This window comes from Aulonocara sp. 'chitande type north' Nkhata Bay, linkage group LG11 (assembly GCF_057382095.1).
Source record: "Aulonocara sp. 'chitande type north' Nkhata Bay isolate Kocher_YH1m ecotype deep benthic linkage group LG11, A_spYH_male_GT1.1, whole genome shotgun sequence".
Lineage (NCBI taxonomy): Eukaryota > Metazoa > Chordata > Actinopteri > Cichliformes > Cichlidae > Aulonocara > Aulonocara sp. 'chitande type north' Nkhata Bay.
The window spans coordinates 24,025,029-24,165,917 of record NC_141354.1 but is presented as its reverse complement, the minus strand read 5'-3'; the positions used below and the strand labels follow the sequence as shown (position 1 = coordinate 24,165,917).

Sequence of the window (140,889 nt, the reverse complement as noted above, 5' to 3'; positions counted from 1 at the left end):
AAGGCAGGACAGAGGAAGTTGGGCAGTAGGGCGGGGGGGAGCATGAAAGCAAGGACAGAATGACAATAAAAATAGAAATAGTGACAATAACTTAAGAAATATAGTGGAATTCAAAGTATTACACTTATGACAGAAAAGGTCAGCCGAAAAAAAAAAGAAATGAAAATGTTTGGAAGGACGAAGAAGAGATCATCAGAAAAGTGAATCCCTAAACGGTCGCTTTTCACCTTTGAATGGAAACGATCAGAATGGAGGAGTGAGGAGAAATGGCTGAGGCACAAGTGCAGAGCTTGTTAAAGAATAAAGAAGCAATAAATATTTGATGTTGACCAGTAAAAGGCACACAGGGAGAAAGATGACAAAGTGGATGTAGCCAGAGCAAAAAATGATAGCTGTGCACAAAGCGGAAATGAACAAAATTCTTGAAATAGTTTTCATTCAAAAATTCATGAGGCATTGATGGTGTGCCTGAAAGAGTTTGTAAATAGCTAAACCCGGTGAGTGCTACCAATCTACATAGTTTTTTATTTTTTTTTTAAAGAAGGAAAGATTTATTTTTGTTTTTTCCACATCATTAAATTGTAGTTGGTGCTGTGACCATAGAGAAACATCATGCCATTACATGTTCTGGGTTAATCTAAAAAAGGATTTTTTTTTTATTTTTGACACTGTTTGATAAAGCTTAGATACATTTACTCTATACGAAATCTGTTCGGTTTATTTATATTCTTATATGCCTTCATTGCAGCTGGCTATACTGGATTGATATGCTGATGTGTAACTGTAAATGTCACGTTTACTGTGGGCACTCCTAGGTACAGTGCTTGTAAAAACACGCATGTTTGTATTGTATTTCCTGTCTGATTATATGTACTCAACATGACCACACAATATTTGCATATTGTGTGTATTGAACTCTTTCATTTTGTAAATGCATACAATAAGCTTCAGTATATTTCGACTGGATAAACTCTGTTGTTACTCCAGTCAAAAGCGTCTTGCGCTGTTTGAGACACAATATAAAACAAATGTTATATTGTTTTTTTGTTTTTTTTCTTTGGTTGAATTTTCACTAGAGTACAGAATATGCCTGTTTAAAAAAAAAAAAGTCATTTCTGTGTATGTAGACGTTGGTGAATGTACTGATGCAATACAGCACAAGGACAGGGGTGATTTTCAAGTTACTGGAATTACTCTAGTATACCTTTTGTCAATTTTTCTTTTTGCCTCTCTTTGGCTTCCTTACATCTGACACATCCATGACTTAAAAGCTGGAGGCTGCCTTTTTTTATAGAATACAAGTAACTTCATTCTCACCTCTGTCTCAATCCTGAAACACGAATATTATATTTGTCGGGTTCTCGCGCCTGAATAATTTACCCAGTGTGAGAAGCTGAACAAATATTACTAGTTTTGTATCCCCTAATATTGAGCTATAACAAGAAAAAACAACAAAAAAAAACTTGTAGATGAACTGTGAAACAGATACCGTGTACATTTCGTCTGTCCTGCATGGAGCACTTTAATGTTCCTGGTCTTAGTCTGTTTATTCGTGATGATGTCACCTTATAAGACTGCTTTGAAACCTGTATTCCTACAACATCGAGTACTATTCCAGATGCATACACCTGTAAATACAGTCCAAAAACGCCATCAACTGTCCAAACGTTTGAAGTTAACGTTTCATGCTTAGTCAGTGTAACACAACACTGAGTCTCACATGCTGGTAAGATTTATGTAAGGGTGTCATTGAGACTGAGTACACTTGACAAATTCAGTGTTTTTTTTTTTATCTCGACCTTTCATTCATTTCTGGCTTATAAAATCTGTGGCTCTGCTAATTATCCACAGATGTGTCACTGGCAATCTTTCTGTAATGGAGTTTAGGCAACGTTAGGACTGTGGTGTGTACCTTGTAATGTAATCAGAGGTGTAACTTAGTCTGTGCAGCTGAATGATACTTGAATTGGAGTATTAGCTGTTATTTCTGATTATGTTTCTGATTTGTATTTGGCATGTCTGCCATTTCGTCATCTGTTGACCATTGTTATGGTTGCCATGACTTGACAGATTAGAAACTGGGTGACTCGATATACCTACTGAATTGTGTATCCCTGCTTCAACCTTGTTTATAATGACTTTTAATTACAGAAATGACACAAAGAACTGGGGACAGAGCGCAAAGAAAAGAGATTGTGTATGCATGACAGAAAACAGCACAGCTTTTAGGCTACTCAGAGTGATCTGGTTAAGAGCACATCATTAAAGCACCGTCAAATGCATTTTAATGGTGTCAAATAATAATTCTAAAGAAGCTGTACATATACACTTTTTGCCAAAATAATAAAAAAAATCTTTGGTTTTATTAGAGGCTTTGCCTGGCTTTGTGTTATATGGCTCCTGTGTTACGATCCAGTTAGGACAAGGGCACGTGTCCAAAGGAGTAAATCTAATATTTGTAAATCAAATTTAGAATCTGTTCTCATTACAAGTCCATTAAAGTAAAACACCACAGGGACAGACTCCAGCCTGCTCACAATCTGATGTAGGCTAGCCTAATTGTTTCGCAGTCACTGCCAATATCCTGTTTGGTGACCCCTGAAGTACAGAGCCACAACAAAATGCCAGTGTTTGAGTTTCAGGTAGAGACACAAGCTTTCATTATGACTAATGTAACAGTCTTCAGAGAAAAAAATGAAAAAATATAATGCTTGGTAATGAGCAGTGTGATATAAAGCAATGTTGCTTCCCAGCAAGAAGGTGCCTGGTTTAAAGCCAGGCTGGGGCCTTTTTTCTGTGGAGTTTGCATGTTAGAGTAACCGGTGAATCTAAACCGAGAATGAGTGGTTATCTGTCTCTATGTGTTAGCTCTGCAATAGACTGGCAGCCTGTCCAGCCCAGCTGTGATCCTGAATTGGATAAGAGGATGGATGAATTTGTTTTTTTCTTTAGTTTAATGTTCCCAGAAAAAGTGACATGTGACACATTGTATTAGGGATTTGTCAGTATGAAGTAGTGTATATGCAAAGGCACTAATAACAGGATGGTGGAGGGAAGATGTAGGCCATTATTTTGTAAATTTAGGTCTTAGATGTGAGATTGGCTGCCACTTTATTAGGTACATTTTACTAGTTATCATTTTGGACCCTGTTTTGTCTTCAGAACTCCATTAATTTATTGTGACATGGATCTAACAAGGTGCTTGACACAATCCTGAGAGATTTGGTCCTTATTGACATAATATCACAGAGTTCCTGAAGAACCCAAAGATGCTCTGTTGGATTGAGGTCTGGTGACTGTTCAGGCAATTTGAGTGCAGTGAACTAATTTCTATTTTCAAGAAACCAGTTTGAGGAAATGCACTGTGATGCTAACCTGCTGGAAGCATCCACCAGCAGACGGGTACATCGTGCTCATAAAGGGTGAGCAACAATACTCAGATTGTGACATGTAAATTACACTGTTTGTGCCAAATTCTGACGTTCCCATCAAAATGTTGCAACAGAAATCAAGACCAGGAAATCTTTTGTTACTCATTTTTTTGTGAGTCTGTGCAAATTGTAGCCTTGGCTTCCTGTTTCTGACAGCAGTGCACCTAGTGTGAACTTCTGCTGCTATAGTCCATCTGCTTCAAGGTTCAACATGTTGTGCATTCAGAGTTGTTCTGATCATGGTGGTCCAGGAAAATCAGAGTAGATCAGCAGTTTCTGAAATACTGACCAGCCCATCTGCCATGAATGAATTGAGCTTCTGCCACAGATTATCTGATTAGATATTTGCAGCAGTGAGTCGCTGAACAGGTGTACCTAACAAGATGGGTAGTGATTGTACAGTTGTGCTTTATATAAATGAAATTTGAACATGTCCATAATTCCTTGTGTTAGTTCCGCTGTCGACTAATTTTATATATGACGTGTCTACCATTGTCTGTGCTGTTGCATGTCAATAGACGTGACTCAGGTGGCTGAATCACTACTTCAACCTTGTCTATACTGACATTAACTACAAGACTGGAAAACGATTAGTGAAGAGAACTTAGAGACAACGTACTGTCCAGAAGTCCTCCTTTAAACTGGAATTACACCAATTTGCACATGAAAGCAACCCTGTATAACCCTGCCACGTGTATTATATTTGAAGTTTAGAGACTTTTACATCATCACTGCAATCCTTATCCTGAAAAACATAAACTGCGCAAAAATAACAGATGTAGCAAAAAGTATATATATTAAAACTCATATATGTAAATTGCTAGTTTTAATTTGTTTTTTGTTAACACTCAACAGTCAACACTGAATTTTCTGGCAATTATTTAATTGTTCAGGCTTTACAGGGTTAAAACCAGTCATATGTAAATTACATTACTCACCTGGTTACAGTGCACTGTACTACTGGTAAACTGATTGCTGCTGTTCATGGGGTTACTTTAACATGCATCGCACACCTAAACAGTACTGCAGGACAAGCATACCCTAACGCTGCAGTGCCCATACCAAGCAGGACAATGAGCTCTGGCACACCGCAAAAAGTGCAACAGCTCAGGGGACTTGACAAAGAGTTCAAGGGGTTGACCCAGCCTCCAAACTCCCCAGATCCCAGTCCAATCGAACATCCGTGGAATGCGCCATTACAAATCCCATTCCACGGAGGCTCCACTGTGCAACCCACAGGACTCACAATCATCTACTGCCATTCACCACAGAACTCTCCCAGAGGTCCCATGCCCCAGCAGGTCAGAGCTATTTCGCCAGCTTGAGGAGAGCTGTGTAATGTAATTCAGGAGGTTTTAATGTTGTGGTTGATTGGTGTATATGTCACAAGGAGCGCTATGTATCCTGTAACGCCTTCAGAAAATTGATGACATGTCCAAAAATAATAGTAACATTGCTTGTGCTTGAAAAACAACAAATTTATAAGAGTCATGCTCTGTTATAAACAGGAGATATGGAATATGCAGTTGTAGAGTAGCACAATTTTGATCATTACTTTGACTCTTTTAAAATTATAACCACAATCACCACACAGGAAAAGCAGTTTATTTGTGAACCTATTTATGAATGCTCAACAGCATGAATCTGGATTCATTAACAATCAAAGGAAAACCAAACATTTCTTGCTTATCTTAAGAAAGAATATTTATTAATACACAATCAGAAATACTTTACAGAGCTGCGGCTTCTTTTGGTAAAGAACTGCATCAGTGTCTTTAAGCCACAGTCTGCAGAATATGGAAGTGGCTCTTCAGGAGCATTTCAGTACAGCACCATCACCCTTCAGCAATCTTTGATCCATCTCCATGGTGGCAACTACGGCTTTGTGTCTAACTGTTGTGCCCTGTCCTCTCTGTAGCCTTTGAGGAGCTGGTTGATAAGAGTCAGTTCATTTTCCTTTTTTGCAGGATAAAGGGGTGGGAAAGGGTTGCCTTTGTACTCCAGAACAGCCATCTTAGCTCTGTCCAGGTTCTGTCTGTTGGGGATGCGTGCCAGCCGTGTGTAGCTGTTTGAGTGGTTCTCAAACCGTGGAGCCAGGACCTTGAAGAGCTTTGGGACCAGATCCTTCTCCTGAAGAGAAGAAGCATACTTAAAATAAGCTCCACATCAACTGTTTTATATTCAGAGCTACACGGTTATTATCTTTACAAAGTGAAGAAGAGCTGCAGACACATACCGTCAGCCAAAAACTGGCCATTTTCATCGCCTTCTCATCAGTGTCTCCCTTTTTGGCATAGTCTACCAGCTAGAGGGAAAAAAGAAAAGATAAAAGAAAACATCGAAAGTCAGACGCATGTCAAAGAAAATGAATTAAAGACCTCTTTCAAAAAATATAAGGCTTTCAAACCTTGTTAAGAAGTTTGAACCATGTTTTTTTAATATGCTAGAAGACAAGTCATGAACAAATAAAACAAATTTAAAAAAACAAAACAAAAACAGCTACTATTGCAGCATGCTAATTAAAATGAAAATCACAAATTCAGGCAGTCAGGATTTCACACATATACCGAATATTAGGGCAGGGCTCATGTTATCTGCATGTCCTCGTTTTGTTTCAGTTAAGTGTGAGAATCTGCTGCTTTTTCTGTCATTTACAGTTGCGTGAGTTTCGTCATCTCATCCGTGTCTTACACTGATCCACGTGAAAACAGAGCAAAGAAGTGATGATTAATTTGACTTGACAACTTGTAATGTTGCCCTGAGAGAGGGGAAAAAACAAACCTTTCTTACAAGTGTTAATCTATTTAATTGTTATATTTGTATTAACATGTTTTGTTGATTCACTTTAATAGCTGAAACTTGCTAATTCTCAGTGTGGTACAGGCTCTGTATATTTTGTCAGGATCCTCTAAAACACTCAGTTTTACGTAGCGAGCAATTTTGTGAGTGCGGAGCCAAGGCGTGTGGCGAAGACCAATTTACATATTCACAGATGTCTGCATACTGAATAAGGCAAAGTTTTAGAGTTAGAACAATTTTAATGCAATAAAGGGTTATTTTTTTATATGAAAAACAACTTCTAAACAGGGATGAGCAAAACTATTTCAACTTCCTTCTAATAACACTCAGTAGGAGTCTACACAGTGCAGACATGCACACATATTAATATGCATAACCAGTTCCTATCAACTGAATAATGAAAAACTTTTAAGCAGCAAACTGCTCAGTGACATACTATATGCACAAATTTCCCACACAGGGGTTCTCCACCGCAATATGATGAAACTTGAGTGTGCTTCACACACACCTAAACCCAATTTAAACTACACACCAGGACTCAATATTCCAGTCAATATTCCACAGCACCAGTGATCCGCTACCTGCTCTTGCTGTGGAAGTATTTTTTATACTCTTTTTGTTATTCTGGGGGGTGGGTGGGGTATTCTCACAAATCATATCAAGACATTTGGAGCCAGAAAGAAGTGGAAAGGTAAAAGCTACAATCAGTTTTGGCAAAATGGCCAAGAAAGCTGCAGAAATTGCAGTCAAAACATAACATAGCAGTAAATATTTTAAGTAGCCAAGAAGTACTGTTTTGATAGTAGGTACAATAGTACAGAAATTACTTTTTTGCTTACAAAAAAGGTCACTTATTTAATATATAAATTACTTATAAAACTCCTTTAATATTGTCTATATACAGCCTATACGGCTCAGATCTCAGTCAGACGGTGCAGGCTTATGAATGAATGAATGTGTATTTTCACAATCTGCAGTGGAAACAATGAGCTGTGAAAACCAGCAAGCGTTCAATTCATTGATTGGTTGGAAGAACGTGTCTGTTTCAGCTGACCGGAGAGTGACCCGAGTGTTGCACTGGCCAATATGAACTGATTGATTAAAACGTTGTTTATATTAATTGTTATGTTAGTAACATTAGTGAGCTGCTGTGGGTGTAACAATCCTCTTAAGATGCGAGTCCACGTGTTTCTACCTAATAACTGTACTGGCCTTATTAGAAAGGCATCCCCGCAGATTAAACAATAATGTTATTAATAATTACTCATATTGAATTTGGCTAGTTAGAACTACTCAGATACTGTTAGATTTCACCGTTTCTAAGCATACTGGTTCCTCACATGGTCACCTTTTCGGCGTAGAAGCGGACTTCATCTGCTCGGGCCAGCGTGGTTTCTATCCTCTCGTGTCGGACCAGTCCTGTCAAAATGTTGCGCAGCATGTCGATCCTGGACCGCGGGCCCAAACCCATCCTCCGGGCCATCCGGCCGTGGGAGATCAACATTTGCAACGTGAGGCGCATTTTGTCGGATAGCTTCGCCTACGAGAGCCCGCGTCAGACAAAATAAAACTCAAAAAGCAAAGAAACGTTTAGAATATAATCTACCTAAACCACTGTTTATACACAAAATAGAGCAGGTTACCTAAATGTTAGAAATATTCCGGAGGTCACATATATCAACGATATATGTGCAAGAGTTGACATTGGTGGTACGTCGGCTAATACGTCCGACTGGGTTGCGAAATTGCGAGAAGATAGTTCCGCTTAACACCGCCGCTACCTCACCTACAACTGGGGTCCTTTTTAAAAAACACCTTCTCTATATGTTTTTGTTTGCTTGGTTAAAAAGCATTGTTATACTGTTGTTGCGTGTGTGCATGTAAACTGTGTAAACTGATGAATGTTACGAAACTATTCATATCTAGATAACTTTTAGGCATTGTTGTGCCTCCCACGACTCAAAAGGTTATGACCCAGTCTCAAAATTTCGACTTATTCCTGTTTCAAAATTGCTGAACTTTTTTCAGATGCCACCCCAAAAAGGTTGTTTCAGCGGTAAAAAGTTTTTTTTAAATGATAAACTATCAGAGCATTATTAACCCAAGAGTTTGCAGGCTGATTTTAAAAGGGTTAGCTGGACTGAACTAGACCCATTCACCACTGAGTCAAGACAGAAGTACAGATACACCTGAAAGGGCTGTATCTGAGTGTTGTGTGGTATAGATGTATAATAGAAGGTTTTGACAATGACAACTACTTAATAATAGTAGTTTGCTTTAAAGAGGAACAAATATTGTTCTTTGTATAGAAGAATTATTTTGAAATGTACAGGTTTTTGTATCACATATTTTCCTGTTTGAAAGGCATAAGAACCAATAAATGATGTGACTGATTGACACGAGAAGGAGTTACTGACCAGTCTATGCTTTCAACAATGCTAATATGAAAGCTTTGACATAGTAATGAATAAACCTCCCAAAACATGACTCGTGGATTTAATAGGACCGATGGGAATTTGGAAAATTTCTGTCACAAAAATACAGATTGAATCCATGCATCCATTTTCTTTTGCTTATCCTTTTAAGGGTCAGGGAGCAAAGTTTGCTGGTATGCATAACCAGCAGCATACATTAAATAGGTGATAGTGGTTTATGTTAAAGAAATGGTCCTGGTCTCTGTGCATTACTTTGATATAAATGACAGGGTTTTTTTTGTCAGTACATCCATAACCCCCAAAGGCACAACACTCTGAGAGCAAGGTAAGCAACCGATATTTGAATGAGTTTCAAATCTATCTAGCTATGAAACTATATGTATGAAACTTTTACAGCCATACCTTCTATATAGGATGCAAGCACAGCAAAATGTACTTTGTAATCACTAACCTTGACTTGGCTGTAGCCTGTTGCACTCCAGATGGCCATGTTCACAACAGCAGTTGCAGAATGTTTCCTAACATATATATATATATATATAACTAATGGCATTTATTGCAATTGTCATCTTGCGGGGGGTTTACAGGGTTCCATCGGTAAATGACTGCTGGTCAGCAAACCTGGGAAACCCACAGATAATTGGAACTATGGCACGAAACCGCTTCCAAGACATCATGCAACACCTACGCTTTGATGACAAGTCCACCCGCAGTGATCGAGCAAAGACTGATAAGTTCGCTGCAATTTCCAGTGTGTGGGGATCATTTGTCACCAACTGCATCACGTGCTACAACCCTGGTCTACATATCACCGTTGATGAACAGCTTTTCCCATCAAAGACTCGGTGCTGTTTCCTGCAGTATATTGCAAGTAAACCGGACAAGTTTGGGATCAAGTTTTGGGTGGCCTGCGACCTAAAATCCAAGTACATTTGCAATGTCTTCCCATATCTTGGCAAGGACCCCAATCGTCCCACTGAGGAGAGACTTTCTGAAAATGTAGTAATGAGGCTGATGGAACCATTCCTAGACAAGGGCAGAAATGTTACCACGGACAATTTCTTCACATCGCTTTCACTTGCGCAAAAACTTCTTGGACGGAAAACCACCATCCTCGGCACAGTCAACAGGATTCGCAGGGAAATTCCTCAATCCACTAGACAGACAGATCACAATGAATTCACCACTCAGGTATGTTGCAGGTCTTTTGTGGTTCTATGTTTATGTGTTTCATTGTGTGTAAAAGGGCTATGGAAATAACAATTTATCTTATTTCTTAGGTGTTTTCAACCTCTGCTGCCACGCTGACGGCGTATGCGGCCAAACGGAAGAAGACAGTCTATATTCTTAGCAGCATGCACAGCGTGGTTCAGACTGATAACACTACCAAAAGGAAGCCAAACACTGTCACCCTTTACAACAAAACAAAGTGTGGCGTGGATGTGATGGACCAGATGGTTCGGGAGTACACTGTCCGCAAAGGAACACGGCGCTGGCCAGTCGCCGTGTTTTATAACATGATTGACATGGCAGCACTGAATGCACATGTGCTGTATCAAGCATGCACCGGGACGAAGGAAAGACGGGTGGACTTCCTGGTGGAGCTTGCAAGGGAGTTGGCTCGCTCTCATGTAGCTGCGAAGAAGGCAAGAAAAGATCAGTTGCTTCGGACACAACCCTCCACACCGAGCCCTGGAAAAAGGGCCACGTGTCAGGTCAAACACAGATGCAAAAAAAATCAGGCCACTGTGCGATGTGTTCACTGCTACAGGTACACATGTGGTAAATGCAGACGACAGATACCGTGGCAGTGCCAGGATTGTGAGTGATTGCTGAAAATGTTGAAATGTACTCACTCACTTTTTATCATTATTTGTAAATATGTGTACAAATGGTTGATTTTTTGTACTGTTTTCATCAATAAATGTCAGCAACAAAGGACATACAAAGGACATGTGTTGATTTCTCCCTAAGATGGCAAACTGAAACACTCCACTCCCCCACCCCCTCAATCACTCACCCCCACTCCCCTCCCTCCAGAATTCCTAGGTAACGACCTAATATACATATGAATGACTAGCCAATTTAGCTTCCACTTCCAGCATTTGACTGCTCTCCGGCTTTTAAAGGTAGAACGGTAGAAGCCTGGAAATCCCAGTGTTATGTAATTGCAAGGCAGAGCAATATTCAGTTAATTAACTTTCTTCTTGACTAAAGATGATTATCAAAATTATTGCTTAGAATTAAATATTATAAATGAGCTATTTATTTGACAGCATAAATGTAAATATTAAAATGAAAAAAGATATTAATAAGATGTGAAAATAAAGAACTGCATCCTGCTTTATGTGGAATTCCCAAAGTTACTCTGGTATAGGTTAAAATACATTAAAGTATCCCTACTTTTAAAAAAATGTAACAGCTGGAATTAGTCATGATAAATATTAATGACTTTTTTTTAGTAGCTTTTACGTTGACACAGAAAAAAATGTAAGAATTCTAATAAACAGTCTGAGGATTAGACATACATTTAGCATTTAGTATGCGGGACTCTTTAAAATCTAACAATAATTGAAATGTAGATAATTGCAGGACTGCAGGATTGTTAATTGTCACACAGCAGTTGGAAATCAGCAGCAAACCTCTGTATTACTGATACATTGATTATTCAAATCTAAATTTCTGAATTTCTGAATGGGTCTGATTAATTTGAGTCATCCATTATGCTGCAATCATTTTTGCTATAAGAATAGTTACATGTTGTCCTATTTGATTTCTCACTGCTGCATATTTCTTTTATGGTTGAGTTCTGAACTCGGCCTTGGTGTTATGTGAACAATCCATATGTTGCAGCCATACGGGGTTAGATTTAGAAGCCTTACAAGTCTGGAATGGACCACCTGCGTCTGGTTTTCACCTCACTATCAATTTGTGTGTTTTAGTTGACTGGCTATCACAGGATAAAGACTGAAGTGAAGTAAAAGGATACAATTTCAGCCATGAAATCTCTGGTTTTCATTTTGCTAATTGAAGTTGCTTGCAAGTGCAGACAGTGTCTTGTGCACTGTGCATGTTTCTATAGTGCAACAAATGAATTATTATTTCTGTGTCAACAGATGATGATGATGGGTATGAGTGTGAGCCCTACTCCCAGCCCCAATCAAGCGTCTTCTGTGGTTGCTCCTTGGTCAATGAGAACTGATGCAACTGATGGGAAAAATGAACAGAAAATCAAAATCTCTTTTTATCAGCTTCTTTGTCTGTCTTTTGCATGGAGTTGTGTATGGGAGATCATCATACTGGAGCCACTGAGGGTAATGAGGAGTTTGTTAGTGTTTTCCATATAATCCAACAAGCCTTCTGTGACAGTTTGGCACTTGTGAATGACATCAGGCTGCTCAAGCTCAGCTGCCATAGTCAACCAGTATGTGCAGCCTGTGGCTCTGCCCGCTGGCTGTGCCTCTTCTGGGACCACTTGCAAAGTCTCTATTATCCCCAATGTTCTTTTGTATTTGCTGCAGCTGCTGACAGGCTGCGGTGTGCAGAAATTCCCTTCCTGTCTGAAGATTACTGTCACATTACATACCCCAATGTAGTTGACTACACCGTATTCTGTAAAGGATACCTGGATGAAGGCAGGCTCCTGCCAGATATGTTTCTACTTTTCTGACAACATACGTTCAAACTGGACCAACCACTTTTTTTTATTTCTTTAAAGTGCTGAGGGCTGAGCATTGCATTGCAAAAGTTCAGAGTTCAAGTATCAATATTCACTGCATGTAAGTCCAAGTTTTTCTCTCAAGGTCACTCTGGAGGTGCTGATTTCTGCAAAGTTGTGCTGCAAGATGTATATTGGGGATATAGAAAAGCTGAGAAAAGCTATCCTACACCAAGGCATCATGTTAGTGCTTCCAAACACCCCATCCTGACTGATGCTGTTCAGTTTCTATGTCTGTGTTATGATTGAGTGGTGTTACGTTCCCCTGAGGGGTCTAGGCGGTGAGGGGGGAGTAACAAAAAGTGTCCAGGTCAGAAAAAGGAGTCAAGGAGGCAAAAGGGTTAAATCAAAGAGTTTTATTAAAGTAGCTCAACTAAAAGAGACGGACAAGCCGCTATCACCATTTAAGAAAACAAACAAAACTCAGGCGTGGTCAATAAAGTAAAACGTAAGCCAAAAAGAAAGAGAGCAGCTCACTAGCTGCAAACCACAATAACACAGCTCACTAGCTGTAACCACTCACAAACACACTCAGCTCACTAGCTGTAACCACACTCATGGCACTCAGGCCCAGAACTCACCTTTCCCTGGGCTTAAATACTTTTAATTACTGATGTGAGTCAGCTGTGTAACAGGGAAAGGTGGCACCTCAGGCAGAAGAGGTGGTGGGACACGCCCACACAGGCACCTTCAGGAGGAGGCCCTGCTAGGGCCGTAACACCCCCTCCCATAAATGCAAACCCATGGTTTGTCAAATTACCATAACCAAAAATGAGTCCATAACCGTTTCATGACGAATTTTGCAGGCTTTCCACCTACCAAACCCCATAACAACGGTTAGGCATTTCCTGCGGAAACTGCCAATCCCATCTCAGTGGGTTCACAACATTGCCAGAGAGTGGCCCCAGACCCTCGAAACAGTGTCCCATGGGATAGCCAGGGCTTCGAACCATCACGTGTGGAGAACCCAGCAGGCAGCTAGCAGGCTTCACTGAAACACAGACATGACTGTTAGCAAGGGGTGCAGGTCTGAATGGTGGTTTTAAACATGAACCGGAGAAAGGGTCAACCAGCGGCAGCTCAGGGTTAGTTGGCCTCGTACACTGATTACGGGGTGCTACTGAGCAACTGTGCTCCAGGTTTAGCCTTTTAGTAGGCCTGGCAGGCTTGTCAGTTTGAGAGCCACGACTGACTTTACTCAAAACAGGCCCCTTTCGTGTTGAGTGGGCTTTCTGTTTGAGTGCCAGTCTGACACAATTGGCAACCACATGGCCAGGCTTGTGACAGAAAAAACACAGTTTGGGCCTAGGTCTTAACACCATAACTGCATTTTCCATCTTAGCTGGCCCACTTTTACCTGTCCAGGCTGCGCTATAGTGCAGAGGGATATCCTGTCCTACCGCACTTGCTTTATGAGTCAGCTTAAACTCGTCTGCCAGGGTGGCAGCTTGCTGTAGAGATGTAACCCTCTGTTCACTTAAATAAAGGGCCACTCAGGCCCAGAGCTCACCTTTCCCTTGGCTTAAATACTTTTAATTACTGATGTGAGTCAGATGTGTAACAGGGAAAGGTGGCACCTCAGGCAGAAGAGGTGGTGGGACACGCCCACACAGGCACCTTCAGGAGGAGGCCCTGCTAGGGCCGTAACAAGTGGCTGCACAACACAAAGGCCATGCATTAACTGTGTATAAATTGGACTGGTTCTTATATAGCACTTTTCTACTCTATTTGAGCACAACTTGCCTCATTCACCTATTCACACAAGCATGCATCAGAGAGATATTTAGTGGGGATTGAACCCCCAACCTTCCGGTTAGTAGGTGACCTGCTCTGCTGCCTATATTTTTCAGCATTTATATCTCACATATAATTCTCCCTTTTCAAATAAAATCAAATCACAGCACTTGCTCTATCACAACTTTATATGCATGTCCTATGTTTTATGAATAAAACAAAGCACATCATTTCTTTCTTGGGGCAGAGGCAAACCTTTCATATCTGAATTTAGTTTCCAGATTACAAGGCTGACGTGTAACTGGAGACGTGGTATGTACCTTTACAGTGTGACCAGAAAAACAAACCAAACTCCCATTTCCGTCAGCTAACAGTTAAATTAATCAAATTTATACCAAAATAAAATTTGCGTAATTTAATTTGGTCTTAAGAGTTGCTTTATAGAATATTGCACAGGATTAATGTCAGAACATTACACATAAATGAAATGATTTGTTTTGCTGTGACTGTTTTAACGATGCATTAGGGAAAGAGTTTCTAACAAGTTGTTTGGTTTATATTAACAATTTGTATACATATATTACAGATATGAAACATAAGTCAGTACAGATAATAGAGAAGCAAAAACTGTCTACATCACACATTGCATTATGACTTTCCTTGTTTGCTAAAAATTAAGCCATCTCTATGCAAATAGCGAGGCCAGTTTCAAAGACAGAGATTGGTTCCTCAATGACCAATAGGAACTCCCCAGCTCCCTCCCTGTGTATATAAATCAGAGCTCCAGGTGAAGTTCTCTCATCTGTAGGATCACTCAGCAACCATGAGGTCTCTGGTCTTTGTTCTGCTCATTGGAGCTGCTTGTGAGTGTTTGTGAGAAGTTTTAAGGCTTCTTCTCTGCTAACAGTTGGTTGGCTTTCTTCCCAGATCGCACCATTAATCATCATAGCTTTATTATCTCAAAGTGGAAAATTAATTATGTTTCTGTATGCACTCAAATAGGTTTGATTTATGCATTTGACTGGAAATCAAACAGCATAGATGTTTCACTCCTGATGTAAAAGTGTAGGAGTAAACAGTTTGTTTACACTTGTGTTTTCAGTTGCCCTGGATGACGACAAGATCGTCGGAGGGTTTGAGTGCACACCTTACTCTGAGCCCCATCAGGTGTCTCTGAACTCTGGCTACCACTTCTGTGGTGGCTCCCTGATCAATCAGAACTGGATTGTGTCTGCTGCTCACTGCTACAAATCGTAAGTATATTTCTATAAGATCTATAAGATTACAGGTCTGATTTTCAGACCAAAGTTGTGCAAAATAAATTTTTATTGGAAGTTTTATACTAATTTCCTGTTTTTCAAATGTTTTCAGTCGTATCCAGGTGCGTCTGGGAGAGCACGACATTTCGGTCAATGAGGGAACTGAGCAGTTCATCGACTCCTCCCGTGTCATCCGCCATCCACAGTATGATTCCTGGAATATTGACAATGACATCATGCTGATCCAGCTGAGCCAGCCTGCCTCCCTCAACAGTTATGTGCAGCCTGTGGCTCTGCCCACGAGCTGTGCTCCTGCTGGCACCATGTGCACAGTCTCTGGATGGGGCAACACCATGAGCTCTAGTGAGTAACTTCTGCACGTTAGCAGTTTAAAGTTAAAAATGTTTCATGACATTTGGTTCCATCAGCATGAATCGTTGTTCATCCATACTCTGTTTCAAACATTGCAGCTGCTGATCGGGACAGGCTGCAGTGCCTGAACATCCCCATCCTGTCCTACAGTGACTGTAATAACTCCTACCCTGGCATGATCACTGACTCCATGTTCTGCGCTGGATACCTGGAGGGAGGCAAGGACTCTTGCCAGGTATGTAATAAGTCAAACCTGCAACTGTCCCCTTCTCGAATAGTAAAGCTTTCTTAAAATGCCACAAGAGTGGACGTATCCCACAATGACAACAACACATTTAATTTATATTTAATTAGATTTAAATAATTATTTCTTGACATCCATCTTTGTTTTCTTTACTTTTATTTTCAGGGTGACTCTGGTGGTCCTGTTGTGTGCAACGGTGAGCTGCAGGGTATTGTGTCCTGGGGCTATGGATGTGCTGAGAGGGACCACCCCGGTGTCTATACCAAGGTAAAACTATATGCTTTCTTTAATTTAAACAGTTATGTCATATTCAATTCACATTGTGTGGCTTCAGTTAAACTTCATCATCCTGTCTACATTAACAAATCTCAATCTGTCTCCATTCACAGGTCTGCATCTTCAACGACTGGATTCAGCAAACCATGGCCAGCTATTAAGTCTGATCCTTCGATCACCACTCTGCTTGGCTGCATTTTTTTTAACCAGTTTAACTCTGCTCTTCTGTAGAGTTCTGAATAACATGCAGTCAACTAAATCAATAAAATCACACAAACTGAGTACTGTTTTTTCATTTGTTTTACAATATATACATTTGATCAATAAAGAACTAACATAGACATGATAGCCAACAGCTATTTAAGATGTAGCAGACAGTCATTCACAGTATTGTACATATAAATGTAAGGCACACACAGAACGTTATACACCTTGACCTTCATTAGTTTTACCTGATTATCTGCAAATTGTTTGACAAAAAAAAAAGAAGATAAATCAGTGCCAGAGATGCCAGCAGGATCAACAAACTAATCCGCAAGGCTGGAAGCATCATTGGTCAGAATTTGGAGGTCTTTGAGTCAGTGAGGGACAGGCGGACACTGAACAAACTGGCCTCCATCATGGAAAACCCATTCCACTCACTCCATTTCACACTTCTGAGGTGGCAGATCTCCTTCTCCATCAGACTGATTCAACCTCACTGCCATAAAGAACACTTTGGGAAATTATTCCTACCGTTCTCTGTAAAGCTGTATAACAACTCTTTACTCTGTGACAGGTGAACACACCTGCCAGGCATAAGATCCCAAACATATTTTGTATGTTTTGTTGTATTTTAATCTGATTACTTCTAAGTAATCAGAATAAAATTAATCTGATTACTTAGAAGCTTTTTAATTTATTAGTCTCGATGAATCGCATTTAATTGCTCAAGAAAATTTGCCCCAGAGTCTGAAGACAATGAAGAGAGGTGGAGGCTCTTTGCCTTTGCTGGCTCCTTTGTGCTGGCATCTTTACACTGTTCCTGCAGCAGGACCTCAAGGCTGGTCCAAACCTCTTCTCGCTCTCCCCTTGCAAGACACTTTAAATCCTTAAAGCCTGGGTCAAGCACAGTAGCTATCTTGAGCCACTGATGGTTGAGTGTAGTTACACGTTGGGATAGGTCCTTTGTGAAGGCAGTCTTAAATTTCACCAAGTAGTTTGAGTCATCATCAGAGGCCTCCATGGTGTGATGCAGATGGCAGAAAGCAGTTAAAACTACTAAACCTAAGACATATGTCTCACCTCCAAGAAGCTCAGTCACAAACCTGTAGTAGACAGTTCAAGAAAGTAATTATTCATCTACACAGTAACTGTCAACTATAGAGCTTTTTGAAGAAACACTAACAAAGTTAAAAAATAGCTTTATTTGGCTGCAAGGACAGTCACCAGCTTTTGGAGTTTTACCAGCTCTGATGGAGTTAAAATGACTAACTTGTGCTTTTTTTTGTCTAAAGCAGCGAGACAGCCTCTTGATTCTTTAGTAGACAAGAAACCATATCCAGCGTTGAATTCCATCATGTGGAAACATCCTGTATGAGTGGCTCTTTGTGTTGCCCCAGTCTTGTTTGCTGCTGGTGCAGTTCCTCCATATTAGCAGGGCTGTCTGTAATGCATCTAATTTTGCTTGCTTTTCAAGCTGTTGAATTTTACTTGAAATAGTCGTTCAGCACAGCAGTTGAAAAGTTGGATCACCTGACACTAACTGTAGCACATTGTCTAACCCCCTATCTTCTACCACCAATAGTGGTCTACAGTCCAGAGCAATCCATTTTGCAAGAGTAAGTTTGTCTGATGTTGACTTACTAATTTTGCCCTGAAGTCAGTCTTGATGCATTCTCAATCATCCAGGAAAGTAAATTGCCATCTTACAATGCTGTGATTGCAGCCATTCCCCAACTCTCTGTGAATGGTACTCATGGCCATTGATCAGTGGGTTTTGGTCAGTGGTTGTTGACCAATGGTCATGAGAATTTGCATAATTATGATGAAGGAACTGACCTCCCAGCTCATTGTTCCCTCAGTGGGCTGGTTTCAGTCATTATGCAAATGTACTGTTTATAAGATTGGGGAAACCTGCAGTCAGCTGAGACGGAAGAAGTCACTCGGATGAGTGACGAAACGTTTCTCCCACAAAACGCTACGTCCAGATGAAAAGAATCAACTTTTGGAGATCAGAAGTCAGTCATTTCATCAAGTTTGGGCTGCCGACACCTTTTTTGGTACTCGGACTGAGACTCATAGTGCTAACAGCTCCAACAGTTTCGGTCCTTGCTGTTTTGTATTTAGATGGTACCCTAAGGTTGAAGTGCTTCGGTGGTATGCAAACTCCTTTTTACACAGTTTGCACAAACCCACGCTTTTATCAAGGCTTCTGTCAGGTAGTCCTTTCAAAATGAACTTTGCCTTTGATCAGTCCTAGCAACAGGCTTTCTTCTGATTGTTGCTCTGATGTGAGCATCAGTTTAATCTATACCAGGAAATTGTGCATTAACAAAAGTTCCCCTTTGCTTGGAATGCAAAAGCTGTGTCCAAATTCAGAGGCTGCATCCTCCTGAGGCCGATTACGTCACACAGCGACATGACAAAGGCTGCCCAAATTCGAAGACTCCTCCAAATGCGGCTGACAAATGCGTCCTTTATTTCCCCAGATTTGAAGGATGGATTGGGTGTATCCTTCGTGGCTCAGCCTATCCCAGAATTCATAGCGCGGCACAGCTAATTCCAATTTTCAACAATGGCAGCAGCAACTTAGATTTAATACTACTCTTATTACTCTTATAAACTTTTAAGATATTATCAGGCGAGGATGTAGCTGTGTAAACTTCAAATATCTGTGGGATTTATCAAGATATCACACATTTGCAAAAGTGCTCCAACGTTTTCAGAGACGTCTGTTACCCACCAACTTGAGGCAATCAGGGAAAGAGACACAGGTGGGGAAAACAAGCAGCAGGGTCAACAGAATCAATTTAGGCGCACGAGGGACGCAAAACTGAACACAACACACACAGGACAAGAAACTATCAAAATAAAACAGGAACCTAAGACTGAGACTGAGACTGACACTGAGACACATCGACGTAACAGGCAAAAGACAAAACTGACAAAACACAAGAGATATCACATAAATGTAAACACAGGAGGGCCAGAAAAACTCTAGAACAACAAAAAAATATGATGAATACAAAATCAGAATGAAAACCGCCACAGGACAACCACTTCCTCCACTCCTAAATGGCCTGTATTTGTATAGCGCTTTACTTAGTCCCGATAGACCCCAAAGCACTTTACACTACATTCAGTCATCCACACACACAGGTGATGGCAAGCTACATTGTAGCCACAGCTGCCCTGGGACGCACTGACAGAGGGGAGGCTGCTGGACACTGGCGCCACCGGGGCCTCTGACCACCACCAGGCAATGGGTGAAGTGTCTTGCCCAGCGACCGAGACTGTCGGAGCCGGGGCTCGAACCAGCAACCTTCTGATAACAAGACGAACTGCCAACTCTTGAGCCACGATCGCCCCCTTCACAGATTTACTGTAAGAAATCCTACTTTAGGTAAGAAGGTTTTTAATTTGCTGCTCACAGCACTTCAATGTCCAGTGTGAATTTAGTTTTCAAGTGCTGTGAAACACACAGATGTGAGATAGTGCGTTCCAGATATCTAAATATAGAGATTATATTTACCTTTGTCGAAGTCTGACCAGAGACACACTAATTTCAAACAATAGGGGCTGACTTATTAGTCTATTGTTTTATGAAAATATACATTTAAATTTGTATTTTATGAGAGCTTATGCATGAAAATGGTTGCATATACAAAGGAATCCTTTGAAAGAGTTCTGTTGGAGATATTAAAACCACTAGGATTTGTTATTATATCATGCTCCACTGTCAGTGCATAAAAGTCTGGGCATAGGGAAAAAGTGACCCTTAAGTGCTTATTGAAGTGAAACAGTTCAGGTCTGCGAGGCTACAGAAACAACCACAAAAAACTATTTAAGAAATAAAATAATCCTATTTTCAAACATTCCTATGAAATTTTCCTCATTTGCTAAAAAGAAAGCCATCCCTTTTCACTATTCTGCTCATTACTGTCATCAAATATTGGCAGGATTGAAATTAACTTTTCCCAGTATTACAAAAAAAATTGTAATAAGTTACTAGCAATTAAAATATAGATTAATACAATGATACAAAAGAGTAATCTATTTATGTGCATGATTTATATCAAGATATTTCTAAAAAAATAAGCCATCTCTATTCAAACAAATCACCAACCCCAACGAGCCACACAAGAGATTGGCTCTTTGCTGACCAATAGGAGTGCTCAGAGAGCTGGGCAGCTCTCCTGTGGATATAAATGAGAGCTCCAGGTGAAGTCCTCTCATCTCCAGAATCACTCAGCAACCATGAGGTCTCTGATCTTTGTTCTGCTCATTGGAGCTGCTTGTGAGTGTGAAGTTTTATCTGAGCAGATTGTCTTCCTCTCTGACTGGCAGATGTTTTTCTTATTAGACTAAAACTTCATCCAACATAACTTTAGCTGCTCATGGCTGCAGCTTCACAATGATTCTAATCAAATACAATGTACTTTGGGCTGGAAATCAAACAGCATAGATGTTTCACTCCTGATGTAAAAGTGTAGGAGTAAACAGTTTGTTTACACTTGTGTTTTCAGTTGCCCTGGATGACGACAAGATCGTCGGAGGGTTTGAGTGCACACCTTACTCTGAACCCCATCAGGTGTCTCTGAACTCTGGCTATCACTTCTGTGGTGGCTCCCTGATCAATCAGAACTGGGTTGTGTCTGCTGCTCACTGCTACGAGTCGTAAGTATATTTCAGTAAGATTTTAAATCTTATTTAAGTGAGTGATCCACAATTAATATTTGTTGGTAGTTTCTGAGTGTTTGAATCTATTCTTTCTGTTTTTCAAATGTTTTCAGTCGTATCCAGGTGCGTCTGGGAGAGCACGACATTTCGGTCAATGAGGGAACTGAGCAGTTCATCGACTCCTCCCGTGTCATCCGCCATCCACAGTATGATTCCTGGAATATTGACAATGACATCATGCTGATCCAGCTGAGCCAGCCTGCCTCCCTCAACAGTTATGTGCAGCCTGTGGCTCTGCCCAGGAGCTGTGCTCCTGCTGGCACCATGTGCACAGTCTCTGGATGGGGCAACACCATGAGCTCTAGTGAGTAACTTCTGCACGTTAGCAGTTTAAAGTTAAAAATGTTTCATGACATTTGGTTCCATCAGCATGAATCGTTGTTCATCCATACTCTGTTTCAAACATTGCAGCTGCTGATCGGGACAGGCTGCAGTGCCTGAACATCCCCATCCTGTCCTACAGTGACTGTAATAACTCCTACCCTGGCATGATCACTGACTCCATGTTCTGCGCTGGATACCTGGAGGGAGGCAAGGACTCTTGCCAGGTATGTAATAAGTCAAACCTGCAACTGTCCCCTTCTCGAATAGTAAAGCTTTCTTAAAATGCCACAAGAGTGGACGTATCCCACAATGACAACAACACATTTAATTTATATTTAATTAGATTTAAATAATTATTTCTTGACATCCATCTTTGTTTTCTTTACTTTTATTTTCAGGGTGACTCTGGTGGTCCTGTTGTGTGCAACGGTGAGCTGCAGGGTATTGTGTCCTGGGGCTATGGATGTGCTGAGAGGGACCACCCCGGTGTCTATACCAAGGTAAAGCTAAATAATTTCTTGAATGTAAACAGCTATCTTAAACTAAGTTCTCATTGTAGAACGTTCATCATCCCATCATCCTCTTTTCAATAACAAACCTTGATCTGTTTCCATTCACAGGTCTGCATCTTCAATGACTGGATTCAGCAAACCATGGCCAGCTATTAAGTCTGATCCTTCAACTTCTTTCCGACTCTGCTGCAATTCTTCTATCATTTTAACTCCATTGTTGTTGTCGAGTTCTAAACAACTTGCAGTCAGAAGCCACCTAAATCAATAAAGTTATTCACCTTGACTTCCATTTTTTGCCTTCTTTTTTCCTACAAAACTGTTTTTTGATATTTAAAATAGTAAAACAAACATTTTACAATCATATCCTGGAATTTAGGAAGTAGGAGAAAGGCAGTTACTTTGTACATAAATCATCTGAACTGCTGAAATCTTCTCTCTACTTCAATTTGCCACTGCTGCTGCTGTTTAGAAAGGGATTGATACATGCCCAATAATCTGGGACTGGTAATAACAAATTACATATTTATATATTGTTTGCTATACAACAGTCTATGTATCCTTAGAATTTTGAGCTAATTTTGATCAGTGACTGTCTCTGAGTTTTTTTATTTGGTAAGTTCATGTAATCTGCTTCAAACCTTTTCTGTGGACATAAGTACGACTGAATCTGAGGCCATCTGGATATAGGGTGGGCTCCTTTTAAGGGTCTTTTTACTCCTTTCTAACATGCAATGGCAATTGATTGGCAGAGCCTGTTACCACTGTCGCAAGACATCATCATCAGTCACTCTTATGGTGTAACTTTACACGTGGCCAGAGTTCAGAATTAAGACAGAAACCAGCTGTAGTGCATGTACATTCTAGCGAGCACTGCACAGTAATTTATAACAATAGCATCTTATTTAAAACAGTAAACCTACTATTAAACATATTCCTAATACCTAAACAGCACCTTTTCAAAGCTAGGTTAAGAAACTTTATGCAAAAGTATCCCTGCATTCATTCAATTGTTATTTTTATCATTGTGTATATTTCCAGTTTTTATCTGTTGTACAGTGTCCTTGGGTGCTTTGAAAGGCGCTATTTAAATAAAATGTATTATTATTATTATTATTATTATTATTATTATTATTATCTGCTGAAGTAATTATCCATGTGAGGGATAAATCAATATAATCCCTAACCCTATGGTGTCAGAATGTGTGATTTCTGGCTTTTAAAAAATGTTTCCACTGTACTTTTTTTTTGGACATCACACAGTACACGACATGATTATAAGTCAAAAAGAAATATATATAGTCATACTGCCTCTGTTTTCTAGATAACTTTGATGGATTTCTTTTCAGGATATATTTTCATCTTTATAATGATAACGAATTATTTTAGTAAGAACCTTTTAAAAAAACGAAATTAAACTTGCAAACAGTCTGTCAGCTTCATAAAAGAACCTCAGTTCAGTTTTTTCATGGGGCAAAAAACACATTCCCAGAAAAGTCACAAAGACAAAATGTATAATGAAAGCTGTCATGGCGTTTTTATCTTTGAAAGAAAAAAACAACAAAAGCCAACAAAAAATCAAAACAAAACAAAACAAAAGTAATTAAAGTAATCTAAAACCAAACAGGCCTAATATAAAAAAAAATAAGTCCCTAAAGTCTGGATGTTAACATAAGATGTTCTATAAATCTAACAAGAAAAAACAGCACACAATTAAAAATAATATGATGTTCTTTCTTTAAAATTTAAAAATATATATAAATATAAACCTACTGTACAGCAAGTCACTACTTCTGTATCAATTTCTTTATCAGCTCACCTGGAGTTGCCGATTGTCTGGATATTTTTCACACTGTGGTATTTCATTATTTACTTTAAAGTGAGGTATTTCACACCCACAAAGAATAATTTATACATATAATATTAACTATCAACTTATTTTTTGCTCATGGCAGCCTCAATGTCCATTTGTGACTTTAGTTTCTAGGTCATAGGTGCTGAGAAGTACACAGCTGTGAGATACCGTGTTCCATTCATCCATTTCTCCTGCTTATCCAGCCACAAATATCTAAATATAGAGGTTATATTTACCTCTATAACCTGACCAAACACATGCACACAAATTTCTGAGAACACAAGATAACTTTTTATTTCATGTTTTTTTTAAAACCAAAATCTAAGTGTATAAGTGTGTTTTGGTACATTGGAAAGCCACATGAGTACAATATACATATTATTAGGATTTTTTCTATTTAAGTGCATGATTTATATCAAGATTTTAAAAAGAAAGCTATTCCTATGTTAATCTGGTCTCCAGCCCAACGACCCACCAAAGAGATTGGCTCCTCGCTAACCAATAGGATTGCCCAGAGAGCTGGGCAGCTCTCTCTGTGGATATAAATGAGAGCTCCAGGTGAAGTCCTCTCATCTAAAGGATCACTCAGCAATCATGAGGTCTCTGGTCTTCGTTCTGCTCATTGGAGCTGCTTGTGAGTGTGAAGTTTTAAGGCTTTTCTCAGATCACACCTTTATTCACCATAGCTTTATTATCTCAAATTTCATATGTTTCTGTGTCCAATCAAATAGGTTTGATTTATGCATTTGACTGGAAATCAAACAGCATAGATGTTTCACTCCTGATGTAAAAGTGTAGGAGTAAACAGTTTGTTTACACTTGTGTTTTCAGTTGCCCTGGATGACGACAAGATCGTCGGAGGGTTTGAGTGCACACCTTACTCTGAGCCCCATCAGGTGTCTCTGAACTCTGGCTACCACTTCTGTGGTGGCTCCCTGATCAATCAGAACTGGATTGTGTCTGCTGCTCACTGCTACAAATCGTAAGTATATTTCAGTAAGATTTTAAATCTTATTTAAGGGAGTGATCCACAATTAATATTTGTTGGTAGTTTCTGAGTGTTTGAATCTATTCTCCTGTTTTTCAAATGTTTTCAGTCGTATCCAGGTGCGTCTGGGAGAGCACGACATTTCGGTCAATGAGGGAACTGAGCAGTTCATCGACTCCTCCCGTGTCATCCGCCATCCACAGTATGATTCCTGGAATATTGACAATGACATCATGCTGATCCAGCTGAGCCAGCCTGCCTCCCTCAACAGTTATGTGCAGCCTGTGGCTCTGCCCACGAGCTGTGCTCCTGCTGGCACCATGTGCACAGTCTCTGGATGGGGCAACACCATGAGCTCTAGTGAGTAACTTCTGCACGTTAGCAGTTTAAAGTTAAAAATGTTTCATGACATTTGGTTCCATCAGCATGAATCGTTGTTCATCCATACTCTGTTTCAAACATTGCAGCTGCTGATCAGGACAGGCTGCAGTGCCTGAACATCCCCATCCTGTCCTACAGTGACTGTAATAACTCCTACCCTGGCATGATCACTGACTCCATGTTCTGCGCTGGATACCTGGAGGGAGGCAAGGACTCTTGCCAGGTATGTAATAAGTCAAACCTGCAACTGTCCCCTTCTCGAATAGTAAAGCTTTCTTAAAATGCCACAAGAGTGGACGTATCCCACAATGACAACAACACATTTAATTTATATTTAATTAGATTTAAATAATTATTTCTTGACATCCATCTTTGTTTTCTTTACTTTTATTTTCAGGGTGACTCTGGTGGTCCTGTTGTGTGCAACGGTGAGCTGCAGGGTATTGTGTCCTGGGGCTACGGATGTGCTGAGAGGGACCACCCCGGTGTCTATACCAAGGTAAAGCTAAATAAGTTCTTGAATGTAAATAGTTATCTTAAACTAAGTTCTCATTGTAGAACGTTCATCATCCCATCATCCTCTTTTTAATAACAAACCTTGATCTGTTTCCATTCACAGGTCTGCATCTTCAATGACTGGATTCAGCAAACCATGGCCAGCTATTAAGTCTGATCCTTCAACTTCTTTCCGACTCTGCTGCAATTCTTCTATCATTTTAACTCCATTGTTGTTGTCGAGTTCTAAACAACTTGCAGTCAGAAGCCACCTAAATCAATAAAGTTATTCACCTTGACTTCCATTTTTTTTTACCTTCTGTTTTCCTACAAAACTGTTTTTTTGATATTTAAAATAGTAAAACAAACATTTTACAATCATATCCTGGAATTTAGGAAGTAGGAGAAAGGCAGTTACTTTGTACATAAATCATCTGAACTGCTGTTACCACTGTCGCAAGACATCATCATCAGTCACTCTTACTGTGTAACTTTACACGTGGCCAGAGTTCAGAATTAAGACAGAAACCAGCTGTAGTGCATGTACATTCTAGCGAGCACTGCACAGTAATTTATAACAATAACATCTTATTTACAACAGTAAACCTACTATTAAACCTATTCCTAATACCTAAACAGCACCTTTTCAAAGCTAGGTTAAGAAACTTTATGCAAAAGTATCCCTGCATTAATTCAATTATTATCTGCTGAAGTAATTATCCATGTGAGGGATAAATCAATATAATCCCTAACCCTATGGTGTCAGAATGTGTGATTTCTGGCTTTTAAAAAATGTTTCCACTGTACTTTATTTGGACATCACACAGTACACGACATGATTATAAGTCAAAAAGAAATATATATAGTCATTCTGCCTGTTTTCTAGATAACTTTGATGTATTTTTTTTTCAGGATATATTTTCATCTTTAAAATGATAACAAATTATTTTAGTAAGAACCTTTTAAAAAAAACGAAATTATGTTTGCAAACATAATTTTTGACCCCTATGAAAAGGCCATCGAGGGAACAGTTCACCCTGCCCGGGATAGGGTTACCGGGGCCCCGCCATGGGGCCAGCCCCGGGGAGGGTGTCTGAGGGCGAGCGTCTGGTGGCCGGGCCCTAGTCCATGGGGCCTGGCCGGGCACAGCTCGAAAGAGGGACATGGGCCCATCTTCCTGCTGGCTCACCACCCGCAGGAGGCACTGTAGGGGTTGGGTACAATGTGAGTCGGGCGGCGGCCAGGAGCGGAGGCCCTGGCGGACCGATCCCCGGCTACCAAGACTGGCAATTGGGACATGGGATGTGACCTCTCTGGTGGGGAAGAAGCCTGACCTAGTGCGTGAGGTTGAGAGGTACCCGCTCGATATAGTCGGGCTCACCTCAACGCATGGCCTGGGCTCTGGAACCAGTCTCCTGGAGAGGGGCTGGACTCTGTCTCAGTCTGGAGTTGCCCCTGGTGAGAGGCGTTGGGCTGGGGTGGATATGTTGTTATCCCCTTGGCTTGCTGCTAGTATATTGGGGTTTCTCCCAGTGGACGAGAGGGTTTGTTCCCTTTGCCTTCGGGTCAGGGAATGGGTCCAGACTGTGGTCTGTGCTTGTGTGCCGAGCGGCAGTTCAGAGTACCCAGCTTTCTTGTAGTCCCTGAGTGGGGCCTCCTGGGGACTCTTTTGTCCTACTGGGAGACTTCAGTGCTCATGTGGGTAATGACAGCAAGACCTGGAAGGGCGTGATTGGGAGGAACGGCCTCCCGGATCTGATCCCGAGCAGTGTCTTATTATTGGACTTCTGTGCAAACCACAGTTTGGCCATAACGAACACCTTGTTCGAACATAAGAGTGTCCATAAGTACCAACTTCCCCCTTAGTGTGTTTGTTGGGCAGCTTAGATAATGTCACTTCAGAAAAGAATATCGCCCATATGGTTTTCACTGCCCTATGCATAGCCAAGAAAACAGTCCTCATGAACTGGAAAAATAAAAATAATCTTAATTCTAACCAATATAGAAATTATCTATTAGATTACATTAGTCTTGATACAGCCTCTGCAGAGGAGCTTATACAACCATCCAATCACAGTTAACTTTATTAAGGAAAGCCCCTCCTCTCAGAGCGCGACAGGCAGTGGAGCGCTCTGGAAGGTCAAGCCAAAAGGGGCACGAACAGACACACTGAAGGCGCTCGTTCAAGTTGCTGCGCCATGGATGGAGCAGAAGATAAAAATTTGTGTGCGTCTGCGACTTACACAGTTAGCACACGTTCGAAGAGATACAAAAAGCAGAGACTGGATGATCTAGATTGCACTAAGCCAACGACGTCAGCAGTTAGACATGAAGGTGAGTATAATGCTAGCTAGCTAGCTACAGAGCCATTTGGCTGCTAGCTACAGTGGCTAACTAACATCACATAACATGTGAATAGCTCTATTGGTTATTCCAAACGATTGATATCACTTAGTTGTATATTTTTAGTTTTGTTTATGTGCATCATTAAATTTATATTAAACACCCTGGTAAGGCAGTACACATAAGAATTATTTGCCTTGTTTTAGAAATGTCTGAACCACCACATGTGTATATAACATAATTTTTACAAAGTGGCTTTTTATAAATTCAAGTTGTAACCGTTTTTAATCAATATTTTATTTGAGTTTCCCAAGTTTAGATTATAAATTATTTTAGTATTGTAATTTAATAATTGTTTGTTCTTTAGATTCTTCTTCTAATCCTGCCCCTACTGCAACTGCCCTTCTTAACAAGGAGCGAGAGAAACTGACTTTTCTTAAGGAGGAACTGGAGCGCGACACCCTGATGGACCACTGGGATGCTTATTTAAGGACATACAAAAAATATTTCCAGTTTGAACCAGTCTGGCATGAATTTTTTGTGGAGTGGGTGACTGTTTGGTGTTTTAAAAAACACATTTAATGTTACATGTGTTACTCTTACAATACATTGCCATTTTTGACAGTAGTTAAATGTTATTTCAAGCACTGATTGTAATTTAGGTCTAAGTGTTATAAATGGTGACATTATACATTTAAGACTCACTTTTGGCAATTATAAATGTTTATTAGTGATTAATAAATGTTGACATGTTTTAAACTTTACGACAAAGCTATCTTTTGTCATTTATAAATGTTTATTAGTGATTAATAAATGGTGTTATGCTTTACACTTTACAATAAGGCTCCCATTTGGCATTTATAAATGTTTATTAGTCCTTAATAAATGTTGACATGTTTTAAACTTTACAACAAAACTCTCTTTTGTCATTTATGTTTAGTAGTCATTAATAAATGGTGTTATGCTTTACACTTTACAATAAGGCTCCCATTTGGCATTTATAAATGTTTATTAGTCATAAATAAATGGTGTCATGCTTTACACTTTACAATAAGGCTCCCATTTGGCATTTATAAATATTTATTATTCATTGATAAATGGTTTTATGCTTTACACTTTACAACAAAGCTCCGATTGATAGTTGTGGATATTTATAATGCATTTCTGAAGTACAATTTTATATGATAAAAAATATGTTTACAAATGCTGATTGTGCTTACAGGATAGTAACTTAGTCTGAAATGTTTAATATAGCAACTCTAGATGAAATATATAGGTGAACACATTTGGCTCACTATTTGGCAAGAAACCGGTCAGTTTTTTTCCTCTTTCTCACCCTTAACTAATGCATAATAAACCATTAATAATGGTTTATAAAGCATTTACAAATTAATTAATAATATAGCTATAAACTATTTATTAGCATCTATAAGGGGAGCCTTATTGTAAAGTGGTACCATTTTTTGCTCATGGCAGCCTCAATGTCCATTTGTGACTTTAGTTTCTAGGTCATAGGTGCTGAGAAGTACACAGCTGTGAGATACCGTCCTCTATTCATCCATTTCTCCTGCTTATCCAGTCACAAATATCTAAATATAGAGGTTATATTTACCTCTATAACCTGACCAAACACATGCACACTAATTTCTGAGAACATGAGCTAACTTTTTATTTCATGTCTATGTTTTTTTTAAACCAAAATCTAAGTGTATAAGTGTGTTTTGGTACATTGGAAAGCCACACGAGTACAATATACACATTATTAGGATTTTCTCAGATAAAACTGAAATGCTAGAATGCTCTCCAGTTATTAGTTATTAAAATTACCAGTTATTATTGTCATAATATATTGACTGGATTGAAACAATTGATATCAAACAGTAATATATTACTCCAAGTAAATGAACAATTATATGTTAAACTATATCAAATTAAAGTTTTCCTGATATTATAAAACAAAACAATACAATAGTTTACCAGGGGCAGGGATAGCTCAGTAGGTAGAGTGGTGGCCTCATGATCGTGAGGTTAGGGTTCGAATCCACTGAATCGCTACCCTGACGTACACCTGAGCAAGGTACTGTCCCTACACACTGCTCCCTGGGTGCCCAATGGCTGCCCGCTGCCTCACTGATGAATGGGTTAAATGCGAAGAGTAATTTCCCCACGGGGATCAATAAAGTATACGTTATTGTTATTATTATTAATTAAAATATAGACTGATATAGTTATACTAAAGAATAATGTATTTATGTACATAATTTATAGCAAGATTTTAAAAAGAAAGCCATTCCAATGTAAATCTGGTCTCCAACCCAACGACCCACCAAAGAGATTGGCTCCTCACTGACCAATAGCATTGCTCAGAGAGCTGGGCAGCTCTCTCTGTGGATATAAATGAGAGCTCCAGGTGAAGTCCTCTCATCTAAAGGATCACTCAGCAATCATGAGGTCTCTGGTCTTTGTTCTGCTCATTGGAGCTGCTTGTGAGTGTGAAGTTTTAAGGCTTTTCTCAGATCACACCTTTATTCACCATAGCTTTATTATCTCAAATTTCATATGTTTCTGTGGCCAATCAAATAGGTTTGATTTATGCATTTGACTGGAAATCAAACAGCATAGATGTTTCACTCCTGAAACATCTATGCTGTGTAGGAGTAAACAGTTTGTTTACACTTGTGTTTTCAGTTGCCCTGGATGACGACAAGATCGTCGGAGGGTTTGAGTGCACACCTTACTCTGAGCCCCATCAGGTGTCTCTCAACATTGGCTACCACACCTGTGGTGGCTCCCTGGTCAATCAGAATTGGATTGTGTCTGCTGCTCACTGCTACAAATCGTAAGTATACTTCAGTAAGATTTCAAATCTTATTTAAGTGAGTGATCCACAATTAATATTTGTTGGTAGTTTCTGAGTGTTTAAATCTATTCTTTCTGTTTTTCAAATGTTTTCAGTCGTATCCAGGTGCGTCTGGGAGAGCACGACATTTCGGTCAATGAGGGAACTGAGCAGTTCATCGACTCCTCCCGTGTCATCCGCCATCCAGATTATAATTCCAGGACCATTGACAATGACATCATGCTGATCCAGCTGAGCCAGCCTGCCTCCCTCAACAGTTATGTGCAGCCTGTGGCTCTGCCCAGGAGCTGTGCTCCTGCTGGCACCATGTGCACAGTCTCTGGATGGGGCAACACCATGAGCTCTAGTGAGTAACTTCTGCACGTTAGCAGTTTAAAGTTAAAAATGTTTCATGACATTTGGTTCCATCAGCATGAATCGTTGTTCATCCATACGCTGTTTCAAACATTGCAGCTGCTGATCAGGACAGGCTGCAGTGCCTGAACATCCCCATCCTGTCCTACAGTGACTGTAATAACTCCTACCCTGGCATGATCACTGACTCCATGTTCTGCGCTGGATACCTGGAGGGAGGCAAGGACTCTTGCCAGGTATGTAATAAGTCAAACCTGCAACTGTCCCCTTCTCGAATAGTAAAGCTTTCTTAAAATGCCACAAGAGTGGATGTATCCCACAATGACAACAACACATTTAATTTATGTTTAATTTGATTGAAATAATAATTTCTTGACATCCATCTTTGTTTTCTTTACTTTTATTTTCAGGGTGACTCTGGTGGTCCTGTTGTGTGCAAGGGTGAGCTGCAGGGTATTGTGTCCTGGGGCTATGGATGTGCTGAGAGGGACCACCCCGGTGTTTATACCAAGGTAAAGCTAAATAAGTTCTTGATTGTCAACAGCTATGTGAAAAAAAGTTCTCATTGTGGAACTTTCATCATTCCACCATCCTCTTTTTATTGGAGATTATGTACTGGAATTTCAGGAGCAGGATTCCTCCAAATATGCTCCTTCCAGCTGTCATTTATATAGCTTCCCCCAGTTCTGCAAGCTGATCATTCTCGTTTACGTGCCCCACCGTCCCTCCCTCCTTGTTTTCCATTCTTTAACTTCTTTACTTTTATTTAGTGCATGGGAATCTGCTAGGCCCGGGAGCCATCGCCAGTCCACTTCGAGGCCTTCCCCAAACCGCAGCTCAATTCATGTCAAAGCATTCACTTTTACCCACTAAAACACTCTCAAACCTAAAATGAGGACTTGGGCCCAGCTAGTGAAATAACAAACATTGATCTGTTTCCTTTCACAGGTCTGCATCTTCAATGACTGGATCGAGCAAACCATGGCGAGCTATTAAGTCTGATCCTTCAATCATCACCTTACTCCACTGAATTTAGTTTTTTACCAGTTTAACTCTACTCTGTTGTAGAGTTCTGGTGCAGTCAGTTTTCATGTAAATCAATAAAAACATACAGACTGAGTTTTGTTTGTTTTGCCATTTCTTTGCCATTTATATATTTGGCAACAAATATTTTAAAAAGGACTTTATGATCATCATCATATTTACAGTGTAGCAGGCAGTTCTTTACAGTACTGACCTTTAGAGAGTCAGTTTAGAGAGATACTAATGTTTACTATTGAGTTTCCTTTGATGCATTTTAGTTGTTTATTTAGTTAGTTTGATATTTAAAAGAAATTGGTCAAATTTGAATCCAAATTATTATTATTACATTATAATTACAACACCAAATCCACACTGGCATGTTGTGTAGTTTTGGACCCAAATTCATTTGAGGTAGACAGAAAAACAAAAAGCCGACCTTTTATTTGGTGATTTAAAAAGTCTAAAAGGACAGATACTGTTAGAGGCATAGAACAGAAATCCAATAGCTTGCAGAAAAATTTAGAGGAAGAATAAATGGAAGAAAGGACCATGTAGTATAGGGAATGAGGCACAGTAGAAAACAATGACAAGACAAGCAGACAAACAGGAAGTCATAACACCCCCCCCCCCCCAAGGCAATACAAACAAAAAAACAATACACAAGACACTTACAGATACAAAAAACTGAGGAAGCAAGAATAATTCATTTCATTTCTTTCACACATGGTTCAACAGTGTTTCGAATCATTAACGTTACGACAAAAACCAAAATGAAAACGGTAACAGTAACTCAACTTGAAGCAGATAGGCTACAGCAGCAGGACAAAAAATACTAGGTGTCACACCGGGCAGCTATTATCAGGAACCCGAGGCTACAGTGCACTCTGGCTCACCATAACTGAACACAAGACTGTAAAAATGTTGCCTGTTCTGATGAGTCGATTTCTGCAGCAAAATTGAGATTTTGAAGTCAAAATTTGGCACAAACTACATGAAAGCATGGATCCATGCTGTCTTGTATTAGAGGTTTAACCTGGTGGTGGTGTAATGGTGTGGCACACTTTGAGCCCTTTAGTGCATTTGTTACCATTAAAATCAATCTAGTCTTAGCAAGATGTAACTAATGAAGTGGCTCGAATTTTAAACTTAGGAGTCCAGAGTCAAAAACATAACCAGTCAAATGGACCATGACAGTTGAAAGGTTTCTCCCTCTTCTTCGTAAACACACAGACGCATCTAAATGCTGATTTCACACTTTTTTCACACTTTTTTTTCACATTTTTAAAATTTGTTCTAAAACCCTCTCAGTATTTTAGTAAATATGCCAAGAACTTCATCTGCAATATAGAGTCAGATTCTCATACATCATTAAAGGATGGATGTTTGCTTTGGTTGTTGCACATTAATGATTCCATTTCATTTTCCTGCATTTGAATTGTGAATAAGTTAATTATAAATGAATATGCAAAATGATTTTTAAAAAGGACTTTGAATTTTACATTATGCCATTAATTTACTAATCAGTCTTCGTCTCATATTCCATTTAATCTTCTCATGTCTGTCACACCACAATCCTGGAAAGAGCACTAATTTCTGTGAAGAGCGCATTAGAAATATTCCTGTACAACTGTCCACTGGTTTTGGAGTGATGGTTTGTCTGATCTGACACAATCATCAACTCAGGACAAGTGAATGATGGCTGTCTATTCTCTGCTTCTGCTGACCTTTCATAGACAAATTCTGTGTGTGTGTGTGGATGAATTGTGTCAAACAAGCCAGTTTAAAAAGTAGAGTTAACTACAGTGCTTGTTTTTTTAACCTTCAGGTCCTTTTCTTTTGATGCTTTTAGACCATCAATAAAAACCCTTTAATAGCAGCACACGTTGCCTCAGTTCTTTAAAAATTACAAATAATTTAAAAAAAAAGAAAACACTATATAGCTCTAAAATTTAGAGCTATATAGAGCAAATGCTCTAAAAGGAGTCGGGAACAACTCTGAACGTTCTGCTTTTGACCGAAACGATCTGTCAGGGGTCTGTGACCCAGAATTTATTGAGTTTATTTTGTATTTTTGATTTCTTATGTTATATATATATATATATATATATATATATATATATTGGAAATATGTTAAGTTGTTGTGTTATTAGTTAGGATTTATCCATCCATTCCCGCTTATCCTTTTTCAGGGTCGTGGAGGGTGCTGGAGCCTATCCCAGCTGTCATAGGGGGAGAGGCAGGGTACACCCTGGACAGGTCGCCAGTCTGTCGCAGGGCCAACACTCGCACTCACATTCACACCTATGGGCAATTTGGATTATCCAATTAACCTATCCCCACAAGACGCATGTCTTTGGACGGTGGGAGGAAGCCGGAGTACCCGGAGAGAACCCACGCAAACACGGGGAGAACATGCAAACTCCACACAGAAAGACCCTGGCCTGATGGTGGAATTGAACTCTTGAACCTTCGTGCTGTGCAGCTACAGTGCTAACCACCGTGCCACCGTGCTGTCCTTAGGATTAGTTAGGACGTAGTTGAGTTTTATTCTACTTTTTAATCTATGTTTCTTGATTTAAACGTTTTTTCCTGTCGTCTATGCAGTTTGTCTTGACGTCAGTGTTTTTCTTTCAGTTATGCCGGTGTGTTGGTGTCTCCCAGTGTTCCATGTTCTAATTGTCAAGCTTGTGTTGTCATGTCTACATCTCTCTTTGTTTCCTGTTTTTTGTTTTGTTTTTTGGTGGTGTTTCGATGTTCAAGTTGTTTCATTTTAATTTCACCTGTGGTGCCATGTTCATTTGTGTCAACTGTGCTTCCCCAGGTATTTCCACTTCCATAGCTGGACTGGCCATCGGGCATACCGGGCATTTTGTTTTTATGGACCGATCGTTTTATTTTTTTATTTTTTTTTATTTTTGGAAGGGTATAAATAATGAAAGGTGTTGGATTGGCCAATTGGTCATGATCGACTCTGGGCTGGACCAATTACAGCCGAGGAGGTCGGATGCACCCTCCCCCTTGTTTAGCACTCTTATAGACGAACTAAAGAAAATGGAGAACAAAAAAAGGAAAGGAGGTGCAGAAAAAATTAGAGCCAAAAAGAAACAAGCCCTTCAGGCAGACGCTGCCAAATGTGTAAAAAATAACTGAATTGTTTGGCGGTAGCTATGGCATAGCTTCCACAGATTTAGCAACATCAGCAAGTGGTGGAGGCCAGCAGGTGGATAAGGGAAAGCGGAGGCAAGAGGAGGAGAGACCCGAGGCGGCCGCCGGTCATAGTGGCAGAAGAACTGAACTTCAGGTAAGAAGTTATGACCTGCTGTCTGTCTGTGTCAGATATAAACCAAGTTTAGTTGTAGTTTGTTTTCGTTGTGCTGACTTTTTACAGTCGCTTAGAATAACTGGTACTGCGTACTAGCTAGCATGACGGAGTTTATATACTGCTGGGCGGGTGCTATGAAGTTACTGATAGTAAATTTTATTTTATGCTTAAGGTTAGTTTCTCAAACTCCTCAAAATATTAACAAATTGTGCCAATCCTTACATGTTGCACCAGGCTGATTTATCATCAAAAGTGGAGAAGTCTGTGACAGAGGAGACAGAAGAGCAGCAGAGAGAGATGGAGATGGAGAGATGACTTTATGTCATCCATGAGGGATGCATTTGACATATGTTTCACATATTATAGCCCAACAAGTTACTTATAGCAATTTCAATACGAGCAATCAGTTTTTGGTAAATACCAGAAATCAGTTTTTGGCAGACAATCACTTTTTGGCACAACACCGGCTATTGCAGTTAATAATACAACAGCTTCTTGCCATTTTTTGTGTTTCTTTTTATCGCTGTGTAACTGAGTTCAATTGAAAGCCTGCATGCGCTAGTACCTCTTGCCACAAGTTCCCAGAATCCTTTGCGGTTTTACCCCTGAATGACGTCACATTTTTGGTGGGCCGGTCTCTAGTCAAAATGCCCGGGCCGATTTTTTGTCCCAGTCCAGCCCTGTCCACTTCCCTCATTTTCGCTCTGTGTTTTTAAGTCCTCTGTCTTCCTCTGTTCTTTGTCGGGTCGTTTGTTTGTCTTATTGTCAGGTCATGTCATGTCAGGTCACGTCACAGAGTTTTTGCTCGTACTCATGCTCATGTTTAAATTTTTTCACTTTTATGTTTTGCATGTTCCTGTTCAGGTTCATGTTCTTGTCTCTTGCTGTTGTTTTATAGCTGGTTTAGTTCTTTCCTAGTTTAAGTTTTAGTTTAGTTTCGCCCTTGTTTCGCTTTGCCTTGTTTCTTTTGTTTTTGGACATCAGTCTTCTGTGTCTGCTTTTCGGTCCGTAAACACACCGGCGTACCCCGCCATGACAGGATCTAGTGATGTACTGATGTACTCATGGCTTTTCTGCACCTTATATCTATGATCATTAATTGCTTTTTTTCTTTCTTCTTTTTTTTAATATAGTATATAACAATTATGTAAATAAGTTTGTTTTTTATGCTGTTTAGGCAACAAATATTTGGGAGAAAAAAATGCATCCCCAAAATAAGCGGCCAGGAGGTAAAGCTTGTCCAAGCATCTGCACACTTTAACATTAACTATGACTTTTTTCAAAGGTCCATGTTTTGAAAAGACACTTTGGAAAAATGCCTTATATCTTCAACTACAGGTCTTCATGAAATCTCCTTGTGTGTTTCTGCCACCAGATCTTCTGTTGAAGTAAACACTTCTTATAAAACTTTCGATCTTACGTGCTGCACAATAATTTTCAATATTTAGTATTTACTGTTATATTCACATAGGGGGTGGGGGAGTACAACTTCTGACAAAACCGCATCAAAAGCATGCATAAATAAGTTGAATATAAAAACTGTTTCCATTGTTGAATGAAGCAACTTTATGTGTTGAGTTTTGCATCAGTCACTCATGATTGTAAAAGGGTAGCCACACTTTGACACAATAATTACATTTTTTTAATATGAGACATTACAGAAATGTCTTATAGTAAGACATTTGCCAAAGTGGCAGAAACATTACAAATAAATACAAACATATTGATGCAGAATAGCTGAATTTATTTATTGTGCCCTCAGATTGGTTTTTCCTTGTGACTCTGTCTTAGCCTGTTGCTTTTCTTTCTGACACTACCCACAACCACCTCCGTTCTCTGTCTCCTTCAATTTCAATCTCTCTGTTTTCCCTTCTCTCGTGAAGTTCTAGAGATGACAGTCTAGCTGTATCGAGAAATAGTGTCATTGATCCAGGAAACCAGAGAGCAGACTTTGGTGTAGACACCTGGAAGGTTGGGCTCAGCACAGCCCACGCCCCAAGAGATGATTCCCTGCAGCTCCCCATTACACACCAGAGGGCCACCAGAGTCCCCCTGAGCAGGGGAGAGGAAGCGTATGAAGAGAGCAGGGTTTGTTCATCATCTCATCTCATTAAGGTTTACTAATGAGTATACTATTCAATGGTATACTATTCAAGTAACTGGGTAAAAATACCTGACAAGCATCCTTGCCCCCTTCCAGGTATCCAGCACACATCATGCTCTCAGTAATCCTTCCAGGGTAGGAGTTCTCACAGTCGTTGTCAGACAGAATTGGGACTTCTACACAATGTAGCTCATATGAAAATTCTGCAGTTGAGAGAAAGGAGAGGGGATTGTTATCTTTACTAAAGTATTCAGAGCATCTGTGTGCATCACAACCACATCATGCTTGCATGCCAACAATAACTGGCTTCTGAAACTGGTGTAAAATAAGTGCTCTGCATTCATTTTTTATTGTTTAGAGTCATCACATTAAGCCAAAAACAAGCTTTCTACAGAAAAGATTTCTTAATTATTGAAGGCTTTAGTTCAAATGTCTTCATATCTATGAAACGTTTTAACTATATTTTTTAAATTTACCAAGGTTTGTGAGAAAATTCTTAATATGTTGCCAAAAGCAAGTCAATTTTTCAAAACCTTTTTTGTCAAAATCAGGTGGGCCTTACCTTGACCAGGGAATGTCTGCCCCCATCCAGATGCTGTGCACATATCCCCAGGTGTGGGGCAGGCTTTGGGTAAAGCAATAGGCTTGACGTACTCGTCCACAGTAACAGGGTATTTCAGTTTCATCAGCATGATGTCATAGTCTAGGGTAAAGTAATCAAAACTCTCATGTGTGTAGATGTCGTCAATTGGCATATACTGCTCTGTGCCCTCAGTATACCAGATTGTATGTTCACCCACAATGGCAACATGGGTAGAGGGTCTGAAAAGCAAGCAACAATTAAATTATTACAGTTCTCTTAGACACTGTTAAGGTTCAAAATATTGGGGATGGAGACAAGAGAAAAAACCACAATAACAACACTGGTCCGGCCGGGTTGAGTCAAACGATGATTTAATGATCACACACGTGGGAGATGGACACTGATGCAGACAGCCTCAAAATCTCAAAATGGTGGAGCATTGCTCAAACTTTTATAGCCTCTGGTGCCTCCACCTTATCATAAAAAGCCTAAACATTCACATGCTCTCTCTCACACAGCGCCTGAGCTACGACCTTGGCTCCCTGTTTATCTGCTCCTGCTGAAATGGGGCAGAAAACTCCAGCACACTCTGTTCTCTTCTACTCAGACAAATTAGACAATAACCTTCTGCGAACAGTATTTCTTATAACTCAGCAATATAATGCATCATAAAACAATATCATTCATTCACAACAAGTCAGCAATTTAATGTAATGCAAATCAGTTTAACTAATGCAATAGTTATCAGCTTCTTCTAATTCAGGAGAATAATGCAAACTAAAACTACATAATAATTCACAATCTTTAATTAGGGGTATAACATGGCATAAAATAATATCATAATTTTACAACACACATAGCAAGAATTTTAAGATACAAGAAGTCGGTACAAACATTTTCCAGCAGTGGGCAGCAGAAATGACCCACTGGTTGTTAATGAGAGCACCGCCGCAAAAGTGGTAGCCCTCATTGAGGGATACTTGCCAGGGTTGAGAATGAGCTGGACACTCGTAACCCCCCACAATCTTGTCATCCAAAGGGACTGCAGCTGTAATATAAAGGAAATACAACAAAGTTCTACTCATCAAAGTTAAAAATCTGTGTTACTCTAAAATCTTTGAGCATGATGCAAATAGTCTTTACCTGCAGTGCCCAGGATCATGAAAACAATCAGACCAATCATCTTTTAGCTTGCTCAAGAGCAGACTGGATGCGACTGACCTGTTATTCACTGTATTTATACATCAGCTTCTCTGTGACCTTCCATCCACCCCTCGCCCTGGACACCTTCATTTTTCCATCCACCTACAAACCTGCCCACTAAAGTCAACAACATATCCCTTTTAAAAAAAACACAACTTTGTCTTATTTTTGACAGTCTTATTTGCATACCTTCTATTTATGTTGGTGACAGGTGCAGAAATGATTCCCCCCCCCCCTTTTTTTAAGCAACTATCAACTACTGTGTTTGTACATACTGCCATAATTCAGGAAAAACAAACAAACAAAACAAACAATGTAGGACTGCTTTTATTTTCTTGCTCCTGAGAGCACAGATGGTTTCTTTCTCACTTCATTTGGCTTTTATACAAACATGACCAAAAGCAGACCCAAACATTGACACGTTTGAGCATTTTCTATATTTTTTAAACAGAACTATCATTCATAAAATGTTTTGACAGCAATCATGTCTGTAATAAAAGCCATTTCTCCAGCACAACTTTATATGTATTGTATTTTCTGCACAAAATAATGTTTAGAATTTTTTTTTCTTGAAGAAAGGACAAATCTTTCATATCTGACTTTAGTATCCAGGTAACAGATGTCGACATGTACGTACGGACTAGTTTTAGCAATTAGGGGGTTAATTCATTGAAATTTATACGATAATTAAAATGCCAGCATATAATTTTTGATTTGGGGTTCCGGAGTCTTACGATTTGCTTTATAAAATATTGCACATCATTACTGTCAGTAAGAATTTACAGGAAAGCTTCCATACGAGAGTTCAGGCTGTGAATGAAATACAGACTTTCAAGCTCAAGAAGTCTAAAGGACATTGCACACACACACACACACGCACGCACACACACACACGCACGCATGCACACATCAAGGCCATTCACTCAATCACGCACACACACATACCCACCTGCAAATGACACACAAAGACCCCCACCCCCCTTCCCAAATGAAGCCAAGCAGATGCCCCACGGAATCAGCAGCAAAACTGGGATGCAGCCAGATGGGGATCCACCAGTGGACCCCCATCCCAGGCTGTAGCTTGCCAACAATGAGTGACCTATGTGAGAAGCTTAAACGGGTGTTAAATGTGGGGAGATAAGCGATTTGGATGACGGGGTCAACATAACCAGGCAAGAGAGGAGGAGCAGGAATAGTTGGAGCACACAGACTATTGCAATATGAGTCAGAGTGTGCCTAGGTGTCTTCTGGGCATTTGCCAGACACCATGAGACTGCTGACTCTGCTGAAGGTTGGATTTGCTGGTAAAAATACAGAGATACACACATACATACAATGTACATATCTCTGTTGTAATGACACAGATTTGAAATGAAATTCACTTCAACTGTTGTGCAACAGTGGCAGTTACTCGTAAAGATGGCAGGAGTGTGAACATCACCATACATGGCCTCACTGAACAGACTACCACATCAGTGATGGTGTGCTCATCAGCAAGCAGCACGTGCTCTCTGTTGCCCACTGTTGGTACAAGTAAGTACTCAGTGTTGGAAACATGAGTTTGTGCATTACTTTCTTTATTAAAAAAATAGATAAACTAAATAACTACATTAAAAAGATCATGTTGGTGTATGACAAATTTTTGGATCTTAGATAATCTGTTTTAAGGATTTTGTTTTTCTTGTTTAATCTGCCTGTACAGAGAAGCTGAAGAATGACATCATCATCTGGCTCCCTCAGTGAGTGAAAGAAAGGATCGGCCCTGTCTGCGATTTACTTTTACACGACACAGTTTAATATTTCCATTCACTGATGAAATACTTCAGACAAACAGCTGAGGCTTATTTTATATTTCTGTGTGTGCAGGTACGACTATCAGACTCTAGATTACGACATCACACTGGCCAAAATCTACCAGCCCTCAGAGGTGATTGAGGCTGTTATACTGATCCCATCGCCCACGTGCTGGACAAAAAAAACTAATAAATGAAACTTCTTAGTATACACACATTTTTTGATTGGTCTGTTTGTATTTAATGGAAAAAAGAACATCAAATAAAACTTGAAGACCAAAAATGCATCAGTTACAGGTTACTGTATTTATAATCAGTTACAGATGTAAATAAAGCGCCTTCACATTATTCTGACCGCCTTTTAATGTATCACTTTATGTCTGGATCAATTCAGCATTTATCATTTCCTGTACAGTTTTGATGGTAATCCTTCTACGTCAGATATAGTAACACTTACATATAATTTTTAATATAGCTCACGTCTGAACTGCCGGAAGTCACACAAACTGTGCATGTTTCTCATGCATCTTTCCGAGTTACTCTGTTCACTAGAGAATGACCTAAACAGCAATAACCTGTACATAATAACGCTCTCTCTCATTCTTAGACTGAAATTTTCCTCTGTGATGCATCTTTGCTTTTGCCCTTCCAGAGAAAGGGTCTTTCTGTGACTCTGTCTTGGAGGTACTTGATACAGCTTGCTTAGCAATATCCTGCAGCACCTTAACACTCACACATACTCAAAGACCCTTATTTGGAGTGACGGGGAGAGAGAAATAAATGTTCAACAAGTCTGGTTAAAGTACACATGCAGCATGTCTTCTGCATGTAGGTCAAATATCATATCTGAAGAAATTGTGAAACACTTTTATGTAAAACTGAATGACTGTAATGTTATTTATCTGCTGTTTTCAAAGGGTTACAACTGCTTTATCAATATAGAGGCCCTTCTCTACTCTTATAACATTTACAAGAACAAACTTATGTTATAGATTAAAGAAAGAGGTAGGGTTTTTCTATTATTTAATAAAAATCACATTGTCAATTATTAAGCCTCTCCTTAATTTCTGTTTCAGAGTGTCAGTAAATACTTTAACTCCAAAGAAGATCTAATGTGACACTATATTTAGGAATTAGTACTGAACCTACCGTGTTGCTAATGGCAGTGCAATTATCAAACAGTAGGAGGCCACAGTGGGCAATTTTTCTGTTAGTCCCAAACACTCCACTCATTTTCAGCAGTGCAGCATGCACATGGTAGTTTGCAGCATTAAATATTATTTTTTACATTCAACAAAGGCTGATTTCTTGGATGAAATTAAGTCTATTGACTCTACATGTTGTTTGTCACTCAGGATGACATTGTTCTCTTCATCTCTCCCTGAGCGTACTTGTCTTTTCTGAGCCCTGGTCTGCTCATCTCCTTTTCCTTATGTCTTCTCTCCATTACAGGGATGTCGGGTCCGAGCCAGGGTACTCCACCTATACACAATCAAACAGAGATTTCACGTGAAATGCACAATATTCACAAGAAGTCTAGCGGGTTAAGGTGACTTACGTTATTCATGTAAGTGTATAGAATCTCATCTCCAACTTCTGATAAAATACTAAAACAATAGTACCTAAACCTAATAAATAAGAGCACCTAAGGGGAATTCAAAACAAATCAATTTCACAGTTTTGACCTGAGAAAAATGATCTCGGTGCTACCATTATTATGCTAATGTACTGCAATGCGTCAAATATGAAACTATTTTTAACAGTATGAGTTCAATTTTCTAATTTCCTGTCATGACAAGGTGAACATGTCTGAGATGTAGAATAAAAATCATAAAGAAAAGCAAGTAAAGCTTATTAAGCAAACAAATATATCCCATTCAAGACCTGAAGAGGCCTATTTTTCTCTGCAGTGCAGCTGTGTGTCTTTAATGTGTTTTTCATTTTTTTTAGAGAAACACCCGTAAAAAACATGTGGTTCAAAGCGTTGAATGATTTCAGTATGTTTCTAACTGTTTTCCAGTCTTGTGCATCAGGTGAAATTTCTTTAGTTCGTTTTAAGATGGAAGGTCCTCTGCATGTTTGCTCACATTACTGTATGTAAATGGCCTGTATTTATATAGCGATTTTCTAGTCCCTAAGGACCCCAAAGCACTTTACACATCCAGTCACACACACATTCACACATGATGGCAAGCTACATTGTAGCCACACCCACCCAGACGGTATCTGAAAGAAATTTAAGAAGCACGCATACAGCATAACAACATATGTAATTCACACTTCTGTATTAACTTGTTGCACATTATACTTTTTAAAACATGTTTAAGGAAGCATTATTCTTATTTCACCAATCATGCAGCAAGTATTCAGACAAGTCAAATTAGCAATACCACGCTGCACTGACAATGTTATTGAAATAGTCAGTTATAAGTATTATCAGCTCCTCACGTATGGTAAATGGCCTGTATTTATATAGCGCTTTTCTAGTCCCTAAGGACCCCAAAGCGCTTTACATATCCAGTCATCCACCCATTCACACACTGGTGATGGCAAGCTACATTGTAGCCACAGCCACCCTGGGGCGCACTGACAGAAGCGAGGCTGCCGCCACCGGGCCCTCTGACCACCACCAGTAGGCAACGGGTGAAGGGTCTTGCCCAAGGACACAACGACCGAGAATGTCCAAGCCGTGGATTGAACCGGCAACCTTCCGATTACAAGGCGAACTCCAAACTCTTGAGCCAAACTCTCATCGCCCAGCAAAAGAAGACGAAAGAAGGTTGTAACAACTATGACTTACTGTCGTCAGCTCTCTGAGAGGAGGAAGGAAAGTTTGCTTCTCTCAGGTGTTCCACGCTGTTTTACAAACACATAAACATACCAGTAAATTAACTGCTTCACATGAACCATCCTGTCATTATGACTACTAACTGCACTACATGCATAAAATTGAATAAAAAAAAAAAAACTTGTTTATTGCTGTGAAATTTAAGTGGAGACAGGAGTCAATCACCTGTGAGAGAAAGGGCGTGGTCTCAGCTCACCAGCGTATTCCTCTTCACTGCCGCGTAAACCCTCCGTTCGACAACTAAATAAAGACAGAAAAATATATTTTATCACCTGAGTTGTTTTTTTAAAATTTGATAAATCATTGTGTAAATAATGTATTTTCCATTAACCTAAGCTAGTGATCCTAGATAGAACAACCATCAAGAATAACCTAACAAGCAAAAACAGAAACATTTGGACTTTTAAAAATTACCTCTCGGCTTTAATGCGTAGTTACAAAGCATAGAAACATTTTAATTATTTTAATAGTCTCAATATCTGTATAGATTCAGTAACTTGGCTTGCAGGTCGCCTAACCATTTTTAATCATTTTATGATTCCTCTAATTAAATATTGTTTGCCAAATAACAATTAAATCTTCCTTTCCAAAACAAAATGAGAAAATAACATTAAAACCGGTGTAGTTTGTAAAATTAGTTCATCAAAGCCATCAGTTGTCACAGAAGCAGCTTTTTACTTCTCTGAAAGAAGACTACCAGGTGACTATAAATAAAGCTAGAATGTCATGGATCTTAATTGAGTAGCAGGAAAATGCTCTTTCTAGCATACAAGCAGAGAACCTTGATGTAATACTACTGCGATCTCACCTGCAAGGTTATTAAAGTAAACTAAAATCAAACTAAGAACTAAAACAAGGTGTGAAAAAACATTGTAAAACATTGTAACATTGAAAAAAAGAAAAGAAAATTAAGGTAGAAATATAAAGGTAATATCTTTAGTTTTAGTATCTCTTAGGTTGGTAAAAATGTTATTAAAACTTGCTGGTGAGGCAATTTGCAATAAAGGATTGGACATGGTTTGTAAGACTACTACTTTCCACTACTTAAAAAAAGGTTTTTATTGTAATACGTATAATGATTTTCCTAAATCTTGATTTAGGATCATGATTTAGGATCATAATTTAATAATTATGAGACTAAAGACATAAAGAGACTAAAAAAAACCTAAATTAAAACTTTTAAATTAAAACATTTTTTTGTTTTCAAACAATAAAAACTCAACTAAAACTTGACGATCCACTCTGGACAGAGATAGAAACTAACCTGAACTAAAAAAGAAATGGAATGAAAATAAAAACTAATTACAAAATACAAAACTATAACAACTCTGCTCACCTGTTTGTCTGTTTTCTGTACCTTTCCATTTCACTGCTACTTTGAGGCTGCAGGAGAGAACAAACACAGTGACTGTACGGGCGTCGGCTATTGCGCATATGCACACGGCAGTTGGTAAATCTTTTCATTACTTTTTAAAAAGTTTAGTCTCTTGGAGAACTGGACAAATGCAACATCTCACATTTTCAAGCTGCCATAACCAAGAAGAATATGCAACTAACCTGAATGCCAGCAAGAACTTACCGAATAAGAGTTGGAGTGTTTGGGCAGTGTCTTAATTTCAGACGTCTGAGACTGGACGGAGGGAGAGGGACAGCGTGGCATTGTATTATTTTTAGGGGGTAAAGGTGGAGCGCTAATGTGAGAGCTGGGATACTGGAAGTCCAAACTGGAAAACTGGAAAATAAATAAATAAAAATGATAATAAAAAAAATATCACTCAATAGAGAGAACTTCTTTTAAAATCGCAGAAATGCGAATGAGGATGCATGGTGCACACAAGGTGCCTGGATTTTACTGTATAACAACTATTTAAACACAGAACTACAAATGTCTATTTGTATAGTCAAAAAGATGTGCAGGTGGTTTTATGAATCTATACTTGGGCGATGTTGCTTTCAAGTGACTATATATAGCATCCTATAACTAGTATTGACATTAAGCAGAAGGTACATTGCAGTCTAATGAGTTTGCATGTGCTTATTTTATTAACCAAAGATTAATGACTAATTTAATTTTGTCCAAACGATGACGTCGAATGAAAACTACATGACAAAGTTGACCTGCTAGAGGCTATACATGCAAACAATTATTTTCTCTTAACCCGATGGCGGGCCATACTATGGCTGTTGATGGCAGACCAAAAACTCAATTTGCTAGCACAGCACAGCTAAAATTAAACAACATGGAACACGGAAATGTATTTACACACCTTCCTCAGGGCAGCTATTTCCTTTACCATTTCTTCAATATCCACATGATCCTCTTCGTCGTCGTCATCATCGCCCTCCTCCACCAGCACCTGATCGCTGACTGGCACGTACGGCTCCAGGAGGATGGACTCTGTTCCTCTGATGTCGCAGCGGCAGTATGGGCAGGTTTGGCCAGCTGACTTCTGCTAGATGAATATCAACAACCCATCATCGGAAGAGGAAAAGAGAACGTTCACGTGAATGTGAAGAAACACCCATTCTCTTCAGCAGATTAATATCTTTTAAATTGTACAGTATGTAGTGGAATATGTTGAACATGTCTTCAAAGACAAAGGCCTCTGGCTGTTTAAAAGATAAAGGTAGTGGAAAATACCACGTTCAACAGACCCTGTAGATTGTGGTTTTCCACCTCAACATAAAAGGGAATCGTTGTAACATTCTGCTTTTGCTTCCGCTACTATAGCACAGAGCCTTTGTGTTTTTCCAGGTTTTGATGTGACCTCGATTTGTTAATATGATTACACAGACTGCTCGCCATACTATGTTATCTATTTTTGTACGCTGGTATGTCTCTAGTTTTAACAGGGATTAATGTTTATAGGGAACCTCACTACAAAATAGTTCTTTTCATTACATTAGTTCAAACATACGTTAAATCTAACTGCCCGGAAGTCTTTTGTTGTGTCAGATGATCGTCATTAAAATCCCTACTTACAAATTTTTCACAAAAGAAACAAGACATAGATTTCACTATAGCTGTGTTTATGACTAACAGAAACACCTTTAACCTCTCATGAACAGTATGCCAAGATAATGGTTTATGCATCTTGCACACAGTTGTACAGAAGGAGCAATGCATACTCAGCAGGAGTTTTTTTTCTAGATGTTGATCAGCAGCTAAATTATTGGGCCGTACTCCAGATATGACAGAATGAATGAGTTAGCAACATGCAACAGGACAGAAATGAGAGGATATGTAGGACATTTCCTTGAAACAGTGATGCTGTTTGCCATCTTGGAGATGACATAATCGATATGATGAGACCAAGATAAAGAGACGTCTGACTTAAAAACTTCATGTTTACGTTTCCAAACAACAAATCAATCGAGATCCTATCAATAAAAAAATTCAGGGCCACTGTAAAAGCATCCCTACTACAGAAATATGATGCATGTAGTCTATAAATGTTCTATTTCAAACTCTTACTGAATTTAACATACACGTTCTGATATTTGGTATGCTGCTGCAATGCTGATTTTGTTTTTGGGTTATGTTCCTTACACCTTACATGTCTATGTAAAGTAAACTTACAGTTAAAAAGAAAGTTTGCTTAACCTTAATCTCATAAAACTTACAACTTTTCCGTTGTGGTGTGGCATCCATGAAGCTCTTTGAACTTTCTTTTCAAGTTAGTCTCTTTTTCTCTCTCTCCCTTTCTCCCTCTCTCTGCCTTTCTCCTTCTCACATTACATGCGCACACTTTTTCTCATAGTGAATGTCACCGATGCAGCTTAAGGAGGATGTGAGGCTAAGCTCACACAGGAAGTCCTGAGCCAAATGTCAGGACATGTTGCTCTGCACCTTCAAAAAAACAAACAAAACACCTACTGAATAGGTGGAGGGCTTCTAGCTGGGATTGTCTGAGTAAAAGAACTAGCCAGAACCATGAAGCTATACTTTGACAGCTCCAGCTTTAATTCTGATTGGACGTCTTCTTTGTCACTCTGTAACTCGAAAGAGGAAGCAGGAAGTTGGGGAAGCCCCCCTGGAAGAGAACAAACGAAGTGCACACAGGACATGCTGTACACATGATGACTGAATTTTCTTTGGCTGAGAAATTTCTGTCATCTAAAGAGGTCAAATGTAAAGTGTATTGAAACATCAATATCACATGATATTCTGTACATTGTCCTCAGATTTTCACGTTTATATTATAGTGAATAGGCTATGAGCTACTTTGTATTATCTCTATTATATACAAATAAATAATGGTGACATTATGAGAGGATGATTCTTGAGTGTCATGCCTTGGCTATCAAGCTATAAAATCTAATAGGTCATCTAAAAATAGCTCAACAGAGCACATATTACAGGTGCTTTATAAGCATTGGTGCACTCGATATTGCCTGAGCTCGACTATAATTTTTCATGTAAACAAAAAAAAAAAGGAAAAAAAAGAAAAGTGGAAGAGGAAAATCACAGCCATGTAGAAGTGTGATAATTCCATATTATTTTTTGAAGATAATATGTGAATACTGGGGGAAAAAATAAATCAAGGTAGTTTTTCAGAGTTAAAATAACTTCTTGCCAATCCTACATTTTAATAAAGTGTTTGCATGAGAAATCTTTTTTTGCACCAACCCCAAACCACATTCAAATAACCCGCATTGTTACAGTACAGCAGGACTGCAACCAACGACCAACCCGTGGCCTAAAAAACTATATCTAGTTCAGCCAGCCCAGACTGTTTCACCCCAATGAACACACAACAACGGTTACAGTAACTGTCTGTCTCCCTTCAACGTCTCTGTATGAGCGGGATATATTTGAACATGCGTCTGTGAATTTGAATGGATTTAAATAGGTTACAGATTTGAAAACTTTGAGTCCGTGGATGAAGATTCATACCTGCCAGCCTGTGAGGCAGGTTTGGCACAGGAGATGGCCACAGGGCTGAATCCGGGTGTCTTTATCCCTCTCTGTGCATATCTTACATAGCTGGTAGGTGCTGCCGATCTCACAGTAAAGCTCATACTGTTCCTGTTTGGTGGTTGTATTTAGTCAGAGAGACAAGACAACATCTCAGGATATTATCTGTTTTGTCTTGGCAAAGGTTCAAGATGCTGCAGTTAAATAGATAATGATGTATAAATTGCAGCCACTCACTTCTGTAACTTTAACTTTTCCTCTGCTGGCTGGTTCACACAAGCTTTTCAAGTCAGGGTTCACATCCCGGCCATCTGGGTACAAGTAGCTGCAGGCACAGAAAAGCACAGAGCTTAGAGAAAAAACACATAAACAAAAGAAGCAATTCAGAGAAATGTACATGTTTGTCCTAACCAGCCCTGATTGAAGCCTTGAATCAGAGCTTGGTAGAGAGGTATGTCCTCCGGGATAGTCTGGATGATGGCACCATCAAATGTCACGTGGCCAATAGCCCACTCTCCCATTTTTGTACAGCTCAGACGAAAGATATAGCTGCAAGGAAAAGGAAAACATGTAGCTCACACAGAAAATGGAAAAATAACCACATTAAGAGACATTGAGGTTTTCCAGAAATATCAGCAGAAGATTTTACACAATTTTCAAATGGGGCTAATCAAATTAAATTCCTCTCATTCTCAGCTATAATAACAATAAAAAATTTGCACTGCATGATACTTTTGGCCATGGCTAATGTTTGTTTGCAGAAACATTTCTTGAATAAACCCCCAGAAAACTAAAGGTATAATATTGGAGCAATAAATGAAAAGATTCTCTTATTTATATATATATTTAGAATCTTGAGACCTTTTTCATATTTTCATACTTTTTGAATATTTTCTGAGTGATGCATGAATCCTCACCTCCCAGGTCTGTGCAGGTAGTGTTCCAGACGAGCTATAACCTGGTCATAGGTGAGGAAGGCCATGTAGCCTGGATGAGTCACGGCCAGCTGGTTCCAGTTCATTAAAAGAGTCCTCCACGGCTAAAAGAGATGAGGGAAGAGGATTTGATCTTGGATACTGCATGCCTTAATCTTTTGCACGCCCTTGTTAGTGACACTGTCCGGTCATCTCCTCTAAAAGGGCAACTGATCTGTTTAGTGTTTGGATTTGTTCTCTTTGAACAAACATGAGCTTTAGCGGTGCTGTACAGTTTTCTTATTTCATCTATCGTGCGAAGCTACAGTAACTAGCTACTGGTAACAAACCATTCTCCGACAAGCAAAAATGCAAATAGACATATTTCCTACACCATCTGGTTCTTAATGTAACAAAACTTTCACCTTACCTGAAACAGTCGCGTGAAAACATCAAACTCAAACACAGAGATGTGATCGTTGCAAGTTAAGTCAATGGTTGACTTCAGAGCCATAGATTCCATCCCTTCCTCAAATGGATGTACATTTCTCAGCTGTTCTTTAAAGGTATTCCACTGCACTATACACCTGTCAGAACACATGCTTAATCTTTGGTAGATGTAAACATACACATAAGACGATGTCAAGAAATGTTTCAATACTAACTTGTCGCCAAATGACTCCCTCCAAAAGTCCTCAGCTGCAGATAACGCCACCCTGTATTTGTCACCCTGAAAACATCCTCCTGGATAAAAGGCCTTCAGCTCCCACAGCATGTGACTGAACAACAAAGTCAGCTTGGTCAAATTCCTCCTGAGAATGAAAGACGTCACAGACTTTAAGCTCTGGCTGCAGAAACTTTTATAGAAACATTTATAGTTTTGCTCCACAGTGTCTGAGTAATCATGCAATACAATCTTTTTCTAGGCAGAAACCCTTGTGTTTGTGAATCTCAAGTATACACAGTGTTCCTATTTAAAATGAGTTTTCCTAAAGCTTTATGTAATTGCATTAAGTACAAATAGATATCTGAACTTTTAGCACTGGTGCACAAATATAGGCACTGTTATATACTACCTTTCTGTTTCAGTTGCAAGAAATACAGACACTTTCCATAGATACAAACACACAAACAGAATCAAACACACTCAACAGGTAGTCCACCTTGCAAACAGGATGCTGCCTGCTGCATGCTTGTCTGTAAATACCACAAAATGTTCCATTGGCCAGTGTGTCACTTTAGGCCAGTCTCAATAGTCTTCTCAGGCACTTCAAAGGCTTTCTATAAATATAATTGATATTTTTGATAGTTTTATTTTGATGCTACACATATTTATAACTTTTAGTTTAGTTAACAAAAAACTTTCTCTTTTTGCTAGAAGCAACTTGGTGCAACTCTCAAATGGGAGTATATTAAAAAAAAATAACAACAACAACAACAACAACAGCAATAACACCTCCCCACCACATACACACACATACACATGTTACATTCAAGCATGCCATAATGTGTAGTGTTAACAAGTAAGGGTCTGTCCTCCTCCATGTGTTTTATGCAGCACAACATGTATAAAAATGTGTTAAAAAGCTAGTGCATGTACTACTACTGAACTTTGAAAACACAGAAGCTACGGACATTTAGATATGCTTTCACTTTTTACATGTGGGCATTACTTTACAATAAATACAATGAACAAGTAGAGGAGGGCTTTAATTTATGTTTCCATATTTATTGTCTATATTGACTAAAAAACACTACTGTCTGTTTCAGCTCTCTGTGCACTAATCCCAATCAATAATTCGAGTATTTAAACTTACTAAGGAAACTAAATTTCGTAACACAAAGTATTTCCTCTTTTCTAACACTTTTATGATGCAACTCTGGAGGCAATCATAACTGTTGAAATATTTAAAATTCTTTAGAAATCTGCTATTGTGGAAAGTGGTTATAGACTTTCCACCTCAATGAGAAAAAGAAAACCCTCTATGGTGTTAAATAGAGTACTCAAGAGTAATAGTAGAGGAGGAGGCGGGAGGAAATGTGTAAGCCACATCTCTCACTCTGGCTGGGCCTTTGTACTTAAAAATATCATTCAAAAGACAGAAACACTGCACTGAATAGAACCATAAACACATCAGCTAACATTAGGGGAAGTGCTTGAATTCCTTTTATTATGAGATATAATAATTTGCATTATAGTAATTTGGTGTCATTTGTAGCTGAACATTGTTGGCATGTTCCTCACCAGCTTGTGCGTGACCTCAAACAGTTTGATGTGAAGTTCCTTGTTACTGTTGCTTTCTTTCTTTTTTTTGCATCACGCAGCAAAACAGAATTACTTCAAGTAATCTCTGGGTCAGTAACCACCTTTGAACTCTGCCAGCACCAAACAAGATGTTCCATGGTGCAAGATTTCAGATTTAATTGACAGGTATGTAAGTGAAAGAGAGCCGCTTGCATCGAACACTATGGGAATATTTCTCCAATTTGAAACAATTCTGCATGTTAATATTTAGAATCATAATCATATAGCTATTATCAGTGTTTCTTGTTTTTTCAAAGAATACAGATTCGTGTTTAAAACCATTTGCAACACCCAAACTATGTGGTAACCACTACTTGTTTTATAATATAAATTCTGCCACAATTCAGAGCAAGACTATTATAAATCTACTCCACTTCAGAAATTTGATAGTTGTGTGTAGTTCTACAAAACACTATGTGAGGCCCCTTCCTCAGTCAAAATGACAGTGCACAAATATTTAAAAAAAATAGATAAATAACTGACAGACTTAAATGCATCATAAGTAAGTAGCTAGAGCTCTTTAGATATAACGTGGCTTGAGGGCGATCGTGGTTCAAGAGTTGGGAGTTCGCCTTGTAATTGGAAGGTTGCCGGTTTGAGTCTCGGTCCTTGGGCGAGACAGTCAGTGCGCCCCAGGGTGGCTGTGGCTACAATGTAGCTTGCCATCACCAGTGTGTGAATGGATGGATGACTGGTTGTGTAAAGCACTTTGGGGAACTAGTAAAGCGTTATATAAATACAGACCATTTACCATACGTGAGGAGCTGATAATACTTATAATTGACTATTTCAATAACATTGTCGGTATTGCTAATTTGACTTGTCTGAATACTTACTGCATGATTGGTGAAATAAGAATAATGCTTCCTTAAACATGTTTAAAAAAGTATAATGTGCAACAAGTTAATACAGAAGTGTGAACTACCTATGTTGTTATGCTAATGCTGCAGCTGTATGCGTGCTTCTTAAATTTCTTTCAGATACCCTCAAAGTTGTCAGTGTTTCGCTTTTGATAATCTTCCAACCGCTAAAGCTTCCACTGTTGGTTTCTGTCGTCTCAAATAATAATTAGATCTCACTTCTGTTTTTAATTTTTAACAGGCAGAACTTTCATGTAAAGAACTGCTATTTCAGCTTCCAACAGTCAAATACTTTAAAAGCAGACTGAAAATTTGCTTATTTGTATGAGCTGTAGCAGTACAATCCAAAAAAAACGATGAGAATATAAAAGAGATTTGTTCTGATGTCTAAACCACAATATGTATAACAATTTGTGAACTTGCCACATGACTGACCATGCAGGATTTGTGGTATGAGGGCCATCTGTTGTACATGCTTGAGATTCTTGAAGATGACGACATAAAACTGTAAATATGGGTTATGTGATTTTCATATTCTACGGGAAAATCATCTTTGAAAACAGCTGCTGGCTGTGAAATTTTAGCAGAACTGAGCGTACATTGTGCAGCATGCAGTGGACTCTATAGAGTTACAGCCAGCTCCCCAAATGAACCAGCAGAAGGGATAAGAATGATATTTAAACTGTAATTTTGATGTTGATATAATTATTTGTTTATTAACTTTGTCTTTTAACATGCTAAATAAAGATTTTTTCAATGTATAATATAACCGAGCTACTTCAGTTAGTAGATCACTGTCACCTCAAGCAGTTTTGTGGTTTGAACTGACTATGGTCAGGTGGAACCTTTCTGTGTCTATTTTTACTGTGCGCCCCAGTTACTTTTCACCGGTTAAAGGTTTACATGCAAGCTTAACTAATGGTGCTAAGTTGGTTGCAGGAGTGGGGGCTGCTCTCTATATTAACCCTGTGATGGAGTAGTGACCCGTCCAGGACAAAACTCCACTTATTTCGCAGTTGCTGCACAAATTTTGAGCGCTGCTTTTCAACAGCAAACCGGCCAGCGCCTTGGAATAAAGCTAAAACATTAAAATGTAATATCAAAGCACATGAAGGTTAATGCAACTACATCCAGTCAGAACAAAAAAAAAATCATCATCAATCATCATCACCAGCTAGTTGATAAAAGATTGGACTATATTTTAGTTGGTGCTCACCGAGAACACTGCAAATCAGCTTTTCTTTATTCAGCATTCACGCTAGCTAATAAATTTGGCAGGGCGCTAAACTTGTGACAACAGAATAGTTATTTGCTCACTCAGTTCTGAACTAACACCGGTTGCAGGTTGGTATATTCGTAGGCAAATGCGGGCAAAAAATCGTGCTCAAGGTTAGACAGTCTCTTTCTCACACTGCTCAAATTCAAAGGATGTTGTTGTTGTTTTTTCTAGTTTCCCCATATTAGCATCACAAAAGTGCAAGGTTGGCTCTTTTCCACCTTAATTATTAGTATTCCAAACAGGTGCAGGAAAATGCAGCCAACACTCCACATATAAGTAAGTCTATTAAGCTGTTCCAGAATATCCACTTGAATGAAACAGCAGACAGAAAGTTATAGTACAAACAGAAAATATAAGTACAGAGAGTAAAGTCTTATTTTATTTTGCCTCAGCTTCTATAGGTGGTTTAAAATAGTTTTTTCTTCAGTGCATTTAATTTGTTTAAGGATGAGCTTAAACCTCTATCACTGCTTTCAAGTAAGACTTTTAAATCAGGCAATTATAATGGGCTATATTTAATTTGAACTTTTTTTCCTTTAGTAATGCACAAGTGGTATAAAACCCTTGGTCACAGGATACTGGAAGAAGAAATGGGGGAAGGTTTTGCTTTTTTCTTTTATAGTCTATTTAATATTCCTGCAGAAGTTGAGTTTAGAGAGACAAAACTCTTATGGTTTCTGTTACTTAAATTCATTCCCACAAAATTGACTAGCCACAGCACCTACATTAGATACTCTACACAAGATTTGACACTAGATCAAATGACGTAAATTGAGAGTCTTCGTATTTTACAGTTCCTTTGGTATATCAGAAAAAAAAATTGGCTTGAGAACATGATCTGGTTGAGAGTGAAGGAATCGTAGTGTAATCTGGCAATAATAATATCAGATGGATGTTCACTCATTTTGCTTTTTATAATTTTCTGTCCAGCTTCTTTTATTAGCATCTGGTTAAAAACACATTGTATTTGCTTCGATTAGGAAAGCTCGGGTATTTGCGTTACTTGGATCGGCATGGCCGATTTCATTTGTGGCACCAAAAGAAATGGAAAGTCTGGAAAATTCGAATCTAAGATCTTACAGTGACTTGCAAGACAATTGGTATGAAGCGGAGATGTCAAACTCATGGTCAGTGGCCACATACAGACTGTTTTAATCTCATTTTGGTCAACTGTTGCACAATACCAGATTAAATAAGACCTCAGACCTCTTTTAGTCTTAAAGAAATAGAGGTACATTTTAACAGTATTTAAACTTCAAGCTTAAAAGTCGTTTATGACTCCATTATATTTCATACAGGAATATGCCACATAAAATGTCTTGTTTCCCTAATCTGACAGAAGTTCTAAAACCTTCTTAGATAATTAAATAATTTCATTTTTCAACAATTTTACGCAAAGAAAAGTTAACCCAATTCATCTCCGTCAGCTGAATGGCTTTCATCATCACTTTTGGCATTAAGTATCTGCCTACAGTAAAGCTTGATATTCCAGGTCTGACAGCCATGGATTACTGCAAAACACTACAAAGCAGTGATTAGAAGTGGTAAATTAAAATAACACAAGTCCATAATGATGACAAGCACGTATATTTACATAGCAATAAATTATCCAACAGAACTTTCTATTGTCCCTGCCACACGAACAGACTGGTTCCTGCAAGAAACTATGAAAAATTGCAAACAAAGTGGACAAATTCATGGGTGAGAAGCATTTTGATAATTAAAAACATCACATAGGTACATATAAAGGTATGACTGGCATCATAAATGACCACTACCTGAAGATTATTTAAATAATAAAACAAATATCCGAGCTGTATTGTGAAAAATAAGTGCTGTTGGTCAGTTTTTCCATATTCAGTCAGGCTGCCATCGTTACAGTTAGTAATGCATAGGCACGGCTCCTTAGCTTAACCATCCCTATAATCGAGGCGTCGTGGTAGGCCGTGCTTTTGAGAAGTCTGACAATGCTTCACACCTCGTTCGGACAAAGGCCAACATTTCAGACAATCACCTTTATGACATGTTCAGTTCTTAACAACTTGATACACAACGCTTCCAAAATTCGGTCAGAAACTGATTTCCTACTTCCGTACATATGCTGCTGTTAAGGAAATTTGACCTGTGAGACTTCTGGAAAGTTTAGTGAGGATTTTCTTAATTACTCTCTGAAAATCTAAAAACATATTTTTGGGGCCAAAGAAACAGAAATTTGGCAGATTAACCTGTTAATCTGTCGCCCCCCCCCCAAAAAAAAAACAAAAAAAAAAACGAAAGAAAATTTATTATTATTTGCGATGACTTCACATGTCTTGTCACTTGTCTGAACAAGGCCAAAATACTGAAAAAAAAGTGCACGCTTTCACATATAAGAGACTGGAGCTAGGATGAGTTTGCATTTTTGGTTAAACTGATGAAAAACATAAATGTAATCTAAACAAATGCTAATTTTACAAATGTCACAATGTTCTGTTATAGTAAAAATGTAATAATGAGTATGTTACACAGAGTTTTCTTTTTCTTAAAAAAAAAAGTTGTTCTTTGTTTTCTAAACAATTTCTTGGTCTTGAAACATTTTGGTGTTTCAAGACCAAACTTTCCCTCTTCCCCTGCATGTGTATGTAGATGCCAGCCAGGGGCCCTCTCACCTGTAAGTTGAAGTCTCTTCATATATCTTCCTCCGTCCTTCTTTAAACAGCAGTAGAGCCCGCTCTGTCTTATCAAAGAGGTTTTTGATATGGATCCTCAGGTACTCTGCCTCGTCTCCGTGTGGCACCTGTCCACCTGCCTGCCTGAAGCCTTGGAAAGGCTCCCAGACCTGGATGAGCAGCACTGAGGTCTCTGACAGCAGCTGTGGTAGGTATGGCGGACTATTTCTCAGTCCAAGCCGAGGGGTACTGCACAGCTGTTGGAGTTTATCCAGTCTTCTGAGGGTCTTGCCCACGAGCCGAAGATCACCACGAGTGGGGGGCCCGGAGCTCAAATTCGGGCTCCTGGACGCGCCCAAATCTGCTGCCGCCATTGTTCTGCTAATGTGAGGTTTCAGGTGAAGTCAACCAAAAACTCAGTCTGTGAGTCTGTGAGTGTGTGTGTGTGTGTGTGTGTGTGTGTGTGTGGAGGGAGGGGGGGTGTCAATAAATATCTACAGTTCTTCTGTGTCAAGAGATGTGTAATCGCAATTTTTGAATGTGTGAATATTCATAAGCAATGAAGCTAGTGGTTGGTTCAAGTTTTTGAGCGTTCACTCTGATATTTGTCTTTAGAACGATATTTGCATGCCATCATGTTAATCTCAGAAGCATGCATCTTGTCCTCCTTAAACTGCATCCATTGTTGAGCCATAACAATCCAGTAGTATTACATTATCCAGCAACAGACAATAGGAGCAGTTACAATTACGTTTCATTTAAAAAGGAAAAGAAAAGTGTGCTCTTCCAGCCAATACAGCCACTTCTACTGATTTTTCGCTCACTCCTGTGTTCGTCTTTCAGAAATACGAAAATACAAGTGCTACAAAACAAATTCTACATTGTACGTTTAACTTAATACGGGCCTTACAACACTCGAGGCCAAGAAAAGCACTAAAAATAAAACACAAAGAGGCACTGAGGCTAACACCAAGCCCTCAAAACATTTGAAACTTCTGCCATCACGCTCCCTTCTCCTCTCTCTCTCTCTCTCTCCACCCCTACACATTTATAGCAGATTTTAAGCACTGTACTCTTGCTTACCAACATCTCAGCAGCAATGCAGTCCTAGAGCTAGTGCATCTACTGTCAGCGCAGCGGAAACATGTTTTCTGTCATGGCCTGAAACATTACTGTTTCTCCTTTGTCTTGCTTGATGTCACTCTGCCCCTCGTCTTGATTGTCTTGCTGCAACCAGGAAACCAAATAGGTTTGTTTCTTTGGTCTATTGCTCAGGCAGACAAGCGGAGGGAGAGAGAGAGAGAGAAACAGAGGGAGGGAGAGAGGTGGGTGGCAGGGAGGGAGGAAGACAGAGAGGTGTGGACTCAAAACTAAACTTTTACTAAGAATGAAAGCAGAGTGCAGCTAAACTAGTCACTATCCAGACAGGTATAGTAACTAATGAGCTGGACGCCTGTGAAATGAATACAAAGGTCAAAGAACCGTAATCTTCACCTCACTGTTTTGTCTGTATAACGTTTAAATTAAATTTAAAAATTTAATTAATTTAAATGAATTTAAATTTAAATTTTTATTTTTTATTTTTTATTTTTTTTAAAAACTGTATGATATTTTCTTGAACAATGTATATGTAAACTTCATAATCTTAACACCTCATCTGCTGTGCTTTTCAAAACATTTTGAAGACTTCTGGGCACTGAGTTTAGAAATTTCTTGAGTTTTGGTCTCAGAATTTAGTCCAATTCTGTTTTCTTTAAAAAAAATTAGTCCTATTGTTGCCTGATATAGGTTTTCAGCTGCTGAAGAGTTTGTGGTCACACTTGATGTATTTTTTTATTTAACCATTGAGCAAACATTCTCAAGGTGAAAGATCTGGACTGCAGTCCAATTCAGCACTCGGACTCTTCTCCGATGAAGCCATGCTGTTGTAATAGCTGCAGTATGTGGTTTTGCATTGTCCTGCTCAAAAATACAAGGCCTTCCTTGAAACAGACATCATCTTTAGGGGAGCATATGTTCCTCTAAAACCTTTATATGACTTTTAGGATTCACAGTTCCTTAAAAATCATGCAAGCTGCCCATACTGTGTACACTTACACTGCATCCCTATACCATCAAAGAAGATGCTGGAAGGTCTCCCTCTTCTTTAGCCTGGAGGCCACGGCGTCTGTGATTAACAACAAGAATATAAAATTTGGACTCATATGACCATGGATCAAATTCCGACTTTTAAAATGAGTCTTGGCCCGCAGGACACAACGGCGTTTCTGGAGTATGTTTAACTATAGCTTCCATTTCATTTGATAGAGCTTTAGTTGCTCTCTGAATCTTTTGATGATGTTATGCATGTTATGTTATGTTATGTAGATCATGAGAGTTGCAAAGTATTTGCAATTTGATGTTGGAAACACATCAAACTGGATGTTGGGAAACACTGTTTTTAAATATTCCATTATCTTTTTATGCATTACTTCACCGATTTGACAGCATCTCCCAATCTTTAATTCTGAAAGACTCTCCCTCTCTAAGACGTCTCTAGCTAGTCATGTAACAGATCACTTTGCTTAATTACTTTCTAGATTAATTGCTGGATGTTCTCCCTTTTTGACATTTCCCACTTTTTCAGCTGTTTGTTGCCCTGTGGCAGAATTCTTTTGACCTGTAGAGACATCAAATTTGAAATGAACACATTTAGTGGATGAAGGTGTCCAGTTTCCCAGTTTGAACATTTGTTCTATTGTGCATAAAATATTGTCTTCTAGTTTTCATTACGTTCAAATTTAAAGAATGTCACAACTTTTCTGGAATTTGTGTTGTACTTGGGGACCAAGACAGAACACATTTTTAAGGTAATTATATATAGCTATGGGAGCCAATGAAGTGTCTTCAATCCTGAGGCAATGTTATCACATTTTCATGTATCTGTGAGGATTCTGGCTACTGCATTTTTAAAGTTTGTCTTTTTTTTAATCATCTTATATCAGCACAACTCAAAACACCTCCCCGGTATTTAGTAAAACTCAACATATACATTGTTCAAGAAAATATCATACAGTTTTTAAAAAGCAAAATTTGCTGTTTTTGTCAGTTTCTGTGGTCAGGTATTTCTTTCATACTTTGCTATCCACCTAACCACTTCATAGCAAAGAGCACTGATCTGCTAATGGCTTTTCAGGAGGCTGATAGCACAAATAATAACCATGTCAAATATACGATGTTCACAAAATGCTAAAGTTAAAAGAAAACAAACTAAACATTAGTCTGGAAAACCTCCAAATTTTTCATTTGGATTCATCACTTCTTAAAATCTGTTGCTACTAATTTTTAGTCCAGTTCATGTGCAGCCTTTTCTCCATTTTCCCCTTCATTAAGAATAAGATCTCGACAGGCACCTTTCCACCGAGAGCATTTCTGATGAGGCTTCAGTGAACAGTACTGAAAGGCCAGATGCATCTTTTAGGCTCTGTGTCAGATCCTTGTTGGATTTGTTCCTTTTTCTTAAGGACACGACTTTCATCTACTGTATATTTTTTTTTTCTAGGCCTGACACTTCAATCAATACATAAAAGGTGAAAATAGTCAGGTATGAAGACTGAACTGAAAATGAGTGAAAAGGCAGCCCAAGAAAAACTTTAAAAGACCAACTACAGATCAAGTCCTTCTAAAAATAATTACAACAAAGTCTGGTTCCTTGGAAGGGAAAAAAATGAAGCAAGGAGAGGTGGCTTGAGATTTTGGCACAGTATGTAAACTGTACTGGGACTCAATCCAGAATGGACAGGAGCAGATACAAATCCCCAGGTGTGAAATGTAAATGAAAAGATTTTCATTTTACATTTACTGACATATTTTCATTCTTGCTCTTTTTTGATACCGAGTCAGTATCTTGTTTAAATTACATTTCAAACAGGTATTACATATACAGTAGATACATCTAATCATGCATCGTCTAAATGAAGCCTGGCTTGAAGTATCCACAAGGGGGAGACACTAACTCAGCCTATCAGACTAAGCACATCCAGTTTTCAGCTGCCAGTGCAGTCTTTTCATTTTATTTTTATTTTTACTTTACTTACATTACTTTTCACTTAAATTCCAGTTGACTCTGCGTTAAGTGAAGAACATACATATCACATTTCAAAAATGCTTTGGTCTTTTGACTCACTAAAAGTCACATTTTCTGTAGCTGTAAATGCTGCAGTAGGTTAGTGCTCCTCCATCTGCTAGTAATAACAGCTATCAAACCCACTAATCAGGGGAACACATCAGAAGTTTGTTTAGGCCCAAATTATTTATTTATGTTTTTGCAAGATTCAATTCATGTCTGCATTTTTTTTTAAAGATTCAAGATGCACCTGTGCTCTCAGAGCACAAGAGGGCCCCATTTCAGTGTTTTGCAGCTTGTGTCCATATTTTACTTTCTATCATCTATGATTATTACTTCACCTGAAGCCTGAATTAAGTCCCTAAAATGTTAAATGAGTGTGAGAAGATGTTCTGTTGACATATATTTGCATCTTCTTAAATGTCACCAAACTTCAGTAACTTCACCAAACTTTCATCCTGCTGTAATCGATATGAAGTGCGTGTTCAGGATCAGGCCGGGTGTAAAAGAAGTAAGCATGTAATTTTCATAAAGGCTGACACTTAAATCCAGACCATAATGCTTGAATAACCCAACAGCTGCAGATCTTGTTTGTATAGTGTCAGGGCTTTTTAGGGACTTTAGACACTATACTTAACTTTCCGTTGCCCACTCCACACTTCAGTGGAAAGAGGAAAGTCCCAAATTGACCAAGGTAATCTGAACATGGCAGAGGGTGGGGTGGGATAAGATTAAAGATAAGAAGATGAGATGTGATTTTTGCATGTGTTTGCATTTTCAGGATTGCATGCAGAATTTGATATCAGGAAAGGTGGGTACCTGTAAGCGTAGCAGTAACATGAATTAACTGATGAGTCAATCTTCCTTTATCCCTAATCCCTTTGGAGATTGCTTGAATTCAGCTCTGATCTGCAGCCTGGTGATATCACCAACTCAAGGCAAGGGATAAACTAATCAAATATTTGAGACAAATGCTGACAATGTCACATTAAGCCTTATTTGAACTAAGGCAGCATTGTGGTGAAGGTGTTAGCACTCAACTCCACCATCTGGCTGGGACCCCGTGCTTGCACAGTTTCTCCCAGACATGCAGTTAGTGGGGTTGGGTTAACTGGTAATTTTTAAATTGCCCCCTAGGTGTGAGTGTGAATGGTTGTCTATATCTCTGTGTTTGCTCTGCGACAGGCTGTTGAGCTGTCCAGGATGTATGCAACCTCTCATCATTAGAGGATCCTTGAAAATTTCAAAAGGGAAGTTTACCTTTCAAAATCTTTTGTCTTTTGTCACCTCTTCCTCATGAAATGTGTTTGCTTGCTATATGGCAGAAACAGCTTAAATTACTCTAAATACAAGGTAGAAGCCATGGTCCAAGCATGTGGCTATGCTTGCACAGTGAACATATTTACAGTAACAGAAAGGAAAACACTAAATGCATTGTTGGAGTAGCTTGTTTCAGTAACCTGCTGGTTTCAGTAACTTTCTGGTAGCTGCACTACTTCTTTGCATAATGAGTTGACTATTCCTTTGCTAGTCTTTGCTTACTGAAAACACAGAGAACTCTGGGGCATGACCTTGATATAGATCATGACATTGAACTATAAAGGTATGGCCAGCGCGTTTGTCAGGCAGGGCATCACCACAGATAGCATACAAAACGATGTCACACATTAATTTGTGGTCTGCTTTATAACTGTCACAATGTTGTTTTATTAGATGTCACAAAATTTAGAAGAGTCAAAAAGCTTGCAAGCTTGATTTTCAAACTATATAGATGCCTGGCACAGACATAGAGACCTACTTATTAGTGCTAACAAGAGGATGGATGGATAGATGGATGGATAGGACTACCCAAATTACTAGTCAGATAATTGCATTAAAAACGCTCCAAAAGCTATAGTAGGACCACAATTATGGACTTTAATTAAAATAAATTGTGCTGTTAAACTGGTTACTTTAATACTGGAGTCCATGTGGACGGACTTTCTTTAGGAGTCAGCCTGAAGTGGTCATTTGAGGAACTGCAGTTCCAATATTGCTTAATTTTCTTTAGCCCTGAAAGGTCTCATTTGGCCACCACCACATGGCTGTGCAGAGCATGCGCAGAAGAGCCCATAACTCACAGCATCAAGTAATCAATGATAGGCCTTCCAAATACACAGGTAAGTAACAAAATCTTAGGGAAGTTCATGCTTCTTTTAGAAGTTACTGCACGACTGGATGAACCTGCGTGAGCCTTCACCTGTTCTGTTCTCTGAGAGGTTGGTGTCTGACTGATTGCTATGGTTTAAGGCTCCTTGGGGCAGTATTTGTTGTGATTTGAGGATATATAGCTGAACCTGAATTGAATTATAAAAAAAAAAACAAAAAAGACAGAAAGCAAAGCAATATTCATGTAGTTCCCAGTTAATAGTGTGGCTATTCGTTTATTTACTCATGACCAGTCACTAGCAAAATAAAATATTTTGCTCTAAACTCGGCTGAGACAGCCTTAAAAAATTATTATGTTTGAATCTAGCATCAAGTCATCTTTTCCTTGACTTCGTCTTTGTAACAGAAAGGGTTGTTTTTTCATGTTTTGATAGTAGTTAGTAGTAATAGTTTCTGCAAGGTAATTTAATGAATACTTTGATTACCTTGCTAAACTGAAAGTTGCTCACAAATCAAAATTTGTATTGAATCCAAATTTAATGTTGAAACATTAAATGTGAAACAATGTTGAACTATTTTAAAAGAAAAAAGTTGTCACCTATTGATCATGTGCTGGACAGTCGATCGACAGTCGACTAGTGCCTCCGTGTTTGTTCTGTACATTGCTATTGCACAGAGTCTCTGAACAAGCAACGAGCCATGAACTTCTTGCGAAATTCGGTGTTAAATGTTTTTAACTTGCATGCAAAACAGACAGATGTCAGAAGTCGGAAATGCAAGAATGCTATGAATTCGTCGCTGTTTTCCTGCCTTTCTTAGTATAAAGTTAAGTGGTAGAATCGTTTTGTTTCGGTTTAAAGGGAAAGCACCGTGTCGCTCTGACACTTCATTAAAAGCAGATGAAAGTCGCGCAGCTGCACTCTACCTTGTCATAGGTGCACTAGGACACACATAAGTACCTTATCTCTTAGCGTTTCTTCACATGTAGACTATTTTATTTTAAATTTTTGTGTTTTTCCCCCCACAGGTCATTGAATTCGAACGCTTATCTAAACCCCACTAGTGACTCAAAAGGAAACAGGGTGATGGTCTGATCGCTGTCCAGTTGATTTCATGGATATGGGAATTGCGCACGGTCGGTTCACTTTGCTTTGACTGATTCCAATAAACTTCTTCAGATCTCGAAGAATCTCTCCCAGTTGATGCCAAGGATCATGACCATGAACGGTACCCACAAGTCGGTTGCCCCAGTGCCGCTGGATTTGCGCACCAATGTCCGAGTGCGTGGGAACGCCGGGGGGACTCCAGCCTGTGGCTCCAGGGACGCTCGGGTAACAGGCGGTTCACCTGCACCTCCGGCGTTCACAGGGGCGGACAGTTTAGATGAAAACTGCCCCACGGTCAGAGGCGTATCGGTCTCACCAACCAGTACTTCTCGCAAGCGTCCAGCGGATAGATCTGCCTCACAGCTTCCTTTTAGGAAACGCCCGATTCCTGTCGAACCGGAGACCAAGAGACTGTCACCGTCTAAAGCAGAAAGAGAAGACCGATTTTCTCCTCCGGAAGATAAGACTTTAGCCGATCCCGTGGAAAGAGTCGGCATAGCACCAGTGACTCCCAGGCAGCTGGAAGGACAGATTCCAAATGGATACCCCATATGCTTTTTCCCTTACGGTAAGCCCTGCTGGCCAACATTAAGTCTAATACTGCAGTATGTTGTGCAACAGCTTTATTATTTTGTTTTGTTTTTAAATATTGTAAGTGTTTAAACCCCAAAGTAAGAATTGGACCATGAGATGTCTGTAAAATTACCATCTGAAGTTTTGATTTCACTGTTCTCCAAAGAAAAACGCATTGAATATTTGTTTGGTTTAACCAATAATACGTGAAATAGCAGCCTGTGGGTAAAATGATCAGACTAGCTGACAAAATGTAGGTTTGGAGGACAGAGCAAGGCACTACATGTTGGGGCATATCATTTTTGTGGTATTACAGGGCATTACCTGCTAATGCTGTTTTGATTTTTAAAACTGTGGCAACAGACAGCTCCTCCTCCCCTTTCTTTAGTGGTTTTCTCTGCCAGTGTGACATTGTGGCAGAAAAGACAGTGAAGTCCGAGACCATAGAGAAGCTACTGCTGCTGAAAATGCCCACTAAGCTATTTTACACCTACTGTACCCCTCATTAGTGTGTTCACTGCATGAATCAAAGTAGCTCATAATTTATAATTGAATACAGCACACTCATATTTACAGTATATGACTTGTAACTTATCCACTTCCTTATTACAGAAATCACTTGCTTGCCAGGAGCTTTTCTAATTATTCATTTATATCTTCATCATTTCTCTTTTCTTTCTCTCTCCCTGCAAACTTCTTTTTATTTCTCTTTCTCATTGTTTCTATTTCTCATTCTGTGTCATCCCTGCTTAGGTCATTACCCAGTGTTCTGCCTGCCTCATCTCTCAGAGCCAAATAATGTTGTGGCCCACCAAACTGAAAACGTCCTGGCTGGTATCGCTCAAGCAACAAGACAAGATGAAGATGGAGATACGTATGTTGATTCTTTTCTTTTTCATTCTGATATTTGGGTGTCACTTTATGATATACAATCAATCCATCCATCCAGGTAACTGGTGTATATAGTAAACTTAAAAGATGATTCATCCACCTTGTGCATGATTGTGTCATTTGTCATTTTGAAAGTCATAACTTGGCACATTTTATGGATTTGAAAATTCAGCACAATCATTTCACTTCAAGAAATTTTCATTAGAGGGACTTCTAAGAGGATAATGGTTTGAAAATTGAGGTCTACTGTACAGTATGAGTCTGAGATTCAAGTCAATCCCAACTTCTCAGAAGTGGTGACTCATCAATTGCCAGATATGAAAGTTGCACTCAGCTTAAACTTTGTCAGAAAAAAGTTTATTGTTACAAAAAAATGTAAAGTTTAAATCTGACTCATATTGTCATTTTTAAACCGTATAACATGGCCAGTGACAGTAAATAGAAGGACATATGCAACAAGTTCAGACTCATCCTCAACACCATGAACATTAAAATCACAAACTGTATGTAAAAGATGGCCATGGTATAATGATTGCAACTTTAGCTTCATGATGGTGGGAGCAAAAAGTTTCTATAGATATAAAAAGGACATGGAGAGTTAACTTTACAGTGCCACTTAGCTAGCTTGGTTAGGAAAGCGTGTGGGTATATCACATACATATGGGAGTCAATATGAGTTGATTTAACTTAAAATAGCTAAGTCAACTAACATGCATGTACATGTTGGCTTCATTTTTCAGCTCCTGACCACGCCTCTTTATTCAAACATGCAAATGATAGCAAGTGATTATATTTAAGCTATAGGTTTCACACATATCCCATTATCTCAATGTGTTTTCCAGTGTATAGGTGTATGAGTACGCATCCTAATCCAGTTTCACAACAGACGTTTTGAGTTTCACTGTAGGAAAACCATATGCAGTTAATGATGCTTTTGTTTGATTCAACTTTCCCAGTCACCCTTCGTAATGCGACGATACCCCTGAAACTAAAGCAGCTGCATGGAATTGTGCAGTCATATTATTCCTACTGTATTATATATCAAAGTGTTTTTATTAGAAAGCTTTCTAACATTAATCATGTATCACAACTTCTTACCAAAAATCGAAAGGCCCTTGTGATGAAAACGTGCAGTCTGATCATTACTATTGCTTTCACTTTTTTAAGTCTAAACTAAGTTCTCAAGGAAAACTGTTCACTTCAATAAGATGTCAGTGCAATTGATTTACGAGGAACAACCCAAACAACATTAATGTCAATGTCCTGCTGTCGAAGACAAAACTTCTGCTGTTGCACAATCTGGACGTGAGATATCAGTAGCGTTCTTTGTTTATTTGATCTCCATGACTCACCTGACTGTGCATACTGAGTAGGTACAGTCAGTCAGTGTGCCCTCCCATTATTGACTGCATTTTCACTGCTGATAAGGACTTATTGAGATTTAACATACCTAACATATTAACCTGGAAGCTACAGGTATACTATAGATCTAGGCTGAGAGTGATTTGTTGGTATTCACATGTTGAACAATCCAGAGTCAGCTGACTGGTCCCTCGAGGCGTGAGGTGGTGGTAGTGAGAATACACAGGGCACCAGAGGAGTTTTCGAGACCACATGAATGCAAATATTAAACTTTAACGCATGGTTACTTTACTTTGTCAAAATCTACCACCCACACACTAATAAACTACAGAAATTCATACAAAGACACAAAGAATCATGTGACCGAAAGCAAAGCATGTCCAAGAATTTATTGGCACTTTGATCATGCAGTTTCAAAAAGTATCATCATCATTTGCATTCACTCAAAAAAAACCAAACCTCATGATGACCAATATTTAGCCGAGCCACAAGTTAAGTCCCGTGGTATCTTACAGCTGCTTATTATCTCATATTTGCTTTGTAACTGCAATGACATATCCATCTTTAACAGATGGTTCCACGGAAGTAGATGAATGCATGTCTCAGATCAAAAAAAGCTTTAAAAACAACAGTTTTTATTTTATATTCTATTAAAGTAAGTTTTTTTTTTAAAACCACCTTTGACATCTTAGCTGTGCTCTGATTTTATTTTTTTTATCTCCACTTGTGCACCTCACAGTTGTACACTAAACTTGCTGTGTAGGCATAATGCAAATCAAAAGTCTGTCTCATTAGCAGAAACTCGATGCAAGACAGATTAAGTGCAGAAACCTTACACAACACCTAGTCCCTTTGCTTTCGCAGGCATCGGTTACCTTCTTGCTGCTTTGTGGTTGTTTAAAATTTTGTGTGAATTCTTCAGAAAGAAACATTTACAGCACCCTCTCGTTTTTCACACTGTATGCATATGAGTGTGAGTGTGTGTTTGTGTGTGTGTGTATGTATGTGCGTGTATACATAATGTGTTTGATGGTGAGCATGCGCCTGCTTTTACGTCAATGGGATTTGTTCTCAGCGCCTCTGAGCCCCTTAGTTTCGGGAAAACCAGTGAGTGCTCAGTTTTAAAAAGCTGTTGTGGTTTTTCTCAGGTGTCTCTGTCTCTCTCTTTTCTTCTCTGTGTTTTTTAAATGAATGGGCTCAAAAAACCCAAACATCCGCTCTTGACTTCCTCATTTACCGCTTTCTTTCTATCAGGTTCATCTCTCTCTCTCTCTCTCTCTCTCTCTCTCTCTCTCTCTCTCACTCCTCTTTTCTGTTCTGTTACACTGTCATTTCAATGGAAGATGTGCAAAACTGTTGATTTACTTACAGCTCCTACATGTATGCTTCCAGTCAGTCAGTTACATAGTTACATACCATGACATACATAGTTTAGCAATGCTCTTATTCAAACTGCATTTATTCAGCTTTATCAGCTTGCATCCATTCAGTGCATAGGTTTAAACTGACACATTTAAGTTTGATTAGATGAAAACTAAAAAATTATTAGGTTTGTCCTCTGGGAGCATGGATATTTGAGTTGTGTTTAGATGTAAGTTTATCAGTTGAAAAACTCTAAACTGGAATTTCTGTTTTCTTTCTCTTTTTGTGTAATGGTGAGATGGTCTTGAGAACACTAACTTGCACTTAATCTTGAAAGTCCACAAAAATGATAAGACTGAATCACTTATCACTTGCATGTGAAGGATCACTTTTGTTAATGTAACCAGTCCATCCATCCAAGGCCTTTTCTGGTTGAGGACATATAGAAACATATAAAAACTTTGAAAGACCTTCAGAAAATCTGGAGAACTATTATTGAAGACCACTGGCTCTGGTGGCTCAAGACTTTTGGATAGTCCTGTAAAGCCGTTTTACATTAGTTGGTACTGATGGTGCCTCCACAGATATGAAAGTTCAAGATCTTATAGAATTATGAGTGCTTTTGATTGAACTCTAACAGCTAGTATTTCTCCTCTTTAACTTGCATCCATCCACGATTAAAGGATTTAAAATGTGAGTCAGGCCAGAACTGCTTTTTCTTTGCATAGTAAAGTTTTTAACTTGCTCTAGTGGATGCAATGACAAACAGTATATTTATATAATAAACTACTTGCTCATCAAAGTTCCCACGTAAATATATTTGCACCATCATAGACTGAAAGTAGTATAATTGTTAATGACGAGCACAGTAGGATGTGAAGTAAGTCGTCATTTCTTGTTAACTGGACTGTGGTGTGACTCTGCTTCTCTTTTGTTTACTACACGTTCAAACTGACACATCATCTCATTGCTCAGCTGGTCCACAGACCACAGGAAATGTTAGGCTTCAGTCTGATCATTCAGTCTGGCTGCACTCTCACCCTCCATACCAAACAGGATACCACATGCCTTCTCTCTCTCTCTCTCTCTCTCTCTCTCTCTCTCACACATACACACAGTTACCATCTGTGTTAAGCTTGGGACTCCTGTGTGCGTCAGGGCTGCTGGGCCTGGGGTTATCTGGGGCTGTGGTCTGCCCCACTTCCAGGAACAAGAAACAGTGCAGTTTCATCTTAAGAGAAAAGAGACACATAGATGATGATATAAAAGGGCTGAGCAAGATAAACAGAATGATAATAGGCATACATGGAGGCAAAGGATCTGAATATTAAGTTTGTTAAGGGTTATTGATGAATGATCCAAAGATAAATCTATTTTTCACACTTTTCTCAGGGCTCAGAATCACAAAACTCTGCTAAAGTCATATATGAATTGCCTGTCACTATGTTTGAGACCAGGTATACTGTGCCATGAATGATTATCTCCTTTACTGTAGTGTTTATTGTGGAGACACTGCAGGTGCTTTTTAAAGCTAGTTATGGGTAGCCAATAACATGTACAGTAAATATAACCAAACCTTTGTTGATGCAGATTTCTTCACTCTGCTGAGCTTAGTTACAGGAACAGGGATCTGCTGAGGGAAGAACCGCCCTGCACACTTGACATACAAAATTGTTTATTGCAGTCACACTTGAAAACTACTCTTGCACAGAGAACATTTGTTTTGCCTTGCTTAAGCGTGGCTTTTAGAATTAAGCATGCATATACATATGCACAGATGGTTTATCTACTTTTTGCATTTATTTTGCATTCTTTTAGTACACACACACACACACACACACACACACACACACACACACACACACACACACACACACACACATATTTCCTGCAACTGCCAAGTGAATGTTGGTTACAGAACACACTTTGAAGGAATATTTATGATCATTAAATGCCAGGACACAGATAAAAAAAATAATACTGGGGAAATCTTAATATGTAGTATGTAATGTTGAAAATTGTAATCAGTTTAAGCTATTTCTTTTCAAGCGCGACTCTTCTTTAACTTAACTTTGTGTCACTGGGACACATCTCACTTAACTGAGAGTGTTGCAAAGTGTTGCAAGTGCTTTTGTCATTATATGAACTTATGTTTTTGACCTCATATTGCCTTCAAAGGTACTTTTAACTTATTCTAAAGAACTGTCTCTGTTTCCTGTTGCATAATTGCACTGTATGTCTGATTATGACTTATCTGTTGAAGCTGACTGAGCAAAACTAAAGAAAGCCCCTGTCAGAAACCATACGGCTTAATAACTAGATTTCAGTGCACATAGACCAAGATAGAGGAAAAAGAATGCTGTCTTTGTTAGTGACAACAGGAAGTGACATAAAACTTGTCTGGGTCTTACTGGAAGCTGCTTCTTCTGATAGAGCAAAAAAAGAAAAATGTGAAAACTGATAAACTGTTTTCTACAACATGCCTCTGCACCACCAATCAGTTTCCTGCCCTTCCCTGCCCCAAACCCCGCCCTGTGTTTGTTCATTTGCTTCATGTATAGATCACAGACAGTGGTTTCTTGATAAGGTTGTGTGATAAAGGAACTGTGAGTCAGTGCTGTACATCTACTGAACTTGTCAGTGCAACTTTCAGTGTTATAACTTATATCAAGTGATCAAGCAGAATTGGCTGATTTTTGATCAAAAAACAAACTTTAGTCCTCCACATGTTAAGTTTAAAGGCCACAAAATAATCGCCCCCTTCTTTGGTTATCGCAGGTTAGCTTAGTTTAGCATACATGCTAACGACAGGGAGAAAACAATTAAAAAGTACAATTATGAAGATGCTATGTCTCAGTCATTTAATCTATATATAAATGTGATGTACATGTTAAAATAAAACAAACAAAAAGTTTGTTGCCACAGTAAAGTTGCCGGGCAACCATCTAAGACGTTTTTCCAGGCACTGACTTAGTCTGGCTCATCGCTTTAGCAAAACCACAGCTGTTGTTTTTCGTTTTTACATGCTACGTGTTAATTAAGGTGTTTTTACACTTGCACGGAAGTTATGAACTTTTACCTGAGGACGATGCATGGAGAATTCAGTTGTCATTTATAAGTGGATTGGACTTTAAAACTGCCAGCTTCCTGTCTAAAGTTCATGTGATATATACTTGTGACAGTCTGACAATAGCACAAGTAATAGTCTGGTGACCTGGTTCTCCTACTTCTTCAATAGGCCATGTGTGAACAAAGCTTCATTGTGCTTTAGTGTGTAAGTGCTACTAGGTGGCTTCTAATAAAGACTCAGCCAGGCTCGCTATTGTTCCATTTCCACTTGTTGTTTTAAGTTGTTTATGATGGGGATGCATTAATTTTAAAGGTTAATTCTGTATATGATGTAAAGAACTGCCATTACTCATGCAAGCACATAATCACACAGTAGTTTTGCAGTTTAATCTTGTTAACCTATCCAAAAGGTATTGTTTTATATACTAGAGGACATACAATGTTATAAACAAAGCAAGCATTCATGAACGTGGCTGAGCATTTTTGCTTTGGAGTCAATACTGAGAGCCCAGGTTTCACAGTAAGAAAATGAAATAAAAGAAAACAGTTCTGTCAGCTTGCAGAGCGAGACTAACTTGTCAGGCTTGGTAATTTGGAACAAGTCTTTGCTCATGTGTGTGTCTGTGTATGTCTATGCTCCATCTCTGGAAATGCTTCTGGAGTTGACTATAACTCATTACTTTACACATGTTGCATTATGCCCAACAGTATGTTTCCTAACAAGTAAATAGCTTTGGTTTGACGAGAACTTTATCGTCTGCAACAACTTGTTATACGCTATCCAATACACTTCCTGCAATTTAAAAAAAATTAAATGATTTTCTTCTCCTGACTAATATTGTGGGTTGTGCGCATGTGCTGCCTTCTTTTATTTAGCACAATAATTAGTGAGTGAGTGAGTGAGACTCACAGATGCAGAGAGAGAGTGGTTGCAGGTTTCTGACAAGAGGTCAGGAATGAGGCACACACTAATTTCCATATATGTACATATATTGATTCATATTGGGGAAATAGTGAAGAGTTACATGTACCACTTTTTCAGCCATGAAGGGGTTTTGGGATTGGGATTGGGATTTGGTTGAAAAGAGATTAGCTTTTAAAGGTTTGATCAATGATAATCAGGTTGAAAATGAGAAATAGGTTATGTTAAATCCAATTTGAAAATGCAACACTTGTTGACTGTGTCATTTTTTTGTGTGCATGTGTCCTTCACAGAGCTCTCCACATAGCCGTGGTCCAGGGAGCATTGGACATAGTCTACAAACTCATCCAGCTCTTGGTGTTGGGTCATAAAGACGTTGATATCTACAACAATCTCCGCCAGGTAAAACAGATGCATTGATAAAGCTACTGACAAATATACACATGCACACAGTTCTGACCATTAAATGCCAGGAGACAGAGCTTTTATAGTCATAGGGATTTGCAAAGAAATTTAAATAGTTTAAAGCGAAGAATCTTTGCTGATTATGGAGCTGTTGGCATGTGTGGACATGTGCACGCTTGCAGAAAAAGCTTAGCATGTAAAACAGCCTCAGCATGCACAATATATTTCCCCGTCTCACCCTTCTGATAACACTTACATGGAAAAGAAAGAAAGAGGAAGTGAATTGGTTTCCTCCTTGCCTTGCAGTGCATTATCACACACTTACGGTCATGGCAGCTGAGGGTTGTGCAGTGGAATTCACCCTTCCCGGTTTCTCCACCTGTACTTGCCACAAGCCAAAGCCATGCACATTCTGGGAAGGACTATGTGTGATTTCCAGTGTTCTGTATTTTGCACATGGTTTTCTAGTGGTCACTTTCTGTATATGTAGCAAGGGATTTTTCAGTGTTTACATGTAGGATTTACCATGTTGTGAAATTCAGAAAGAAGAAAGCCAATATGATTAATTGGCACAAAAATGACTCACACTAACTCCCAGAAACATTACACTACCTAGTGTGTTTACCTTAAGTAAAAAAATGTTCATATGCAAAATTACACAGTAAAATTTTCAAAAGCGCCTTTTAAACTTGTATTTTGCACATGTTTTAATTTGTGCAGGGTAATTTTGGATTTTTAATGTGAAAAACTGACAAATAGATCCAATGCAGTTTCACTAGGGTGACTTTTCCCAAAAAAAATGATGGAGCAGTGCAACTCCCTACTTACTCTATCAACATGTTTTATTGGGATTGTGTATATGGAGTTGCTTTTAAGTGTTTCCCAATCCAGGGCTGTCCCAGGCACTGGTGCCAAGCCAACAGTTCAACATTCTTTTCTCCTTTGTTGTCTCCTGATTTCTGCTGGCTTTCTCTTTTCCATTCCTCAATAGAAAAGCAACCAAGCTTTTTCAGAGCTTCAGTTCTCAAGTCTGGAGTTTGTTCTCAAGTGTGGGGTTTCACACCACATTGAACGCCACAGGCAAGCTTACCAGAAATAATGCTTGTGCTATCATCAGTTGTTGTCTCTCCTCATCGCTGAGGCTTGACAGCATAGGTTTTATGATATCCTGTGTTTGCCCTATGTATGAAAATGCATGCACGCAATACACACACTCACACACACATACATGCACATACACACTCACATTTGAAGTCATACACAGTTATAACCAAAAAGGGAGATTTACAGGCATAGGTCCCGCCACAGTCATTTGCCTACCAGATTGTGTGGTTTTGACTGAAAACCAGGCACAATGAATAAACTTATCAACATGAAGGTAGGGAACTTTTTAAATTTTAAAAACACTGAGTTCACTTCGTAGTCCAGAAGACACAGGCCATTTTCTAATACAAAAAAAAAACCAGGCACAATTAAAATACAACTTATCCAATGATGACAAATCCTGAGTTTCTGTGGTTTTGCATATGGAACATTTTGACAGAGTGTTACTATCAGTATTGTAACTGAAGAGCAGTGCAAGTGTCACGGCATGATTTGCCTTCCACTCCCAGAACTACAACAATAGTATAGAGACAGCTGTTTGATACTCCCACATGCTATCAGCTACACAAACACATACTACAATGGTAAACTTTTGCTTCTCTTACGACAGCGGATAATGTAGCGTGATGCTGACACTGTGGGGTTTGGGGACTAAATCCTTTGGGGCCACCCACACTAAAACGTGCACTGACTGCCATGTGGATTAGAACAGAGACTACCATGTGGACGTGTTACCGTTACAGTGCAGTATGCGGTTGGCAGTTTAACAATTGAATAATTGTTTTCTTTTTGTTTATGGTACGTTGGTGGTATGCCATTTTATTTTTCAGTGTGAGCGTGTGTGCATGTGTGTGCACAAACAAGGCATCCGTGTGCGTTTGTGTGTACTTTAGTGTCCTCGTTCCGAGAAGTCACATGACCCCTCCCTCCCCCCCGCCTTGCTTTGGGCTGTTTCTCAACATACCTTGCAGTGAGGTTCAGAGGGTAGTTTACAGGGACTTTCCCTTCATGCGCGTGCCTCTCTCTCTCTGTCTCACTTGTGTTGTTTCTCTATCTCCCTCAGTCTCTCGCTCTCTTTTTTTATATCTCTCACTGCATATATCTTTGGTTATAGAATTTGGTTTCTAACCATAGTTGATGAACTGACTGATCCTATCAGTGTAACTGTCAACAACACTGACGTAAGCATGTGATGTTTATTTGTGCAATACGCCTGGCTTTACCCTCTTGTGCTCACAGCAGAAGACAAGTCTTTGGCGCTTTGTGCTGCCTTCCCCTTGTTTGGAACTGCCTGGGGTTGTTTTTCATGCCTCCAAACCTCTACTGCTGTCATCTTTTTACCTCATCCATGATGATCCACTCATCTTTCGGGAATGTAAGCCTATGAGGACAGACCCAAGGGAAAGAGAAGGGATTTTCCCTTGTTCTCCTGTCTTTCCCTTGGACTCCCCTCTGCCACTTCCGTTTTTTTCCCCTTGTTCTCCACCCCTTCATTCCCTTCCTACCTTTCCTCTTATCTTGGCTGAAATTTAGTTTAGTCACTGTGAAATCTATTACAGGAAACCAAAGCCAGAGCCTGCCAGCTCTAAGGGGGTCTATATTAAAGGCCATAAAAGGCCTTAGTGGTAAAGTAATATCGAAAGGGATTTAAGACATGTCCTTAATGGCGTTTGGGAAAAGTTAATAGTATGGTAGCATTTCATAATATTGTTCTATAGTAAATGTTTATAGCAGAACGTTCAAATACTGGAAATCTTTCAGGGAACATGATTGTGTATATGACTGTGTACTTATGCATGTTTGTGAGTCATAGGATTCAGGGAAGTTGCATTGACACATTGGAGGAATTCCACAAAGATGTTCTCCCACTGCTACCCTACCTACTTTAATAGTCTTTACTGGAACGAACTCTCTGTGCACAGACACACACACACGTTAGTAGTAACACAGCAAAAGTGAAACTTGGAGAAGCAGTCCGTTCCTACTTGCTGCATTTATTGTGTAACTAGAATAGCAGCTAAAAAAGTCCAGGTTTAAATACTTCCCTTTTATGACTGAACTATGAACTAAGGATTGCTTAATGAACCCCAGGTTGCCTGCGCCCTCCCAAGCCTTAATTGACATAATATAAACAGGATGATACATGGTGACCTCACCCACAGGAACATCCTAGATTGCTAAAGGGATTTTTGTCAGTGCTTACAATATTCATCCAGGCAAACACCTGGTGAACAGTGACTTTTGCTTTTCCCGGCATTGTCGACTGCGGTTCAGAACAGGTTCTTCCTCATTTTCAGTTAATCACAAAGTCTGATGCTTCTACTCTTGTTGACAGTGTTTGTTCTGTAAGATATATTAATTTAAGTGCTGAAAACTTTGCACTTAGTGAGTGTATTTGTGTAAATCTAGGAATACACATGCATAGGTGAAGCCAGCTCATGGTCATTGTGTGTTTCTTCTAGGTGTTGATGTGTTCTTGCTTCTTTTTTTTTGTTGTTGTTTTTTTGTCTCATTGACCTTTAACCTGTTGAACAGGTTATAGGTAAACAGAGGCCTTTACAAGAAAACACCGCGTTCTTAACTTCACTGAGAAGAATAGTTATCCTAAATTAGCCAAAGTAAACACTGTGCTTTTTTATGTCAAGTATGTATTTCCCTTGTTTGTGGGCTTTGTGAAAAAACCAAAAGCTTGAGAAACACTGCACTGCATCTTTATGGTTATCAGCTGTGATATATCTGGCTTGTTTAAACTATAATTTTTGTTGTTATTCCCCCTCAGACTCCCCTTCATCTGGCAGTGATAACTAAGCAGGCAAACATGGTGGAAGCTTTGTTGAAAGCAGGGGCTGACCCTGCAGCCTTGGACCGTAATGGGCAAACAGCGCTCCACCTCTGCTGTGAATATGACCAGCGGGATTGCCTGTCTGTAGTGCTTTCTATGCCATCATCTGCCACCTGCCTTGAGATCCGAAATTTTGATGGTGAGTTACTAAAGATACTTCTTGGCATGTATTACACTAAAAGGGTTGCTTACACCTCTTTAGCTCTCACTAAGTGTGATAAAGCCTGTAATTATTTGCAAGCATCTTTTTATCTCAGATTATTATAATTTTTGATTTAGTTTAACTGATTCATAAAATATCAAATTAAACATGGTTGGCTAGCAATCAAATTATACTTCCTGATATATTTTCTGTTTATTTTTGTTGTTTTTGTCACATGCCCCCTGTATTTGTGACCCAGTTTACGTTTACATCTATCAGTTGAAACATGTGCACAACCAGGTGAAGTGAATTAAAAACCGCTGACACAGTTTCCAGACTGAAAGCGCTATGAAAAGAAAAATGCATTACTACATTACTACAGTGAATACACCTATTCTTATAATCTCCTTAACTGCCTTAACAGTCTGTTGGTGGGTATGAAAAATGTAAAGCCACCCTCAGGTATGGGTTGGGTTGGTTGTTTTGGGTGTGTGGGTGGGAAGAGGACATTTCCTTCCTTTGTGGTCTGGTGTCAGTGTAGTGTCGCATTGCCAAATCTCCAAGCAGCTTTGAAGACATTTATTTGTACCTCTGTAACTGATATCTGTTTTTTCAATGCGTATAAAATCTGAACATGAATATAAAATGCAGGCTTTTCCTTTTTTTATTATTCTTAGGTTTGAGCCCTCTCCATCTGGCTGTTCTGCAGGGCCGTAAGGATTTGGCAAGAATGTTACTGGATGCTGGAGCTGACATCAATGCCATGGTCAGTCCCTGTTGTACCGACTCAGCACTGTGGGTTTCACAGCATCACAGCTTTTTTGCATTTCCGCTCTGCATTCTCTGACTTTTCCCATGGTGCTTTTTTTTTTCTCTCTAATCAGGACATCAAAAGTGGCCAGAGTCCTCTCATGCATGCTGTGGAGAGCAATAACGCAGACATGGTCTACTTCCTCATTGAGGTAATGAATTTGTGTGGGTAGAAGAGGGGAGAGAAGGGTTGTGACTCAGCAGAGTTAAATAATTCTGCTTTTCTCTTTCCACCTCATTATCAGTGCATAATTTTGTATTCTTTTTTCTTCTTAGGGTCCTTTTTAAAGTATTGCAATATAATTGTAGTTTTTCTTTATTTTTAGAGTTTAGCAGCTATGCTGTATATGTGAATCTTTTCTCCTTTCTTCATCACAGACTGCACTCAACCTCTTTGGGACATTATCTCTTGTTTCATTTTCTAAGTTACCGACATCTACTCTGGCTTCCTTTATGAATCATTTTCTGGTGATTTTCTATTTTGCAGAATAGATGTGATGTCAACAGCCAGTCATATAGTGGGAACACGGCCCTACACAGCGCATGTGGCCGAGGTCAGGTGGAGACAGTGCGGCTGCTGCTGAAGAGTGGAGCTGACAGTAGCCTCAAGAACTACCACAATGACACCCCAGTGATGGTGGCCAAGAACAAAAAAGTGAGTGAGGCGATGACAAAGAGGAAAAACAATAAATATAATGGACATTGCTGTAATTCCATTGATACAGTGTTGTTCCTTTTATTCTGTTTTATGGTTGTATGTTCCTGCTTCTTGTGCTGGAAAACAATAAACCTCCTAAAGGTTACTGATCTAACAGTAAATCAGTTCCTTATATTTGTACAAATTTTCAGTCTCTCTCTATGATTTTACTATGGGAATTCACAGCTATGTGTTACATAATTTATGTCAGAACAGATACAAACAGTTGCAAAACCTACTTGGCCTAGCTCTTATTAGTGGGAAGAAAGAGTTGAAGCCAAAATGGGAAGTAAATGTGTGTATCGTTCCCTCTAGAGGCCAAACCTGAATAGTGCACCATTTCCCTCTAGTTATTTTAGTATATCACTATGAGACTTATTTTAAGTCACGTACAAAGTTTTTAATGAACAATAAATTGTTTTACAGATAGCAGATGTGTTACGAGGAAGAGGCTCCAGGCAAATAAGAGTCCAAGATCAGCACTGTATGTCAGTCTCACCAGTTGAGAGCAACCTAACAGAAAACGGTGAGGAGCATTCAAGCGTCTTTTTGTCTCACACACAGAAACAACAAAAGTTGCAGTATTTAATTTATACTCTGTGCTTCTCCTTTAGGGTCTCCATCTCCCAGCCATAGTCGTGGGTGCTCACCTTCAACTACGCCACACATTGTTCATCAGAATGCTTCCCACTCTCCAGAGACTTCCATTTTACGATCTCAGACTTATTTTCCAGTAAGACTTGCATCTATGTCCACACAGTCGAGCATCAAGGAAGCAATCAGGCAACATCATGCTGGAGAGGGCTTCACCCAATGGGATGGCGGGGCAGGAATGGACTGCACCTGAAATCAGGCCAAACCTCCCATTTTTCTTCCCTGGACAATCATAGTTTGTGTCCTTTCTCAGGCTTTCATGCCTTGACAGACTTGCCTGCAACCTCCCTGCTTAGCTTGCTGCTTCTAAGGAGACTCCGGTCCTGTACTGACTCTTTGAAAACTGGGGAGTGAAACACTGCTGGAAAACTATGCATCAGTAGAAATATTCCACTGCATGCATTCAAGACTGAACATAAAAAAACATTTTTTAAAACTATGTACAGACATGAGTAAATGACTGCTACGGACCAAAGCTCAGTGAACTCAGAGTCCCATCGTAAAAGTATTTCTAGGCACTTTGTCTTAATTTCTGATTAGCAGATTAGAGGGGATGATGGTATGCAACAAATGTACCTGGCCTTACTTGAACTGTGGATATTGCATTAAGAGTGTCTTCATCATTATGCCACCAAGACTTCTTAAGTTTGCAGTATCCTTGTAAGACTTATATATTGCACAGTCAAATACCTGGTTTCCTTTCTTTTGATAATCTGTGCACAGGCATTGTACCTCTTATGTCTGTTAGTGTGCGTGTTGATGTGTTTTTTTAATGTTAAAAAAATGTAGATATTTTTATAAATAAAAACAATAAAACATAAAAATATAATAAATCAATATAATAAAAAAATGTGATGTCTTGCTTTAGCTTTATTATTCACCTTAAACCTTTTTGTGATCAAGTATTTATGTAACAAGAAGAAAAGATTAAAAAGGGGTATGATGACAGGCACACAGGTGACAGAACAGGATGTGAGACAAAACAGTTTCCATCCCCTCTTCACTTTCCTTTTTTAACCAAGCTGCTCTACGCCCACCCACAAACCCCTAACACAATAAGCAAGGGTAGCACGAGGGAAATGAAACACCTCACTGCTGCCAAAGCATCATCTGAACATTACAGATAAATCACCAATGTTTAAACACAAAGCAAAATAGATGATTATACAAATCTCTTCAAAATAACTCAAGATAGCCAAGAACACAAAAAACAAATTGCCAACAGCATCTATAATAACACAGATTTTCTCTGTCAGCTTTGACAAAAACATAACACCTTTTTTGTTTGGACATAATATAACTGTGGTGCGGAAAGCTCCACCTGTGCAATATCCCAGTAATAATAGAGCCATTCCCATACTAACAGCATTTGTGAAACTCATGAGACCAGCTAACAACGGGTGCCTGTTATCTATAGTTGGCTCCAAAGAGGATGCGATATTGATTAATAGTAAAAATTATATTCTCTGTTTTAACAACCACAATAAGAATTCACACTGGTATTTGTTATATGAGATGTACGACTTGTGCATAAATTTAAGGCTATCAGATACTGGTTTGGATTTCTGGATGACATGAATATATTTGACCATATTAACGGGAAAAACTCATATTCTTCTTTACTTGGCTGCTCCCTTTAAAGGTTTCCACAGTGGCCACCTCCAGCTCTCATGTCTTTTTGTCAGAGCCCGTGTTTGCAAGGTGTTACTGTCATCAGGCACACCTTCCCTGTCACTCTTGCTGCTATCCTTTTTTTACACAAATCACCCCTGACACTCATTTCCACCCACTCTAACCTGCCAGACCTCTCTTCTTCACCTCTCTGGTGCACTGTCATTACTTCACAGGGCTGACTGCATGTATTTAAGCTCACCCACCTTCACTACCGCAATAAGCAACATTCATATGAGATCATAATAATAAAAGTATTAAGGTTAATGTCAGCGTCATTATATTTACATATTGCCAGTATTTTGGGCTTCAGAGTCGGTGCCTCAGTGATGGCCTGAGCTGAGTAGCTAAAACTTTTGAGGCGTTTGAAAACAGGCCCGTGATTGGCCAATTGGCAGTTCCATTGGTTCAAACAGCCAACCCCAAAACGAGCGCGGCCATGTTGAATTGTCAGTTCTCTCAAAGAAGAGACAAAAGGTTAAAAAAAAACTTCTGTGCCTTTGTCAAAAGTAGTGCCTACCAAGCTTAAACGAAAAGCCGATATACAGTTGAATCACGACACAGGCGGTAAGTTTGTAAGGGAAAGGTAGCATCTTTCTCTGACTGGTAGAGTTAAGCGTCACCGTTAGCGTATACTGCCTAGGCTAGAATCAGCGTGCTCGGATGGTTGAATGAAAGTGCTGAAGGGTGAGATGTAAACGGATGCAGATGCGGTTTCTTTGTAAACGACAGATATTTTGAAACAGTTTCTCACAAACCGGAAAAAAAAGACGCAATCTTAGCTTGTTAGCTCGATGGCAAAGCCCACGTAGCTGTACGTGAAGTTTTAACGGCGCGTACACTCGTGTAAGTTAAAGTATTCTAGCTAACTTTGTTATCGATAGCGGTAACTTTATGGATAAACTAAACACATGTCGGTCACTGTTGGCTTTACTTTGTTGTTTAACATGGCTAACAATTGCACTGGCTAGCTAAGTGACCATAACACTGGCTGCTAAAATTCAAAACTGCTTGCAGCTGTTATTAAGTTTACACTGGTTGTTAGCCTCGGCATCAAAACAAAGGCAAAGTTGTCCGAATTAAAATGTTAACTCCACGTTTTTCAACCTCCTCATTTTACTTATATTTCCATAAATACTTGATAGACTTTCTTGCCATCTACCACCAGTCTTGTGGTGGCAGCATTATTTGTCACAATATAACAAAGGTGAGCTTTGCCTTTGGTACACATCTGAAATGTATTTCGTTGATCTGGTCAGGTGCCTTTGAGTAATACCACTTTGAAGCGCTTGTTATTTTTGTGCTCTTCTCTTTTGACTAGCCTGTTAATGCTTAAAAAAACAACAACAACCGCCATTGTTTATTTCTTGCAGGAAACCTGGACTACTTTTCTTGTGTATTGTTCATCATTTCCTTTAACATTTTGTAGGCTTCCATCTTGGCGTTTTGCTACAGGAGAATTGAAAACCGAAAAAATGACCCCCAAAATTTAATGTAGCCTGCCAGTGCTTTAAAAAAATTGCAGGGATTGTAATTTTTTTCAGACCACTATTAAGAACAATCCAGTATTAAACCCCAGCAGTACGAGTTATATACTTGAACATGAGAGCAGTTAGATATGTGATCAAGTTGTCCATATTTTAATACTACCCATTTTCAGTCAATGTAACAGTCAAACTCATACTCACAAGTGCACACTAAAAACACACACAAGTTTATTCTTTGGTCATATTAGTCACGCTATTTATATTGATTTCTCCTTTTTGGAGAGTTGTATTGTAAATAGGCAGAATTTACACACAAACTTCTTTTTATGAAGAGGTCTGAATGTTAGATTGTGAACACATGGTTTAAAAAGGATAGATAAGAGAAAAGGGTTTTATTTTTCTCACGTTTTAGTTTTGCAATACATGTGCACATTAAAGTAGAGCAGTGAAAAGGAACTGAGCTGAAATATTACAATACTGCGAGGAAAATCCAGTTAAGGTGTTGGACACATGGCGACAGCAAGAACCGCAAACCCAGCACCAATGGCTGGATTGAACAAACCAGCAAATGGGCAGCTCAGGGGACAGACCAAGACAGGTGGACAACAGTCTGAACTCCTGTCAAATGTCCAACATCCCAGTGCCCATAAAAGGACCAGCATACCTCAGAGCAGTGGAGGCATCAAGTAAGATACTTGCTTTAGTAATGTTTCTCTTCTACTTTGAAAACAGAAAAGTGTCGTTTTTTCCTCACGTAATCATTTTTTGCAGCTTGACAGCTTGTGCTTTAGAGAAAACCTGCATGAGAACCCCATGGGAAAGTTCAGGACTTCTCACCAAATCTTCTAAACAGTCAAAGCCTTTTTTAAATCCCTGCTATCAGCTCTAATTACCATTACACCTGTCCTGACATGACTTAATAATTTAAGGTTTAACAGTAAGATGTTTTTGCTGTTGTCAGCACTTAGTACTTTGTTTGGAAGTTCATGAATTACAGAATTGTTAATTTTGTGAAGATCATGTACTTCACATTTGGTTTGTGTGCATATGTGACAATTTTAGAACATCATCAGCATTCACACCAGGGCTAGCTTGGGTGTTAAAAGCAAGATCCAAAATAAATTAACCAAAAGAAGTAGATTTGCATTTAACACTTATTTAGATGTTTGCCCACTTACCAAACAGGGACATGCATACAGGTCGAGGGCAAGTATCTGCCTACCCAAAGGAATATAATTTGAAATTGTTTTTAGTTCTTCTTAACCAGTGGGCATCAAAAATAACCCTGGTTTCCAGAGTGCAGTTTTAAAGGCGTCAGCATGCTCTCTGTGCTCTTCAATATTATGGCCAGCAGCAGAACTGCTTTAGAATACAATAGGTTATTGTCATTGTACATGTAAATTTTAAAAAACAAACTAGACTAGTAATACACATATGGACAAGTGAAAGTTATTCTTTATATCTGGCTAATTTCTGCCATCTAGTTGAAACAATGAGTACTTCTAATAATTGGTTAGTCCATTGTGTGGGTCTTAGAAGTTATAATATTAGCCTTGCATACATTAGTTTTAGTATTGCTGTGCTGCTTTGAAGTTGCTTTCACCAATGCTCGCCATAGAAATTACTACATTAAGCTGTTGTGTATTTTTAGTATATTAGGTCTTCATCTTTCCAAGTTGAGCCAAATCACACTGCTTAAAGCCCTTTTCCCTCTCTGAAGATTATGAAATAAAGAACTAAATGTTGCAGTGCTTATTTTAACATTTTGTTTTCTTTTTTCACTTGATATGGTCTGGGTCTTCCCTACAAAAATTGTACTCCTGATTACGACTAGGTTTGGTGATGACTGGAAGAAATGCCTGGAGCTTCCTCCAAAAGATACCAGGGTGAAAACTTCGGTAGGTGACTGCCATTAGACGCAAGTATAGTTATACATGCTTACTTAGACTCAGTCCATGCTGCCATCTAGTGCTGTAATCCTCAACCTCTGGATCGTTTTAAACAGTAAACTAAAATGATTGAGTTGTGTTCTCCAGGATGTGACATCCACCAAGGGAAATGAATTTGAAGACTACTGCTTAAAGCGAGAACTGCTTATGGGAATCTTTGAAATGGGATGGGAGAAACCTTCCCCTGTCCAGGTAAATAAAGTAGCCAGAACTCTGGTTCCTGTTTCTGGTGTTAATTTAGATGTATAAATAGTTGCACCCTTTAACAGAATCCCATTACCCCCACTTTGCCTTGATACAGCCCCATGCCTCAGCCATATGCTTTGCAGGGAAGTTGTCCACAAATGGAAAAAACAGCAGGAGAAACACTAATATGCATCTACCAAACAGAAGAGAAGCATTTTTGATTAATTTACTCTGGAACAAGTTTTAATTTCAGTGAGTAGGAGGCTAAATGAGTCCAATCTCTAGTCCTCCTGATTACATATAAGTATGAAGTGTTAAACATTGGTGCCACTTTGCGCGTTTTTGACTGTTAGAAGAAACAGTAGGGGTGATCCTTTAGTCCTGTCTATTTACATTGCTTCATGCCTAATGAACCATGCCCATTTTTCTGAATCGACTTGTTTGTCTGCCAACAGGAGGAGAGCATCCCTATTGCCTTATCAGGACGAGATATTTTGGCAAGGGCTAAAAATGGAACGGGAAAAAGTGGTGCCTACCTCATTCCTCTCCTGGAGAGGATAGACCTTAAGAAGGATCATATCCAGGGTGAGTTTCTTCTAGGTCTGGGCTGATGGCTTACAGTCAGTGTTGAGACAACCAACTACAGTTTAAGATGATGCCTGGTGGCTAGACAACAGTGGAAGAAAGTAGCGACAGACTGTACATGATTAGTGGCTTCACAGCGTATGAGTAGTGCATGAAAGTACCGTGCAGAATCAGTGGTCTGCAGCACTGCAGACTACTGAAAACTAAGTGAAGTGCAATAAAATAAACTGAGACATGAGCATGAATATATGACAGCCATGACTGAAAAGTAGAGATAATTTCATGAACTGTAGGGATGTTGTGCTCAAGCTGCACACATGCACACTTTGATTAGTGGTTCTTTTGTTGCTCTAAAACTAATGGAAAATATTGATAATATACTGATTATGATCGCTGCACTGCACTACTCCATCAATAGTTTTTCTGCTGCTGGAAACCTTAATTTTTTCTGCATTAATATCAGCCCTTATTGTATCCGTTTCCTTCCAGCCATGGTAATGGTGCCAACAAGAGAGCTGGCCCTGCAGATGAGCCAGATCAGCATTCAACTCAGCAAGCACCTGGGAGGAGTCAAGATCATGGCTACAACGGGTGGGACAAACTTGAGGGATGACATCATGCGTCTTGATGAGACTGGTATTTAACATTTTAAGACAATTTTAAAAAAGTTATTTTTATGGCTGCAACTGAATCTTTTTTTTTTTTAAAATATTGTTAAAGATATTTACTATTTTTCCCCCAACATATAGTTAAATTTAAATTGCTTATCTGACTAATTAACTAAGTAGCAAATATGTTCATATTTGAGGTTCAAATTGTTCCTTTATCTTGACTCTTGTTTGTTGGCTCTTAAGTCTCCAATGAATGGGGCCAGGAAGAGAGAAAGTTTGTAAGCTGGACTTAAAGGGCAGAGAACACAATGGCCATATAGCGCTTTACACTGAACCCATTGACACACACATTCAAACACTGGTGATGGCAAGCTACATTGTAGCCACAGCCACCCTGGGGCGCACTGACAGAGGCGAGGCTGCTGAACACTGGCGGGTGAAGTGTAGTGTGAAGTGTCTTGCCCAAGGACACAATGACCGAAACTGTCCAAGCCGGGACTCAAACTGGCAACCTTCCGATTACAAGGCAAACTCCCAACTCTTGAGCCATGATGGCTCCCAGTAACCATGGCAGTAATACTTTTCTTGGTTAAAAAAAATTTTTTTTCATGCTTGCTTCTCCTGCAGTGCATGTAGTGATTGCCACACCAGGGAGGATACTGGACCTAATTAAGAAGGGTGTGGCAAAAGTGGACAAGACTCAAATGATGGTGATGGATGAAGTACGATTTGCTCTCTTTTTTTCTATATTGTTTATTGTTGACTTTTTTTTTTTTTTAAGTTTGTGGACATACTATTCCTTTTGATGTTTTACCTCCCCCTCCCTTTATTCAGGCAGATAAGTTGCTCTCCCAGGACTTTGTGGTTCTGATCGAAAATATCATCAGTTTCATGCCAAAGGATCGTCAGGTTTTGCTTTACTCTGCCACTTTTCCCATCAGTGTGCAAAAATTCATGGTAAGATGTCAAACATTAAATCTTCTGCATGAGTAAGAATTCACTTTGTTTGTACTCTCGTTTAACAGTTTAAGTTGTTGTAAACTGTTTTGTGTAGAGTAAGCACATGCAGAAGCCTTATGAAATCAACCTGATGGAGGAACTCACACTGAAGGGCATCACTCAGTACTATGCCTATGTGACTGAAAGACAGAAGGTACACTGTCTTAACACACTCTTCTCCAGGGTAAGTAATCAAAATTTCGATTAGTTTTGACTACGGGTGCAACAATATACAAAAATCACGGTTCAGTTCGGTACTTTGGTGTCACGGTTTGATATTTTTTTTCAATACAAAAAAAATGTTCATGTCTTTTTTTTAATCTGTAATGTATTAAAATTATGAATATTTCTTTTAACTCAAAAGTACAGTTTTCAAATTAGATGTTGCTGAAACAACAAAATAATAAAAGAAATCTATCTTATCAAGAAATCACTCATCTGTGGGAAAAAAAAGTTTATTACAGAGAAATGTCTCGTTCCAAAATCAAAACTATAATATACCCTTCTTGTGGGGTATATTCTTACCCCCAGCCCAGCATTAACTATGTTCTTAGCATTGTCAGTAGTTACAGGTATTATAGCATTTGGTCGCACTAACTTACAATCTTTCACAGCTTCTGACAGATCTTTGGCTAAGTCGTCAGTGGTGTGACTTTCGATGATGTGTGTCTGCAAAACACTGCTTTTCATCTGCCATTCCAGATCAATGTAATGTGCAATGACGGTTAAGTAGCTCTGTGTAGCTCTTGAAGTCCAGCCGTCTGAGGTCAGAGCAACACTGGGTGCTGCTGACACTGCCGTCTCTAATTTGGCTTTTGTCTCCTTGCACAAAGCAGGAACTGCAGTATCGGTGAAATAGGTTCGTGAAGGAATATTGTATCGGGGCTCAAGTACTCTCAGCATTTGCTGAAACCCGGTGTTTTTCTACAACAGAAAAGGGTCGCATGTCGACAGCATAAAAAATAGCAATTGTCCTGTCTAGTTCTTTTGCCCTCTTAGAATCATGTACTAACGGCTGTCTAAATGACTCGGGTAAAGTTTGTAGCATGTGTGCTTGTTGTTGTTTTTATCTGCTTCCACTTATCTTTGCACTAGGGTTCTGTCTCGCTAGCTTGAGTGAATGCATGTAGGCGGCGTTCTGTGGATCTGCACTCGACAATGCATCCTAGGCGGAGTAGTCGAACGCAGATCCACTGAGCTCTCAACACAGACAGCATCATCAGAAGAAAAGTTGATAAAATAAATTAAAAAAATTTGTATTGTTCAATACATATGTGTACCGAACCAAAAGCACTGTATCGAATGGTTCAATACAGATACATGTATTGTTGCACCCCTAGTTTTGACCAACCAGTTGTGCTATCCAGTCTTTAAGTCTGACGTCATTAACCATTTCTGGGTCCAAAGTCAAACAAACACTGGGGCGTCACTAAGAGTTACAAACTGTCTAAATTTCCTCTTTCATCTTTAATAAAATGATCAGTGTGGCTGCTCTAATAGGTGTAACAATTAAGTTTAACATCCAGGCATCCATAAAAACAGAATTTATGAAATGTAAGAGTTAGAAGTTGGCAGGGAGTTAGCTCACTAGTTTCCATCTAAACATGACATACCGTGTTCTGCATTAGGGATTTCTGAAAAAAACAAAACGTTTTTTCACTTCTGAGATAAATGAAGACAGGAAACTAAACAGCAGCAGTGACGTTTGCAGGGTTATTGAAGTTGGGCTAGCTGATATATAATGATGTGCTACATGGTGGCTAGCTACGCAGCTATGGTTGGCATAATATAAACACAGTAAGCTGATGAACGCTAACTTTTTCCCTACTCGATAAAAGTTAATGCAAGGGTTCCCCATGGTTGGGGACAAATTCAGTTCCATAGCAGGATCCTTTAAATGGACCAAACTTCAGTCAGGAGAACAACTGAGACAATCCAGCCACAATACGAGGTTGGTCATTAATTTACCGCATGGGCTCGGCTGTAGTTACATCGTAAGGTTTTAAAAATTGAGCTTTAAAATGAATAGTTGTAATAAAAACCGAGAGGGGCCGACAGTGATCACTGCTTTTTTTTTTTTCTTTTCTTTTTTTTTAGTGCTTGTTCAGATTAAATAGAACAAGATACAAAGTATTAAAACATGTAAAAAAAAAAAAAAATCACAACAGCCTCAATAAATGAAGAGCAGTTTGGACCCAGAAGCACAATTAATGCATCATCACTTAAAGACTGGATTGCTGCACCATTAAGAAGAGAAACTCTGCCCCCTTGGGGTGATAGTGGTTTTTTTTGTGTTGTATGACATGTGTTGTAGTCGAAGATATTAGTAGGAAAATATGCAAAAATAAATTGAAAATCTAAGAAGACAGGTTTGGGCATCCCTTGTCAGAATACTGTGACCGTCCAGGTGAGATGAAATTACAAATGAGGCATTTCATAAAAAATGAAAAGACACATTTTCATGTCTTTTATGAAAGTATTCATGAAATCAGTCTTTCACTGCCATCCAAAATATTGCTAGCTTGCCCAGTAACCAACATATTCATCATTCATATTCATGTTTTACACCTGGAGGCTGACTGAAAAGTCGGCAGTGGCATACAATGATTTAGCCTGTGGACCATTATGAGGTATAGAGTAAATATAATTGGCTCCTACATTGTGTTCACGCAGTACTGACCCTAGTAAAAAGACAATGGTTTGTTTGTTTGTTTTTTTTAGTTGAAATTACACCAATGTTGCTTCACATATGATCATGTAATGCATTTACCTTTTGATTTTCTGTTGCTCTTTGTTTTCTCTGACCTGAGGACCACTGAACAAATCCTTCCTTTTTTTGGGGGGGGGTGTCTGTCCTCCTTTCTTCCTTCCTTAACTATTCACAGTAATGGAAATTTTGACCCAGCCTTTGCGTGCCACTGTGCCTGTAACGTGTATTTGAATTCACTTTTTTTTTTGTTAGATTAAGTAAAAAGGAAAATGTATTTATGATAAACATAAAATTTGCACTTAAAGCTAATAAAACAAAAATACAACGCAATGTAAACACAGCTTCCAACAAAACAGTTTTGTTCACATTTTGTGAAATAACCCTTCATTTTGTATTTTTCTCTTCCAGCTCCAGATCAATCAGTCTATCATCTTCTGTAACTCCACTCAGAGAGTTGAACTTCTTGCAAAGAAAATCACTCAACTTGGTTATTCATGCTTCTACATTCATGCAAAGATGATGCAGGAGTACAGAAACCGTGTGTTCCATGACTTCAGAAATGGATTGTGCAGAAACCTAGTCTGCACAGGTAGGTGAAGAGTTTTTGCATTGGAAAAATGTGAAGTGGAAGAACAAATGTTCACTGGGTTGAGTAAGCACATGTTTTCTTGTAGACCTCTTCACTCGGGGAATTGACATCCAGGCTGTAAACGTGGTTATTAATTTTGACTTCCCCAAAAATGCAGAGACCTACCTCCACCGCATTGGCAGATCAGGTAACCTGTCGTTTTGTCAATAAGTTAGGTTTACAGCTACTGTTTGTAATACCACTACTAATACAAGCTTGACACCATGTTGATTTTCCACAGGGCGTTTTGGTCACTTGGGTCTGGCTATCAACCTCATAACTTCAGATGATCGCTACAATTTGAAGAATATTGAGGACCAGCTGGTTACTGACATTAAGCCCATACCCAGCAGCATTGACAAGAGCCTGTATGTTGCAGAGTTTCACTCTGTTGACGCAGAAGATGGTGAAGAGAAGGCATAAACTAAGGACTGGGAGCTGCACAAATCAATGGTCAGTTCCTTGAATGGCTCAAACTGAAGCATTACTGAAAAATAAATCTCTAAGAGTCAAAAGTTTGGTTTATAAATAAAACAAGATGGGATGTTTGCTGCCCTTTGGTTGCTCAGGACTAGGTTGTTGCAACCGTGTAAACACAGATTTTAATTGCATTTGTCAGTTAATCTACATCAAAATGTTATTCAGGGTTCATGCTTGGCCTTGAACGCGCCTGCTGAAAAGCTGTTTGATCTGTGGCCAGTGAGTATTCACTGCCCTATTCTGTGTTTCCAGTATTATGATTGTGAGGTGAATTCATCAGCAAGGAATAGCTTAAAAAGTATATCATGTACAGGTGAAACCAGAGAGAATATTCTTGCTCGCTGTGTTCTGAACCATAAGAAGAGTACATATATAGGGGTATTTTAGGATGTAGTGCATCTGAACACTCTTCCTGAAGCAACCTTTTTAATTGATTAGTTAATCTTCATGAAAGAGGATATAAAGCTTTACAAGATTTAAAGGTGAAGGGGTTACAGAACAGTCAGCATAGATTTGGACAGAGCTGATCTGCACACAGGGCCAGCTATCTGCTCTGTGGGTTTACTACAGTAGTGACACATTGACATGGTTGGAACTGGAGATTATAATTTTATTCCTGGCTTTTTTCTTTTGTTTTGCAGAACAAACATGGTGCCTGGCATTTGTCACACAATACTGGCTACACATCAGACAAGATTCAAAGTGAAGATTTTCTTTCTGCTCCTTCCTCCCTCAAAATAATATTTTTGTACATTTTTCATTTCCTGTTTGAGTTTACTAGTAAACTGGTGTCCCACAGAAAATTCCCACTTGAGCATGGACAGTGATTTCTATCAGTGTGGCAGACTACACTGCTAGAAATCATGCCTATGTGATTTGAGCTAAGGTTGAAGGACCTCACCAAATTCAGCCACTATTGAAATGATCTGCTTTTGGTGCTTTGTTGTAAGAATAAAACCGTAACCAAAGGTGAACTCGGTGGATAGTGCCAACTGTGAACTACAATGTTTGTGTCCACATCCTGCTGAAATGCATTTGAGCCAGTGACATAAAGAAAAACTGCAACTTTGGTCACGTACGTTTGGTCATTTCTTATACTGTCTGTGATAATTATGACATGCTCAGTATTATGATGTATTTTATCAGTTTAAAAAAAGTTTTGAAGATCACCAACCCCAAATTAATTTGATGCATGGTCTGCAGTATTGAATTAAGTAATCTGGTATTTTATTACATTACTGCATTACTTTCACAGGCCTTGTGTGAAATCTGACCCTTCTTCTGTGGAGGTTTTTAAAATCTTAGCAGAAACTAAGGATTGAAAGACCATTCAATAGTTTTTGTCTGGACACATTTGCTACAACATGACACACATGGAAAAAAAATTTCCCTCTCCCCAACTTCCTTATTTCTGTCAGCTAGAACAGATGTGGCCATTCTTACTTGACCCTTCTCATTAGCATTTTTACCCTCACAAGCAGTCTCCCGGGGTTTATTTTTGTAACACTGAGACAAACTGTGTGGAAAATACAATGGAATCAGCACCAGTAATCCTTTCATTCTTGTCATCACCATTTCATTAACATTCAGATGATTGGGCAGAAAATCTGAATGGTGTGACCACTTCTTGCCTTTACAGGTGAAGTTTCTGCCCCTTGATTTACTAAAGATATTTGCATTAATTGTGAGACGCACCTAATATTTTGGAATATAGTACACAAAGAGACCAAAGAAGAGCACGAGTTGGAACAAACCTTCATAAACCAAAATGGCAAAAAATTCTTTCCTCTGACGAACCTTTAAAAAGGGCTGCTGTGCTGCTGCAGTGCACAAAGCTTGACACCCGTTTCTTATGATAAACATTACACTTTTTCTTTTCTTCACCAATAGTACAAACAGTTGTGAGTTCTAATAGCAAAGTTTCAATAATGTTGCACTTACTAATAAATGCATTTCATGTAGCACATGTCACATATCAGTAGTCGTAACTACACTAATGACTTTGAACTATTTGACATCAGGGATTGATTTGTATATAGAACTTTTTTATTCTAGTGGCGCATTCTAAGTGTTTTAAACAGCATGCCTCATTCACCCATTCACACCGCAACTTTGTTTCTATGGCAAACTGCTTTGTAGCATTCACACACATTTACACTCCAATGAATGTGTCATTGGGTCATCATCTATTTAAAATATGTATTTATGTTTGTTTCTCTGGCTGACTTTCACATTAGTGCTAAGCACCCAGGGAGGGGACTCGTTTTTGTCATGCGCATCTGTATTTTTCTTCCAGTGTGTCTGAACTAGTAATTGGACTCGTGGATTTGGTTACTGGATTAGAACAGCAATCCTTTGTTTTATTCTTAGAAGAAAATTATCTCTATGGCTTGATGAACCATGTTTTTCTTGACTATATTTATTTTTTAAAATCAGGTGTTGCAATGCTAATTCCAAGCAGATAAAAAGTTCAAGTGACTGCACTCCACAGCTGCACTTTCTGTTTTTTTTTAATTTCATGAATGATTGCATTTTGGTGTAAGCCTGATCCATGTAACCTAATATTTCTTGCTAAGACAGAATCCAAGTCAAACCATAAATCTGTCTTTTATTTGCCTAAAATGCAGTATAACATTTCATTATTTACATTTTAGTTAGAACCTGTTTGAATAACCCTGTCCACTGGGAGATGATCCCATTCTTTTTGAAAAATACACAAAACCCGTATTCTCATATTAGTATAATTAATATATTTTTGTTCCTCGCATATAATTGTGTAAACACTCCTGTTCGCTCCATACCCTTGGAATGTCTTTCAGTGAAAGGCCGAATTATGCGAATGTTCAGTAAATGAATCTAATGATACGTCACTACAAAAGGGTTGTCCTAGCTTCAGCCAATTGTTGCCGGCATGAGATGCACATGAGCCAATGCACAGACGAGTCTGGTAATGGGCGGATCCTTGTCAACTACGGTCACTGACGTTGTCGTGAACTTTACCGGTGTTGAACTACCCCTGGACCCAAACCGTCACCGTAAGTAGGTAAACCGCAGAAAGGAAGGGGGTGTTTTGTCATTTGGGGGCAGGGGGGGTATTTCATGGCGTTACTCTGTCTTGCGTCGTAAATCTAGTTACCGCTCTATTCACATATGGGCGAATAGATCTCGTGGTCAATTCCACATGGCTACCTAGCCAGCCAGTTAGCTAACCAACCTCTGCTAGCTCGCTTTAGCATTCATAGGTTAAATGCTGCTAGTGAATAGTTTTGTCAGCTGGTGGCTTAAATCCATATGTGGCTTAACTAACAAATAACCAACTGCAGTACAACATGTCTTACTATCAGGTTATACTGTTTTTATTGTATTTAAAATCTCGAGAGTCTAACTAAATTGGGCCTTAGCTGAAACCAACATGCTGCACCAATGCTTCAATGAGGGTAGCGGTGTTGATGGTCTTGTGAGCAAATGCTTTAAGAGCTCCGTGTTACTAAAGGGCTTACAGATATACTGTATGAAGCATGAGTAACAGATCTCTGAGCAGAATATGCGCGTGTATGTATTTGTGTATTTACCTCACAGGATATGCAGTTCATGTTCAAATTTACTTTTTGACCATTTCTACAAGATCAGTTTAACAGTTTGTAATCTGAATGCAAATATGCAGCTTTTATTGCTGTTTTGAAACAATAATGTATTTATACACTGCCTGTCTCTCTCAATAGGCTGTTACCATCTAAAACTATGGGCAGTGTGTTGGCTGCCGCCTCCCCCAGTCCAGCCCCAGCTGTAGCTGGAAGTGGACAAGGGGTGCCAGGCTTGGTGTCGGTCCCTCCTGGGTTCACTATGCCCTCAGTGTCTTCCGTCCCTCCAGCAGCTGGATCTGACCAGCCGACGGCAGATGCACAAGCCTCTCTCCCAAATCCAGGATCATATGACGAATGCCACCGCAAATGTAAAGGTCTGGAAATGAGGCGCTCTCTCTGCATTTCTTCATTTGTTTTTCAACTTTTGCATCATAATTATGCTGTTGTATCATTGCATCAAGTGTCATTGTTAAGCCGTGTTGTTCTCCCTGCTTTGTTTCAGAGGTGTTTCCACTTCAGATGGAAGGGGTGCGGTTAGTGGTCAACAAAGGCTTGAGTAACCACTTCCAGGTCAGCCATACTGTTACCCTCAGCACCCTGGGTGATTCTGGTTATCGATTTGGTGCTACCTATGTAGGCAGTAAACAGACTGGGCCAGCAGAGGTAATGCTCTCTTTTTTTCTTTTTTCTTTGCCTTTGCCTTAACATACTACTGATGTGATTCTGACCGTTGTGTGTAAATCTTTGTAATGTTTACAGAATTGAATGTTAATTCCATAAATACATCAACATTTCATTTAAAATGCATGAATATTATTGAGGTCGCGGTTATTTGTCACGAATAATCATTAGAACAAAATTGTCCTTTTTTTCTTTTTTTTGCACTGTCATGTAAATGTAGCATAGCTTTTATATTCATGTTGCCTTACATTCCTTATGTACAATGCTTTGCAAAAAATAAGTCACCTAGATTCAGTGCATCTTTTAGAAGAAAAATAGAAAACTTACCAAAGTGTAAGATAAAATCAAAACAAACAGGACACTCTTTGTATTTGTATATTGTGCTAAATTCCTGTTAATTAAATCTTTTTAAAGTGTTTATTCACCTCTTTGAGGTGAAATATATTGTCTTGTGTCATTCAAACATTTGAATTTGAACTAAATAAAGTTGTGTCCAAACTACAGGATAAAAAACAAACACAAAAAAACAAACTAAAGTGGCCATCCCTGAGTGTAGCCAAATGAAAATAAAAGGTAGGATTATGCAGGAAACGACCTACTGTTTTAGTATTATTTTAGTATTGCTTAATGCTTAAGGGTTAACACATCTTTGTCCAGTATTTTGACTATTTTCCTAAAGCCTTCATTAATCACTGTGTTTACTGGATGAATATATCTTTGGTAAAACGTGTTGGCAATTTCACTATGTCTTCATGAGCTGGGTGGATAAACTGTACATGCTTGATTTTCTGGACACCTGACCTGCTATTGGAGGATTTCAATAAGAAACAATTGCATTGTTTACGTTGCCTTTATGCAATCATCTTACTACAGTTAGCTGTGTGACTTTGCCACACAGACGTGAGTCTGCTATACTTTTTGCACATTGTTTGTTCTTGGTTTACGTCACTTGTTTTAAATGCACAGTATTTTATAAACCAACGGATGATAATCTGCTTTGAGAAACAAGTTCCACACCTTCTGTTGTACCAGATGTTTGACTTTTTAATCTAGTGATACTTGTTCAGATGACATCCAATACATTTTATGGTGCAGGTAACAGCTGTTATTTGGCATATGCAGGGGACTTCATCAGGGGGTAATTTTAGAGAGCGATTTATTTGATTTTGTTTTGTGTTTGATTGGCAGAACACATTTTTAATATCACTTGATCATGTTCATTTATTTGGTCGAAGTCAAACTCGTGATCACCATTAATAGTGTATCTCTACTTCAGTGTGAATCTTCACATAAATGTCTAATAAGCCATAATGGATGATTAGTGATATTTTATATCCATCTTCTTCTTTCTATCCGGGGGCTGGTTTACGGGGACAGCAGCTCCCACAGGGAAGCCCAGAAATCAATCTCTCCAGCTACCTCGTCCTGCTTGTCCAGGGGAACACCAAGGCGTTCCCAGGCCAGCTGACAGATATAATCACTCCAGTGTGTCCTGGGTCTGCCCAGGGGCCTCCTCCCGGTGGGACATGCCCAGAACACCTTGCCCAGGAGGCATCCTTGTCAGATGCTCGAACCACCTCTACGGGCTCCTATCAATGCGGAGGAGCAGCGGCTCTACTCTGAGCCCCTCCTGGATGGCTGAGCTTCTCACCCTATCTGTAAGGGAGAAGCTAGCCACGCTTAAGAGGAAGCTCATTTCTGCCGCTTGTATCCGCGATCTTGTTCTTTCGGTCACTTCTTTCGGTCACTACCCAGAGCTTATGACCATAGGTAAAGGTAGGGACGTAGATCGACTTTGCTTTTATCCTCGCCTCGCTCTTTACCACGTCTTACCGGTACAGTGTCCGCATCACTGCAGCCGTAGCACCAATCTGTCTGTCGATCTCCTGCTTTCTTCTCCTGTCACTCGTGAACAAGACCCTGAGATACTTAAAGTCCTCCACTTGAGGCAGGAACTCGTCCCTGACTCAGAGTGGTCACTCCATCCTTTTCCGGCTGAGGACCATTGCGTCAGATTTGGCAGTGCTGATTCTTATTCCCACCGCTTCACACTAGGCTGCAAACCGTTCCAGTGTGAGCTGGAGGCCATCACCCAATGAAGCAAACAGAACCACATCGTCCATGAAAAGCAGAGATAAGATTCTGAGACCACCCAAGTGAAGGCCTTCTGCTACTTGGCTATGCCTAAAAATTCTATCCATAAAATATTCTATTCTACTCATAGGGGTCTTGTGAATTGCTCTTTGTCCGGTGTCTCACCCAGGACCAATTTTCCATGGGAGACCCTACCAGGGGGCAAAAGCCCCTGGACAACACAGCTCCTGGGATCCCTGGGATTGCATTTTATATGCAAACAGTAAAAGATCTTGTCTGTCACTGTGACTTGAGTGATCTGTGCATAATCTTTTTTTTTTTTATCAATTTCTTTTGAAAAAATTACAATATATGTTGAATGCATGTGGAAACTAACTGTAGACGTTCACATACAGTAGAGCAATAGCAATATTATATGCATCAGAAATTCATCTAGAGCACCAAAATGTGGCCACCTAACCTAAAAACTAACTTGTTGATTTGGATTATTGAGCCAAAGTAGTAGAGGTGGGAATCACCATACATCCCACGATACGATATTATCACAATACTTAACGCACGATACGATATTATTGCAATTTTTAAAATATTTTGCGATATTCAGATTCTGTACATAAAGGTAAACTTTATCAATATTCATTTTATCTAATATCAAAGTCTCACACTCAGTCTTTCTCTCATTTCAGTCAGTTTTATTGTTGACAAACTGAATGGTTTGTATTACAGTCTAGTCCAACTTAACTGAATGCAACCATCTGGTACAATTATAGCTATTCTGAACTATGCAATTTATGAAAACTATGCAGCCCATTCAGCAACTGAAGAATTTGAAAGTAAATTAAAATAAAATAATATTTTATTTTAACATTAAATAAAAAAGTTTTAAACTTAATTAAAATAAAGCATGTCTTAAATTAAAATAAGTAAACTGTCATGTTTATTGCTGCCAAAAAACAAGTTAAACACATTTGGACAGTGAAGGAATGTCAGGATCCTTGCTCAGAAAAAGGATCAACATGCTCTGAAGTCAGAGTTCCAGTCCACAAAAACTTTTTTTGTAGCAAAATATCGATTTCTGCTGTCCCTGTATCGATACATTATTAGCAAACAAAATATCACAATACTACACAGTATCGATTTTCCCCCCCACCCCTACAAAGTAGTGTCACCTTAAATGCCTGTCTCAAAAATTTAGGGGACCTCATGATAGTTCACTAATTTAGTGGGATGCTGAGATATGCTACAATGAGGCTTACAGTGACATTCATAAATATCTTGAGTATAGTTGTGGATATTGACATCAAAAACAACCGGCTATAATACACTGAATGTTTCAAGACCATTAGGAAATGTTGGTCTGTGAACGTGATAGGTCTTTTTATGGAATTTAGGGTCCTGTGTAATTGTAAAGCATCAGCCACTTATGTGAAATCTGTATTTTTGTCGTGCAAAACAATTGGACAAAACAAAACTGAAAAACATAATTTTGGAGCATTATGGAAGCTGTTTAAACACCAGATGTATTCCAGACCATTAAAGCCTGACCTGTGGTTGACAAAAACAATTGAATATAGTGATGACAAAAATCATTATTGTGTGTGCTATATTATATTATTAATAACCAATGCCACTCCTGAAACATACAAAGTGTGCCTAAATTAAAGATAACTCAACTTTATTATGGTGTTAATTGTGTGCATTTCCCCCCATTTAGAGTTTGTCTCTAAAGCCTCTTTTCCATTAGTACCTACCTGGCTCGACTAACTTCAACTTGGATCGACTGTTTTTTCATTACAATTCAGTACTACCTAACATGCGTGGTTGTCGTCATAGCAACACGTCCAAGCGTCCCGCAGAGTAATTAACATGACACGAACGCTACGAAAAAGGTGGACGTTGTGGCAAGAATATACCTTTTGCTCAGTCTGTGCCTTTTCTTCGGTCTCAGGGATCACCGTATTGTTTTTTGTAGCCATTTTTCTTATTGGTGGATTTCAAAAATGGTGTTAATGATATGCCTTCATGACTCATCGAGTGACGCTACTGACCAGCCAATCAGTGGCATGCAGGCTGACGACGTCACATTTTAGTACTTGATCGAAAAGTACCTGATACCAAGTACTTTTACTAAATGGAAAAACCAATTGAAGTTGATCCCAGTAGGTACTAATGGAAAAGGGGCTTAAATGACATTATTAGTGTGTTTGACATTTAGTGTATTATTAGAGTTCAAAACTTCAAAAACACCTGGTTGGATTGTTTTTCTTCACATTTTCACAGCCCCAGATTCTGTATTACCGGTATTGATGCTGACTGCCATTTTATACAGCTGTTGACATAGTTTTGAAAAGCTGACAGTGAAGTGGTATTCTCTCTAGTCATTCCCAGTGATGGTTGGAGATATGGACAACACCGGCAGTCTGAATGCGCAGGTCATCCACCATCTTACAACAGCTGTACGCTCCAAAATAGCCATACAGGTATGTAGACATGCAATAGCATGTAGATGTGATCCTTTAGAATTTTTATTAAGCGTTTCAGTGAATGTTTTGTTGTCCTTTCAGTATTTTATATTTTCTTTTTATTTATTTATTTTCAGACTCAGCAGCATAAGTTTGTGAACTGGCAGTGTGACATGGAGTATCGAGGAGAGGACTTCACATCTGCTGTGACGCTCGGAAATCCAGATGTACTTGTTGGATCTGGTATGATAAAGATTAGTTTGATCAGTTATCCTTTATTTATTGAAGAAAAAGTCACATTGAAATTAAAATCTCTTTTCCAAGAGAGACCTAGACAAAACTGTAGCAGAAGTTGCAACAAAAAAAGTAAAAAATGTGCTGCAAAATGAAATATAAAAATATTATTCTTAATAATGAATATGAAACCTGATGCATTTAGTTCAATAAACAAAGGTCCAAAAGGAAGATTTTTTTTTTTTTAATAGCAAAATAATAAATTGAGCGTCATTGGGCCTTTCATGCTTTCGTGTGTCAATAAAACACTTTCCAGATGTTCTTTCAGAACCACAGCTGATGTGACTGAATTTCAGCTTGCTGCTGAGTTGAATTGTGTGATGTCTGAGAAGCAAAGCATCAACCTAATAATCTAATAAACATTAATGGAAACCAGGGGGCGCCTGATGTCCATGAATGAGTGCTGCCTCACCTACAGAAAGTAATACATTGCTAGTTCAGTCTATGTGTCCAAACTGTGACTCCTGGAAGAAGTTCTCATTTCTTAGAATACTACTACTATACTCTGTCACGTATTCACAACCATTGATAATAAAACCCAACTCGACAGCAACAACAACACAAAAAAAAAACTAGTGAACTACACAGGAGGGATTATAACAGCTGTTAATGAAAAGCTAGGAGTGCTTATAGACTACAAACATCCTCTGTGGGCGCCAGTTTAGCTCAGTGCGTTGAGCAGGCAATCGCATGACATACGGCTTAGAAAATATAAAAAAGTGTACAACGGGAATGTGTCTTAAAAGAAAATATAATCTGTATTTGTAATAGATGCTTTTTACTGCTGCAGGCATTTTGGTGGCCCACTATCTTCAGTCTATTACTCCAGCACTGACTCTCGGTGGAGAGCTTGTGTATCACAGGAGACCAGGGGAGGAAGGAGCGGTCACCTCTCTCTTGGGCAGGTACACAGGTAAAATCGCTCTTTAAGATTCACATTCTGCACTGCAAGACTACGTTGTGCTAAAATTTATATATTTTATCATGAAGCTTTAAGGGTATGGTAAAATGTGAGCTATCTAAGAGATGGATTAGTAATTCTCCCCACCTTTTTTAAAAAACTCCACAGGTGAAAACTATGTTGCTACGTTGACTTTGGGAGGAGCAGGAGCTCATGCTACATACTATCACAAAGCCAATGATCAGGTATCTAACTTCAGTTAAATTGTGTTGCTATACTACTCAGGTCACACTACACTTGCATAAATCCTCACAGTGGATCTGAGGATTTCATCTTGGGCATGTGGAAGTTTGGCCTCCTGAGGCCATCACTGACACAATGCCAAACCTGTCATAATTTTGCGGGCAACATAACCACCTGTAACTGTCTTTAACAGTAATGGTTAAAATATTTTGTAGCTCAAATGAAAAAAACACAACAAAAAGATTCTCTTCTTTCATCCAGTGCATAGCCAAAGTCTAGAGAATCATGAGGGACGTTTACAAGAAAATCCCTGTAACTTGCAAATGTACTTTAGATAAGCAATGGCTTCTTTCTCCTGTGCACATAATACATTTTTACAATAAAAACAATAAGTCAAAAACACATGCAGCCAGAGAGATTGAGCAATTCACAACCATATATTAACATCAGAGACAATTTTGCTTCTGATGGTCAAAGATTATGAATGTTGGTAAAATTTTGCAAAGAGTGTTGATGAGACTCGATTGTGGGTTCGACTGCTGCACATTGGAGTCTGGATAAAGGAACAAATATACTGAGGGGTTTGTTTTTTTTTTTTTTTTTTTTTTTGCAAAAATCACAGGTGAAGTAAATCCTGTGTTGTTCTGTGTTGTCCTTAAAGTGACACATTTGGCGTGAACAGTTTGCAGTGTTGGGAATCCTAGCAAAACAGTGTTTTGGGGTTGTTTTGATTTTCTACTCCACATTCAGTGAAAACTGGCCTTAACTCTGATGTGAGTAACAACATCTAAATTCTGGAATATATTTTTTGCAAGTCTGCTGATTTTGGCTTTGAAAATACTTTGCACACGTGCAATGTGCATATGGGTACTTTAATATTGAATTAACAGACTTAATGTTACATGTACTTTAAATTTCTTCTTTCACAGTTGCAGGTAGGAGTTGAATTTGAAGCCAACACGAGGATGCAAGACACAACAACATCCTTTGGTTACCAGTTGGACCTCCCCAAAGCAAATTTGCTCTTTAAAGGTAAATACCGTACACAAGTTGTAACAATCAGTAAGAACTAGAGATGGACCGATCCGATATTACGTATCGGTATCGGTGCGATACTGACGTAAATTACCGGATTGGATATCGGACAGAAATAAAAAATGTAATTCGATCCATTAAATATCAAAAAAGCACCTCACAAAACTTGCGACATGGCCTAACTCGGCTCATAACCGTTGCACTTCGCAGCAGTATGCCTCACGTGATAGAGCAGCTGTGTGTATTTGGAGCCTCGCTACCAAACCGGCATTTCATCTCGAGGAAGTTATCCCTAAGAGAAGTAAAGCAAGTGTGTAAGTTCATCTCTTAATGTTTGTAAAGCATTCCTGCGTTAAGCTTAACAACCGATATATGGAGCGACTGCCTCTTCTCTCTCCTTCCCTCTCCTGCTGCTACTTCAATCGTGAAACTGCTTAATCATCAGCTGATCGGCTTTTCTGTCGCGAGTCCGTCTCTCTTCTTTGTTTTTGGCCCACTTTGCACGAGAAAGAGGAAACCAGCGGCTGAACAACAGTAGCACGTTTAAGCTTGATAAGCTGTTGTTAGAATTTATTTAATATTACTTTCAAGACCAGGATCTTTTTCTACAGCTGACGGCTGGTAACTGTGTAGGGGCGGATCTAGCAAAGTTTAGCCAGGGGGGCCGATAGGGCATGAACAGGGGGCACAAAGACATACTTTTCTTTCTTATTCTCACTTAAAATGTCTAGCTTTTAATAAATAATTATCTGAATCTTACACCCAAAGTTTTAATCTGATGTAAAATGTATAGAAGTCCATTACTGTATATAGTAACTGTTAAGTCTAATATACCCTAGTAAGCTATAGTACTTTTTCCTTTGGGAAAGTATCATCTGTGAATTCTGGAATTGTGTTGAAGAAAGATGTTGAATCTATTTAATTATTCTTGAAAAATAATTTATTTCTGTGCATTTTTTTTTTCACCCTACATCGAAATTAAAGTTGATTACGTCGATTAAGCATCATGAGGTGGAGGGGGGGGGGGGTGGTTCCCTATTTTTATTTTTTGCTGGGAGTTGGCAACCCTGTTAGTTAGGTTGCTTAATATTTCTGCTAAGTACTCTTTAAAATACCAGAATAGGGAGGATGGAGTAGGTTTAAGTTTATTAGATTGATCAGTATTGCTGAACTATGAAATATTTTGGGTGCAGTGTATTTTTTACATACAGGTATAACAGAATAGCTTTAGTGTTGTTGTTTATTTAAACTTGAGTATGAACTTATACAAAATGCAGCAAGATATTAAAAAAACAGTTTTATTGATTAAAAAACACTATTGGATTCATATCAGTATCGGCAGATATCCAAATGTATCGGACATAAAAAAGTGGTATCGTGCCATCTCTAGTAAGAACATTACCAAAAAAGGGGAAGCAAACATTTCCATTTCAAAATTCATCACTTCTATGTTCTCTTCTGCAGGATCAGTTGACAGTAACTGGGTGGTTGGAGCAACTCTTGAGAAAAAGCTCTTGCCGCTGCCTCTCACACTGGCCCTCGGGGCTTTCCTCAACCACCGTAAGAACAAATTCCAGTGTGGCTTTGGTGTCACGATTGGCTAGAGGTTCGGGGGCTGCTTGGAACCAGCCCACAGGCCACCGTTTGGACCGGCACAGAGACACACAGGAAACCTGGACTAAGTTTTAAAAATTGGATTGAGAGACTCTCTTATAACTGATTTTCTGAGGCAGACAGAGAGACAAAAATGACTCAAGGAGCCAGGACTGGCCAAGCCATGCCTACATACTGTAGCACAAATGTCTTTCCTTTATGGTGTGTTGGATGTACCCAGAGTCTAGAGAGATGTATATCAGAGGGGATCATGTGACGCATGACAACATGTGATGTGAAAATCAAAGTAAGTGGTGAGACATAATATATGGTGGTTATGTATAAATTGAAATAAATGTGATTACTTTTTGTACATTTGCCTGTGTCATTGTTTATAAAATACAACATGTATACCTGGATTATGTGTATCACATGAGCTGCAATACATTCATGAAAGGGATTCTTTGAGTCTGTGAGTGATATGCTGGGTTTACTTTAGTGAGTTGTTTCCATCCAGCTTAAAATAAATTTAGCAAAGCTATGGTTACATTTTTAGGCTGAAATCATATTTTTGTTGTTAACTTTAGACTTTAATGTTGGAATAATTGTTATGGAAAGAAGAATATTCAGTGATGAAACTACAGAGGATCCTACAGTTTTGTGAAAAAACAAAATGTTACTATTTGTGTATATTGCTGTATGATAAACTAGGCAAGAATTTCGAGTAGATTCACCATAAGCATATAACTGATTTTACATCATTGCTTTATGAAGTAATGCATGTTTTTTTTTAATACTTGAAAAAAAAACAGTCTTCGAATCTACAACTAATATTATAAGTTGTTTTCTAGAGTTCTTCACTTACACTAAAAAAAATTGCTATTTCCTGTATTCTTTAGTCATAGTTGGATTAGTACTGTTTAGAAAGGTACAAGGTTTACTTATGTTCACAAGTTTCTGAAATATACAGTACCTGCCCAGTTACATCTGTCAGAAATGTTCAAATTGATTAAGAAGTTGCGCAATTACCAAACTAAAACTTGACCTGGAACTTCTTTAATGCCGTATAGTGGAATATGGTGAAGCATGCAGTGAGATGTTATTGTAGCTGGAGAGAAAACTATTAGATGTATGTGTTCATTAATAACAGACACATTAAAACAGAAAATGTACTTTAAGTAACAGAAGTAAAATGTCAAATATTAACAGTTCATGTATGTAAGTATTAAACACGTCGCCAATTTTATAAGTAAATGTATTTCTATAGGTGGTATTGATATGCAGACTCATCTATCTTGCTGATGAGACCCACCATAGTCACATGGGACAGAAAGAGAATTAGGGTCTTGTTTTCTGCTTAGCCGTCACCTAAGGATTTACATCCTTTATAAGCAGAAGGAGTCTCACTATCTGTTTTAACGTCTCCCATTACAATGGCCTCACTGTGTTTGTAGAGCAAAAGGCCCCTCTGTAGTGAACATGCATACTATAGGTAAATGAATACCACAAACATAAACTAAATTCAATGTTAGCGTTTCTCAAAGTCTGGGGTAAAACCCAGAAGTAGCCATGAATTTCCACATAGCCAACATATATCAAACATTTCTGAGCTAAATTTACAACAGAGTGATAGATCTTTCCTCTCTATCTATGCAGTGTACTGTACTCTTTACTATTGTAGGGCCATCAGCCCATTTAAACAGTATAAACCCTCTCAAAGCCATTTACAGTTATCTTTACTGACCCCACATCAGCATGTTTGAGGCCAATCAAAATCCCTCAGTGAAATGTGATAAACTGAAAATCTTACCTTTAGCGTGTCAAATAATACGTTAAAGTTCCGTACACATGTCAAAGGAACTCACAACTGTTGTTACAATAAGGGTCTAATGCACTTACGCATCAGGAACTGACATGCTAGAAAATCAGTCTAGCTACCCTACAAAATGTGCACAAGTTGCTGTAAAACTTGCATGCTATAATTACTCCAATCACTTTTACTCATGTTCAGGACTCTAACAGAGTTTGTGATGTTCAGAGAGTCATATAAATGCATATCATTTATAAAATGATTATTAACTTCACACCAACGACCACCTTAACTCAAAAACACACTAAGCTTTCCAGGGAAACTGCCTGTCTGTTTAATCAGGTGCCATCTGCATTCATTCGCTGATCCCTCTTGGGTGGCAAAATCATAAAAAACTGATGGGAAACATAGAAAGCATTGTTTCATGTTAACCGTAGAATCCCCCATTTTGACACATGGTCTCTCCCATGAGTCAACTCATCAGAACTAGGAGAATAACAAAAAGTAAAAGGTTAGTTAGAAAATTTCTCAGACAACATCAGCTGCTTCTCCTCCAGAGTAACTTCGCTCCAGCCCAGGGTTACACCCTGTGTTAGAGAATAAAATCAGCATTATTGTCATGTTAAGTAGGTCTAACTCTTGGCTCTGCCTGGAGCCTGCATCTACACCACAGTTACCTAGAAACCAAAATCAGTGAGTAAATGCAAACTTCACGCTTGCAAACAACTGTAGGTTATAAGAGTATTAAGGCATCCCACACCACAGACACAAGTGTGCCATGTGCAGTTTATTTCCCCAAATCATTAAAAACACTACTGTTGACATAATTTGCCCAAACCATGGATCATCCCATGTGTTTAATTAAAACTACTGTAACCAATAACTTTTCTTAAGTAATGTCACCCACTTGTTTTAAACACTATGGGCTCAACACCTTAAAATGAATAATGATATGATAATGAGCCCCGCACTAAGATGTTCTGTAATCACTGCACAACCTGCTTCATTTCACTCATGTCTGCCTGTGTGATGCCAAAACCCTTAGAGAGGAAACAAAAAAACAGAGAGAGAATTATGACCTTGTTTTCTGCTCAGCCGTCACCTAAGGATTTACATCCCTGATAAGCAGGAGTCTCACATCTGTTTAACGTCTCCCATTACAATGGCCTCACTATGTGTGTAGAGCAGAAGGCCCCTCTGTAGTGAACATGCAAACAACTAAGTGAGAAAGTGAAATTACTATTACTAATGTGATATGATTAAATATGCGATTAATAAGTGAGAAAAGAAATCTGCCACCACACCCCCTATGAGCAAGCACTTTGGCGACAGTGGGAAGGAAAAACTGCCTTTTAACAGGAAGAAACCTCCTGCTGACCCAGGCTCAGGGAGGGGCGGCCATCTGATGCGACCGGTTGGGGTGAGAGAAGGAAAACAGGATGAAGAGAGACGGAGATTAATAACAGGTATGATTCAATGCAGAGAGGTCTATTAACACATAGACCTGGACACGTGTACCAGTACTTTTAGCCACTTTTGGCTGGAATTTCTCTGCCTTCACTCTTAGCTGGTTTGTGACCTGGCTTGAGATTCAAACTAGTTGGTTATATTTCTTCTTTGCCTGCTTTTTCTCTAGCCTCTTTTCTTCCATGGGCAGAGACTAACAGGATAGTACAGGTACCTGTGTAGAACTCAGATCTGACCTGGGCCTCTCTCTGACTGTTACGACAAGAAGTCCTCATCTTCCTGGCTCCACCTTTGTAACAGAAACTTTAAAGAGTGTTCTATGCCTACACATTTTTGACTAAGAAACTTTTCCAGTTCAACTTGGCTCTCTCTGTTTTCAAGCATGAAGAGTAGTGTTCAGTTAACTCTTTCAGCTTTGACTGTTTCCAGCTGCATAACGAGGCTCTGTCAGACTTGGATGCTGCAATATTGTTCTATCATGGCAAACTCCTTTCCCTGATTATTATAGTTGAATACAAAGTCTACAAAGATCTTTTCATGACACTGTGGATTTTATGTGATTGTGTTCTACATTTGCAAATAGCAAATACCAGTATGACCCCATGTGGAATTTACTAGGGCTGTGGGAGTTCCAAGTGGGCAGACCCACTGAGGACCCACATGAGCCAGCCCAGATGGGCTATGTTCTATGGGTACCATATGGATAAGATATAGGAAGTAGGTTGAACAGGCAACTGAGTTTAACTACCTCAGCTGAGTATAAGTATTACTGTGTTATCTTGTTGTTTTATAAGATTAGCATTAATAAATGTCTGTACAAGACCAATTTTACTGGGTTCTAGATTTTTTTAGAGGAATATAGCTGCATGTAACCTTCTTACGTTTTTCTTTTAATGCCATCTCACAGTGCAATGAGGGTAGGGGTATATAAAAACGGCCTTGAGCAAGAAGTAGTTCCCCTGTGTTGGGAGCACGCACAACAGTCAGAAAGGCAGATCAATGAGCACACTTTCTCTGCAGAACACAGAAGATCATCATCATTATTGTCACTGTTTTTATTCTCCTAGAAAAGCAAATAAAATATACAATTTTTTTTACACACAGTGTTTTTTTGCAGAGAGAATTTTGATCAGAAATAGTGTACTGACTGTAGAATCCATCTCTGGCTGCTGTGCCTGCTCCCAAAACAAAGGAAACTGATTATTTAAGGGGAACTGAACGGTCTTGTAGGGCCACAGTCCCAACTGCTTTTACTGTGATTGCTGTGGCCCTCTGTTTTTAACCTGTGTTAATGTTACTTTGTTAGAATTCCTTTTTCCTGCATTTACAGCTTGTGTGATTATTGGCCAGGAGGGTTTGCAGTTTCCTCAAAACACGAGTTATTTGCTGTTTTGATTATGACTTTAACTAATGGCTGCTTATAAATTGCATTGTCACACTATTACATAAATATATTATTAATATGTGTATATTGGTTTAATTTTGCTGGTGTCACTCCCTGGAGTAATCAAAGTGCAGTTTGACTTGGCCTACAAAGAGCACTAGGCTGGGGTGTCACATCTGAATAAGCTGGTTGTAGGGTTAGTCTCAGGTTTTGTGCTAGACTATATGCACCTTGTGTGCCTGGGGGTAATCGCTCTGAGTCCCAATTTGTGTATTGATAACTGTGGTCATGCAGGGGATGTTTTGAAGCAGCTTGTAAAAACACATATGGTTTTATTTATGGTCTTGAATTTGGTAGCTATAATGTATATTCTTTAATACACCTTGCACAAGATACAGAACATTTTGGCCTTTTGGATAGCATTTCTTGATTCCCATTTGAAACCTTCCTGGGAAAACTGAAGAACACTGTGCAGAGGCCACAGAAAACTGTGGAACAAATTCTCAAGTACGTCTATGAGACGCAAAGTATTCAGAAAAAAAGAAAAGAGATTATCCCTGTTTCCTCTCCATTTAAAAAGCCTCTTAACTCTGGACCAATAAGAAGTGAACTTGTAAGCAGTTCAGAAAATACGCTGATGGACAGACACATGTTTCTTGCTCCATGGGAGATAACCGTTTCAGGGTAGTGGGAAAGATTCCTATTGTGACAAACATTTTACATGGTTGCCATGTTGTCAAAGCACTGTGTGTTAGGTCTCTGAAAACCGTAATGCCTTTTTCAGCTACCCATTGGACTCAACATGCCTTGGAAATGGCTTTGCTGCAAATCTGTCCAAACAAATGCATGTTGATGAATTAAAAAAGAAAAGGGTGCTTTTGCCACTGAAGTCTGGATATTTGGCATTGGCACTGCTGTACTAGTTGGCTTCTTTTTGATTTCCCCTCTGCATGCTATGATTTGCAGTTGTTGGTTTCCTGGATGGTGAAGGTGTATCCATAATTCTTTACAAGTGGTTTACAGGACTAGTGGAAAATTCTTGTTTCTGCCTACCACGGGTAGTCAGTATCAATCACTCATGGTGCCGTGATTTTAGCTGAATCACATTTTGTAAAAACAAATTATATTCTCCTTTGATGGCTGCTGAGAGAAGTAGTTTTTTCAGATAGAGATGACTGATTCATGATAACAAGAAATGATTCCTCTTTCAATTATGTTTTACATATCACACAGTGCCCTCATACATTAAACCGTAGGACTGAAAGAAAGTTTACTTTCTTTTTCACAAAACTATGGTGCAACATGCTGGCAGTTACGTGCAAGAATGTACAGTATGTTGTGCATACAGGAAGATAAGAGAATATGATAAAGGGGATGAGGCACAGACATAGCTAAAGGTCATGCATAGAGGACAAGACAGACTTGGCAGGAAACAGAAAAGGACACCTAAACAAGGAAACATGGGTGATAACTACCTGAGACATACTAATAATAAACACTAGAACGTAACATTTCTCCAATACATCATAAGAAATCAAAAATACAAAAAACAAGCGCAAAATCCTGGGTCACAGATGAAGCATCCTGACACAGTTCTCCTTATAGATACACATCACTGGTGACCGTATTACATGGCTTGTGCATTTAACGTGCTTTGTTAAAAAAAAGAAAGAAAGAAAGAAAACAAGGGCAAAATTAGGACCTTTACCATAGTTTCCTAACCTTATATCTTGATATAATAATCTAAATAGTAATCATTCAGGAGGAACTTTACTATCTTTTCCATTTGTACAACGTATTTTACATTCTTCCGCATAACTATACTGCCAGTATGTTCCACCAATGAAAGTAAAACTTCTTTCAGTTCTAAGTTTTGAGACCATATTAAAAAGCATAATTATGTGGGGTCTTTACCAGGTTCTAATATGATTTAAATGCAGCCTCAGATGAAAAAAACGAAAACATGACATAATATGCAGAGTCATTAAAGTGAACTGCAGACGATTAAACACAATACTAACATCACTACACAAATCCAGTAATCTACTTTCTTCCTTTTTTGAGGTAATCAACTCTGTCAGTTCAATTAAGTTCAGAGCAGGTCAGCCACTAATCAGAGGGTCAGTGGTTTGATCCCAGGCTGTCTCCTGGCTGCATGCCAAATATCCTTGGGCAAGATACTAACCCCATGTTTGCCTACTGGCGGTGGTCAGAGGGCCCGGTGGCGCCTGTGTCCGGCAGCCTCGCCTCTGTCAGTGCGCTCCAGGGTGGGTAGCTTGCCATCGCCAGTGTGTGAATGTGTGTGTGAATGGGTGAATGACTGAATGTAGTGTGAAGCGCTTTGGGGTCCTTAGGGACTAGAAAAGCGCTATACAAATGCAGGCCATTTACCATTTGTTTATACAATATCAAGTCACAACAACAGTCAACTCAATGTGCTTTTTATTGTAAATGGACTGATTCTTATATAGCCCTTTTCTATTCTCCTGGATTACTCTATACAGCACGCTGCATTCACCCATACACACCCATTCACACGAGCACTCTATGCTTTTTGTCAGTGCTTTAACTCAGCGGTCCCCAACCCCGGGCCTCGGACCGGTACCGGTCCGTGAGTCGTTTGGTACCGGGCCGTGAGAGTTGAGGCTCAGGTGCGAAATGTATGGTTTTCAGGGTTTTTATCGGTTTTGAGCGTTATTTTGTTATCATTTTTATTGTTAACTCGGTTTTCCTGGGTCTTTTCACATGTGTTATGAATAAATCTTCTTTTTTTTGGTACCGGTACTAGTTTTATTTTGTTGTATTTATCCGCGACACCTTAAAGGCCGGTCCGTGAAAATATTGTCGGGCATAAACCGATCCGTGGCGCAAAAAAGGTTGGGGACCGCTGCTTTAACTAACTTACACTCATACATATTTATACTCTAATGGATGCATCGAAGAGCAAATCGGGGTTAGTATCTGGCCCAATGATATTTGGCCTGATTATTCATGACTTTGTATTTGATTAGGACTTTAAATTCAATTCTGGATTTACAGGGACCCAGTGAAGTGAAGCCAATATAGGAGACATATGCTCTTTCTCTAGTAATAACGACCTATTATTTAGTAGGTCATTTATTTATATTATAAGTCGTGATTTTATATTATTTTTATTTTTACATTTATTTATGTATTTTTTAATTAATTTTATTCTACTTTTTAGGTCATTACTTATTTTAACGATTATTAGCACTGAGATTCGAGTAACAACATCTTGCTCTGTCAAGCTTCTTTGTGAAGAATGATAATTAAGAATCATTGAACCTTTAACATAAGAAAACCAGTGTGTTGTTGTCATCCACACACCGTTTTCAAATAGGTTAGGCATGTGACTGCATGTGTAGCTACCAGTGTTTTAAAGATGATATATTGCACATGTGGTCTTGCTTACTTTGGCAAAACTATTGGAAAATTGAACTACTGTACAATTATTAAAACTGAAGGGCAATTGCGCACTGATGGCACGGTCTCTGCGCAGCAAAAATCTGCGTTCAATTCAATTCAATTCAATTCAATTTTATTTATATAGCGCCAAATCACAACAAAAGTCGCCTCAAGGCGCTTCATAGATACAGAGAAAAACAATTATATGACCCCCTATGAGCAAGCACTTTGGCGACAGTGGGAAGGAAAAACTCCCTTTTAACAGGAAGAAACCTCCGGCAGAACCAGGCTCAGGGAGGGGCGGCCATCTGCTGCGACCGGTTGGGGTGAGAGAAGGAAGACAGGATAAAAGACATGCTGTGGAAGAGAGACAGAGGTTAATAACAGATATGATTCAATGCAGAGAGGTCTATTAACACATAGTGAGTGAGAAAGGTGACTGGAAAGGAAAAACTCAATGCATCATGGGAATCCCCTGGCAGCCTACGTCTATTGCAGCATAACTAAGGGAGGATTCAGGGTCACTTGGTCCAGCCCTAACTATATGCTTTAGCAAAAAGGAAAGTTTTAAGCCTAATCTTAAAAGTAGAGATAGTGTCTGTCTCCCGAATCCAAACTGGAAGCTGGTTCCACAGAAGAGGGGCCTGAAAACTGAAGGCTCTCCCTCCCATTCTACTTTTAAATACTCTAGGAACAACAAGTAGGCCTGCAGAGCGAGAGCGAAGTGCTCTAATAGGGTGATATGGTACTACAAGGTCATTAAGATAAGATGGGGCCTGATTATTTAAGACCTTGTATGTGAGGGGCAGGATTTTGAATTCAATTCTGGACTTAACAGGAAGCCAATGAAGGGAAGCCAAAACAGGAGAAATCTGCTCTCTCTTTCTAGTCCCTGTCAGTACTCTTGCTGCAGCATTTTGGATTAGCTGAAGGATTTTCAGTGAGTTTTTTGGACATCCTGATAATAATGAATTACAGTAGTCCAGCCTGGAAGTAATAAATGCATGAACTAGTTTTTCAGCGTCACTCTGAGACAGGATATTTCTAATTTTAGAGATGTTGCGCAAATGGAAGAACGCAGTCTTACATATTTGTTTAATATGTGCATTGAAGGACATGTCCTGGTCAAAAATGACTCCAAGGTTCCTCACAGTGTTACTGGAGGCCAAGGTAATGCCATCCAGAGTAAGAATCTGGTTAGATACCATATTTCTAAGCTTTTCAGGGCCGAGTACAATAACCTCAGTTTTATCTGAATTAAGAAGCAGAAAGTTAGCGGCCATCCAGGTCTTTATGTCTTTAAGACATTCCTGCAGTTTAACTAATTGGTGTGTGTTATCTGGCTTCATGGACAGATAGAGCTGGGTGTCATCTGCATAGCAGTGAAAATGTATGCTATGTCTTCTAATGATGCTGCCTAAGGGAAGCATGTATAATGTAAACAGAATTGGTCCAAGCACTGAACCCTGTGGAACTCTATAATTAACCTCAGTGTGTGAAGAGGACTCTCCATTTACATGAACAAATTGGAGTCTATTAGATAGATATGATACAAACCACTGCAGTGCAGTACCTGTAATACCTACAGCATGTTCTAATCGCTCTAATAGCGATTAGAACATCTAAAAACTAGGATATTATGGTCAATAGTATCGAACGCTGCACTAAGGTCAAGCAGGACAAGCACAGAGATGAGTTCACTGTCAGAGGCCATAAGAAGATCATTTGTAACCTTCACTAAAGCTGTTTCTGTGCTGTGATGAGCTCTGAAACCTGACTGAAACTCTTCAAATAAACCATTCCTCTGCAGATGATCTGTTAGCTGTTTGACAACTACTCTTTCAAGGATTTTTGATATGAAAGGAAGGTTGGAGATTGGCCTATAATTAGCTAAGACTGCTGCGCACAAAAAAAAATTTCTAACCTGAATTGAAATTAAAGTAAATACATTAACAATTCTGTTTTGCAGTGTTAGTCAGTAAGTGACTGGCTGCTCCAGTATGGGATTAATACAATTCAATTAAATTTTATTTATATAGCGCCAAATCACAACAAAAGTTGCCTCAAGGCGCTTTATATTGTACACTAGATCCAGAGAAAAACCCAACAATCATATGACCCCCTAAGAGCAAGCACTTTGGCTAAGGTGGGAAGGAAAAACTCCCTTTTAACAGGAAGAAACCTCCGGCAGAACCAGGCTCAGGGAGGGGCGGCCATCTGCTGCGACAGGTTGGGGTGAGAGATTAGATTAGAACGATGCCACCTTATCCCATAGTCCAACCAATCACGCGATTCACATTCACGTATGTACACAGCGTCCTTATGTGCAAGACCAGTGTTTTATCTAGCAAAGCAGCGTGGCTGATGTGAAGTGAAGCCACGTTAATAACAATGTGTACAACCATTGGAGATGTGAGCAGGACAGACGGAACAATTGAAGGAAAAAATGTGGACTTTATACCAGTTTTTAAATTGTGTTGACAGGCCACGTAAAACCAGAGTTATGATAAAAATATATGCAACGTTTGGTTTTCTTCTTGAATACTATCGTTGTTTATATTTACTGCGGGAAGAAAAGATAAAAACTACGTTTTATAAGGAAAAAGCTGGAAAGCGCTCTCCGCCTGTGAGCAAAGATGAAACCAAAACACCCCCACCCTTTCCCATTGGTCGAAAAATGTACCATGTCGACCAATCAAAACATGGCATTTAGTTGTTAAGAAACGGGAAGAAGTTTTAGGAGTGACGGCGGTTTTGGGAGGTGAGAGATTTGCGACGTTTAACGCAAATCTTGTGTAGTTAGTGTGTAGTGTATTCTATAGTTTTGTTGTGTGCGTCAGAACAACGAGGCGACTGCTGAATGTTACAGGTGTTACAGGAGTGAAACATCTCCTGTTGTCAGGCCTGCAGGTATCAGGGTGTTGTTCTCTGCTGTGTTCTCCTTTATTTCATAGTGGACAGAAATTATTTTTTGGAGTAGCACAAATAATTTGTGTGGCATCAGATTTGATGCAGAACAGCTGATTTTTCTTTAAATATTTTGAAATGTTTGTTTAAAAAACGCCTCTGCAGCATTTTTAGGTAAGCAGCTGCAACAAACTTTGTTGTTTGCCAAACTCAGTAATTAAATGAGATAATTGATTAAAGAAAAATTTCTTAGTACAAAGACTACGCTTACAAAATTATGAACATGGTAATAAATACGGTCAATCCCAGAATGCATAGCGCGGCGGTGGGTGTGGATAATTTTGCCGAAAAAAAAATGGCGGATGAGGGGCAGCCGAAGAGTAAACTTTAAGTAAGTACTGAATATTATGTCACTTATTTATGTGCAAATGTTTAATAACAAAGAACATTAAACATTACTGTTGGCCACATGTCGGCAAAGTTATGTGACATTAGTGACGTTTGTACTAACTTGGTTTTAAAGCCTTTACTTTAAAATATACGCCGTTCAATAGCTGAGCTTAATCTTACAGAGAATGATCAAAGCTCATGTAGAAAGAAACAAACAAATGAAAAAAAGATTTTCTCCTTCATTTCTGTTAAACAAAGCTGTATGACACGTTTCCAGCTGTTAGTATCATGGTTGCTAGGCAACCTGGGCAGCGCAACGGAGGCTAGACCGTCCCATTTCACAAGCCTCGCACTTCTGGCATTAGCGGTCTTTGAGTACGCGGCCCTTGAGGATCATTGAGGCTGCGTACTTTAAGGCTGCAGACCCTGAATTGGGATACAGCCATAGTCTCTCCAGCGTGTCCTGGGTCTGCCCTGGGGCCTCCTCCCGGTGGGACATGCCCAGAACACCTCGCCCAGGAGGCGCCCAGGAGGCATCCGTGTCAGATGCCCGAACCACCTCAGCTGGCTCCTTTCAATGTGGAGGAGCAGTGGCTCTACTCTGAGCCCCTCCTGGATGGCCGAACTTCTTACCCTATCTCTAAGGGTGAGGCCAGCCACCCAAAGAATTCAATGTCTGTTTGATCTGCACTGAAGCTGTGGTAGTTATGAAAGAGTATAATGTAAGACGTCATTATGAAACCAAACATCAGGCTTATGCATCCTACACTGGTGCTGAGCGAGAGCAGAAATGAAAGCAAATGACCTGCAGGGTCAGCAACAGTATTTCTTTTGTGCTCAACAAGTCCAGGAAAAGGCTAAAATAGCCAGCTATGAGGTCGCCCAACTCATCGCAAGACAAGGCAAGCTTTTTTCAGATGGAGACCTCATAAAACACGGCCTCGTTAAAGTCACCGAAATAATGTGCCCGAAAAAAGTGCAGGACTTCAACAATGTCAGCATGTCCAGAAATCCAGTTGTGCGACACACTGAAGACTTGTCAGCCAACATTAAACTGCAACTGTCTGATAAAGCTTGTGCTTTTGATTTTTACTCCATGCGATGAGAGCACCGATGCCACAGACACCACACAGCTGCTTTCTTTTTTTTTGCGGGGAGTGGACGAGAGCACGAGCGCTTTAGGTGAGTAAAAAATATATTCCACAGTATGCAGTAAGCATGCATGTGCAGGTACACATGCTTCAAATATCAATAATGCGCATCAATTCTGTCACTACGCTGCTTTTGCGCACCACTTTCTGCGTTTTTCCTTTTTGCGTTTTTCTTTTTAACACACGGAGTACACACCGCTGTGCACAGCACACGCACGATTTTTGGCACGAGTGGCGATCAGCACCACAGCTGGATGGCCCGATTTACATAATAATTTACTAATATTATATGCACTCCTGTTATTAAGTCCAGTTCAGTCTGTTAATGTTGATAACAGATTCAAATGAAAGTTAATAGATATGTTGCTAAGCCTAATAACTTAAATAACAAGCTTGAAATTTACCCATCCCATTTTCCCCTTTATTGTTTTTCTCTGTGCTGTAAATCTTCTGTCTAAAGAAGAAATCTGAGGCTGCTGTTCTGAGAATGAGCTACCAAAGCTTTTTCTGAATAAATCAATAAAGATCAATTTATGGAAAGCTGTGATGAAGGCAGTTTTGTCTTTAATTATATTTAACAATATAACATATTTGACCACATTTAAGTGATTTTTCTAACTTTAATATACTAAAGTTAAGGTTATTTACCTAATTTCTAGTAAGTGGCCCAGCCCCTCCTATATTGCTATGTTTGTGGCCCTCAGTGGAAAAACGTTTAGACACCCCTGCCATAGATCATCGTGATGTTTATTATATTGCTCTTTTTTTCTTCTGCTTGTTTTCTCTTTTTTCTTTCTCAACAGGTGATCCAGGTGATTGATACATGTATTTTTTGTCTGCTTATTTTGTTGGTTTTTGTTGTTTGCCCCTTATCATCTTTCCTCTTCCCTGCTGTTTTTCTTTCCCTCTTTCTTTCTCCCCTTTCTTTTCCCCAGTCAAGTCTGTCCCGTGTTTAGCAAAGTGAAAATAAAATAAAATAAACAATAAAAGGTGAATCAAATAGACCATTACCGCAAGGCTGGGAGGGTCCATTTGGTAAAGTAAATCCGTTGGGCAACTTTCTTCGCCTTTAGACAATAATTCTGATGGCAAAAGAGCCAAACGGGACAGGCGAAAAAAAAAGAAGAAAAAAAACAGAAAGAAGAAGAAGAAGAAGAATTAACTATATAATTAATTGCCCAAAATTGGTCTTTATATACTGTATTTTGCAGACAGAGAGTTACAGGACTCTCTCCCAGACCACATACTCATACTCATACTACAAGTCAGAGCTTTATAAAAAACAAAAAAGAAAAAAAAAGAAGTTGTGTTTTTAAAATTGTTATTTTTATTTCCAATAGTGTTAACATACTACACAGGGAGTTTGTGCGTTCGCTCAGACACAGAGGGAACATTAGTTGTAAATTATATATGATTTTTATGTTTTACAAGCATGTTTGTTAATTCACATTTTTGGAGAGAACAGAAACTTTCCAGATCTTTCCTGGCCAGACAGGTATCCAAGTACTGCTGAAAAACATAGAGGACCAATGATGTACTCTAAAATGTTTATTTTTTAAATTAAATGTTATTATTAAAGGTTTAAAAAGTTGTTATTAACATTATTTTTGATATAGCAAATCACCAAGACCCATGAACGTACAGTGTTTCTAAACATAATAGTGCTTTCTTTATATTTGAATAGGTTCAAACTCCTAACTATTTAGATTTGTCACAGTTCAGAATTGCAGTTAACCAAAGTAACGTTTACGTATTGTTTAACAGGTGTCAAAAATTTAAATAATAAAATATACATATGTGTTAACACAAGATTTCATAATTTAGTTTACCACTTGGATGAAGTAAGACTTCTCTAAAAATGTTTGGGTGGAGGTAAATCTGCTCTTTGTTTATCTGTTGTGAACTGAGTGTTGAAATGTGCATTTCAAGTGGGATGCCAGTAGGGATGGCTACCGGTTCTGACATAAACGGTAGTAACCAGACCGAAAAGCAACGCACATTTCGGTGCTTTATTTCGGTGCTTTTTTTTCCTGAGATGTCATACACTTTGGATTCTAGCCAATCATTTTACCTTTCTGAGGATAGTAGGTGGGCCCAGGTACGTACGTTCTTTTAGAGGAGAGCTACAGATTAAAAATGCCCAAAGCGAAGCGGTCAAATTCTGGCTGTACTTCACAGCAAAAGATGCAAACTCAGCAGCCTGCAACAAGTGCTTTAAGGTGATACTGTGCAAACTCGAATCTGATGAATCAACGGGCAACGTAAAGCATTTTGTTAAAAGCCGAGAAATGCGCCGTATTTGGTAGCTTGCTGCGAGACCTCACACCGTGCACATCTACTGTGGGTGGGTTGCCTGTTATCGGACCCAGAGTTAGCAACATCCCCCAAAAACCCGAAGAGTAGAGTCCTGGCCCCTAGCCCTGCCAGTGTAGCAGAAATGATGATGGATGATGATGCAGCAGCAGCCGTTCTTCTCTGCATGAGTAGCTTAATGTTGTTCGTGTGTAAGCTAACCACGTTATTAAATTAATGCATGTAAGGTGATCTATCAAACACTGTCATAGTTACATGCGGCTGTCTTCTTGTTTGATGGCAGATACTCCCTTCACCCTGGCCAAAAAGGCTAAAATGACCAAAGAAAAAGTGGAAAACAGCTAAACATGAGAGGTTTTTGGACAAAGTTTGTGTTTTTTCCATTGATTAAGCACTGCTTCCAACAAAGAGTGATGCCATAAATTCCCTATAGCTGCAGAAAAGGCTAACATTGTTATCATTTTACAAAAAAACAGCTGAACATGAGAGGTTTTTGGACCAATTTTGTGTTCTCCATTCTTTAAGCACCGGTTCGAGCACTGTTTAAGCACCGGCACCGTTTCAAAAGTACCGGTTTGGTACTGGTTCGGATAAAACCTAAACGATACCCATCCCTAGCTGCCAGAGGTTCAGCTGATGTTACTAAGGTTGGTCACACGGTGGCAGCATTGTGTAAGACAGTCTTTAGATTTCATTAATAATCCAAACAGGTAGTCACTGTTGCAGTTAAGGAAGTTTCATATCTCTTCCCAAATGTACAACATAGTGTACATTCTTCCATGTACAGTAACTGACTGCCAGTATGTTCCACCCCTACAGTTATGTGAAAAAGAAAGTAAACCAATGTCAAGTTGTGCCACAGCACCATGGGCCATCTCTATGTTTTACATTTGTAGGTGCAGGTGTAGGTGACAACCATCTTGTCCATGGTAGAATGAGAATGTGATCAGTTGTGTTCTTCCCCTTACATCGTGCTCAGGAGTTCAACAGCCATTCTTTTCTTTCTGACATAGCTAACCATGATAAGACTGCCACTGAAAACCAATGTTCTGTAAACCTCCCTGAATTTGGAAGACTTCATCAGAGGAGGGATGCCGACCTTGTCCTATTGTAGAGTCCCCACAATAGTCGTGCTTTTCGACTCTCCTTTTTCTCCCACCTCACGCTCAAAGACACACAACGAGTCCATTCTCCCTGCAGCACGGACTACACTGCCCATGAAGCTACATTCTGCATTCTGCCTATTAGCTTAGCACAACAACAAAGGCGCTCTCTCACCCAGGAAGCACGCAGAGCGAGAGCGTCACCCTGTAACCATGGCAACCGTAACGCTGCCGCCTGGAACTACAGAACGTAGCTGTCAAACAAAACCCAAACAGTCCTGACCCGCCACAATATGAAACAAGAAAGTACCGCCGTGTAATCCACTTATTTCAACAAAGTAACTGTATTCTAAATACCACCTTTTACCTGTAACGTTCCGTTACCTGTAACAGAATACAGTTACTCATATTTTGTATTTTAAATACACTCAACAAAAATATAAACGCAACACCTTTGTTACTGCTCCCATTCCCCATTGGATGGACGTAGAGACCTAAAATTCATTCCAGATACACAATATAACCATCCCTCCCAAACAGTGGTCACAAATCAGTCCAAATGTGTGGTAGTGGGCACATCTGCTATATTGAGATAATCCATCCCACCTCACAGGTGTGCCACATCAGGATGCTGATCTGACATCATGAGTAGTGCACAGGTGTACCTCAGACTGCCCACAACAAAAGGCCACCCTGGAATGTGCAGTTTTGTCTCACAGCAAAATGCCACAGATGCCACAAGCAATGAGGGAGCGTGCAATTGGCATGCTGACAGCAGGAATGTCAACCAGATCTGTCGCCCGTGCATTGAATGTTCATTTATCAACCATAAGCCGTCTCCACAGGCGTTTCAGAGAATATGGCAGCACATCCAACCGGCCTCACAACCGCAGACCTCGTGTAACCACACCAGCCCAGGACCTCCACATCCAGCAGGTTCACCTCCAAGATCGTCTGAGACCAGCCACCCAGACAGCTGCTGGAACAATTGGTTTGCACAACCAAACAATTTCTGCACAAACTGTCAGAAACCGTCTCAGGGACGCTCAACTGCATGCCCGTCGTCCTCATCGGGGTCTTGACCTGACTCCAGCTCGTCGCCGTAACAGACTTGTGTGGGCAAATGCTCACATTCGATGGCGTCTGGCACGTTGGAGAGGTGTGCGCTTCACGGATGAATCATGGTTCACATTGTTCAGGGCAGATGGCAGCTGAGAATGTCCCAGTTCTTGCATGGCCAGCATACTCACCGGACATGTCACCCATTGAGCATGTTCGGGATGTGCTTGACCGGCGTATACGACAGCGTGTACCAGTTCCCACGAATATCCAACAACCTCGCACAGCCATTGAAGTGGAGTGGACCAACATTCCACAGGCCACAATTGACAATCTGATAGACTCCATGCGACGATGTATTGCACTGCATGAGGCAAATGGTGGTCACACCAGATACTGACCGGTTCTGGGTCCCCAGACCCCCAATAGCGCAAAAAACTGCACATTCCAGGGTGGCCTTTTGTTGTGGGCAGTCTGAGGTACACCTGTGCACTACTCATGATGTCAGATCAGCATCCTGATGTGGCACACCTGTGAGGTGGGATGGATTATCTCAATATAGCAGATGTGCCCACTACCACACATTTGGACTGATTTGTGACCACTGTTTGGGAGGGATGGTTATATTGTGTATCTGGAATGAATTTTAGGTCTCTACGTCCATCCCATGGGGAATGGGAGCAGTAACAAAGGTGTTGCGTTTATATTTTTGTTGAGTGTACGTAACGGTGGTACATGGTAAATGGCCTGTATTTATATAGCGCTTTACTAGTCCCCAAGGACCCCAAAGCGCTTTACATATCCAGTCATCCACCCATTCACGCACACATTCACATGTATTCCGTTACTCCCCAACACTGGTTATTGCTGTGTAAAATATTATTCTTAAGCAGTGACACTCTTTATGGTCCATTTGGTATATATTCCTGACAGTTGATAAGAATCAAAGGTTCATATGAAATTCCATAGGAAATGAATGGGGGTCATTTTTGACTCACTTATGGAAGTTTGTAGTAGTAAAACAAAAACAAAAATGTTGTAAAATGTACAAAAGGTAATTTAAATATTTAAATATTTAGCTAGAATATGAAATAATTACAACTTTTCATTACAAAAGTATTGCAAGCAAAAACAACCCGACAGGGTCATTTTTGACTCACTTATACATCCAAGGGTTAAGTTAAAATCGCTGCATTATGAGTGATCCTGAGTGGAGTTGCATGATGTCATGGTTTAGTCACACATATCTCCTGCATCACTTGAAAGCCAAAAGGTATCTTATGTATGAAAATAATGTCACAGCTTAAGCTTTTTTAGGAAGTGACTAGTAATCAACAAAGGCATACTAACTTTGCAGATATTTGTTATACAAGAAAGATGTGATTATTAATGTTTTATTATGAAACGTCATTGCAATGAAGTATTACCATATGGGAATACTTCAGTGCAATCTGCATTTTGGCGTAGTTGTGTGCCTGTGTGTGTTTGATAGACATAATACCTTATATTGCCAAGTGACATCAGCCCCACCTTTTGGTGGTTTGGTCTGGATCATTCAATCATTTTACTGAGGTAGAGAAGCATCCTGTTAATACTTATGTAAAAAGCTCATTACAAACGTCAGTCTCAGTACAGACATTACTCTAATCCAATCATCTTCTTGTCCCTTTTTTAGCTAATCAACCTGCACTCAGTGTGGTTTCAGTGCCCTCCATTTTGCCTTTCAGATTCTCGTTTATGCAACCCACTTCCTCAGCATATCCACCATATCCAAGTCATTCAGAGCTCCAGTCCTCATCTTCGTCTTCACCACTACCAGTGTCTAGACTCTAGACCCTTGGGGATCCTGCCCTAATCCTATCACCACTGGGATTCCATGCTGCCATGATGAGTCAAAATAATTAATTTCTCTATCTTAGTAAATTATGTTCACCACTGCCAAATGATTAAAATCCAAGTAACGCTGAAAAAAACCATGAACCAAGAATGTTTGTGTGTGGTGGAGCTGTGGTCCCTGGGTCAGCTGCAGGGGAAGGGTGGTGCAAGGGAGGCTGTAGGTGGAGGTGATTGGACTAATGAGATTTTCCTTTTTTATAGTGAGATGGGAGAACAGAAGGGGGGAGTGTGTGAAAAGCTGTCGTTCATGGGTGCCAAACCAAAGAAATTATATGTGTGTAAAATCAATGAAACTAAATTGATCACAAGAAGAGTTCATTTACATTTTGTTTTAAAGGTTATTTATTTATTTATTTTTGTTGAGCATCGGTACGCCAACATCCAAGAAGGCACACTGTTGCTAATCATAGTAGTATAGTCCCCCCCCCCCCACACACACACTATATTATAGTAACTTCAAACTATGTGGACTGCACATGATTGAAAACTGCAGTAAACAAAACTGTCATATGATTATAAATTGATATTGGTCAAAAGCAGTTTAAAAGCTACACATATTTTACATATTTTTTGCTTGCTTTATTTTAGTCGCTATATTGTATACACAAAATGAAAACATTGTTGCAAATGATTATTATTAAACCAACAACCACAATGAAAGGTTTCACCACCAAAAAAGCAAATCATTATATTAGAAACATCTATAATAAATCAAAAAGGAACAGATAGTTATCAGGTCATACAGAAGCAAAATCCAAAAATAACAAAAAGTAATCTGGCAGCGTCAATTGTGCTGCTCATGTAAAGATTCCAGATGTGGATGAAATACACATCAGGGTATCAAAAGCAGCAGCGCTAGCAGGAGTGTGAGGAAAGGAGAGGCCATCATACCAGGAGAGAATCCAAAAAGGCTAAAACACAAAGAAACGAATTAAGGAATTAAATGAGTTATACATTTCAGAAGAAGGTGTACATCGCCATCAGCACTGTTGTGTTTTACTGGGCATAATCTATGTGTGCTGTAAGCTGCAACAAATAATACACTCAGTTGTCTTGTAATTTTACACATTGGTACTGAAAACAATTCATTATTATGGCAAATGTGAATTACAGACATTCTGATTGGCTGGTGACTATATTCTTGTGGGTCACTGCATAAATCATTATTACCCATGCAAGAAATACATGGGCAGAGACAAAAGACTTTAATATTAGCATTACTAGTGTCATCATCATCACTGGGCAAGGTCATGTGTAAATCAAAGCATTATACGGTATGTATGTGAAAATAACATGTTGATTTCAAATCCTGCATCAAATATTGAAATGATTAAAGCTTCCAAAATGAGCTTTTTCTTTTGTCTACTCCATTAAGTGTTCACCACTGCAGATCAGCTTTCACCATCTCACCCTATTCCTCCATTGGTACACCAAGCCTCTGCATGTGCTGCTTCACTATAAGTTTTGCTGATGACTATCCTTAAATAAAGCTTTTTGTGTTGAGCACAAAATTATACTGTGTTCAGCAGTAGAATGTCTAAAATTTCAGGTCCAGCAGAGTTTACAGCTTGTGACAACAACACGATCTTACAAACAGATGATTGTTGTACCTGTCATCTGTTGTCTCTGGAATTGGAATTGTGGTAGGTGAGATCCTGTAAACAACAAAGTATTTTTAACAGGTAGGTCAAAATTCTTATGTGTGTAAGAGTTTTAGTGTTTCTGGCTGCAAGAAACACATTCTATTTATTAAAAAAAAAACTGAAAATGTTTGAGAAATGTGGAGTACCTGCCATCTGTTGTCTCTGGAATTGGAATTGTGGTAGGTGAGATCCTGTAAACAACAAAGTATTTTTAACAGGTAGGTCAAAATTCTTATGTGTGTAAGAGTTTTAGTGTTTCTGGCTGCAAGAAACACATTCTATTTATTAAAAAAAATGTGGAGTACCTGCCATCTGTTGTGTCTGGAATTGGAATTGTGGTGGTTGAGATCCTGTAAAAGCATTTTCGAGAGGTCTATTAAAACTTTCATGGGTGCAGAAGTCAGTGCTAGAGTTTCTAGCACTAGTGTGCACTAGCTTTCAGATCTAGTAACAACAGACATACAAACTGCTTACTGCTATTTTCTTATGAATTTGTATGTTGTTTCATATGATATGTTTTCTCTTCATATGAATCCTAATTTAATAAATTTTGTACCGTGATGAGCAAGGTCCTTTATCCTGGTCTCCAGGAGGATGTGTAATATTAACTGTTCTCACTTGAAGACATGGCAGTGAACTTCCATTAACTAGAGGAGTGAGATCTATTGAAAGAAGAAATTTAAAATATGTATACAGAAACTTGCATCACTTCATGCATTTCTGTTGTAAAAGTTTCAAGTACAATATTTAAATTTAACAATGAAAATATTTAAATTTGCCTTGTGCACTGAAGATGAAAATGGCACTCCCTCCCTTGAGATAATCTCTGGATTTGATGTCTTCCAAAGATGCAAAATAATATCTACCATACAGGTTATTAGCATAGATGAGCTCATTGTTCTCATCAACAATTTGAATTCCAACATCACGAGGTTTTCCCCAAAAGGGAACACCTATTTATAGAAAGCATATGTAACATAGTGGTCAATAATTTAGTTAGTAGATTTTTTAAGCATTACTTCATTTTTCTGCAAACGTACCAGTGGTGGTGAGCAGATTTGGGTCAGTGGTGAGACTCATTTGGCTTGACATCTGTAGCTGGATGTTGGGGTTCTGATCCACCATTTGAACAGTAAATTGCCTTTGTGGGCAAGGCCATTTCAGTTGGTCATCATAGACACCAGAGACAAGATGCACATATACTCCAAAATCTGTCTGCCTTAGATATAACGCTACCCGGTAAGCATAGCCCTCACTGGAATACTGCCTTGGGCTATATATCAGGGCCGGAGTATGAGTACTGTTCCAAAATCTCTCAAAATCATTAATCTGCCAGGTTCCATCTGGACACTCGAGCTCTGACAGATTGATGTCATCAATAGAGAAGCCACCTGTAGAGTTTCCTGCTCCTTTACGAACCTCAAACTCCACCTGGAACTGCTTGGTGGCATTTAGAGGAACATGGTGGAGAGTCCAGTGAGATGTTGGTGGACCTGAAGTTAGAATTTTTAGATTAATAGGTGAATGTGACGTATGTCTTCATGACAAAATGTGAAATATGAAACATTTATACTTTCTCTGGAGAAAATCATCATAAATAATCACGCAAATGATTCATTACCACTGATCTGTCCCATGAGGTAGCGAGTTCCTGTGGAGTCCCATTCATCTTGAAACTCTCTGATCCAGATGTTAAGTTCGTCTGTCTGGCTCCCATTGTGGTAATAGTAGAACTGCAGACACTGGACATGACACTCCCTCTGGGGACTCATCCTCTTTGTCTCCAGCCAGGCTGAGTCTCCCTCCTGACCTGGTCCTGTGCTAGCATACATGAAGTAACCCGCATCCTGACCTACAATACAGTTCAAAATTATCTTTAAATTTTAAGTATCAAAAGTATTTATTATTATCTCTGGCAGCTTACTTTTGATGTTAGTAATGCTGAGGTGGAAAACTACATTTTCCATTTAAAACTGTATATTAAACACTGCAATAAAAAAATGCAATATTTGAAACCTTACCTTGATTACCATTTCCACTGGGCAGATTGGTGTGGTCAGAGCTGGGACCACCATAAACACCAGTTACCATTTCCCAGCCATTGCCACTCTTTGAACAGCGGTTCATTTGACACATGGTCCCATTAGTAAAGCCACAGTACATCTTAAAGGCAATGGATGAGCCTGTAGAGATCAATTAAAAGCGCAAGTTTTTTTTTTCAAGGAAGGTTGGAGGGAAAAGGCAAAATTGTCAACTCACAAAACTGTCATCTCAAGGGAGTGAACTGTTTTCACGTGAGCAATTTTCTACACACATTCAGCACTTTAGGCTTAGTTAATTACTGACAATGAGCAACAGAAAGTTGATTATTGGAGTACCCGTGATATTGCTGAAATTGCAGCCTGACACATAGCAATCCTGGCATGTTGATTTTTGTATGAATTAAACAAATAGAGTGGGATTATTTGCTGATTATAAATTGGCCATAGGTGCAAATATGAGCATGGTTGTCTGTTTGTTTAAACCATTTTCAAATCATAATTGTGACTTGTTGAACTTTTCTTAAAACAAATAGACTTGATCATTGTGCCAGTTCAAAAAGTGATCATAATAGATATTTTGGAATTCAATAATATATAAATTTATGGCCTCATGAATACAAGTAAAAACCCCTAGTAAAGAGCCCTACTAAGTTTAAATGCGCGTAGTAACTCTAAAAACAATGTAAAAACTATTTACAAATGTGAGTGTGAGAAAGAAAATGGTTACTTTCTATTGGTTAAGAGCACAATATTCTCACGGTGTCCTTAGTAATTTTAACCAGTAATCCCAGAGTATTCCTAAAACTGGATGCTGGTCCCCATAATCTTTGAGCACTTACTGCATTTGTAGAGTAGATTCAGCTCCTGAACATCACTAGTGCTCATTTCCAGTCGTTGACCAATAAGATTCTGGAATTTGGGGTCTTTGGTGATAATTGTAGATCCATTGCCATTGGTGAAATCATCTTTGCCATAGTGCATCACGGACAAATAGTCATATGGGACTCCATGGGTGGTGCTCTCATCACTGCCGACTATTCTAAAATTGTGCTTGTAAGCTATAAAAATCATATATAAAAGTCAAACATCAGATACAGTACACTTAACTGAAAATATTTTGATAATATGAGAGAAGGTCAAATCATAAAAGGAAATATTTTGTATACTCACTATAGTGATTTCATTGATTTTATGACTCAATCTCAGATTATTAAATAGTTATGATTTTATGTTAACAATTTCAGAGTGGTTATTACATTTATGCAGACTGCTTTATACAGCTTTAAGATAAGTATTTGAATAGAAATATTGAACAAAGACATTAACATTGTTATAATTAGTATAAGTGTTAACCAAACCCTCTAGGATGTTTTCAAAGTTAATCGTCACATAATCATCTCTGTCATATCTGGACTGTTCATGGTAGAAGCCAAGAGCATGAAGGAACTCATGTTCAACAATTGCAATGTAACCACAGCCTATTCCAATGGAGAGTTCCTGTCCACGGGATGCTTTCCCAATGTATGACCAACATCTGAAATTAAAGGCAGAACACTGATGAATATTTGTCCTATAACTAGTTATGTATTCTCTAATTTATTTAGTTTAATCTATAAAATCACAATTAAATAAATCAGAAAAGAAATAACAAAAACATAACCATTCTTAAAAATTTCACTGTATTCATCTTGTTCTTTTGCTAGAACTATATATTTTGATTTGATATACCTTTATTAGTCCCATAAGGGGGAATTTCATAAGGCTGCTGACCTATTGCGCGCAATGGCGGCGCCATCTTACCCTCCAGCCATACATACATTACACAAAACATCACATGGGGAAGACAGGTCAGAGAGGTATAACAATGGAAAATGCACCACATGAGGAAAGATAAGGAGAAAAAATAACTCCCCCCCCCAGACTGAGCTCCAACAGTTTGAGAACAGAAAAAAACACCTCTGCACAAAGCACATGAAAAAACTCTTAATACACCAAAGAAACACATGACAAGCAACAGGGGTGGGTAAAGGGTGAGAGACAGCTGATTTAGACAGTATCCGGTCCTGCAGCCTGTGCGCTGGTCTCCTTGATCCACCGTCAGCATCGGAAGGGAATAAGCGTCGAAGGCATTTGGAAAGGAAGGGGGGATGAGTGTGTGCATATCAGTGTATATGTATGTGTGTGTGTGTCCAGAGTTCAGCTGAGACAGTGTCCTTCGCCCTGCTAGGCTAAGTAAACAGTCTTCCAGCCAACCCAGGTGGCCTTGCATGGAATGGGAAGGAACAGTCTAAACAGTCGTTATCAGGGTGTTTTTGTTCGGCTGCAACCTTACGACCGCAGCTGGCGCCGAGAGGGTATCAACATGAAGTGATGGTGTTTCTTACTTTAGTGCGAACAGCTCATATGAATTTCAAAGCAGTTCTACAGTCTAACACTGGTCTCTCAATCTCCCATTGGAGAGCCGCGAGCTTCGCCATACTTGCGTTCTGTGATGTTGTCATTTCTTGTGCTCAAGGAGCCGATTCTGAGAACTCACGACAGTGTGCCTCCCCGAGATGTCATCCAATTTGCGTTCAGAGATGTTTTTCCGAGCTAGCCCTCTGAGATGTAATCCAGTCTGCAGTCAGAGATCTTATTCTGAGTATTCACAGCAGCCGTAGCCTTTCCAAGATCTTATCCGTGCTGCACTCAATGAGCCCATTGAGTGCAGCAATCGTTTCAATCACATCGTTTCAATCCCAGTGGGCAGCCTTGTAGGGGTTTGAACAGCCGGTTCCGCTTTCTTAATTCTTCGATAAGTCAGGGCCAAGCCAGCTCCGATCAGCCAGAACCCTGTTACCATGGTTCCAAATAGGTAGATATCTTCAGCACTCAGGCTCACCCAAGCCCAAACTTCTCGTTGAGAAAGGGGTGTCAATTGCATTTAGGGACCAGTTGATCCAATCCATAATTCCTCTTTTAGGTTTTAGAGAACAGACTGTGAGTGAGTGTTCCTGGGAAAAGTAATACAAAAAAACACGAGACTAGACAAGGACACAAGAGGCTAAGCAGGGAAGCTAAGGGAGAGGAGGAGGAGGAGAGGAGAAAAGTGCAACCGCCTTCGTCAAGAGCAAGAGCAGAAGTATATCACACACACATATATATATATCACAAATTAAACTAAGCTAAACGAACAAAAAGTCTAATTGAAAAATCAGCATAGTCATTTTTAGAATATTTATGCTAATTACAGCTAAGTAGAAAATTTTATTTTTAAAAACAACAACAACAAAGAGCAGAAAAACATACCCATTTAACTGTTTGACAGAAATGTAATAGTCCTCAGAGTCCCTTGGTTTGAAGTCAATGCATGATTTCAATCTGAACTGGTCAAAGGCTCTCAGAATGACTCCTTTAGAATTAATGTCTACCGTTGTTGTGTTATAGAGATTAAAAGAAAAGAAGAAGATATTTTAGACAACCAATAAAGGTCCTTAGCCTTGCCCATGCATTTTACTGTAAGGCTATAAAGCATGGAGCTATAAAAATTTTAGCAAAGGCGTGGGTGGTTGCTTTGCAAAACTATTCCATTAAAGTAGCTCTGTTCACTCGCACATGCTGCTGTATTTTTTTTCAATATGTGGCTTCTATGTGTCAAAAGCGTCCAGCTGACATGGAAAAAATGCATTTTCAGGTATGACATCACAAAGATGTGTTCCCATAGAAATAAAGAAATAAAGACTTCTTTCAGGTGTATTTATAAGAAAATACATATTTACCAAGGTCATTATTTAAGAGGTAGGGGACTGGAGATGTCCACAGGATGTTTTCATTAATAATGGTACTCCTCTGCTTGCCTATAGGCTAAAGTGTAAGAAACATGTATATTGTGACATAATGCAAAGTTACTATGCACACAGATGTTTTTAGAACAAATACATTTTTATCTTCATACAAAAAAACTCACCTCCAAAATATCATCATGTAAAAATTCTAAGATAAAATTTAAAAAATTAGAAACAAGTCACTAATATTCAAGTACAGTTGCATGAAGAACAAAAATCTCCTTATAAAAAGGTTTAGTTATAAGTAGATGTTGAACTTTACCCTTGTTTATTTCAGGAATGTCCTTCACTTCACCAACATCTACAAAAACAGATGAGGTATTTTTGTATACAGTTTTTTTTTAATATTAAAAAAAAATTGAATTTCATCAAATGATGTGGAAAATTAAAAAAATAGAACTTACCCACTATTTCTGGCCCATTCTGTAAAAATATCAATATAATATTAAAATAAATGTTCCATCATTTAACATACTGTATGTAGTACTGTGAATAAATGTTTTTTTTTTTTTTTTTCATTTTAAGCTTTGATAGAAAACACACTCCATACTTGTTGGTCAACATGCAAAATTACAATTTTTGTTTTTCTTTTTGAAAAACCAAAATCATTGTTTGTAGCTGATATTTAATATTCAGTATTATTGTTCAACAAACTTGATTACAAAACAAACCAGACAAATAATAAAAAAAAAATCTCTTTAAGTTCTCTTTGCATATTGATATTTACGATTTCTGAAATATCACTATGCAACTAATCACTTACTGGGTTTAAGGAGAATGCTTCAGAAATTGCCATGATCACAAAAATAAAAACACATTCTTTCATCCTCATGGTGCGTCTTTGATGAAACCTAAATCAATAGAGATTCTACCAAGAATGAGGAAAAAGCAATCACAAAATTAAAAAATATGTAAATATTAAAGATATATCAAACTTTATGTTTGTTCTTATAGAAATATGAAACTTGTCTTTACCTTGTCCCACGCTTGTCTCTTCCTCATCTGCATGAGAAGTTGTACCTGTGACAGGAGTGTTAGAACCAGTTTTATACAACTAAAGCTACGTGCTTGACACATTAGGGAGTCACGCATATTCTATCTAGATTTGTTCCTGCTTTAGCCCACGTCATCATTTCCTGTTATCTGATGTCTGTGACATTAAAAAATCCCGAGTGTTTGCATTACTTAAAGACATTCCACTTCACACCTAATTTTTACCAGGAAAACATGAACAACAGTTGATAACAATGATAAACTCAACATTTGACTATGAACTTTTGTCTTTTACTCTTAGTGGAGAACTTTTTTTTTTCTGTGTAATCGATAGATGACCTAAGGTACTATATTATCTTTCCTCTGTCTCTGATGTGAAACAAATATTTTGTTGTGGGAGTTGGCTGTGGATATGGATCTCAGTCGTCTACTTCATCAAATCTTCTGTTTTCTTTTATTTGTAAAAATGTTTGAAAAGAGGACTGATCAATGAAATCTCTCACCTTTGACTGTTTTCAGTTGTATAACAAGGCTTTGTCTGTCAGGCTTGGATGCTGCGATATTGTTCCATAATGGCCAACTCATTTCCCTGATGATGATACTTGAGTACAAAGTCTAAAAAGATCTTTTCAGCTCCAGTTTTTGCTGACTTGTTGGGTGAAATGATCCATAGCAACTACAATGTACTTATATCCTCCATTACAAACTTCCAGATACAGATCCAGTGATTCTCTGTTCGACTTGTTTGGAGGTTTCTGTTCCAGGCAGCTAATGATCACCTAATAATCCATATCTCTTTGCAAATGTGTTATTGATCACGCTGAGTGTCTGTTCTACTCTAAGATGACACTGTGGATTTTATGCGCTTGTGTTCTACATCCAGGGCTTCCAGAATATTACATCTCCTGGAAGTCACAATATACCAGTCACAATATTCAAAAATGGAAGTTAACGAAATTAATTATCAATATAATCCACAGTTGCTTGTTGTATTTAAAAGTTAAACTTTAAAGAGTTGATTGTGATCATGACTTACTGCTATGATAAAGACTATTTAACTTAGACTCTAGGACGTTATTTCAAGGATTGCTTACTATCATAATGTCACCCTCCATTAAATCCAGGCCTGAAGGAAGATGCAGTATTACAATTGTACAACAACAACAACAACAACAACAACAACAACAACAACAAACTCTTGCTCCCAACTCTCAGTCTGATGCTTGGTCAGGAATCCCCCCCCCCCCCCCCCCCCTCCCCCCAAAAAAAACAAAAAACAACAAAACAACAAAACCTGATCACTTTTTGGTTTAAAATACACAGTATATGATGATAAAAATGTTTAAGCAGTAATAGACAAAACCAGCTCATTTTTCTGATTTGTAATCTACTTCAAGCATGGCCAATTAACAGGGTGTAAAAAGTAAACAGTAAACGTTAGAGCAATCAGCACACAAAATAACTTGTTAATTATAGTCTGACAAATATGAATAATACGAGAAGTTTCCTTGTATATTGTGATAAAAGGATAAAACCGTTTGCCACACACTGAGTAAGGACATGTTCAGCCTGGACAGTTGTTCTGTGAGGAAGCATTCAGAAATCGGCTGCTTTATCACATTTATAAAATTGAAATGTGTCTAAAAGACAATCAAACACAAATTTTTTACTGCCAGATTCTGACTAATCTATTACTGGCAAGAATCTAAACCACAACCGGCTGTTGGCAAAAACAGAAAAACAGAAAAATTCAAGCAGTATTCTAACACTTTTCAGATTCAACAAATAACACGGTTAATAACAAGGCTTTTTTTTCTTCGAGAAGTTGTAAAAAAGATACAAGTCTGTGCCTATAAATGTCCTGCTGACTAATGTACTGTGACACAATCTCTGTGCAGAAATGCAATGATAAACCAGAAATATTGGAAACTACAACGTAAAGGGTGCTTTTCTATTCTGTATGCATCAAGGCTTTTGCTTTGTTAAATTATTGAGGACCCAAATGTGGTTCTAAACATTTGGAATCAGGACTCAAACATGTACTTAGAAGTAAAGTATACATAGCTCATAAAAAATGAACTTATATGTGACTGTGAATTTTCCCAAATACAAATAAAAATCCTTTGATTGTTTTTAATCAGATCTTTTGTTCAGTCTTCACAAGTGTTTCCTGCTGGATTAAGAAGACCAACATAATAAGATAAGATAAGATAAGATAAGATAAGATAGAACTTTATTAATCCCTCGGGTGGGTTCCTCTGGGAAATTCGATTTCCAAAAAAAGCACAGCAACGACCGAAGTTACAGTTACAGAATTGTTATATATATATACACACACACACACACACACACACACACACACACACACACACACACACACACATATATATATAAATACAGAAACAAATATAAATAAAATATACAAAGGGGATAAATAGAATAAATAGGAATAAAAAAATAAAAATACAAGTGAATTACACATTTCAAGTATTGAGTCTATTGCACTGTTGACTATTTACAAAAAGTATTGCACAAGGTATTGTGCAGTGAGGTGAAGAGGCACTACAGCTTAGTTGTTCCCCCCTCCTTTGTCCTCCTGTTTCCCCTCCCTCTCCCCTCCAGAGAGGAGTTAAACAGTTTGATGGCGTGTGGGACAAAGGAGTTTTTAAGTCTGTTAGTTCTTGTCTTGGGGAGAAGCAACCTGTCACTGAACAGACTCTTCTGGTTGTTTATGGCCGTGTGCAGAGGATGCCCAGCATTGTCCATAATGTCCATCAGTTTCTTTAATGTCCTTTTCTCTGCCACTGTCACCAGAGTGTCCAGCTTCATGCCGACCACAGAGCTAGCCCTCCTGATCAGTTTCTCCAGCCTGGATGAGTCCCTCTTTGCTGTGCTGCTCCCCCAGCACACCACAGCATAGAAAAGTACTCCAGCAACCACCGACTGGTAAAACATCCTCAGGAGCTTCCTGCAGATGTTAAAAGACCTCAGCCTCCTGAGGAAGTACAGTCGGCTTTGGGCTTTTTTATACAGGTGCTCTGTGTTGCATGACCAGTCCAGTTTATTGTCCACCCACAGCCCGAGGTACTTGTACTTGTTGACCACCTCCACCTCCTCCCCCTCTATCTGAACCGGCAGTGGACCTTCTCTGGACCTCCCGAAGTCCACAACCAGTTCCTTAGTCTTTGAGGTGTTGAGTTGCAGGTGGTTTGTGTGACTCCATGCGACAAAGTTCCTCACCAGACTTCTGTACTCCTCTTCCTGATCATCCCAGATACACCCCATGATGGCCGTGTCATCTGCAAACTTCTGAATATGGCATAATTCAGAGTTGTAGCAGAAGTCAGAGGTGTACAGGGTGAAGAGAAGAGGGGACAGCACAGTTCCCTGTGGTGCTCCTGTGCTGCTGACCACTGTGTCAGACGTGATGTCCTTCAGCCTGACGTACTGTGGTCTGTCGGTGAGGTAGTCGGAGATCCAAGCGACCAGGCAGGGGTCCACCTCCATCCTGTTCAGTTTTTCCTGAAGCATACAGGGCCGGATGGTATTAAAGGCACTGGAAAAGTCAAGAAACAGGATCCTGACCGTGCCTTTTCCCCCATCCAGGTGTGAGTGGGCTCTGTGTAGGAGGTACAGGATGGCATCCTCCACTCCGACACCCGCCTTGTATGCAAACTGTAGTGGGTCCTGGGCATGTTGTACCTGTGGTCGGAGGAGGTTGAGGAAGAGCCGCTCTAGAGTCTTCATAATGTCAATGTCTAAAGTGTGAAACTTGCAGCTTTACTAACTGTGTGTAAAATTATACATCAAGTGAAAGTATACACTTGTGCAGACTACCAAAAATAAGAAATAAAATGAAAACCCACACACGGCCGTAAGGGGTGAACTGCACATAAAAATAAAATCCAAAATCTTAAATACAATAATAATTGTGTGTGTGTGTGTATATATATATATATATATATATATATATATATATAATTTATAGAACCTGCATACAAAGGCAAAACCTTGTTTATATTAACATTTATTTTCAGTCATATTTCACTTGTGAAACACTTCATTTGATGTTTTTACATTTCTAAACTTTATCACACCACCCTTTCGACAGTTAACACTAATGCACTCAGAATTCACAGTAGCAGCTGCCATGACACCGTATAATAACAAAAACCAATGATGCGTGTGACAGTGGTCTGTTCACCTTTCTGACACCTAAAGGAAATAATTTTATCTTGTTTTGAAACCAAGCTGTTCCACATTCTTTGAAGCAACATCCTCATTTTCACTTGTTTTGTTTTTTGCTTTTTTTGTTGTTTTTCTTCCCCTTTAGTTAAGGCATTGTATGTCTGTCTGCTTTAGAGCCATATGGTTTAGACTAGCTCAGACGTGAGGAAGGTCTCACTCAGATTTAGTAAAAATAAACAGTAAAAGTAAAATAAGGATCTATAAATATTCATCATGTTAACAGAGTTTAACATAGGTGCAAGTGCCCCCCATCCCCCCAAACAACAAAACCTGATCACTTTTTGGTTTAAAATACACAGTATCTGATGATAAAAATGTTTAGGCAGTAACAGACAAAACCAGCTCATTTTTCTGATTTGTAATCTACTTCAAGCATGGCCAATTAACAGGGTGTAAAAAGTAAACAGTAAAAGTTTACTGGGTAATCAGCATACAAAATAACTTGTTAATTATAGTCAAAGATAATACAAGAAGTTTCCTTCAAAAAACAACATAGCAATACAAACTAGGTATAAAGAGCATAAGGAGAATGTTTATTGTGATAAAAGGATAAAACCGTTTGCCACACACTGAGTAAGGACATGTTCAGCCTGGACAGTTGTTCTGTGAGGAAGCATTCAGAAATCGGCTGCTTTATCACAGTTCTGCTTTGTAAAATTGAAATGTGTCTAAAAGACAATCAAACACATTTTTTTACTTCCAGATTCTGACTAATCTATTACTGGCAAGAATCTAAACCACAACCGGCTGTTGGCAAAAACAGAAATATTCAAGCATTCTAACACTTTTCAGATTCAACAAATAACACGGGTTAATAACAGGGTTTTTTTTTTCAAGAAGTTGTAAAACAGATACAAGTCTGTGCCTACAAATGCCCTGCTGACTAATGTACTGTGACATGTTCTCTGTGCAGAAATGCAATGATAAACCAGAAATACTGGAAACCTCAACCTAAGGGGTACTTTTTTATTCTGCACTGAAAAAAAGGCCATGTTGGATTTACTTGATTCAATAGTGCACATTGGTTGCACACAAATGTTTTGCTTTGGCAGAAACTTAGACAAATGAGTTAATTCAACACAACTTATTCCTATTCAATAAACCTGTACATTTTGTGTTCAGAAAATGCGATTGAAACATGTTTAGATGAATTAAGTTGAGCTCTTGGAATATTTTAATCCTTCACAATTTTGTCATTTTATTTCAACACTATTCAATAACTTTTACCCCGGTACTACATGGTCACTTAAATACTACATGTTGTCTTCACATTACATAATGTTCAACAAAGTCTAGAGTCAGGTTACCATAAAAAGTGAATGGATCTGCAACAACTACAATCCTCCTATCTTTACCCTGGTTTCCAGGGCATAACCCTGAAGTGATAGGTCACCAGGGTACAGCCTGGCCAGCTCACCAGTCTATCAAGGGAGACAAACAACCATTCACACCAAATTGTGGATTTCAACCCAGGACCTTCTTACTGTAAGGAAACAGCACTAACCACCATGCCACCAATATAGGATCACCAAAAGTAGGAAAGCTATTATTTCAAGGTGTGATGCAGAATTTTCTTTACATTTTCAACCTTGACAGGTTAAACCACAATAAAAAGCAATAGCATACACGTGGTGTGTGTGTAGTTGTCTGCCTCTTATAACTTCAGTGTTTTGCTGTAGTTTGAAATCTCATGTGATCTTGTTAATTTCATGAGTTCAGCAACTAACCACTCTTACTAGATTGTGTCAGATCATCTCAACAAGAACAAATTAAGTTGTTAATTTTCATATAGATCCTACTTGATTTAATTATGTTCTACAATATAGAGTTACACTTAACTTTAATGCATGAGGCACTTGTATGAAATACACGCAAGATGCTTACATAAATCCAAGAGCTGGCCAATCCCTTTTTTTCAGTCTGTATGCCTCAAGCCTTTTGCTTTGTTAAATTATCGAGGACCCAAATGTGGTTCTAAACATTTGGAATCAGGACTCAAACATGTACTTAGAAGTAAAGTATACATAGCTCATAAAAAATGAACTTATATGTGACTGTGAATTTTCCCAAATACAAATAAAAATCCTTTGATTGTTTTTAATGAGATCTTTTGTTTAGTCTTTACAAGTGTTTCCTGCTGGATTAAGAAGACTAACATAATGGTATAGCTTGAAGACGTTTCACCTCTCATCCGAGAAGCTTCTTCAGTTCTAAGGTCAAATGGTATTTGACCTTAGAACTGAATTTTGTATGCATTTGTATAGTGCTTTTCTAGTCCCTAAGGACCCCAAAGCGCTTCAAATGGTATTTGACCTTAGAACTGAAGAAGCTTCTCGGATGAGAGGTGAAACATCTTCAAGTAACTTAAAGAAGTCCAGACGCTTTTCTTTGCAAGCTTCTTTGACTACGATGACCTGGATGACTGAGAACCTTCACAGACATAATGCACTCAGAATTCACAGTAGCAGCTGCCATGACACCGTATAATAACAAAAACCAATGATGCGTGTGACAGTGGTCTGTTCACCTTTCTGACACCTAAAGGAAATAATTTTATCTTGCTTTGAAACCAAGCTGTTCCACATTCTTTGAAGCAACATCCTCATTTTCACTTGTTTTGTTTTTTGCTTTTTTTGTTGTTTTTCTTCCCTTTTAGTTAAGGCATTGTATGGTAAATGGCCTGCATTTGTATAGTGCTTTTCTAGTCCCTAAGGACCCCAAAGCGCTTCACACTACATTCAGTCATTCACCCATTCACACACACATTCACACACTGGCGATGGCAGCTACATTGTAGGCATAGCTGCCCTGGGGCGCACTGACAGAGGCGAGGCTGTATGTCTGTCTGCTTTAGAGCCACATGATTTAGACTATCCCACATGTTAATAGAGTTTAACATAGGTGCAAGTGCCTATGCTTGCCCCCACTCCCCGAAAACAAACAGAATACAAGGACAGACCACTGGCTGTAAAAATGTGAAAGGAATGAGAGATGTGCATCAGAGATAAATAAAGGCTCATGTCCATATGTGGGTTCCTGGAAAGGGGGATAATGGTAAGTGTTAATGCTGGTAATTTGCACAAACATCTCTGATGTGGTGGATGATTGTCATTACCCAGAAAAACACTGTTGAAACACCCAGATAAAATTATTTCCCTTTGTTAGAGCAAAGATAGGCATTGTTCTAGAACAGAAAGAACCCATCTGCAAACATACAAAGAGGCGACCGACTTTATTGCTTAACACAGAATAGATCTAATAGGCAAGGCCTTATTCTGGCTTTTGGTATAATTTTGAATAATAGAAATTAGAGGTAATGTTGATATGGTGAACTACCATCATTGCAAGCACTGAAATAAGTTTTCTTTTTATTTGCTGCCATTTTATTTTGTCCGCACACATTCAGTTCCAATAAACTCTGCCTATTTTCTGTGCATTCAAAATGATGTTCAAAAGAAATTATTATTATCCACTGACAAAATGTTTTACTTTTTACTTTTTAATTAACATTACAGCTTTATTCTTTGTAAATTTGATAAATTTAACTGGTTGTACTTGTTATCATCTAACTTAGTACAGCAACATTTGTGTGCATCTTAACCTGACCTAACTGCAGTCCAGAAATTTGAACCACTAAAAACATTATTTTATTTACATTTTACAATAACAACAAATTTGTATAACATTTAGTAAATAATGGTTTATTTGCTAAATAAAATTATTAAAAGGATAAAATAAGCTTTTATTAATAATTATTAATGATCCAATAAAATAATGCTTCATATCAACATCATGTGCACTTATGGTGATGCGGCTTAACCTAGTTTTGTACTGAGAATTCTCAGTAGGAGCTGTCATGACATGCAACAATGACAAAAGGCATGGCAAGACAATGACGTGCTTGACTCGGGCCTATTTTCCACTCTGAAGAATAAGGAAAAGATTTTTTTGCAGTCAAACTACCAGCATTTACGCATTCTTTTGTTCAGCACAGTCCCCAAGAGTATTACCAGCAAAGCACCCCCACAAATCATCACACCTCCTCCTCGATGCTTCACTGTGGGAGCCATGCATGTAGACCATCCATTCACCTTTTCTGCATCCCACAAAGACATGGCGGGTGGAACTAAAGATCTCAAATTTGGACTGATCAGACCAAAGTGCACATTTCCACTGGTCTAATGTCCATTTCTTGAGTTTTTTGGCTCAAACAAATATCTTCTGCTTGTTGCTTTTCCTTAGTAGTGGTTTCCTAGCAGCTGACCATAAAGGCCTGATTCACACAGTCTCCTCTGATCAGTTGATATAGAGATGTGTCTGCTACTAGAACTCTGTGTGGCATTTATCTGGGCACTGCTAACTTGTGATATCTGACGCTGGTGACTCTGATGAATTTATCCTCAGCAGCAGAGGTGATTCCTGGTGTTCCTTTCCTCGGGTGGTCCTCATTGTGAGCCAGTTTCGTCGTAGTGCTGAATGAATCTTAGGACTGCACTTGGGGACACATTCAAAGTTTTAGCAATTTTCTGGACTGACTGACCTTCAGTTCTTAAAGTAATGATGGACTGTTGTTTCTCGTTACTTAGCTGATTGGTTCTTACCATAATATGAATTCTAACAGTTGTCAAATAGGGCTGTCAGCTGTGTACCAACCTGACTTCTGCAAAACACAATTGATGGTCCCAAACCCATTAAGAAGACAAGAAATTCCACAAATGAACCCTGACAAGGCTGAGCTGTAAAGTTGAAACCATTTCAGGTGACTACATCATAAAGCTCATTGAGAGAAAGCCAAGGGTTTGCAGCAATGCCAAAAAAGCAAATGGCATCTACTTTGAGGAATCTAAAATATAAAACATATTTATATTTATTTATAAATTTTTTCTTTGGTACAATTCATATAATTGATGTCATCAGTATGTATCTACAGTGTAGAAAGCAGTGAAAATAAAGAAAAAACATTATATGAGAACGTGTGTCCAAACCTTACCACTCGATGGCAGTGTAACCTTGTTTTAGGACAGAAAACCTTCATGTTTACAGTGTCACGTGGGGCATTGTAGTTGCTTGGAAAAGCTGTTGTTGTTGTTTTTTTCTTTTAGAATTCACAAATTAACATGACCTAAAAAAGTAATATGTAACAATGTAACAAAAGTATTAGACTTCAAAGTTTTTTAAGGAAAATGACCAAGTATGAGGTACATCTGTATGTATTTGAGTATTATATCTGTAGGCTAAGCATTTAAGCCTGTAGGAGTAATTTTAACAAATAGAATGACAGTCATGTAGAAAAGTTGTACTATTGATATTCATACATATTCTGATTTTAATAGCAGAAAATGAATTATGAACAAACCATGAACAAATAAGATTTATTACCATACCATAACAGCTTTATTTATAAAGCACTTTAACATAAAACCAGGGTTCACAAACTGCTGTACATATACAAATAGCATAAACACAACAAAAGAAAAATAAGATAAAATACAATAAATAACTAAATGAATAAAATGAAATAAAACATGTTAAAACAAATTGAGCCACCCCCTTAAAGATAGCCAAAGGCTTCAGCAAATTAATATGTTTTAAGAAGATTTTTAAAGTCAGAAAGATAAGTTTTCACAAATTACCTGAGGGGAGTCAACACCAACAGTCTGTACAGCATGAAGGACCATGTCAATAGTTTTAAATAAGGCGTGAGGCTTACAGGAATTAGCCTGCATAATA

The 140,889-nt window shown here is 38.9% G+C and overlaps 12 protein-coding genes across 23 annotated transcripts in view; 8 read left to right on the top strand and 4 right to left on the bottom strand.

The window, feature by feature from the left end:
- The window catches only part of tmem145 (transmembrane protein 145), a 42,092-nt gene extending 39,727 nt beyond the window's left edge, over positions 1-2,365 (top strand). Inside the window, exon 15 of the mRNA XM_086311258.1 lies at positions 1-2,365. This exon is cut by the window's left edge and continues 250 nt beyond it. The gene's annotated coding sequence lies outside the window, so the exon portion shown is untranslated.
- A 2,744-nt stretch (positions 2,366-5,109) lies between these two features.
- On the bottom strand, positions 5,110-8,000 carry mrpl17 (mitochondrial ribosomal protein L17). Of its 2 annotated transcripts, XM_086311257.1 has the most exons (4): positions 7,874-8,000; positions 7,579-7,770; positions 5,668-5,736; positions 5,110-5,561 (listed from the first exon to the last, which is right to left on the bottom strand). In XM_086311257.1, the coding sequence occupies exons 2-4, from the start codon at positions 7,750-7,752 to the stop codon at positions 5,307-5,309; spliced, it is 498 nt and encodes a 165-aa protein (XP_086167383.1). In that variant the 5' UTR covers positions 7,753-7,770; positions 7,874-8,000; the 3' UTR covers positions 5,110-5,306. The 2 variants fall into 2 exon arrangements, with proteins under 2 accessions (XP_086167383.1, XP_086167382.1); XM_086311256.1 differs by having other exon boundaries at positions 7,579-7,974.
- Positions 8,001-14,930: 6,930 nt separating this feature from the next.
- Positions 14,931-16,444, top strand: LOC147319006 (trypsin-1-like). The gene is made up of 6 exons (XM_086311255.1): positions 14,931-14,980; positions 15,220-15,370; positions 15,489-15,739; positions 15,847-15,983; positions 16,158-16,259; positions 16,382-16,444. Exons 1-6 carry the CDS (start codon positions 14,941-14,943, stop codon positions 16,427-16,429), a joined length of 729 nt encoding a protein of 242 aa, XP_086167381.1. The 5' UTR covers positions 14,931-14,940; the 3' UTR covers positions 16,430-16,444.
- A 4,237-nt stretch (positions 16,445-20,681) lies between these two features.
- LOC147319005 (trypsin-2-like) lies at positions 20,682-22,328 on the top strand. The gene is made up of 6 exons (XM_086311254.1): positions 20,682-20,766; positions 20,996-21,146; positions 21,263-21,513; positions 21,621-21,757; positions 21,932-22,033; positions 22,154-22,328. Exons 1-6 carry the CDS (start codon positions 20,727-20,729, stop codon positions 22,199-22,201), a joined length of 729 nt encoding a protein of 242 aa, XP_086167380.1. The 5' UTR covers positions 20,682-20,726; the 3' UTR covers positions 22,202-22,328.
- A 2,150-nt stretch (positions 22,329-24,478) lies between these two features.
- On the top strand, positions 24,479-26,060 carry LOC147319004 (trypsin-1). The gene is made up of 6 exons (XM_086311252.1): positions 24,479-24,531; positions 24,729-24,879; positions 24,995-25,245; positions 25,353-25,489; positions 25,664-25,765; positions 25,886-26,060. Exons 1-6 carry the CDS (start codon positions 24,492-24,494, stop codon positions 25,931-25,933), a joined length of 729 nt encoding a protein of 242 aa, XP_086167378.1. The 5' UTR covers positions 24,479-24,491; the 3' UTR covers positions 25,934-26,060.
- Positions 26,061-30,517: 4,457 nt separating this feature from the next.
- Positions 30,518-32,438, top strand: LOC147319003 (trypsin-1-like). The gene is made up of 6 exons (XM_086311251.1): positions 30,518-30,590; positions 30,793-30,943; positions 31,060-31,310; positions 31,418-31,554; positions 31,729-31,830; positions 32,267-32,438. The coding sequence occupies exons 1-6, from the start codon at positions 30,551-30,553 to the stop codon at positions 32,312-32,314; spliced, it is 729 nt and encodes a 242-aa protein (XP_086167377.1). The 5' UTR covers positions 30,518-30,550; the 3' UTR covers positions 32,315-32,438.
- A 4,789-nt stretch (positions 32,439-37,227) lies between these two features.
- LOC147319002 (trypsin-2-like) lies at positions 37,228-39,578 on the bottom strand. Its single transcript, XM_086311250.1, has 5 exons — positions 39,494-39,578; positions 39,245-39,398; positions 38,330-38,589; positions 37,837-37,970; positions 37,228-37,715 (listed from the first exon to the last, which is right to left on the bottom strand). Exons 1-5 carry the CDS (start codon positions 39,531-39,533, stop codon positions 37,563-37,565), a joined length of 741 nt encoding a protein of 246 aa, XP_086167376.1. The 5' UTR covers positions 39,534-39,578; the 3' UTR covers positions 37,228-37,562.
- A 2,055-nt stretch (positions 39,579-41,633) lies between these two features.
- On the bottom strand, positions 41,634-58,366 carry cblc (Cbl proto-oncogene C). 3 transcript variants are annotated; one of them, XM_086311247.1, is made up of 14 exons: positions 58,202-58,366; positions 57,119-57,499; positions 50,692-50,838; positions 50,457-50,613; positions 50,030-50,151; positions 49,524-49,661; positions 49,350-49,437; positions 49,092-49,223; positions 46,462-46,647; positions 45,774-45,926; positions 45,531-45,577; positions 44,360-44,434; positions 44,147-44,202; positions 41,634-42,828 (listed from the first exon to the last, which is right to left on the bottom strand). In XM_086311247.1, exons 2-14 carry the CDS (start codon positions 57,490-57,492, stop codon positions 42,698-42,700), a joined length of 1,806 nt encoding a protein of 601 aa, XP_086167373.1. In that variant the 5' UTR covers positions 57,493-57,499; positions 58,202-58,366; the 3' UTR covers positions 41,634-42,697. The 3 variants fall into 3 exon arrangements, with proteins under 3 accessions (XP_086167373.1, XP_086167375.1, XP_086167374.1); XM_086311249.1 differs by having other exon boundaries at positions 46,462-46,644; XM_086311248.1 differs by having other exon boundaries at positions 57,119-57,496.
- Positions 58,367-64,220: 5,854 nt separating this feature from the next.
- bcl3 (BCL3 transcription coactivator) lies at positions 64,221-80,221 on the top strand. The gene is made up of 9 exons (XM_086309955.1): positions 64,221-65,045; positions 65,804-65,924; positions 72,950-73,058; positions 76,945-77,146; positions 77,827-77,915; positions 78,034-78,111; positions 78,447-78,614; positions 79,083-79,182; positions 79,271-80,221. The coding sequence occupies exons 1-9, from the start codon at positions 64,574-64,576 to the stop codon at positions 79,501-79,503; spliced, it is 1,572 nt and encodes a 523-aa protein (XP_086166081.1). The 5' UTR covers positions 64,221-64,573; the 3' UTR covers positions 79,504-80,221.
- Positions 80,222-81,387: 1,166 nt separating this feature from the next.
- Positions 81,388-91,686, top strand: ddx61 (DEAD (Asp-Glu-Ala-Asp) box helicase 61). 4 transcript variants are annotated; one of them, XM_086311242.1, is made up of 13 exons: positions 81,388-81,548; positions 82,411-83,154; positions 84,303-84,366; positions 84,505-84,609; positions 85,059-85,188; positions 85,678-85,824; positions 86,427-86,521; positions 86,634-86,756; positions 86,854-86,982; positions 89,917-90,097; positions 90,183-90,284; positions 90,378-90,589; positions 91,258-91,686. In XM_086311242.1, exons 2-12 carry the CDS (start codon positions 82,979-82,981, stop codon positions 90,557-90,559), a joined length of 1,434 nt encoding a protein of 477 aa, XP_086167368.1. In that variant the 5' UTR covers positions 81,388-81,548; positions 82,411-82,978; the 3' UTR covers positions 90,560-90,589; positions 91,258-91,686. The 4 variants fall into 4 exon arrangements, with proteins under 4 accessions (XP_086167368.1, XP_086167364.1, XP_086167366.1 ...); XM_086311238.1 differs by having other exon boundaries at positions 82,355-83,154; XM_086311240.1 differs by lacking the exon at positions 81,388-81,548 and adding an exon at positions 81,570-81,668 and having other exon boundaries at positions 82,355-83,154.
- Positions 91,687-93,500: 1,814 nt separating this feature from the next.
- tomm40 (translocase of outer mitochondrial membrane 40 homolog (yeast)) lies at positions 93,501-103,878 on the top strand. 4 transcript variants are annotated; one of them, XM_086311244.1, is made up of 9 exons: positions 93,501-93,651; positions 94,339-94,574; positions 94,703-94,863; positions 99,354-99,455; positions 99,575-99,680; positions 100,522-100,644; positions 100,801-100,877; positions 101,805-101,907; positions 103,375-103,878. In XM_086311244.1, exons 2-9 carry the CDS (start codon positions 94,358-94,360, stop codon positions 103,512-103,514), a joined length of 1,029 nt encoding a protein of 342 aa, XP_086167370.1. In that variant the 5' UTR covers positions 93,501-93,651; positions 94,339-94,357; the 3' UTR covers positions 103,515-103,878. The 4 variants fall into 4 exon arrangements, with proteins under 4 accessions (XP_086167370.1, XP_086167369.1, XP_086167371.1 ...); XM_086311243.1 differs by having other exon boundaries at positions 93,513-93,655; XM_086311245.1 differs by having other exon boundaries at positions 93,517-93,659.
- A 19,363-nt stretch (positions 103,879-123,241) lies between these two features.
- On the bottom strand, positions 123,242-130,897 carry LOC147318997 (meprin A subunit beta-like). Of its 3 annotated transcripts, XM_086309951.1 has the most exons (17): positions 130,682-130,897; positions 130,323-130,341; positions 130,181-130,219; positions 130,041-130,066; positions 129,853-129,937; positions 129,383-129,500; positions 127,453-127,628; positions 126,934-127,152; positions 126,074-126,235; positions 125,674-125,904; positions 125,093-125,545; positions 124,832-125,005; positions 124,609-124,714; positions 124,358-124,402; positions 124,199-124,243; positions 124,020-124,064; positions 123,242-123,320 (listed from the first exon to the last, which is right to left on the bottom strand). In XM_086309951.1, exons 1-17 carry the CDS (start codon positions 130,748-130,750, stop codon positions 123,242-123,244), a joined length of 2,091 nt encoding a protein of 696 aa, XP_086166077.1. In that variant the 5' UTR covers positions 130,751-130,897. The 3 variants fall into 3 exon arrangements, with proteins under 3 accessions (XP_086166077.1, XP_086166078.1, XP_086166080.1); XM_086309952.1 differs by lacking the exon at positions 124,199-124,243; XM_086309954.1 differs by lacking the exons at positions 124,020-124,064; positions 124,199-124,243 and having other exon boundaries at positions 126,083-126,235.
- Positions 130,898-140,889: the final 9,992 nt, after the last annotated feature.

Excerpts from the sequence above, each read along its gene's own strand:
- LOC147319005 (XM_086311254.1), top strand. The coding sequence starts at position 20,727 with ATGAGGTCTCTGATCTTTGTTCTGCTCATTGGAGCTGCTT. Across the intron at positions 20,767-20,995 it reads TCTGCTCATTGGAGCTGCTT|TTGCCCTGGATGACGACAAG; the intron begins GTGAGTGTGAAG and ends TTGTGTTTTCAG. Across the intron at positions 21,147-21,262 it reads GCTGCTCACTGCTACGAGTC|TCGTATCCAGGTGCGTCTGG; the intron begins GTAAGTATATTT and ends AAATGTTTTCAG.
- LOC147318997 (XM_086309951.1), bottom strand. The coding sequence starts at position 130,750 with ATGAGGATGAAAGAATGTGTTTTTATTTTTGTGATCATGGCAATTTCT. Across the intron at positions 127,629-129,382 it reads TCTGTCAAACAGTTAAATGG|ATGTTGGTCATACATTGGGA; the intron begins GTATGTTTTTCT and ends CTTTAATTTCAG. Across the intron at positions 127,153-127,452 it reads CTTTGAAAACATCCTAGAGG|CTTACAAGCACAATTTTAGA; the intron begins GTTTGGTTAACA and ends TGATTTTTATAG.
- bcl3 (XM_086309955.1), top strand. The coding sequence starts at position 64,574 with ATGCCAAGGATCATGACCATGAACGGTACCCACAAGTCGGTTGCCCCA. Across the intron at positions 65,046-65,803 it reads CATATGCTTTTTCCCTTACG|GTCATTACCCAGTGTTCTGC; the intron begins GTAAGCCCTGCT and ends ATCCCTGCTTAG. Across the intron at positions 77,147-77,826 it reads TGAGATCCGAAATTTTGATG|GTTTGAGCCCTCTCCATCTG; the intron begins GTGAGTTACTAA and ends TATTATTCTTAG.
- ddx61 (XM_086311242.1), top strand. The coding sequence starts at position 82,979 with ATGGCGACAGCAAGAACCGCAAACCCAGCACCAATGGCTGGATTGAAC. Across the intron at positions 84,367-84,504 it reads ATACCAGGGTGAAAACTTCG|GATGTGACATCCACCAAGGG; the intron begins GTAGGTGACTGC and ends TGTGTTCTCCAG. Across the intron at positions 84,610-85,058 it reads AGAAACCTTCCCCTGTCCAG|GAGGAGAGCATCCCTATTGC; the intron begins GTAAATAAAGTA and ends GTCTGCCAACAG.
- mrpl17 (XM_086311257.1), bottom strand. The coding sequence starts at position 7,752 with ATGCGCCTCACGTTGCAAATGTTGATCTCCCACGGCCGGATGGCCCGG. Across the intron at positions 5,737-7,578 it reads TCCGCTTCTACGCCGAAAAG|CTGGTAGACTATGCCAAAAA; the intron begins GTGACCATGTGA and ends TTTTCCCTCTAG. Across the intron at positions 5,562-5,667 it reads TGGCCAGTTTTTGGCTGACG|GAGAAGGATCTGGTCCCAAA; the intron begins GTATGTGTCTGC and ends TCTTCTCTTCAG.
- LOC147319006 (XM_086311255.1), top strand. The coding sequence starts at position 14,941 with ATGAGGTCTCTGGTCTTTGTTCTGCTCATTGGAGCTGCTT. Across the intron at positions 15,740-15,846 it reads GGGCAACACCATGAGCTCTA|CTGCTGATCGGGACAGGCTG; the intron begins GTGAGTAACTTC and ends CAAACATTGCAG. Across the intron at positions 15,984-16,157 it reads GAGGCAAGGACTCTTGCCAG|GGTGACTCTGGTGGTCCTGT; the intron begins GTATGTAATAAG and ends TTTTATTTTCAG.
- tomm40 (XM_086311243.1), top strand. The coding sequence starts at position 93,567 with ATGGGCGGATCCTTGTCAACTACGGTCACTGACGTTGTCGTGAACTTT. Across the intron at positions 94,575-94,702 it reads ATGCCACCGCAAATGTAAAG|AGGTGTTTCCACTTCAGATG; the intron begins GTCTGGAAATGA and ends GCTTTGTTTCAG. Across the intron at positions 94,864-99,353 it reads AACAGACTGGGCCAGCAGAG|TCATTCCCAGTGATGGTTGG; the intron begins GTAATGCTCTCT and ends TATTCTCTCTAG.
- LOC147319002 (XM_086311250.1), bottom strand. The coding sequence starts at position 39,533 with ATGATTGGTCTGATTGTTTTCATGATCCTGGGCACTGCAG. Across the intron at positions 39,399-39,493 it reads CATGATCCTGGGCACTGCAG|CTGCAGTCCCTTTGGATGAC; the intron begins GTAAAGACTATT and ends TTTATATTACAG. Across the intron at positions 38,590-39,244 it reads GCTGCCCACTGCTGGAAAAT|ACCCTCTACCCATGTTGCCA; the intron begins GTTTGTACCGAC and ends CTTGCTTTTCAG.
- cblc (XM_086311247.1), bottom strand. The coding sequence starts at position 57,492 with ATGGCGGCAGCAGATTTGGGCGCGTCCAGGAGCCCGAATTTGAGCTCC. Across the intron at positions 50,152-50,456 it reads TTTTCACGCGACTGTTTCAG|CCGTGGAGGACTCTTTTAAT; the intron begins GTAAGGTGAAAG and ends CATCTCTTTTAG. Across the intron at positions 45,927-46,461 it reads AAATAGCTGCCCTGAGGAAG|TTTTCCAGTTTGGACTTCCA; the intron begins GTGTGTAAATAC and ends TTTATTTTCCAG.
- LOC147319003 (XM_086311251.1), top strand. The coding sequence starts at position 30,551 with ATGAGGTCTCTGGTCTTTGTTCTGCTCATTGGAGCTGCTT. Across the intron at positions 30,944-31,059 it reads GCTGCTCACTGCTACAAATC|TCGTATCCAGGTGCGTCTGG; the intron begins GTAAGTATACTT and ends AAATGTTTTCAG. Across the intron at positions 31,831-32,266 it reads ACCCCGGTGTTTATACCAAG|GTCTGCATCTTCAATGACTG; the intron begins GTAAAGCTAAAT and ends TTCCTTTCACAG.
- LOC147319004 (XM_086311252.1), top strand. The coding sequence starts at position 24,492 with ATGAGGTCTCTGGTCTTCGTTCTGCTCATTGGAGCTGCTT. Across the intron at positions 25,246-25,352 it reads GGGCAACACCATGAGCTCTA|CTGCTGATCAGGACAGGCTG; the intron begins GTGAGTAACTTC and ends CAAACATTGCAG. Across the intron at positions 25,766-25,885 it reads ACCCCGGTGTCTATACCAAG|GTCTGCATCTTCAATGACTG; the intron begins GTAAAGCTAAAT and ends TTCCATTCACAG.